Source organism: Myotis myotis, unplaced genomic scaffold, assembly GCF_014108235.1.
Source record: "Myotis myotis isolate mMyoMyo1 unplaced genomic scaffold, mMyoMyo1.p scaffold_m19_p_1, whole genome shotgun sequence".
In the NCBI taxonomy this organism is placed as follows: domain Eukaryota; kingdom Metazoa; phylum Chordata; class Mammalia; order Chiroptera; family Vespertilionidae; genus Myotis; species Myotis myotis.
Window position 1 is genome coordinate 125,166,315 of NW_023416313.1, and position 144,179 is coordinate 125,310,493.

General features: G+C 40.8%; 1 protein-coding gene and 2 pseudogenes across 6 annotated transcripts; 2 read left to right on the forward strand and 1 right to left on the reverse strand.

The window, feature by feature from the left end:
- Window positions 1-19,893: 19,893 nt before the first annotated feature.
- Window positions 19,894-21,369, reverse strand: LOC118670047 (annotated as a pseudogene).
- Window positions 21,370-22,586: 1,217 nt separating this feature from the next.
- On the forward strand, window positions 22,587-99,736 carry KIF5B (kinesin family member 5B). 6 transcript variants are annotated; one of them, XM_036351102.1, is made up of 26 exons: window positions 22,587-23,166; window positions 41,344-41,431; window positions 66,597-66,670; window positions 67,708-67,812; window positions 68,297-68,345; window positions 71,632-71,687; window positions 71,778-71,865; window positions 72,020-72,144; window positions 73,439-73,543; window positions 75,692-75,837; window positions 76,480-76,628; window positions 77,058-77,251; window positions 78,071-78,139; window positions 80,535-80,741; window positions 81,177-81,320; window positions 85,518-85,706; window positions 86,321-86,438; window positions 86,969-87,030; window positions 87,126-87,235; window positions 88,050-88,151; window positions 89,552-89,612; window positions 89,727-89,798; window positions 89,966-90,070; window positions 93,732-93,948; window positions 94,975-95,125; window positions 98,461-99,736. In XM_036351102.1, exons 1-25 carry the CDS (start codon window positions 23,041-23,043, stop codon window positions 95,103-95,105), a joined length of 2,892 nt encoding a protein of 963 aa, XP_036206995.1. In that variant the 5' UTR covers window positions 22,587-23,040; the 3' UTR covers window positions 95,106-95,125; window positions 98,461-99,736. The 6 variants fall into 6 exon arrangements, with proteins under 6 accessions (XP_036206995.1, XP_036207003.1, XP_036206967.1 ...); XM_036351110.1 differs by lacking the exon at window positions 22,587-23,166 and adding an exon at window positions 31,444-31,660; XM_036351074.1 differs by lacking the exon at window positions 22,587-23,166 and adding an exon at window positions 32,619-32,678.
- Window positions 99,737-113,896: 14,160 nt separating this feature from the next.
- LOC118676739 lies at window positions 113,897-116,472 on the forward strand (annotated as a pseudogene).
- Window positions 116,473-144,179: the final 27,707 nt, after the last annotated feature.

Here is a 144,179-nt window from a genome sequence, read left to right on the forward strand (position 1 = left end):
CTTTCTCCTTCTTTCCTGAACACAGCCTTTTCTAGAATCTCCCTACCCTACTGTCCAGGAAGGGCATCTCACTTTTATGCGTGACTAGGGTGTTTGGTATATGCCCCATACATGAGTTGTCTTGGGCCAAGAGCCTGACATCCTGGGCTGAGGAAAGCCCTGTTCCAGGACTCTCCTTTGTCCTGTATGGCCCCTCTTACCCTTGTGTCAAGAGGGACCCTCTTCTACAATCCAATTGCCCATAGCTGTTGCCTGAGCTCTCTGTTCATGCTGAGGTTGAAGCCGCATGGTGGCTGGTACCATGGATCTGTCTCTGGCCCAATGGCGTAAGCTGGGCCCTCTCTAGAGAAGAAACCTGAGTTCCCTATGATCAATGCCAGAGCCCCGCCAGCAGGCAAGGGGATCCCAAGGCAGTTTGCTGGGCATGGAGGCCAGAGGACATAGGCTATCAAGGAGACAAAACTGAACCTCACATCACCCTACTTGCCCAGGATGGCTGGTAGTCAACGACGGGTAAGACTCCACAGGGTGGGGCAACCTAAGACAGGCACAGTCGGGGGCAGTAGGAGAAACTTGGGGTGCAACAAAGGTGGGCACAGACCCCCCTCCCCAATGGTGCAGGGCTTGAACACTCGCCCCTTCTGAGGAAGGTCTCCTGTCCCATGGCTGCTTCCTGCTTCCATTCCCAGCTCAGATTAGGACCCAGGTAAAGACAGAGACTGGCTGACAGCAGCTGCCCTCTCACTGCAACAGGACTTGTTTCCCATTTCTACCTGGGACCACAGGGAAAGGGGAAGCTGAAGGAAAGGGCTGTGTCAGGATGCTGCCTTCTTCCCTTTCTTCTCCCTCTTTTTCTAAACACTTCCATGCCTTGTAGTTCTTTTGCTTCTCTTCTTTTTCTCTCTACTACCCTCCATCTTCCATATCCGCTGACCCAGAGGGCACAGCTTACTCCTCCTCGGACATTGACACCACCATCAACCACAGCCCTGATGGACCCTTTGATGCAGCCCTTCAACTCGCTGACGCTTCGGGAAGCCCATCGCCAGTGATGCCGCCCGCTAGCCAGACCCACAAAGACAATCAAACCAACAACTTGAGGACAGCTGAAATCCCTTGACTGAAGAGGCTGGCAACCTTCTACAGGAATGGGGCTCCTTCTGCGCTCCATCCACTATGTTTATAGCTATGCTCACTATCATTGCTAGCCACTCTTCTTCGAGACTTAAATGGCCCAATCTGAGAGGTGGCCACTGATTTGCATGCGCTATCATTTAAAAATAAAAAGGGGGAATTTGCCGGAAGCCGGTCCATCCTTGCTGCTTGACACAGTCGCTGCAGGAAAGAAACATCTGCACAGCATATGTTTCAAGGGACCTGGCATATATAGCATACTGTTCTTAATATGTTTGCTCCCCTTAGTGCTGTGTGTTTTAACCAAGGTCACCTCTCCGAGAAAGGTTGTTTCCCCAGGTAGGAATTTTTCCCTGAAGTCAGGGAGGGGATGCCTCTCCTAGAAAGGTTGTTTCCCCAGGTAGGAATTTTTCCCTGAAGTCAGGGAGGGGATGAAACTCCTTAACTAAGTGCCAGGCGGGTAGTTAATCACTACAAACAATCATGCTTAAGCTACATAATCTTTACTCCCTGGAATGGAGATAAGAAACACCCTAACCTTTGTAATAGAAATTGACAGGATTAAAATCAACTGGTATAAATACGGATGTAACAAGACAATAAACAGCAGAACTTCGCTGGAGATCCAGACCAGAACTTGGCTGGAGATCCTGGCTGGAGATCCTGGCTAGGCTGCTGATCAACTGAACACTGTCTCCGTGTCCTTCCTTCTTCGCCGACTCCATCCACACCTTTGGGGACCCCTGGACCTGCTGGGGTTGGACTCCGGCACCTCTCCCTTCCTCTCTGTAAAAAATCAATAAAAAATTATTTAAAAAGAAAAAAAGGAGCTTCCTAGACAAAAAAAAAAAAAAAAAAGACTAAAGGAATTTATTACTATCAAACCAGAACTGCAAGAAATGCTAAAAGAACTGCTGTAATAATAAGAAGAAATAGAGAGAAACATAGGCATAAAAAATTATAATGGCAATAAATAACTATATATCAATAGTAACCTTGCTTGTCCCATATTGCCCTGGCTGGTTTGGCTCAGTGAATAGAGCATCGGTCTGTGGACCGAAGGGTCCCAGGTTCAATTCCAGTCAAGGGCACATGCCTGGGTTGCAGGCTCGGTCCAACGTGCAGGAGGCCGCCAATCAATGATTCCCTCGCATCATTGATGTTCCTATTTCTCTCTTCCTCTCCCTTCCTCTCTGAAATAAATAAAAATATTAAAAATAAGTAAGTAAATATATATATATATATATATATATATATATATATATATATATATATACCTTAAATGTAAATGGATTAAACGCTCTAATCAAAAGATTTAGGGTGGCTGCATGGGCATGAAAACATAACCTAAATACTGGTATATGCTGTCTACAAGAGACCCATCTCACAACAAAAGACTGACACAGGATGAGAGTGAAGGGATGGAAAAAAATTTCCATGCAAATGGAAATGAAAAAAAAAAAGCTGGGGTAGCAATATTAACATCTGACAAAATAGACTTCAAAATGAAGGCCATCACAAGAAACTACAAAGGTCACTACATAATATTAAAGGGATGGATTCAACAAGAGGATATAACCCTGGTAAACATATATGCACCCAATATAGGAGCATCTAAATACATTTAAAAAAAAACTTCTAGAGGACTTTAAAGGAGAAATCAACAGCAATGCAGTCATAATAGGGGATTTTAACACCCCATTGGCTTCACTGGATAGATCTTCCAGACAAATAATTAACAAGGAAACAGAGACTCTAAATGACACATTAGACAGATGGACTTAATTGAGATTTACTAGTATAGAACATTTCATTCCAAAGCTGAAGAATATACACTCTTTTCAAGTGCACATGGGTCATTCTCAAACACTGACTTACATGTTATGACACAAAACAAGTCTCTACAAGTTTAAGTAAATTGAATCATATCAAGCAACTTCTCAGATCATAATGGAATGAAATAAGAAATCAACTACAGTAAAAAAACACTCAAAACATTCAATCACATGAAGGATAAATAGCATGTTATTAAACAATGAGTGGGTTACCAGCAACATCAAGAAGGAAATAAAAAAACTTCCTGGGAACAAATGAAAATGAATACACCACAACCCCAAAGCTATGGGATACAGCTAAAGCAGTCCTGAGGGGGAAGTTCTTGGCACCACAGGCCTACCTCAAAAAACAGGAAAAATTAATAATAAACTTTTTCGCACTACAACTTAAAGAATTATAAAGAGAATAACATAAAAAGCCTAGAGTAAGTAAAAGGAAATAAATAATAAAGATTAGAGAAGAAATAAATGAAATGGAGGTTAAAAAACAAAACAGGGGATTTGGGAAGATGGCTGCTGATGGAAAGGCAGACTGCAAGATAGTGTGTGAGTGATAGAGTGAAAGGAGAGTGTGTAGTCACAAAGGGAGTGTATATTTGTGGGTGAGAGACACCTATACTCCAAGGGACTGTCGGGGATTGCTGGACCGGGATCCCCTGATTGGGCAGCCTCCACTGCTGCTGAAATCTCTCCAGAGCAACCGGCTCTGACACAGAGAATGCGCCATCTTGAAGGGAAGAGTGGCTGTTATTGGAAACCTGTACATCCCGGGAATCTACAACACCACCACCCAGGGGATAGCTACGAACGCAGGAACATCAGATCTCAAGTAGCGCAAATACACGGACTCGGGGGAGCTCTCCACCATTTCACGGGGAGGTCAGATTTTGGCTAAGAAATGGAGAGAGAGAGCTACATAACCAGATACCCAGAGAAGAGAGATCATGGGGAGACAAAGAAACAGCCCACATATGAAAGAAAAGGAGGCATCACCAGAAAAGGAAGTAAACGAAATGGAGGCAAGCAATATGTCAGAGAAAGAATTCAGAGAAATGGTCATAAGGTTGCTGAAAAGAATGCAAGTCAAATTCAATAATATGTGTAAGAACCAAGAGGAGATGAAGAAGAACCAAGAAGATATGAAAAATGACATCTCTGCTATAAAGAACTCAATAGAAAGTATCAACAGTAGAATAGAGGAAGCAGAGTACCACATTAGTGAGCTAGAAGACAAGGTAGGAAAAAATACCCAAACAGAGCAGCATCTAGAAAAGAAACTTAAAAAACAGAGGAGAGCCTAAGGGAAATTTGGGACAACACGAAAAGAAACAACATCCACATAATAGGGGTCCCAGGAGGAGAGGAAACTGAGCAAGGAATAGAAAACATATTTGAAGAAATAATGACAGAACACTTCCCTGATATAGGGAAGAAAAAACTCACACAAGTCCAAGAAGCTCACAGAGCCCAAACAAAATGAACCCCAAAAGACCAACGCCAAGGCACATTATAATTAAATTGGCAAACACCAACGACAAAGTAAGAATATTAAAAGTGGCCAGAAAGAGACAGAAAGTTACCTACAAAGGATCTCCCATCAGACTAGCAACTGATTTCTCAAAAGAAACACATCAGGCCAGAAGGGAATGAAATGAAATATACAAAGTCATGCAAAGGAAGGTCTGAATCCAAGAATACTGTACCCAGCAAGGCTATCAATCAAAATTGAGGGGGAAATAAGGAACTTGCAAAGAAGGAACACAGGCATAAAGAAAAAAAAAATGGTGACAAACAAGTACCTATCAATAATAACTTTAAATGTAAATGGATTAAATGCCCCAATTGAAAGACATAGGATAGCTGAGTGGATAAGAAAACATGATCCATATATCTGCTGTCTACAGGAAACCCACCTCAGAAAAAAAGGACACACATAGACTGATGGTGAAGGGATGGAAAAAGGTTTTTCAGGCAAATGGAAATGAAAAAAAAAACTGGGGTAGCAACACTTACATCTAAAAAATTAGATCTCAAAGTGAAGGACATCTCAAGAGATAAGGAAGGCCACTACATAATACTAAAGGGAGAAATCCAACAAGAAATAACTCTGGTAAACATATACGCACCCAATACAGGAGCACCCAAATACATAAAAAAACTTCTGGAAGATATCAAAGGAGAGATTGACAGCAATACAGTCATAGTAGCAGACTTTAATACCACACTATTACCATTGGACAAATCCTCTAAACAAAAAATCAGCAAAGAAACATCAATACTAAATGACTCACTAGATCAGATGAAATGAATTGACCTCTTCAGAACATTTCACCCCAAAGCCACAGAAAATACATTCTTCTCAAGTGCACATTTGTCATTTTCAAAGATAGACCATATATTGGGTCACAGACAAAGTCTCTTCAAATTCAAGAAGATAGAAATCATATCAATCATCTTCTCAGATCACAATGGCATAGAACTAGAAATCAACTACAATAAAAACAATCAAAAAATCAAACACCTGGCAACTAAATAGCATGCTATTAAACAATGACTGGGTTACCAGAGAGATTAAAGAAGAAATAAAAAGCATCATGGCAACAATAGACAATGAAAACACAACAATCCAAAATCTATAGGACACAACGAAAGCAGTCTTGAGAGAGAAGTTCATAGCTCTACAAGTCTACAGCAAAAAAGAAGAAACAATGGTAATAAATTACCTAACCCTACAACTCAAAGAGTTAGAAAGAGAACAACAAGAAAAGCCCAGCATAAGCAGAAGGAAGGAAATAATAAAGATCAGAGCAGAAATAAATGAAATAGAGACCAAAAAACCAATACAAAATATCAACAAAACAAAGAACTGGTTCTTTAAAAGGATAAACAAGATTGATGAACCTATAGCCAGGCTCACCAAGAAGCAAAGAGAGAGGACCCAAATAAACAAAATCAGAAATGAAAGAGGTGAAATAATAACTGATCCCACAGAGGTACAAATGATTATGAAAAAATACTATGAACAACTCTATTCCAACAAAATGGACAAACTAGATGAAATGGACATATTCATAGAAAAATACAAGCTCCCAAAATTCAATCAAGAAGAATCAAAAAACCAGAATAGGCTGATAATTACCGAAGAAATTGAAACAGCGATCAAAAATCTTCCAGCAAACAAAAGTCCTGGTCCAAGACTTTTATGGGGGAGTTCTACCAAGCATTCAAAGAAGAACTAAAGCCTATCCTCCTCACCCTATTCCCAAAAAATCAAGAGGAAAGCACACTTCCAAGCTCTTTCTATGAAGCCAGCATTACCCTAACCCCAAAATCAGATAAAGACACCACAAAAAAAAGAGAACTACAGGCCAATATCCTTGATGAACATAGATGCTAAAATCCTCAACAAAATTCTAACAAATTGGATTCAGCAATACATTAGAAAGATCATATACCATGACCAAGTGGGATTTATTCTGGGGATGCAAGGATGGTACAATATCTGCAAATCAATAAATGTGATACATCACATAAACAAACTAAGAGACAAAAATCACATAATCATATCAATTGATGCAGAAAAATCATTTGACAAGTTCCAACACCCTTTTTGATAAAAACTCTCAGCAAAGTTTGAATAGATGGATCATACCGCAACATAATAAAATCCCTATATGACAAACCTATAGCCAACATCATACTCAATGGGCAAAAACTAAATCCATTTCCCTTAAGAACAGGAACACGACAGGGATGCCCACACTCACCACTCCTGTTTGACATAGTATTAGAAGTACTAGCCACAGCAATCAGACAAGAAGAAATTAAAGGCATCCAGATTGGAAAAGGAGAGGTAAAACTGTCCTTATTTGCAGATGACATGATACTATACATAGGGAACCCCAAAGACTCCATCAAAAAACTACTAGACCTAATAAATGAATTTGGCAATGTAGCAGGATACAAAATTAATGCCCAGAAATCTATAGCATTTTAATACACCAATAATGAACTCACAGAAAGAGAAATGGATAAAAAAAACAACCCCATTTACCATTGCACCAAAAAAATTAAGATACCTAGGAATAAACGTAACCAAGGACATAAAAGACCTGTACTTGGAAAACTACAAGACATTGAAAAAAGAGATAGAGGAAGACATAAACAAATGGAAGAACATACCACGTTCATGAATTGGTAGAATCAATATCATTAAAATGTCCATACTACCTAAATCAATCTATAGATTCAATGCAATATCTATTAAAATACCAATGGCATATTTTAAAGATCTAGAACAAACTCTACAAAAATTCATTTGGAATTTTAAAAAAGACCCCAAATAGCCACAGATGTCCTGAGAAAGAAGAACAAAGTTGGAGGGATCACAATACCAGACATCAAACTATATTACCAAGCCATGGTTCTCAAAACTGCCTGGTACTGGCACTGGACAGATATATAGACCAATGGAACAGAATAGAGGACCCAGAAATTGACCCAAGCCATTATGTTCAATTAATATTCGACAAAGGGCAAGAGCATACAATGGAGTCAAAACAGCCTCTTTAATAAATGGTGCTGGGAAATTTGGTCAGATACATGCAAAAAAATGAAACCAGATCACAAACTTACATCTTACACAAAAACAAACTCAAAGTGGCTAAAGGACTTGAACGTAGGACGGGAAACCATAAAAGTCCCACAAGACTCCACGGACAGCAAAATTGCAGACATATGTCATAGCAATATCTCTATAGACACAGATCCTAGAGCAAGAGATACTAAGGAGAAAATAAACAAATGGGACTACATCAAAATAAAAAGCTTCTGCACAGCAAGAGAAACCATCAACAAAACAACAAGAAAGCCAATTGCATGGAGAACATATTTGCCAATGATATCACCGATAAGGGATTAGTCTCCAACATTTACAGGGAACTCATACAACTTAACAAAAGGAAGATAAACAACCCAATCAAAAAATGGGCAAAGGACCTAAATAGACACTTTTCAAAAGAGGACATTCACAAAGCCAAGAGACACATGAAAACATGCTCAAAGTCACTAATCATCCAAGAAATGCAAATCAAAACAACAATGAGGTACCACCTCATACCTGTCAGAATGGCTATCATCAACAAATCAACAAATGACAAGTGCTGGAGAAGATGTAGAGAAAAAGGAACCCTTCTTCACTGCTGGTAGGAATGCAGACTGGTGCAGCCATTGTGGAAAGCAGTATGGCGTTTTCTCAAAATTTTAAAAATGGAACTTCCATTTGACCCAGTGATCCCACTTCTAGGAATATATCCCAAGAAAACAGAAACACCAATCAGAAAGGATATATGCACCCCTATATTCATAGCAGCACAATTTACAGCAGCTAAGATCTGGAAACAGCCTAAATGCCCATCAGCAGATGAGTGGATTAGAAAACTGTGGTACATCTACACAATGGAATACTACACTGCTATAAAAAAGAAGGAATTCTTACCATTTGCAGAATCATGGATGGAACTAGAGAGCATTATGCTAAGTGAAATAAGCCAGGCAGTAAAAAAAAACAACCACCACATGATCTCACTCATTTATGGATAATAAAGAACATTATAACCTGATGAACAAAAAGATAGATACAGAGGCAGAAAAGCATCGAACAGACTGTCAAATTACAGCGGGAAGGTTAGGAAGTCTGGGGGGGGGGGCAGGTAAGAGATCAACCGAAGGACTTGTATGCATGCATATAAGCATAACCAATGGACACAAGACACATTGGAGGATGGGGTGAGGGTATGTGGCGGGGGTAGGGAGGACCAGGAGAAGGTCAATGGGGAAAAAAATGGAGACATATGTACTACTATTTATAATATTTTAAACAATAAAAAAGATAATAAAATTAAAAAAATAATAATAAACACTACAAAAGATCAATAAAACCAGAGCTGGTTCTTTGAAAAGGTAAACAAGATTGATGAACCATTAGTCTGACTCATCAAGAAACAAAGAGAGAGGACCCAAATAAACAAAACCAGAAATAAAAGCGGTGAAGTAACAACTGGTACCACAGAAATATGAAGGATTGTAAGAAAATACTATGAGCAAGTATGTGCCAACAACTTGGACAATGTGGTTGAAATGGAAAAATTAATAGAAAAATACACTCTCCCAAAACTTAATCAGGTAGAATCATAAAACCTAAAATAGGCCAATAACAAATGAAGAAATAGAAGCAGTAATTAAAAAACTCCCAGCAAACAAAACTCCTGGTTTGGATGGCTTCACAGGGGAGTTTTACCAAACATTCAAAAAAGAACTAACACTGATACTCCTCAAACTATTCCAAAATACCCAAGAGGAATTAACACTTCCAATCTCTTTCTATGAGGCCAGCATTATCCTAACTCCAAAACCAGATAAAGACACTACAAAGAAAGAGAACTACAGGACAATATCCCTGATGAACATGGATGCTAAAATCCTCAGCAAAATATTAGCAAATTGGATCCAGCAATATATTAAAAGGATCATATACCTTGATCAAGTGTGATTCACTCCAGGGATGCAAAACTGGTACAATATTCACAAATCAATAAACATGATACATCACATAAACAAACTGAAGACAAAACACACATGATCATATCAATAGATGCAGAAAAAGCATTTGACAAAATCCAACACCCATTTTTTATAAAAACTCTCAGCAAAGTTGCAATAGAGGAAGCACATCTCAACATAATAAAGGCCATATATGGCAAGCCTAAAGCCAACGTCATACTCAGTAGGTAAAAACTAAAGCCATTTCCCCTAAGAACAGGAACTAGACAGGGAATCTGGTTTCACCACTCTTATTCAACATAGTACTGGAAGTTATTGCCACAGTTATTAGACAAGAATTAGAAATAAAAGGCATCCAAATTGGAAAGGAGGAAGTAAAACTCTTATTAATTGCAGATGACATGATAGCGTACATAGAAAACCCTAAAGACTCTACCCAAAACTACTAGATTTAATAAAAGAATTTGGCAATTATAGCAGGATAAAAAATTAACACCCAGAAACCAATGGTATTTTTATACATCAATAATGAATTCTCAAAAAGAGAAACTATACAAACATTCCCATTTACCATTGCAGCAAAAAAATAAAAATAAAAAACAAGATACTTAGGAATAAAGTTCAGCAAGGATATAGTAAAAGACTTGCACTTGGAAAACTACTGGACATTGAAAAAAGAGATAGAGGAAGATATATATAAGTGGAAGAATATGCTATGTTCATGGATTGGTATATTAATGTAATTAAAATGTCTTTACTACTCAAAGCAATTTACAGATTCTATGCAATCCCTATTAAAATACCCACAACATATTACACAGATTCTGAAGAAATACTCCAAAAATTTATGTGGAAGCAAAAAAGATCCCAAACAGCTGCAGCAATATTGAGAAAGAAGAACAAAGTTGGAGGGATCACAATACCAGATATTAAGTTATACTACAAAGCCACTGTAATTAATAGTCTGGTACTGGTACATGAATTGGCATATAGATCAATGGAACAGAACAAAGACCCAAGAAATCGATCGAAGCTACTGTGCTCAATTAATATTTGAAAAAGTAGGCAAGAACATATAATGGAGACAAATTCTAATAAATGGTGTTGGAAAATTAGACATGCAAAAACATGAAACTGGACACCATTGCGGGAACCGTGCCAGGTCCTCAGGTAGTCAAGGCTGGTGGGAGCACAGAGGCCTTGTTATCAGTACAACAGAATGGCCAAAGGCTGCTCTGGGCATGTGTCTAAACATGATGTTCAAGGACTCTAAGCCTGGGAATCCAAATCAGGCCAAGAAACCATGAGTGGGTGCAAGGACACACGGTACACTGTGCCCTTCAGTAACCAATATGATTGATGTCACTATTGGCAGGAAGCCTTCTTTGTCTAAGTAGGGTAAAAGTAGGTTACTGACCAGCTAGTTTACTCAAGTATGAAGAGAGAGCAGCTAGGATGGAGTGTGGGAAGAAGTCTGCTAGAGAGAACAGCTGGGCAGGAAAGACAGGAGAAGCTGCTGAGCTGGAGAGCTCAGGTATCACCAGGATATGAGGCAGTGAGTCTAGGAGGCAGCATGTGGCTGCTCAGATAATAGCTGTGGGTATGGAGACTAATGCTGCTTTATGGGAAAGATATGTATTTACCAGCCGGTGTCCAACTGCCTCTTTTATGGACTTTGCTGTAAGGACTATTCTTGTCTGATGACTATGTGGCCACTGGCTTCAGCAATAAAGACTCATTCTTATATACCCACGACTTCCCAAGGCTTCTCTGTCTCCTAAGACTTTGGCAAGCTCTGCCCAGACTTACAGCTACTCAGAGCACTAGAGCTCGTGCAGGAGTCTGGCTGCGCTCTGATAACCATACACAAAAATAAACCAAAATGGATAAAAGACTTAAATGTAAGTTGTGAAACCATAAACATCCTAGAAGAAACCATAGGCAGCAAAATCTCAGGCATCTCTCCTAGCAATATATTTATGAATACATCTCATAGGGCAAAGGAACCTAAGGAGAAAAGAAACAAATGAGACCACATCAAAACAAAAAGCTTCTGCACAGTGAAAGAAACAATCATCCAAATGAAAAGGGAGCCCACTGTATGAGAGAACATATTTTGCAATGATACATCTGATAAAGGGTTAATATCCAAAATATATAAGGAACTCATACAATTTAACAAAAAGACACAGAAATACAAATGATTGTTAAAAAAATACTATGGACAGCTCTACTCCAACAAACTAGACAACCTGGAGGAAATGGACAAATTCCTAGAAAAATACAACATTCCAAAACTCAATCAGGAAGAATCTAAAAATCTCAACAGGCCAATAACTATGTAAGAAATTGAAGCAGTCATCAAAAAGCTTCCAGCAAACAAAAGCCCAGGACCAGACAGCTTCACAGGGGAGTTTTACCAAACATTCAAGGAAGAACTAAAACCTATCCTCCTCAGACTACTACAAAAAATTCAAGAGGAAGGAACACTTCCAAGCTCATTGTATGAAGCCAGAATCACCCTAATACCAAAACCAGGTAAAGACAACACAATGAAAGAGAATTACAGGCCAATATTCCTCATGAACATAGATGCCAAAATCCTCAACAAAATCTTAGCAAATCGGATCCAGCAGTACATCAGAAAGATCATACACCATGACCAAGTAGGATTTATCCCAGGGATGCAAGGATGGTACAATATCCGCAAATCAATAAACGTGATACATCACATAAACAAATTGAAAGAAAAAAACCACATGGTCATATCAATTGATGCAGAAAAAGCATTTGACAAAATTCAACACCCATTTTTGATAAAAGCTCTCAGCAAGGTGGGAGTAGAAGGATCATACCTCAACATAATAAAAGCCATATATGACAGGCCCACAGCCAACATCATACTCAATGGACAAAAACTAACACCATTTCCCCTAAGAACAGGAACAAGACAGGGATGCCCCCTCTCACCACTCCTGTTCAACATAGTACTGGAAGTGTTAGCCATTGCAATTCGGCAAGAAGAAGAAATAAAAGGCATCCAAATTGGAAAAGAGGAAGTAAAACTGTCCTTATTTGCAGACGACATGATATTATACATACAAAACGCTAGAGACTCCATCAAAAAGCTACTGGACTTAATACATGAATTTGGCAATGTAGCAGGATACAAAATTAACCCCAAGAAATCCGAGGCATTTCTATACACCAATAGTGAACTTTCAGAAAGAGAGATTATAAAAACAATCCCGTTTACCATCGCACCAAAAAAATTAAGCTACCTAGGAATAAACTTAACTAAAGAGGTAAAAGACCTCTACTCAGAAAACTACAGGACGTTGAAAAAAGATATAGAGGAAGACATAAACAGATGGAAGAACATACCGTGTTCATGGATTGGTAGAATCAACATCATTAAAATGTCCATACTACCCAAAGCAATCTATAAATTCAACGCACTTCCCATTAAAATACCAACGGCATACTTCAGAGATCTAGAACGAACTCTCCAAAAATTCATCTGGAATAAAAAAAGACCCCGAATAGCTGCAGCAATCCTGAAAAAGACCAAAGTAGGTGGGATCTCAATACCAGATATCAAGATGTATTACAAAGCCACTGTTCTCAAAACTGCCTGGTACTGGCACAAGAATAGGCATATAGATCAATGGAATAGAATAGAGAACCCAGAAATCGGCCCGAACCAATATGCTCAATTAATATTTGACAAAGGAGGCAAGAACATACAATGAAGCCAAGATAGTCTCTTCAATAAATGGTGTTGGGAAAATTGGACAGATATATGCAAGAAAATGAAACTAGACCACCAACTTCCACCATACACAAAAATAAACTCAAAATGGATAAAGGACTTAAATGTACGACAGGAAACCATAAAAATTCTAGAAGAATCCAAAGGCAACAAAATCTCAGACATATGCCGAAGCAATTTCTTCACTGATACAGCTCCTAGGGCACTTGAAACGAAAGAGAAAATGAACAAATAGGACTACATCAAAATAAAAAGCTTCTGCACAACAAAAGAAACCATCAACAAAACAACGAGAAAACCCACTGTGTGGGAAAACATATTTGCCAATGTCATATCTGATAAGGGCCTAATCTCCAAAATTTATAGGGAACTCATACAACTTAACAAAAGGAAGATAAACAATCCAATCAAAAAATGGGCAAAGGACCTAAATAGACACCTTTCAAAAGAGGACATTCAGAAAGCCAAGAGACATATGAAAACATGCTCAAAGTCACTAATCATCCGAGAGATGCAAATCAAAACAACAATGAGGTACCATCTCACACCTGTCAGACTGGCTATCATCAACAAATCAACAAACGACAAGTGCTGGAGAGGATGTGGAGAAAAAGGAACACTTGTGCACTGCTGGTGGGAATGCAGACTGGTGCAGCCATTATGGAAGACAGTATGGAGTTTCCTTAAAAAACTGAAAATGGAACTCCCATTTGACCCTGTGATCCCACTTCTAGGAATATATCCCAAGAAACCAGAAACACCAATCAGAAAGGATATATGCACCCCTATGTTCATAGCAGCACAATTCACCATAGCTAAGATCTGGAAACAGCCTAAGTGCCCATCAGTAGATGAATGGATCAGAAAACTGTGGTACATCTACACGATGGAATACTATGCTGCTCTAAAAAGGAAGGAACTCTTACCATTTGCAAAGTCATGGATGGAACTGGAGAGCATTATGCTAAGTGAAATAAGCCAGTCAATGAAGGAAAAATACCACATGATCTCACTCATTCATGGATAATAGAGACCATTATAAACTTTTGAACAGTAATAGATACAGAGGCAGAGCTGCCTCAAACAGATTGTCAAACTGCAGCAGGAAGGCCGGGGAGGGTTGGGGGGCAGGAGGTAGGGGGGTAAGAGATCAACTAAAGGACTTGTATGCATGCATATAAGCATAACCAGTGGACATAAGACATTGGGGGATAGGGGAGGCTAGGGGACTGTCTAGGGCGGGGGGATAAAATGGACACATATGTAATACCCTTTGTAATACTTTAAGCAATAATAAAAAAAAATTAACAAAAAGAAGACAAATAATCTTATTAAAAATGGGCAAAGGACCTAAATAGACACTTTGGATAAAAAAGTTGTACATTTACACCATGGAATACTAGGCAGCAGTAAAAAAGAAGGATATCTTACTTTTGACACAGCATGGAGGGACCTGAAGAGTATTATGCTAAGTGAAATAAGGCAGTCAGATCACATGATCTCACTCATATGTGGAATCTAATGAACAAAATGAACTGTTGAACAAAATAGATCCAGAGATATAAAAGCATGGAACAGACTGTGTACTTTCAGAGGGAAGGCAGGGGTGGGTGGGTGGGTCAAAAGAGGTCAAGCAAAAAACTTGTACGCATTTATGCATATCCCATGGACACAGACAATAGGGTGATGGAGGCCTGAGGCAGGATGGAAGGCAGGCAATAAGGGATCAATGGGATATATATATATATATATATATATATATATATATATATATAATATTTTCAACAATAAATACTTTAAAAATAAGTAAATAAATAAATTAAATTAAATACCTATGTACTTCTCTTTATCTTCATGCATTTGAGGGCTCCTCTCTGTGTTTCTTTTTTTTTTAAGATTTTAAAAAATTATTAAATTTATTGAGGTGACATTGGTTAATAGGATCATATAGGTTTCAGGTGTAAATTTCTATGTTACAAGATCTGTATATTGCGCTGTGTGCCCACCACCCAAAATTAAATCATCTTCCATCACCATATATTAGGCCCCCTTTACCTCAAACTCCCCACTCTTTTGTTTCTAATAGTGTATAGATTTGATTTTATTTTATCTTTTTTTATTGATTTTTTTTTTCTTTTTAGAGATTCAGGAAGGGAGAGGGAGAGAGAGATAGAAGCATCAATGACAGAAGAGAATCATTGATTGGCTGTCTCCTGCACGCCTCCCTCCCCGCAAACCCCCAACCCCGTGGGGATCGAGTCTGAAACCCAGGCATGTGCCCTTGACTGAAATTGAACCTAGGACCCTTCAGTCTGCAGGCCAATGCTCTAATCCACTGAGCCAAACCAGCTAGGGCAGTGGTTTATAGATTTTAGATTTTACTTCTGTAATGATAGCTTGAATAGATGGAACAAATCCTCTTGGATTTAACCCTATCTGGGTGGATGTGTGGTCATCTAAATAACAATTCACTGTTATACTCTTATACTTGTAAAGAATTATGGCAAGAGATTTAGTTATTAAAGGTTTAAACTGTATCATGTGGTGGAATCTCAGGGGGAAGGTGGAGGTGGGTGGGTGGTTTGGAAAAGATCAACCAAAGAACTTGTATGCATACATGCATAACACATGGATACAGACAATGGAGTGGTGAAGGCCTGGGGCAGGGGAAGAGGGTGGAGGGATTAGAAGGGGTCAATGGAGGAGAAAAGGGTACATATGTAATACTTTCAACAATAAAGATTTAATTTTAAAAAAAGAAGTTACAAGCCTAGGGCATGACTACCCACCATGATCAGTTAGGAATTTATGATCAGATCACACTGGAAGGTTACTTGTTGTAAAACTCCTTTTTTTTCATCCATAGGTAGAACATTATAAATAAGGTGGCCTATAAGCTGCTGGATTGATGGAAATGCCACACAAGTGAAAAATTCAGAGTTGTAGATGAGGGATTCCAGCAATTATTGAAGAACTGAGTTCAAAGAGAAAAGAGTATAGGGCTGAGGGCAGAACCTTCATGAGATCCTGCTGCAAAGGTGGAAAAGAGGTGGCATACCGGCCACAACCTCCTTCTTTGAGTGACTATTGCTTCCTTACACACTGAAAATGTTGTTCACTAAAACATAGACTATTACAAACAGTTTGAAATTACATCAGTAGGAAGAAACCTTCCCACAGTTGCCTGAAGGATATAAGTCATATTGATTTTTAAGCCAAGTTAGAGCTTCGATAGCGGTTTTTAAAGACAACATTTCACATCTACCTTAACTTGGTAGTTCCCAAGGAAACAGAGCCCTGGGTCCATTTGTAGTTTAGACCTGATGTCACAGGTCTGCTTTATTTGGAGTCCACTGCTAACAACAACAACAAAAAAATTAAACTAAGTAAATTCAAATATCTAATTGGCTTTATTAAGATATTCATGTATCAGGGAGCATTCTATTGAGCAACTAGAAGGGGGCTCTGAGGAATTTTACAAAATGGAAGGATTTTATAGGAAGAACAGTGGGGCAAAGGAGTTATTATCAAAAGGAAACAAAGGATTATTTTTGGACCAATACATCTTTTCTCGGAGGGAAGAGAAGGGGAAGAATTTTTATTGTGTAGATTGCCTCTTATTTTTATGAGGAATGGAGAAGGGCTATGTGACATTACCTTACTGGTCCTTGACCGAAAATTTCATATTGGTTGATTAAGTGTCAGGGCCAGCCTGACAGGGTTGAGCCGGGCTGAGGCAGGGAGGTGGGAATTGAGAAAAGAAAGAAAGACAGGAAAGCGGGGTCGGGAGGACCCCAGTTCTCCTGATGAACTGAAGCGAATTTATTAGCTATACAATCCTATTTATACACAACACACTGAATAGGAGGTCTGTCAAGAGGAATGTATTCTTTGTTCCTCTTAATCTCTAAGGGAGAGACATAGCAGAAGGACAGGTTCTCAGTACAGCATATCTCAGTAAATAGTTACAGACTTCTTGGTAAGCTATGAAAGGCTGTTCTCATTCTACAAATGTTGCTCTCATTCTACTGATAACCGCCATCCAAACAAGTCTGGGAAAACTGTGTGGGTAAGGGTCCCAGCCTTGCTAGCCCCTGCAGGTGCAAGGACCTTGCCAGCTTACATCTGGCCCCCAACAATTAAGATTATGTTTCTGGAAGAGATTGAAACTACAATTAAATCAGGTATTAAACTAAGTTTGGTATCCTGGGCTTTTAACACCAGGGAAGCTATTTGCGGCCTCTGCTTTCAAGCAATGGCTCACCGCCCAAGTTGCATAGAAACCAATACTGCGGCCCCAGATTTTGAGGGGGGTAAAAAGGTCCACCAGCAAGGAAACAAGAGGCAAAGCTCAAATCTGTTTCCCAGTCCCTGGTCCAGAGTGAGATTTTTTTTTTTTTAAAGGGAGGGGAATCTATTTCCTTATTTTTATTCTTCTTCCTTTTTTTAAAATTTTTCTCTTTTTTAAGCCTCACTCAAGGATATTTTTTCCATTGATTTTTAAACAGTGGAAGGGAGGGAGAGAGACGCAGAGATAGAAAAATTGAAGTGAGAGAGACACATCGATTGGTTGCCTCCTGCACATGACTGAGCCTGCAACTGGCTTACCAGGTACATGCCCTTGACCAGACTCAAACCCAGGAACCCTGAGTCTGCAGGCCTACACTCTATCCTCTGAGCAAAACCAGCTAGGGTGAGAGTGAGATTTAAGAGGTTGAGGGAAACAGGCTGGTTTGCAGAAGCGCTGGCAGGGCAAGTTTCAGTGGGAGAACTTTGGAACTTGGGCATTTATGGTAAGATATGGTAACGGACTTTATTATTGGATCTTCCTGGAAAACAGATTCTTAGCTTCTGAAAGGGGTTCTTTAGGTCCTTGAGGCGGGAGAGGGGAGAAAGGTTGAAACTTTGGTTCCAGGTGTTATTGGAAGTCAAAATTCCATCCTCTACATAAGCTTGTCCTATTGTCTCTGAAAAACAACTCAGTATCTTGTTAGGAACAGAATAAGACCAGTTTGAACTGATTCTGCAGTTACACCTGTGGTTCTCTTTTTCTTTAACACTATTAAAATACAGCTTCATTTAAAATTTTTAAAATCTATTTTTATTAATTTCAGAAAGGAAGGGAGAGGGAGAGATAGAAACATCAATGAGGAGAGAGAATGCTTGATCAGCTGCCCCCTGCACACCCCATTGGGGATCAAGCCCACAACCTGGGCATGTGCCCTTGACTGGAATCCAACCTGGGACCCTTCAGTCCTCAGGCCACTGCTCTATTTACTGAGTGAAACCAGCCAGGGCTTAAATTTTATGTGAACTCCACACTTTCCCCCCAAACCCTGTAACAACTCCACCTTTTCCTTTGTGAACCCTGAGGACTAAGATGGGTTACTGGTGGCTAATTTGGCAAAAAAAAAAGAAAAGAGCTCTAACCAGTTTAGTTCAGTGGATAGAGCGTCGGCCTGCGGACTGAAGGGTCCCAGGTTCGATTCCAGTCGAGGGTATGTACCTTGGTTGCAGGCACATCTCCAGTGGGGAGTGTACAGGAGGCAGCTGATCGATGTTTCTAACTCTCTATCCCTCTCCCTTCCTCTCTGTAAAAAAATCAATAAAATATATTTTTTAAAAAAATAAAGAAAAGAAAAGAGAAAAAGAAAGAAGAGAAAAGAAAGAAAAAAGAAAAGAAAAGAAAGAAGCAAAGCCTAGCAGTCATTTCTGCACATGGGTTTTCTCAGCAAACTGCACTTTGCAGAAAAGCCTCTACACTAGGCTGCCTCTGTGCTACTAAACTGTTTGCCTGAACTGGGTTTCTGAGCCAGCCTTATAAAGGAGTTTCTAGAGTCCTAGTTCAACTATAAGACTGAAGCTTTCCCCATCCAATCAGAGCTGTGCAACTCTGACAATCAGGGGAGCTCTATTCTGACCAATCAGGGATCAGGGGCCAGGACTTCTATCTATATAAGTCAGCTCCTTGCTGGTTTAGAACCAGCTGCAGCCTGTGCCTACTGAGAAACTTGAATTGGGCCACACAGACAGAAAAGCAGGTATGGGGTGGGGCAGAGCAGAGCAGAGCTGCCTAGCCGAAGAGGGGCCTGGCCCCAGGGACCCCTGGCTTGTGCTGTAACATTGCAGAGTATGGCAAAAATGGGTTTACAAGTGTGAATATGTGGATACATATGTTTTTCTTTTTTCTTATTAAAATTGGTTTTAATGGTCACAAAATTCTGTGACAGATTTTGGTCAAATTGTTTCCATTAAAACAGTGGTTCTCAACCTTGGCTGCACATTAGAATCACCTGGGAATCTTTTTAAAATCCTGATTTCTGGGCCTCATCCTCCGGAAATTCTGTTTCTTTGTTACTAATGTTGTGGCCCCACCCCATAACAAAAAAAAAAAAAAAAAAAAAAAAAAAAAAAGCAGAATTTCTGGAAGGTGAGGCCCAGAAATCAGGATTTTAAAAAGATTCCCAGGTGATTCTAATGTGCAGCCAAGGTTGAGAACCACTGCCTTAAAAGGTACTGATTTTAAAAACTAACACCTTAAAAACTGCCGCCCCCCCCCCCCCCCACAAAACACAAATGGTCCACAAAACATTCTCTTTTCCTTCTGAAGGTTTTATGATGCATTGTAATCAATAACCAGCCTTTTACTATTAAAGTTAAATGCCAATTGAGACAAACAGTTCTGAGGCCGTTCTTCCACCACTGATTAAGACTGGGGTGGCAGGTATTGGGGATAATATTCATTTAGCCTTCTGAGCTTTCTGGGCAGACTTGGTGACTTTTCCAGCTCCAGCTGCCTTCTTGTCCACGGCTTTGATGACACCCACAGCAACTGTCGCATGTCACGAACAGCAGAACAGCCCAGAGGAGGGTAGTCAGAGAAGCTCTCAACACACATGGGCTTGCTAGGAGCCATATATATAGATGATGGCAGCGTCACCAGATTCAAAAACCTAGGGCCATCTTCCAGCTTTTTCCCAGAACGACAACCAATCTTCTCTTTCAGCTCAGCAAATTTTCAAGCTATATGAGCGGTGTGACAATCCAGCACAGGTGGATAGCCAGCACTGATTTGGCCTGGATGGTTCAGGACAATCACCTGAGCTATGAAGCCAGCTGCTTCCATTGGTGGGTCATTTTTGCTGTCACCAGCCACACTGCCATGACAAGCATCTTTGTCAGACATGTTCTTGACACTGTCCCCAGGAAGAGCTTCATGCAAAGCTTCATGGTGCATTTCAATAGGCTTCACTTCAGTTGCAACGTTGACTAGAGCAAAGGTAACCACCATGCTGGTTTGAGAACACCAGTCTCCACTAGGCCCACAGGGACAGTAGGCATATCACCAGTTTTATAGACATCCTGGAAGGGCAGATTCAGGGGCTTGTCAGTTGGACGAGTTGGTGGCAGGATGCAAGCTAGATCTTCAAGCAGTGTGGTTCCACTGGCATTGCCATCTTTACGGGTGACTTTCCATCCCTTGAACCAAGGCATATTAGCACTTGGCTCCAGAAATTGGCACAAATGGTACTGTGTCAAGATTGTAGCCAATTTTCTTAATGTAGGTGCTGACATCTTTAACAATTTTCTCGTAGCTTTTCTGGCTGTAGGGTGGCTCAGTAGAATCCATTTTGTTAACACCAACAATCAGTTTCACACCCAGTGTGTAAGCCAGAAGGGCATGCTCCTGGGACTGCCCATTCTTTGAGACACCAACAGCAACAATCAGGACAGCACAGTCCGCCGGGTATATGCCTGTAATCATGTTTTTGATGAAGTCTCTGTGTCCTGGGGCATCAATGATGGTCACATAATACTGGCTGGTCTCAAATTTCCATGGGGAGATATCAATGGTGATATTCAGCTTTCGGTTTATTCAAGACCCAGGCGTACTTGAAGGAGTCCTTCCCCATCTCCGCAGCCTCCTTCTCAAATTTTTCAATGGTTTTTTTGTAAATCCCACTCTGATTTATAGATCAGATAGCCAGTAGTGGTAGACTTTCTAGAATCTACACCTGTCCAATGATGAAGATGTTTATGAGTCTTTTCCTTTCCTATTTTGGGTTTAATTTAGTGGTGGTTTTCACAACATCTGTGTTCTGGCAGCAAACCCTTTGCAAAAAAGCCACAGTTTATTCTTGTATTTTGTTTATAATTTACTGCATTATTTCCCCTACAAACAACTGTAAACATACTTTTGCCTCAATCTGTATTGAGCTGTTCCATAGCAGTGTTGTTTTCACAGCTATACTATATTACTGTTGAGCTGTGGCACTAAATAAAGTTTTCTTCTTCACTGCATCCCAAATTGGGAGGTCCCATTGCATTGGCACCAACATCGGTGGACACCTTTGCTTGGGTAGATACCCCACAGATCGCCTGGTGTGACATTTTCCTCATTGCAGTGGATCAAACCTGAATCTGTTGAACAATGGTTTTATTTTTGGAGGTATTAGGATGATTGGGCAAGGGCAGTGAGCACTGAAGGGTTTCATAGTCCGAGCCTACACACAAAGTCAAAACCAGAGGAAGGGTTTCTAATTATCTTTCGCTGTTCTTTCATAGCACTGCAGAGCCACTTCCATGGGAGAGCCATTATGGCATCCTTCTAAAAACAGAAGGCAAAATCAACTGTGGAGTGGTTTTCTTTAGATATGTAACCCACAAATTTATCCCGGCCCTTTGAAGCTATCTTCACACTCCAGGGTCCTCATTCCTCCAGTGTTGAAACTGTAAGTTCATTTTTGTTCATTATGGAGGAGGAAGGACCTCTGATTGATTGACAGCCTTCTCCCACCTCACACTATTTATTCTTCCACATTTCTCTTCAGAAGAAATTTTTTTCTTTTCTTTTTCCTGTCTTCTGAAACCACTCTCTCAGGAAAGAACAACTATTAAACTAGAGAGCATGTCCCACCCTTCATTCAAATCTTCCCTTTTCTGGTCAAGGCTGGCTACGAATCCATTTTATCTCCAGGCCAAAGAGAAAGCAAACATTCCTTATTGGAATATAGTATTTTACTTAAACAAATGAAAAAAAAATGACAACGTGGTTTTAACAAATCCATTGTTCCCTAGAGAAATCTAAGTGCGTCCGTCTGCCTCAGCTCGGGATTGCTCCCGCCTGGCGCCAGCGGGAGCCGAGGCCGGGTGACTAGATCTGGAGCGAGCTGCCAGCAAAACTTGAATCCGCGACCGCCGGGCGAAAAGCGACGGCGCGGCCCGGCGCGGGCAACGATTGGTCGCCGGACCGAGCCTCCGCGACTGCGCAGTGATCCTCGCGCGCCGCCCCTCCCGCCGCCGCGTCGCGGGTCTGTGGCTCTAGAAGTGACTGGGGTCAGCCGTCAAGCAGACAGCCGAGCGAGGAGGCGGCGGGCCATCCTGCTCCCTCCAAGGAAGGAGGGGACCGCTTTCCTGTCTCCCAGAACCTGCAGTCTGCCCAGGCCGGTGAGGGGGAAGCTGAGGAGCTGCGCCGTGGACGCTCCACCCGGTGCCGCCACCGCCACCGCCACCGCCACCGCCACGGCTGCCATGATGGATCGGAAGTGAGCCTCTGGGCGAGGCTGCCGGCGCCGGCGCTTCCAGTCTCCGTCCTCCTCTGCCCCCTCCGGGGAAAGTGCGACCCCGGGGACTGATTCTCTCGACCTTCGCGACCCTAGACCCTCAGCCCGGGCCTGCTTCCTCCCGGACTGAGCGGCAGGGAGTGGCTCCCGGCCTCCGGCCCCGGCAGCGAGGAAGATGGCGGACCCGGCAGAATGCAACATCAAAGTGATGTGTCGCTTCAGACCTCTCAACGAGTCTGAAGTGAACCGCGGCGATAAGTACATCGCCAAGTTTCAGGGAGAAGACACGGTCATGATCGCGGTGAGTTGCCGCCGTCCCGCTGCTTCGGGCCTGGCTGGGCCTGGAAGTTCCGGGGAGTGGAAGGGTGCAGAATGTAGAGGGAGCTGTCGTGTCCCCGACTGTCCCTGGAGTTTTCCGGGTCAGATAACCCCGCACCGGGAGACTGCGCAGCTCCGCAGGTGTTCCCGGGGCGCCCCCACCCCGGGCTTCCGTGCAGGGTGATGGGAGGCGCCTGGTCTCAGTCCGGGACACTCCCTCACCTGGGGCGCTGGAGGAACTGTTTCGGGAGCAAGTTTAGTGTGTGTTTACTGTTGCTGATGGCTGTTGGGGTTTTGGACTTCCCCCAATTTACCATATATAAAATATCTAAGATTAAAATTCAGCTAGTAACGTGGCGGTATCTTAAATATTAAAGACAGTTTTATAGAAACTGTGTTGAACCCTATTGTTTTCCCCGCGAGAGGAGGAAAAACTACCAAAAAACTACAAATAATACCTTTACCTCAAAATGTTTACCTACCCACCTTTTGTTAACAATTGAGAAAGACTAAGAGGAACTAGTATATAAAAAGAAATAGTGCGTTTTCTTTTAAAATCGGAGTGATCAAGTTTGTTGCAAATGTGGCTACTTCAGGTTGGGTCAAGCAAGTGCTCAGAAAGACCCATAATCTCATCCTTGCTGGGTTTTATTTGGTAACGGTCTAGGTGAGAGTGTTAACTTTTTGTGTGTATATCAGAGTAATGTAAAAGGAAGGTTTTTGTTTTGTTTTTTAAAATAAATTTTTATTGATTTCAGAGAGAGAGGGAGGAGATAGAAACATTAGTGATGAGAGAGAATCATTGATTGGCTGCCTCCTGCAGGGTGCCTTGAGCCTGCAACCCAGACATGTGCCCTTGAGCAGAATCAAACCCGGACCCTTCAGTCCGCAGGCTGACGCTCTACCCATGGGGCTAAAAAGAAAATTTTTTTAAACAATAAAATTTGACCAATAAATTAGATTTCGTGTTGGTATTAGATTCCTACATCTGTAATTATTATCTACCCTCAAGAAAGTTGAGCCCTAGCCGGTTTGCCTCAGTGGATAGAGCATGGGCCTGCAGACCGAAGGGTCCCAGGTTCGATTCAGGTCCTTCCTCCTCCGCCTGGCCTCTGGACGCTTGCAGGAGGCAACCATTCGATGTTTCTTTCACATCGATATGTCTCTTTGTCTTTCCCTCTCTCTTCCACTCTCTCTAAAAATCAATGGAAAAATATCCTCGGGTGAGGATTAAAAAAAATAAGTTGATTTTGATAACCCCAAGGATGGTGAGATATTGTTCCTTTGTAGTATAAAAAAATAACATAACCAAGGTTGGCTAATCATTGTTAGGGAGATGAAAATGTAAGGTTGATTCTTCTCTTCTCTTCTCTTCTCTTCTCTTCTCTTCTCTTCTCTTCTCTTCTCTCTCTTTTTGAGATCATCTCTGGTATTGACAAGTCTGAAATAGCACTCCCAGTTCAAGGAGGTTAAAATGGAAACTAAGATACTGCATACAGAGCAGTGTAATTAAAAATTAAATCTTTCTTGGTTATGCCATATACCAGGACTTTTTTCTACATTGTTATCATGGCACAAAATTTTAATGTTAATTTTTCCTAATTGCATTTCATATTTAATATATTATTTGCACAGTTTAATTTGGAAATAGGACAAAGGAGTCATGGGACAGTGATAATTAAAAGCGTTGGCATATTATACAGGACTAAAGTTTAAAGTTCTTTATAGTTTTTATGTGAAAGTTTAGGTCTAGTGAATGAATGTTGATTCATATTGCTTGTTAGGCATTTGACAAACAACTCATTAGATTAGTAACAACTGCCAGTTCTGTGTGTAGACTGCACACTGGTTCTTCGTTAACAAAGTCCAGAAGAAAAACTCATTATAAATGACATCATAGTGAGGCCAAGAAGTTAAATACAATAGTAGTCACCCTTTTCCTTTAGAATGATGTATTTTACATGGAATCAAAAGGTTTACAAGGCCTGGATTGTTAGTTGGCAAACATGAGGCTACTAGTTTCTCGAGTTTGTGTGATTACTCAACCTTAACAGTGCTTGACATAAAGCTGTTTTCCTTTTCGACTTGTATTAGGAATGATTTTTAGTGTGTGCTTACACAAATCTATAAGTATAACCAAGTTGTTTTTTTTATATTAGAATTTAGGATTCACAAAATGTTTAAGATTAGGTTAAAAGGCAGCCCAAAAATGACGAAATCAAATAGTTAAAACAAGTGATTACCACAAGAAACACACATTTATGCTAGGTTGTTTCCTTTGGATAGTTATTTTAAGTGTCTTGCATGTTTACTTAATAAAGTAAATAAATATCAATAGTAATATAAATAGTGGATAGATGATAGAGCTGTGAAACAGTGAACAGTTAAGTTGGCCTTTAGGCAAGCATTTTAGTCCAGTTTTAAAATTTGTGTAAGCAGAAATACATTACAACTGAGTGACAAAGCCTTTAGAAATATAAAACAATGTGTTTAGTTCATTATTTTCAGGAACTAATATTTTGCACAGAATAATATGTCATTAATTACTCAGGTCTCATTTTTGTTCACTTTTTAAAATTATATTATTTTTTAAAGGTTGTTTGGGAATTTATAAGAGCTATTGGGGAAAGTAAATTAGCCTCTAAATAAAATCTTCTCGGTTTGTTTTGTTTGGATCTTGATCCTGATTCAAAATATATAGTTTAAGAAGGAATTGCTGCAATGCAGAATTTAAAACTAAAATATTATATACATTTTAAAAGTTTTTTAAAACATTTATTTCTCTTGATTTGAGAGGGGAAGAGAAAGTGGGGGAGAGAGAGAAACATCAATGATGAGAGAGAATCATCAGTAGGCTGCCTCCACCCAAGTATGTGCCCTGACCCAGAATCGAACCATGACCTCCTGGTTCATAGGTCGATGCTCAACCACTGAGCCCCACTGGCCAGGCCATTTAAAAAGTTTTTACAGCCCTGACCGGTTTGGCTCTGGATAGAGCGTCGGCCTGCGGACTGAAGGGTCCCAGGTTAGATTCCGGTCAAGGGCACATACCTTGGTTGTGGGCACATCCCCAGGAGGGGTGTGTGCAGGAGGCAGCTGATTGATGTTTCTCTCTCATCGATGTTTCTAACTCTCTATCTCTCTCCCTTCCTCTCTGTAAAAAATCAATAAAATGTATTAAAAAATAAAAATAAAAAGTTTTTACAGTCTTTTAGTTGAATCAAATTTAAAGAATAAATATTTTGGTTTATAATGTTACTGAATTATAAGTATGTTCAGTGCTCATGTAGAAAATCATTTTTAAGGATTCTGATTTTTATCTAAGTTTATTTTCCAATATTTTGTCCAAATTTTTTCCTGTTACTCAAATAATTATTTTTAATACTAGAGGCCCAGTGCATGGATTCGTGCACTGGTGGGGTCCCTCGGCCTGGCCTGCGGGGATCGGGCCAAAACCAGCTCTCTGACATCCCCCGAGGGGTCCCAGATTGTGAAAGGGAGGTTCTTGGGTGACTGCACCCTGTAATCGGGCTCTCCTCTCTGGTTCCGGGTGTGTCACCCGAGAACTGCAGCTGCCAAGTCACCTCAGCTCTGCAACTCCTGTGTTGAGCGTCTGCCCCTGGTGGTCAGTGCACATCATAGTTACTGGTTGGAGCATCTGCCCCCTGGTGGTTATAGCTAACAGTCGGACGGTCAGACAGTCACTTAGGCTTTTATATATATAGATTATGTGATTGCATGGCAGGCAAATCTTGTAATCTTATCGTGTTTCCCTGTTGTGCCATTTTTCATACACTTTTTTTTGTTTTTTAGTTTGCGAAGTTCTATAATTATCACATATTAAATGAAGTAAGCGAATCCTTTTATGAAAACCTTTAAATGATACTAGAATATATTTGCTTTAAATGAAAAAAACTTGATACCTTACAAGGAGGATAGGGAAACTCCTTATGTAATTCTCATGAACCTGCTGAAAGCAGGAAAAAAATCCATTGAAAAAAATTATTCCTATATTTATGTGTTATAAAAGTGGAACATTCACACTTGTGTTAAGTGTCTTTACTAGTCATTGTTCTTTATATAGTATACTGTATAGGCTGCCAGAACCAAAAAAAGGCTGTTGTACTTAGTTAATTGAAAGCAGAGACCAGACCTAATTAGATTATCTTGCCCAGTTCCTTGCCTTCAGTACAATAGGATTTCCCTTTTTAAGTGAATGATGATTTGATGTTTGATCCTGTTTACCTTTTTTATATTTAAATTTATTGAATTTAGAGAGAGAGGTAGAGAGAGAGAGAAACATCAATTTGTTATTCCACTCATTTATGCATTCATTGGTTGATCCTTGTTGCCCTGACCAGGGCTCAAACCCGCAACCTTGGCAAATCAGGGGGACACTCTACCCAACTGAGTTCCTTGGCCAGGGCTGGTCCTGTTTACCTTAACAGTGAAAATTTAAAGAGAATAAGGAGTCATCATCCCATACCTTTACAATTTGGGTTGTTAGCCCATAATCTGTGTCAAACTAAGGAAAATATAGTATCCTATAATCTCCTGTGATTACTACAGTGGGGCTTTGACTTACGAGTTTAATTCGTTCCGTGATGGAGCTCGTAACTCAAATTACTCGTATGTCAAATCAAAAAGTGAACAAGTGAGACACGTGATGCTGGGCTGATGTTGTGGTGTTCACTGTGACGTTCGCTGCGCCAACCGGCAGTGGGGTATCTGAAGCTGGCTCGTAACCCGAATTTTAGCTCGCAACTCAAAGCAAAAAATTGGCTGAGAGACGGGCTCGTATCTCGAAAAACTCGTTAGTCGAGGCTCCACTGTATTCAGAAATCCAAAAGAGGTGTATCCATGCCAGAAGGGTCTCCTTTGTAACCTAATTTGGTCTTTAGCCTAGTCCAGGAGTGGGCAACCCCTGGCATGCATGCCAAACATGGCATGCCAGTAACTTTTGCTGGCACACGAAATCCTCTCTTATAATCTTCCATTTACAATTTTTGTGAACATTTGAATGACTTAAATGTTAAATTACAAGGAACTGGCAAGACACTTGATGTTATGTTTGGTTACATAAAGACTTGTGAAAAGAAACTGGAAGTCTTTAAGAGGGATGTGGATGGTGAGAGATTTAGATATTTCCCAAACCTCAAGAGGCACATCAAAGACCTCCCAAAAGATGACAAAACAGACTGCCAAAGCCTTCAAAAGCTGTTTTTAAACATCATTGAGTCAACTATTGAGCAGTTCTTCTCAAGATTTGCGAAATTCAGAGAACTGGAAGAGACAGCAAAATTCATGAGGTTTCCATACAGCATGAAACTGGAGGAACTAAACTTACAAATGTTTTCATGGATAGACATGGCTGACTTTGAAATGCAGTTGATTGAATTTCAGAGTCGCTCAATTTGGAAGCAGAAATTTATTGACCTTAGAGTTGACTTGGAAAACATTGAAGAAGAAAAAAAGCGATTAGAGACAGGAGTACCAGAGAAGAGTGTCGAAAACGAACTATTGAGGACTTGGAATGCCATTCCAGAAATTTTTTTCTGTTTAAAAAACTTTGCAACAGCATTACTCTCCATGTTTTCATCCACATACGCTTGTGAATCTCTGTTTTCAGTGATGAATTTTGTTAAGTCTCATAATAGGATGAAAGTAGTAGCTCGTGCATATCTCTGAAGGTCACGAAATATAAACCTGATGTAAAATCTCTGTCATCAGTGATGCAGCAGCAAAAGTCCCCCTGATAATATCAAACGGAGTCATAAAGTTTTCTGTCAGACTATCAGTGTACATGTATACATTAAAAAATAAATGTATTTTTCATCAACATACACTGTGTTTTTGTCGCTCAAATGAATTTTATTATTTCTTCAAGGTTCTTTACATACGTACACCTTAAGAGATATCAAGTAGGCATAAACATTTCTATTTCATTTTGTCCCCTTGAAGTCTAAGTCACATGTCATTGAATCTTGTGACTTGGAGTGTCTTTGAAGATACATAGAAATAGAGAGTATATTTCAATGCCAAGAAACAGGTTTTAAAGTATAGATGTCAAAAAAAAGTTTTAAGAAAAAACCCATATAATATACACATGTCCAGATATTGAGGTTTCCTTTGTTTAAATTTATTTGAAAGATTATTAGTTTGGAAATGTGCCTTCTAGCCATTAGAAATAGATTTTATGTTTCACAAGTCTCTTTTCAGGAAGCCAGGGTCAGTTAGTAACTTTATGGCTAGATCTCTAATAAAAAATTTGCCTCGATAAAATTTTAATTTAGCCTTGGAATTAAAATTTCTTGACTTGATGCTAAGCACAAAGTTTTTATTTAACGAGGATATAATTTCTAAGCGAATCACTCAACCCCAGCTTGATTATTTTTGTTTGCATATTCATAGTCCTGCTTTAAGAAGGTTGTATAGGTAGTTTGCATTTTTGCTATGTGGTGATTCCAGAGTAAGTAGCTACATAATGTATTTTTGAGGCAGGCTTTCCTATTACTTATTATTTTTAGCATATCTCTTTCTAAATGGTTTATAAGCACTCTTTTTTTTAATTGGTATAAAAATGGAGATAAGGAGTTTAAAGTTCAGTAGTGTTCATTCTGTTTTTTTAGATGTTTATTTTAATAAAATTTTGTTATTTGATTTATTTTGGAAGAATGCAGTTGCCTTCATGCTGTATGTTTTCTATTGACCTGTTATTAAATGTATATTTGGCTAGTAGCAATGTATTCTTGACGCCTTTCCAGGTTGTGAGTTCTTTAAAGCTAGAGACTGTCTCCATTTCAAGTCATTTATAATTACTTGATCACTTATATTAATTAGTATTCAAGACTATTATTGCCAAACCGGTTTGGCTTAGTGGATAGAGTGTCGACCTGAGGACTGAGAGGTCCCGGGTTCGATTCCGGTCAAGGGCATGTACCTTGGTTGCGGGTACATCCCCAGTGGGAGGTGTGCAGGAGGCGGCTGGTCAATGTTTCTCCCTCATCGGTGTTTCTAGCTCTCTATCCCTTTCCCTTCCTCTCTGTAAAAAATCAATAAAATATAATTTTTTTAAAAAGACTATTATTATCCTCTATTTTTTGAACACTACAGTCTGTACTAAAATATTATTTCTAAAATTGTTACTCATTTACAATATCCATTGCCTTCTAGGTGGTAAATAAATATTTGCTGGATAAATGAAGAGGGGAAATTATTTTCTTTTTGCATAGAAAAAATAGCATGGTTTATCACTGGGTGATGATTGTTCTTTTGAATGTTCTTGTGTTTGTTTCCAAAATTGTTTATTATGAATACATCTTGTACAATCAGTAAAATAGTTGATTGGCGCTTTTTTTTTTAGCCACACCTGTAGGTTTAAATGTTAATGTCTCAGTGGTATCTTAGCAAAAGGACACGTTTATGTATGTCTTAGCCAAAGAGTAATCAGACATTGAGATGTCTTTTAATTGATGCCAAAGCTGATCATCCTTATATAATAAAGAGCTAATATGCAAATTGTCCTCACGCCCTCATGGCTCAGACACTCAACACTGGGGAGAGAAGAATGGGGACCAGCCAGGCACAAATGAGCTTGCAGGAGAGGAATGGGGACCAGACAGGCTGTGACCCGGGAGAGGGACAAGCCACCTGCCCCGCGGTCCAGGGCACCTGCGGCTGTGGCCTGGGTGAAGCCGCCTACCCACTGTCCCCTGCAGCTGTGGCGGCCCGGGTCCTGGGTGCCTGCGGCTGGCCAGAGGGAGGGAATCCTGGGTCCTAGGTGCAGGGTGAGGCAGAGGTGGTTAGGGCCGATCAGGAAGGTAGGGGAGCAGTTAGGGGTGATCAGGCAGGCAGGCAGAGGTGGTTAGGGGCGATCAGGCAGGCACAGGGGTTAGGGACAATCAGGCAGGCAGGCAGGCAAGCAGTTAGGAGCCAGCGGTCCCGGATTGTGAGAGACAATCAGACATCCACTGAGGGGTCCCAGATTGGAGAGGGTGCAGGCTGGGCTAATGGACTCTCTCCTCCTACCCTCCTCCTGTGCATGAATTTCATGCACTGGGCCTCTAGTATTAGTATATTCATCAGGAATGCTTTCAGCTGCAGAGTGAAAACAAACAACAAAGAGAGGTTTAAATAAGAGGTTAGTTCTCTCATAAAAAGTTTAGAGATCCACCACCACCACCAAAAAAAAAAAAAAAAAAAGTTTAGATAGGCCTTTACTGCTAGAACTTATTTGATTCTTATCCTTTGCCTTCCTTAGATTGACTTTTCATCATTTTTGTCATATTTGAAAAATGGATATTACAACTCCAGACATTTATTCCAGAAAAGAGAAAGGGCAATCTCAGCTGAGAATGGTTTTTTTCATCAGGAAAACAAGTCTTCTCCAAGACCTTCCAGCAAACCGTCACTTACTTCATACTATCCAGAACTGGGTCAAGTGGCCACTGGTTGCAAGAAAACTAGGCTAACAAGTGGTTAGCTTTTCAGACTTTCTAATGGGAATTGGGAAAGGCTTCAGATAGCCTTTAGGAGTGTCTGCTTCATTCTTACTTTGAGGAGGGGGATTGTGGGATAAAAAGTAAGGTTTTGGGGTGTGTGTGTATGTGTGTGTTTTAAGATAAGACCAAGGAAGTATTCTATAATGTTAAGGATTTTTTTCTGGAGTCATGATTACTTTGTATTTTAGGGTCCAACTCCCTTCTGTTTTCATCTATAGATGCTTACTTTCCTAGATCAGTTCTTTTGAGCATTAAAACTTCCTCAGGTCTTGCCCATCTTAAAAAATTATCTTAGATCCACAGCTAGATAGAAATCTACTTCGTTACCTTCCATTCTTTTTTCAACCCATTACAATCTGATCTTTGTCTTTGGATACTTTTAGTTTTGTCTTGACATCACAGCTATATTTGACATAAGCAGTCCCTCCTTGAAAGTTCCTCCTTGATTTGCATGGACATTATACGCTTGCTTTTTCATTCTATGTCTCTTGCTCCTCAGACTACATTAGAAGTTCTCTAAATGTGGTCCCCAAGGTGGAGTCCCCAAGATCCTTTCTGAGTGTCCACAAGGTCAAAACTATATTTGCCATTTTTACTGTGTTGGCATTTGCATTTGATCTTTGCTGCTTATACTTTAAACTAGAGGCTAGGTGCACAAAATTCATGAACGGGTAGAGTCCCTAGGCCTGGCCGGTGATCAGGGCCGATCAGGTTCCTGGCCTCCCCACCGCCTCCTTACCTCGCTCCCTCAGCACCCCACTGCCACTGCTAGTTGCCTGCCATGGTCCACGCTTCCCCCTGGTGGTCAGCGCAAATCATAGCAAGTGATCAAACTCCAGGTCGAATTCCTGAGGATGTTACTTCATTTGGTTTCTTTCTCTTTTTAAAAAAATATATTTTTATTGATTTCAGAGAGGAGGAAGATGAAGAGGAAGAGAGCGAAACATCAATGATGTTTGCACACCCCACACTGGGGATTGAGCCCGCTACCCAGGCATGTGCCCTGACCAAACCTCGGCCTCCTGGTTCATAGGTCACCGCTCAACCACTGAGCCACACTGGTTGGGCATCAGTTGGTTTCTTGAATGCTACAATCTCCTTTCTGCCTTAGGATCTTTAAGCATCCTATTGCTTACCCATACTCATTCTCTCATGAGAGATGGGCAGTCGATCAGTAACCCATCTGTAGACTTCAAGAATAGTTTTCCAAAGTCCTTATAGCTGTTTCTGAATTTCTGATTCCCTATTTCCCTGAAATCTCCCTTTGGCTGAATTAAGGGAGGGGGTCTGCCATATAGAATTTCAAATGGAGAACCCTACACTGGCTCTCGGAGCACAGTGCACCTGCAGGAGCAAAAGTGGTAAGATATCTGTCCAGGGTAATTTCACCTCCTGGCATAGCTTAGCCATAGCCTGCTTGAGAGTCCATTTATGCATTCTACTTTTCCTGAACTCTGGGGCCTGTAGGCTGTATTAAGTTCCACTTAATTCCTAAGGTCTTAGCTACCTGCTGTACTACCTCAGCTATAAAGGCTGGGCCATTATCTGACCCCATGGTTAATGGCATTCCATACAGAGGAATTATGTCCTTCAATAACGCCTTAGTGACTTCTCTCACCTTCTCCGTGTGGTAGGATATGCCTCAACCCAGCCTGAAAAGATGCAGACAAAAACTAAAAGATACTTATTTCCTCTACTATGCCCTATTTCTGTCAAGTCTACCTCTAGATCTTCAAAAGAACCCTGCCTTGCATTGTTCTGTGCACAGAGGGGGCAGTGCTGAGAGACTGAGGTGCATAAGGAGGGGAGATGGGCATTTAGATAGTATCTGCTTAACAAGGTTTCTAGAGCTGTCTTCTCTAAATGGATAAGTTCATTCTGTTGGAGGACTACTCTATGAGATAACTGTTCTGGAACGTAGACCCTATGATCTGGGAATATCCACCAACCTTCCTTCGTCCTTTTACCCCTTCTCATTGGGCCCATTCTTCTTGAGGGGTGTATTTTGAAGGTTCAGGTAATTCGGGAACCAGCATGATCCGCGATGGCACTGCCCGCTCCTTAGCAGCTACCCTTGCCGCTGCATCTGCGTGAGGATTCCCTTCTGACACTGAGTCTTTTCCTTTTTGATGTCCTCTACAATGGATGACTGCTACTTCCTTGGGCTCCCAGACTGCTTCTAAGTAACTTCAAGATTTCATTCTGATTTTTTATTCCTTTTCCTCCGGCCATCAGGAACCCCTTTCCTTGTACATGGCCTCATGGATATGCAGGGTAGCGAAGGCATAGCGTGAGTCAGTGTAGACGTTGGCATGCTTATCCTTACTGAGATTTAAGGATCTGACTAGGGCCCAAAGTTCTGCCCTCTGCACTAACCATCCTTCAGGCAGGGCCTGTGCCTCTATTATCTCAAATTTTGATACCACCGCATACCCGGCTCATCTTTTTCCTTCATCTAGGAAGCTACTGCTGTCCGTGAACAATATTAAGTCTGGATTCTGTAGAGGCCTATCTGTTAGATCTGGCCGGCTGGAGTAAACCTCCTCTAGGACTTCCAGACAATCGTGCTCAGGGGTTCCCTCTGCGATGGGTAGGAAAGTGGCAGGATTAAGAGTTCTTACTGCCTGTAATCTTATTCGTAGATTTTCACATAGGCCCTTGGTATTGAGTCACCCAAGCATAAGTCAGCCAGTGTTGCCCCTTAGTTGCCATTAGGGCAGTGGTTCTCAACCTTCTGGCCCTTTAAATACAGTTCCTCATGTTGTGACCCAACCATGAAATTGTTTTCAGTGCTACTTCATAACTGTAATGTTGCTACTGTTATGAATCGTAATGTAAATATCTGTTATGCAGGATGGTCTTAGGCCCCCTGTGAAAGGGTCATTTGACTGCCAAAGGGTTCGCAACCCATAGGTTGAGAACCGCTGCATTAGGGTGACAACAGCATGAGGCCCTTTTAACATTTAAGTTCTGCCCCAGAGTGAACTTATCTGCCTCTTTGACTAATAAGGCTGTGGCTGCAAGGACCCTGAGGCATGGGGGCCACCCAGAGGCAACTGGGTCAATCTGTTTGGAGAGGTAGGCTATTGGCCTCTGCCAGGGTCCCAACTCCTGAGTCAGAACTCCTAGGGCTACCCCGTTGTTCTTGTGAAGGTAAAGGTCAAAGTCCCATGTCACATCTGGGAGCCCTAGGGTCGGCACCTTGGTGAGCTTTGTCTTTATGGTCGCGAAGGCTTTTTCCTCTTCAGGACCTTAGTTAGTGGGTACCTTTTCCTCTCCTTTTGAGGCTTCATGAGGGGCTTAGCTAGATCTGAGAATCCTGGGATCCAAATTTGACAGAACCCTGCTGCCCCTAGGAATTCCCGAATCTGTCGCCGGGTGCTGGGGACTGGTATGGCACATACTGCCTGTTTTCTTTCAGTCCCTAGTCTTCATTTCTCTTGGGTAATTCAGAAACCTAGGTATTTGACTTCCCTCTGACAGATTTGAGCTTTCCTTTTGAACACCCAGTAACCTATTTCAGTTAAGAGTCTTAGAAGGGTTCGTGTTCCTTCCCAACACTAAGTTCACGTGGAGCTAGCCCATAGGAGGTTGTCTACATATTGGAGTAGATTGCACCCCATGTCCTGTCCTGGAAATTTGGGCAAATCTGCTGCTAGTGCTCCACTAAAAAGAGTTGGGGAGTTCTTGAGCCCTTGTGGCAGTCTGGTCCAGGTGAACTGTTCCTTATCCCTTTGGCTGGGTTTTCCCACTCAAAGGCAAACAGGGGCTGACTGGAGGGTGCCAGCTAAAGACAGAAAAAGGAAGTTTACAGGCGGTGCCCCAGGCTTCAAGTCAGTTAGCACTGGGGCGTGGTTCTTAGCCAGGCCCCAGGGATTTCCTTCTGCCCATACCAGCGGGAATTCCTTCTCTAGTTCAGGATCTAATGGTGAGTCCTTTGACTGGGAGGTATAAAGTCTCCATTCTTCCTCCCTAGATACTGCTAAAGACAGGATCATTGGAGAGGTCTCCTCACCTAAGTGCAGTTGTGCTGAGCTGTCAGGGCAAAGGTGCTTTCTGCTCCCATTTTGGCTGAAAGGTTTCTGCCCATTACAGGGACCGGACAATCTGGCAAATATAGGAATTCATGAACCACCGGGCGGCCGCCTAACTGACATCGGCAGGGGCAGTAGAATGGTCTGCAGCTGTGGTCCCCGGTAGCTCCAATAATGGTGACTTTCTGTCCTGAGAGGGGAAGCTGCTTTCTGAGTAATTACCAAGTGCTCTGCCCCTGTATCAACAATAAAGTTCACAGTCTGGTTTTCGATTTTCATTTCGACCAGGAGCTCATGGGGGCCCAGTTGGAAAGAGCCCGGTCTGTCCTAGTCAGAGTCAGCTGCTGCCAGTCCAATGAGGTCTGCCTCAGGCAGCTCTGGCCGATAGCGGCTGGGTGGTTTGGATGGCCTTGCCTGCTTCTTCTGGTGGCTCAGTCATTCATTCTTCCAGTGCCCTACTTCTTTACATTAGGCACACTGGTCCCATTTAAGATCCATCCTTTCTTTTCCTGACTTGGCTCCTTGCTGTCTCCCTTTTCTGGAAGTTAGGTTTTATAACAGCCACAGCAATCAGCGTCACTTTCCTTTTTAGTTTCTCCTCAGCCTCTTTTTTTAGCTCCATTGTCCCAATTAATGAAAACCTTGTTTGCTATTTCTAGTAGCTCAGTTGCATTCTTTCCAGCAAATCCTTCAAGCTTCTGTAGCTTTCTCCTTATGTCTGACTGAGCCTGACTAACGAAGGCTGCATTGACCATAGTTTGATTCTCTGAGGCCTTTGGGTCAAAGGGAGTGTAAGCTCAATATGCTTCACAGTGTCTCTCATAAAAGGCTGCCAGACTTTCATAAGGCCTCTGGAAAACCTCAGAGGTCTTGGCCATATTAGAAGCCCTTCTTGACCCCAGCCCAGAGCCCCTGGAGGAAGACCAGCCGATATCTCTCGTATCTGGCCCTCCTATCCTCCGAATTCAGGTCCCATCTGGGTTCCACACCTGGGAGAGCCCCCCTGGCCCATCTGTCTGTGTCTAATGTCCCTGACAGGGCCTGGGTCTAGAGCCATTTCCAAGCTTCTGTTATTATTTTTATGTGCTCCTCAGTGTTAAAGAGTGTGAGAAGGAGTTGCTTGCAGTCGATCCAAGTGGGCTTATGGGTCTGAAAGATTGGCTTGAGGTTTTTAAGAATAAATGGGAGTGTGATGCTTCCAATTTAAGATATCGGTCATAGTGAAAGGCTGGTAGTAAATGACCGATCCCTCCTCTTGTGGGGTTGTGTTTTCTCCAGTTTATGAGGACCCTGCATTTCTCAGAGAACCATCTGGAAAGCCGGGAGTGGTTTGGGTCTCTGATCAGCTGAGTGCAAATATCGTCCAACTGGCTCTGGAGAGTCTGGTTGCGGGGAAACGGAAGGAGGTGGTGTATCTAAGCTTTCCTGGCTAGGCAAAGGGGCACTGGGTACCACTTGAGGCACATATGGAGGTGGTAGAACTGGCAGGGCTTCTTCAGGGGGTTCCTGCAGGATAGGAGGCTTATTCCCCTTCTGAGGGTCCTGCCCTTTTTCCTTATATACACAAAACTGGATCCAAAACGGCTTAAGCTCTGCTATCTCTAGCCCTGGTCAATATATGGGAACTGGTTGGGATGACCTGGGTCTCCTGTGATAATTCTGTGAACATTCCTGATTGTGGGGGACATCCAATGTGCCCTCTGGTGGCCATCCTACTCCAGAAGATGGCCAGTCTATTTCACACATCCTTTTTAATTCCTAGGGGACTAGTTTTACTCGGTAGTCCCCAACAAACCCCTTCTTAAAATTCCTTAACATATATTCTAAGACAGAGTTTGAGGAGGAGCTATTACCCATGTTGCTGGGAGGGACCAGATTGCCTCCTCTTTAATAAAAAAAAAAAAAGAAAAGCAAAAAAAACCTGAATAAAAGAACTAATCAAAATAAACCTTATTTTCTAACTTCATTTGTCCTTGGGTGTGGACAGCAAATGACACTAATCAGATTTCTATCAGTCTCCCTGAGTACATTGACATAAACTTTAACCTCTGGTTAGGGAGGCAAATGCAAATCATTTACTCCCAAGTGTCCTTGGTTTAGGGAAGACAGGATTTACAAGATGGCTCCAATGTCCTTGATTTAGGGAAGACAGGATTTAAGGATTTAGGGAAGACAGGATTTCTGTTCAGTTTCCCTATTCTACTTGTCCCGGCTTACTGGCCTGTCATCCATTCAACTTTCTTTCAACATTTCTCTTTACCTTCCTCCATTACACCAAAGCTGTACTTCCCAGTTAGAACTCTTAGCCTTAATTTTTAGGTGACATGTAAATAATTAACATTCCTCAGATTAGCAATGCATTCATATTTTTTTAAGAGACACAAACAGAAATTTCACTAGCTAAACAATTTTAAACAAACAACAAAGACATATCCTATCTAATAAAAGAGAAACATGGTAATTAGCCATACCTCCGCTACCCTTCCCATTGGCTAATCAGGGTGATATGCAAATTAACTGCCAGCCAAGATGACGGCCGGCAGCCAGGCAGCTTGAAGCGAACATGAGGCTTGCTTGCTTCAGTGACGGAGGTCTCCAACGTTCCCCGCCTGCAGCTGCCGGCCTCTGAGCTTGCAGTGTGAAACATTGTTACAAATATAGAAGCTAAACAAAACCCCAGAAACCTGCTTTCAGCCAGCCGGGATCTCAGAGCTGGAGTTGAAACAGTGTTTCGAATATAGAACCCAAACAAACCAGATACCTGCTTTCAGCAGCGGAGGCCTAAGAGCTGGAGCCAAGCCTCAGAGCTAAAGCTGGTCCAGAATAAAAAGGAAAAAAGGAGTGGTTGGGAGCTTCAGTCACCTGCCAGCCTGAAAACAGCCCTCAGCCCCTCACCCAGACTGGCCAGGGACCCCAGTGGGGACCCACACCCTGATCCAGGACACCCTTCAGGGCAAACCAGCCAGCCCCCACCCGGGCACCAGGCCTCTATCCTATATAGTAAAAGGGTAATATGCCTCCCAGCACCGGGATCAGTGTGACAGGGGGCAGCACCCAAATCCCCTGATCGCCCTGCGGCTCTGTTTGTGACAGGGGGCGGGGCCACAACCTCCCTATCTGCCCTACCCTGAGCGTGACTGAGGGTGGCATCACAACCTCCCGATCCGCCTTGCTCTGTGCATGACAGGGGGCGGCGTCCCAACTCCCCAATCAGCCCTGCTCTGAGCCCGAGCAGGGGCTGCACCTAGGGATTGGGCCTGCCCTCTGCCACCTGGGAGCAGGCCTAAGCCAGCAGGTCGTTATCTCCCGAGGAGTCCCAGACTGCGAGAGGGCACAGGCCGGGCTGAGGGACCCCCCTCGAGTGCACAAATTTTTGTGCACTGGGCCTCTAGTTTAAACAAGAAAGACAGATAACATTCCCCACTAAAAACTTTATAAAAACTTTGAATCACCACGGAAACTCGGGAGAGGTTTAGAAGGGTTTTTAAAAAACAAAACGGAAACATTAACAAACAAAAACACTTTTACACCAGCACTCACCACATTTACACCACAGAATACCACCAAATCAGTTTCAATTGCGCAGAGATACAGAACAAGTCCCCTGATCAGAGGCAGTAGAAAACTACCTAGGAACACTTCTCTTCTACCTTTTTTTTAAAAGACAGGCCAGACTCGAACCCTTAGCCACTCCGAGTTTTGACTTCCCTCCTGGGAAGTCCTAAAGATGGTGAATAGAAACTGTTCCTCCAGATCAATGGTCGGCAAACTGCAGCTCACGAGCCACATGCGGCTCTTTGGCCCCTTGAGTGTGGCTCTTCCACAGAATACTGACTTCTGCACATGGGCCACGAACTTTCAATCGCACTGTACGTGCGCGCCCACACGTGGTATTTTGTGGAAGAGCCACACTCAAGGGGCCAAAGAGCCACATGTGGCTCGTGAGCCGCAGTTTGCCGACCACTGCTCCAGATGATCCGAGCTATCCTGAGGTAAATAATTACCTAGGTAGGGGCGAGCTACCTCTTCTGTCCCATAGGACAGGCCAAAACGCGGACCCATTTCCCCGGGGAAAAACTTACAGTTTCAGATGTCTGATTTTGACTTCTCTCCCGGGAAGTCCCAGAAAGGTGTTTTCTGCCTCTTTTGGGTCCGCCAGAGCGTGGAGTTGCTGCTGTCTCTCCAGACCCTGTGAGTTCAGGAACTGGCGAATGTGCCGGTGGCGTGCCTTCCTTGGGTCCTGGAGCCTGAAGCAAGTGCCCCGAAGTCTGCTTTTGTCAGCAGTGAGCTAAGAGCCAGCTCAACTGATGCTTCCCAGCCAACGCACCAAATGTTGTGGCAGAATGCACGGAAGAACAATCAGTCAGCCCTCTGAAGGAGGAAAGTTTAATCTTTATTTGGCAGAGCTGCTAGTCCAGGGGAATTCTGGATCCAAAGCCTGAACTGAACTCATGGGGAGGCTCTGACCTATATATCTCCTTCTGTGGTGGGCCCCTGAGGGTCCCTGCAGCTCCACCCAAGTCAGTCTTGGTGGGGTCTTGGGGGCATGCTCCGCAGCTCCGCCCAAGTCAGCTGTGGCGGGGCCCTGGGGTTAGGCTCTGCAGCTCCGCCCAAGGTTAGTCAGAGTGGGGAAGTAAGACTAGAGCTTTTAACCAGATACTGAACTAGGTTGCAAGCCTCCCCCACCCCCCCACCCCCCATTTTCCTTTTCAATAATAGTATTTTCGTAACATTTTGTTGCATGAGTCAGAATTCTAGTCAGTTAATTATTTGTCTGATGTTAATCCACTATTGCTTATGTTCCACTAAAAGAGAGAGTGAATCTGTCTTGGTTGTCATTCTCGCATGTCATTCTAGTATCATAGGCATTCCATAAGTGTTCTTTCAATGAATGAATGATTGAAAAGCTGTTGTGCAGTAAACTGTGGAGCTGAATGGATTAATGGAAAGATCCCTGAAATGAAAGACTAGAGATTTGGGTTTGAATTTTAATTTTTTCCCAATTTTTGTATCTTTCAGGATTCGAATTTCTTTATCTGCAAAATTTTATTAGTATTTTTTTAACTTTTTTTTTTAGATATGTTTTTATTTATTTCAGAGAGAGGAAAGGAGAAGGAGGGATATAGAAACATCCATAATGAAAGAATCAATTGGCTGCCTCCCATAAACCCCTTAATGGGTATTGAGCCCACAACATGGGCATGTGCTCTGATAGGGAAATCAAACTGTGACCTGGTTCATGGGTCAAATGCTCAACCACAGCCACATCAGCCAAGCATGATATTAATAGTAAAAATACAGTCTCAACCACTGCCAGCATAGACACTCATCAAATCAGAATTCACTGGCAGTATTCAAGTGCCTACCATAATAGTGCTAATTATCATTAGTGTGTTAGACCCTGGAAATATAACAAAGACTAAAGCAGACATTCTTATTTTTGTAGAGTTTATTTTAGTGGATCTGTTCTTGGTGATCCCTAAGGTTTGTGCCACAAAGTTTCTATGACATGAAACTTCACAATAGGTATTCTGTTGTGAAGGTTAAATATATGTTGATATCTTTAAAGAAGCTTAGAAATCCATTTTAATTTGTGTAGTTGAAACTTTCATTTTTGTTTTTCAGACCAAGCCTTATGCATTTGACCGGGTATTCCAATCAAACACATCGCAAGAGCAAGTGTATAATGACTGTGCAAAGAAGATTGTTAAAGGTGAATATATTTAATCTGCTAAGTTGTCCCAGCAATAAGTAAAATTTTGTTCGCAATCATGCCATTTACCCAACATTCTCTTTTTCATTTTAATGTCCTTTTTCTTATTTAAACAACTTTTTTTCAGCAATTAACTAGTAAAAAGGTCAAATGTAATTAGTATTTGCCTAAATTCCATGACTTAATTTATATACAGTGCTTAGTGCATGATGTTGTTGTAAGAATTATAGTATTATACTGTACTGTTATTGAAAGATGCATTTCTATTAGATATTCCCAGGTTAGTTGCTAAGGTAGCAATTTTAGAAATACAGCAGCATGAGAATGAAAATAAGATAGCTAGATGGGTTTCTCAAAAAATAGTCGATAATGGCAGTCATTCTTCCATTTCGTCGTTATTCCTTCCATAAAGACTTGTAATCAGCAGGGAAATCTTTGAGTAATTAACCCGAGTCACCAGGGGTGAGAAAAGTATTCACATTCCAGGTAATACTGTTAACTTATACTAGGATATTTTTCAATATCATATTTTCTAAAACCATAGAACTCTAGAGCTGAGTGGGTGTTAAGTGATTATCTGGACTTCTAGTGACATAAATCCCTTTTCTCAAAGAGATCTTACAGTTAAGTAGCCATTATTTTATGACTTATTCCGTTTTTTGGAAGTTCTAATTGTTAAAAAAGTTCTGCTTAAATTGGGGCAAAATTTATCTTTTTGTAGCATTCACCAGGGTAGCTAGGTTGGGATTCAGAGGTTAGGATTTAGTAGGAGCACAGACAGTAACAGGAGAGAAGGTAGAGTTTGTTGATAGAAGTAGGTTTATAGATACGATGGAGGGAAAATGTAGATGTTTTCTTCATATTAATTTCATTTTGTCTATTATATAGGAAGCAAAGTCATCACAAATTGAGGATGGGGGAGGAGGTTCCAGGTAAAGGAAGTCAGCTGTCTGTCAGTATAGAAGTGAGTGCATTAGGAAAATACGGAAATATTGCCAGGTAGCATGAAGGGCTCACTTGAGGTTAGTTTCCAGAAGAGTTGACTTTACCCAGTTGGGGTTTTGCCAGGTGAGTACAAAAGGGGAAGAGAAGGACAAGAGAATTGAAGATGTTGTCAAGAGAGTGATGATAATGGTGAACCATGGCATCTAAGGTGGGTGAGAGGAAGGAGGAAATAAGGGATGCACATATGAGGGAAAGGTGGTGTAATTGTCTCAGTAGAGTCAAAAATTTGTTGAAATCAGGGTCCAAGAAGGAATAATGGGAGGTAGATACTTGAAATTGTGATTAGGGAGGCAGTACAGTTAGTAATGAAAAGGCCCTACATTGTGACCCTATAGAGTTGGCATCTAAAGGAGTAAAGAATAAGATCATGGAGGGGGGGGGCGGGGGGGCGGAAAAAGATCATGGAGAAAATTGGATCAGGTATCTGAAAAGCCAGGGAATTTTAGTGGAATCATCTATATTGACATTGAAACCACCAAGAATTGCCTGGAGCCATTCCATCCTTGCTGTTTCAAGGGACCTGGCATATATGGCATACTGTTCTTAATATGTTTGCTCACCTTCTTGGCACTATGTGTTTTAACCAAGGTCACCTCTCTGAGAAAGGTTGTTTCCCCAGGTAGGGATTTTCCCCTGAAGTTAGGGAGGGAATAAAACCCCTTAACTAAGTGCCAGGCGGGTAATTAATCACTTTAACTACGAACAATCATGCTTAAGCTACATAATCTTTACTCCCTGGAATGGAGATAAGAAACGCCCTAACCTTTGGAATAGAGATTGATAGGATTGGAATCAACTGGTATAAATACAGATGTAACAAGACAACAGGACACAGAACCTAGACACAGAACCTAGAGACAGAAGAACTTCGCTGGAGAGAACATGGCAAAAGATCCTGGATAGAAACTGGAGACAGAACCTAGAGACAGAACCTAGTGAGAGAACCTGGCTGAAGAACCTAGAGACAGAACCTGGCTACAGAACCTGGATAGAACATGGCAAGAGAACCTGACTAGAACCTGGTGACTGAACCTGGCTGGAGAACCTGGACAGAACCTGGCTGGAGAACCTAGCGAGGGAACATGGACACAGAACTTGGCTGGAGATCCTAACCAGAACTTTGCTGGAGATCCTGACCAGAACTTGGCTAAATATCCTGGCTAGGCTGCTGATCAACTGAACGCTGCCTCCATGTCATTCCTTCTTCGCCGACTCCGTCCACACCTTCGGGGAACCCCTGGACCTGCTGGGGTGGGACCCCAGCAAAGAATGAAAATACAAATGTTATTGATGGGAGACAGTGTTCTGGATCTTCATAAAAAGAGGGAGAATTAAGTTGTAATTCTGTAAATGATTGCAACAAAGGAACCAGCAGTGGCAGTTTTTGTTGTAATCATCAAATGGTTTTCCATGATGGAACACAATTATATTACATTCTTTGTGATAACATTTGTTATCAGTAAAACCTAAGATTATATTAGCTTTTTCTAATATTATAAAGTAAATGATTCAGATGAACTCCTGGACAATTTAAATGTTCAGGTCTTTTTTACATCTGTTGGAACCAACATGAAACCCCAATCCACACTTGAATATTGAAGTTTTCAATCTGAGTGCAGGTCTTTTAGGTGCAAGTTCCAGTTCATTTTAACTCTTGATGGTATTTTGAGTTTTGTTTTTATAATTATCTTTCTAGGGATCTAAGTCGGCTATCAGGATATTTGATAAGTCTATTATCGTGTCAAGGACATTGAAGGTTTTTTTAAAGTATGTTTTCATTGATTTGAGAGAGGGGGAGGAAGAGATAGATAGAAACATCAGTGATGAGAGAGAATCATCAATTGGCTGCCTCTTGTATGCCCCCGTGATGGAGCCTGCAAGCTGGGCATGTGCCCTTACTGGGAATTGAAACATGACCTCCTGGTTTATGGGTCGAACCTCAACCACTGGGCAACACCTGCTGGGTAAAGGTTTTTATTTTAATAAGGTCTTTCTTTAAGGACATTGAAGCTTGAAAAATGTTATTCTAAAGTCATTTATAAAATGCTTAATGGACCATGGTCCTTAGCCAAATCTTCTAAAAACTCGACAAGATTATTGTCAGTTAAATAAATCATACTTTATATTCAACCACCTTCAGATTCTCTCCCCTATACAGTTATTTAGTTCTTAGCTCTCAACATATCCACAAGAATATGATGAAAAATTTGGATTCTTTTATGAAATTGTGGGACACGACTGGTATTTCTCCAAAGTACCAATTGAGTGACCCTATCCAAACAGGAAATGAGGTTAGTTCATCCATAGCTTTTCCTTGGTGGAATTTTGATATCTTGTCTGCAGTGCCTAGAATAATTTTCCCTTCTTTTGAAAGAAGTATAATGTCTATGGCTTCTAAAACTTATATACAGTAGCTGTAAAATTTTGGTCTATTTTCTTATAACTGAAAACTTTGATTTGCCCTGACTGGTTTGGCTCAGTGGATAGAGCGTCAGCCTGCGGACTGAAGGGTCCCAGATTCTATTCCAGTCAAGGGCATGTACCTTGGTTACAGGAGGCAGCTGATTGATGTTTCTCTCTCATCGATGTTTCTAACGCTATCCCTTTCCCTTTCTCTCTATAAAAAAATCAATAAGATATATTAAAAAAAAACAACAAACAAACTTTGATTCATTTAAAACTATTCTTTGACTGTCCTACCTCAACCTGAAAGTCTCTTGACAGTGTTTATCCTGTTCCACTTTCAGACATTGTTGGAGAAGATAGTAATAAAATAGGAATACCTCTTCTGTATTAGGTCATATGTTAATATTTTGTCATCTTTTCTAGGTAATGCAGGTTTCATTCATTATTCTTTTTTTGCATATTTTGAAAGCTCTTTTTAGGGCCTTAACTTTTGTTTTGTTTTTGTAAGGTATAATTATAGTGGGTTTTTACCTTTCTTATACTATTTTATTGATTTTTATCTCTTTTGTATATGCTCAATTATCTAGTCTTTTCATAATCTCATATGTAACTTTCTGAGAACTCTTTGAAATCTATTGTCCTGAAGTCTCGGGTACATGTTTCTACTCCTTTTGTTCTGTTTTATTACTGTCTACAATTCTAAGGTGACATCATTTTTTTCCCCTGAATTTTTCCTCCTTTTCTCAAAATGTTGGTCTCTTTTACTTCATCAGCAAGTTCCTGCTTTCCTGTTTGGACTCAAGTTCTGAACAGTGGTTCTCTTTCTTTTACTTATTTAAACTTAACTTTTTTTTTAATTCTTTTTTAAATCTTTGTTGTTGAGAGTATTACAGATGCCCCCCTCTTTTCTCCCTATTGACCCCCTCCACCCAGTTTCCACCCACCCCAGGCCTTCACCACCTTATTGTCTGTGTCCATAGGTAATGCATGTATGCATATAAGATCTTTGGTTAATTTTTCCCAGCCCAACCCCTCTGAGATTCCTCAGTCTGTTCCATGTTTCCATGCCTGTGATTCTATTTTATTCATCACTTCATTTTGTTCATTCGATTTCTTGTTCATTTATTTTGATTTTTAGATTCAATAGTTGCTAGATATGTATTTATCCCATTTTATTGTTCATATTTTTTATCTTCTTCTTCTACCTCTTCTTAAAGAATACCCTTCAGCAATTCATGTAATACTGATTTGGTGGTGATGAACCCCTTTAGCTTTTTCTTATCTGTGAAGTTCTTTATCTGACCTTCAATTCTAAATGATAGCTTGACAGGGTAATCTTCCTTGTAGGCCCTTGCTTTTCATCACTTTGAATATTTCTTGACACTCCCTTCTGGCCTACAAAGTTTCTGTTGAGAAATAAGCTGACCTTTGTATGGGTGCCCCCTTGTAGATGACTAATAACTGCTTTTCTCTCTCTGCTTTTAAGATTCTCTTTTGTCTTTAACCTTTCACATTTTAATTATGATTATCTTGGTTTGGGCCTCTTTGGTTAATCTTGTTTGGGACTCTGCTTTCTGGATTTGTAAGTCAATTTCTTTCACAAAGTAGGGGAAGTTTTCTGTCATTATTCAAATAGATTTTCAGTATCTTGCTCTCTCTTCTTGTGGCTCCCCCATGATGTGAATGTTGGTACCTGTGAAGTCCCAGGGCTCCTTACACTGTCTTCATATTTTTGGATTCTTTTTTTCTTTTTGCTCTTCAGCTTGGGTGTTTTTTGCTTCCTCATATTCCAAATCATTGATTTGATCCTCAGCATCCTCTACTCTACTATTGAATCCCTTTAAATTATTCTCTATTTTAGTTAGTGTATGCTTAATTTCCAACTGGTCCTTTTTTATGTCTTTGACATTCTCACTAAGATCCTTGAAAGTCTCACTTAAGTCCCTTGCAGCTCTCATTAAGGCCATTGAAGCTCTCATTGAAATCATTGTGTAACTTTATAACCATTGTTTTGAACTCTATATCAGATAGTTTTCTTGCTTCCATTTCTTTCATTTGTAATATGTTTCTTTGTCTCCCCATTTTGACTGCTTCTCTGTGTTTGTGTATACGTACTAGGTAGAGCTGTTATGTCTCCTGGAATTGGTAGAGTGGCCTTGTGTATTAGGTGTCCTATAGGGCCCAGTGACTCAGGCCTCCCCAATCATCTGAGCTGGGCACTCTAGGTTCACTGCGCCCTGGTGTGGGCTATGTGCACAGTCTTGTTGTAATTGAGCCTTGATTGCTGTTGGTGTCACTCTAGGCCAGTGGTTCTCAACCTTGGCTGCACATTAGAATCACCTGGGAATCTTTTTAAAATCCCGATTTCTGGGCCTCATCCTCCAGAAATTCTGTTTCTTTGTTATGGGGTGAGGCCACAACATTAGTAACAAAGAAACAGAATTTCCGGAGGATGAGGCCCAGAAATCAGAATTTCAAAAAGATTCCCAGGTGATTCTAATGTGCAGCCAAGGTTGAGAACCACTGCTCTAGGCCAATTGGCTGTGAGGACCAGCTGTGTCTACAGTGGAAGAGCTGCTGTGCAGGAGACATGCCAAAGAGCTGGACTTGCTTCAGTTGGGTTTTCTTTGGTGCTCACTGAGTCTGCTCCTTGAGTTTGTCACTTGTGGATATGTAGAGTTGTAATCTGGTATGGTCTGAAGCTATCCACTGGGTGCACTGGCTCTCAGGCCTCCTGGGAGATGCAAAATCAGCCACTGCCTAGGGCCACCTGGCAGGAGCTACAGAGAGATCTGCAGATTACTGCTACTTGTATTATACTTAGAAGTGCCCATGTGAAGCTCAACTGTGAAGCAAGGCAGGCTGTTGCTAGTGGTGGGTCTTGAGCCTTTTATTGGTAGGTTTGTGGCATGCTGATTCCATCTGCTGCTTGTTTAAGAGATTTTAGCAAAGTCTGAAGTCTGAGCCAGAACTGGCCATTCATATGGAAAAGCAGCTACAAACAGCTTGGGTAGGGTTGCACACTGAATAGGGCAGGGACTCAGGGAATCACCAGGATGGTCCAAACAATGTGGTCACACTGATGGAAACTCACATATGACTGCCAGTCAGCTCTGTGATGGGGGAGATCCAAGCACAGAACCAGTGGCCCTTGCATGCACCTATGTCTGTGAGAAAGCTGACCCCAAGTTCCTGCCCCAAGCCAGACAGTCCTGTTCCTCCTCATACCTCCCTGGATTCCCTCAAAGCCACCACCTGGCACTGGAGCTCAGGGGAAGTGGGACCTTGTAAGTTCGTGTGTAGGCCCTTTATGAGGAATACCTGGGACTCTAGCAGCTTTCGTGTAATTCAGCCACAATCCCTACTGGTTTTTACAGGCTAAAGTTACTGGGACTTCTCTTCCCACTCTGAAACCCTGGGCTGGTGGTGTGGTGTGGGGCTGAGACTCTCTGCTTCTCACAGGAAGCCTTGGAGAAGATATTCCTCCCAATTAAGAAAACGCCACATGTGGGTGTTATACTGGACTAGTGGCCCAGTGCACAAAATTTGTGCATGGCAAGGGGGGGTTCCCTCAGCCCAGCCTGCACCCTATCCAATCGGGAACCCCTTGGGGGATGTCTGACTACCGGTAAATCAGCAGTCGGACATCCCTCTCACAATTTGGGACCACTGGCTCCTAACCACTCACCTACCTGCCTGCCTGATCGCCCCTAACTGCCTCTGCCTGCCTGCCTGATCCTCCCTAACTGCCCTCCCCTGCCAGCCTGATCTTGCCCTTAACTGCTCTCCCCTGCCAACCTGATCTCATCTCTAACTGCTCTCCCCTGCCGGCCTGATCACCCCTAACTGCCTCTGCCTGATTGCTCCTAACCCCCTGCCAGCCTGATCTTGCCCCCAACTGCCCTCCCCTGCCGGCCTAATTGCCCCTAACTGCTTCTGCCTCAGCCCCACCACCACCATGGCTTTGTCCAGAAGGAAGTCAGACGTCCGGAAGATGGCCGGTCGACCCAGTCTAGCATATTACCCTTTTGTTAGTATAGAGAGATTATATAGGATAGGATTGCTTAAATGGGGAGGGGGGAGCCTTTTTCAGCAGGAGTAGATGCTCTTGGCAGACAAAATACATAATCCCTATATCTGGACTGATAGCCAGCCATATGCACTAATCTGCCAAACCGGTCATTAAAAAATTGAACCGCTTTCTTACACCTTACACCAAACAGCTGTTGCTCTTAGAACCCCTCCTCAGCCCCCACCTTAGGTTCTGCCTTCGCAGTTCACCCAGATTAGGTTCTGATTGGTCGGTTTCTATGCCAGTCAGTGTCTCCGGGCCTGATCAGAGAGGCGGGGCTGATCAGCCACCCCAGGCTGCTGGCAAGACCTGCCTCTCTCTCTCCCGCCCCCCCACCCCCCGAGATGTCAGCAGTTCAGCCCGCTCACCAGTCCCCTCCCATCCGAGCCTGATGTGTGCGCAGCTTGGCGTTTGGTCAAGCCTTTGGTTGTTTTGAACGTTATGGGCCCTGGCTCTTTATATATGTACTAGAGGCCTGGTGCACAAAAATTTGTGCACTCAGGGGGGAGGGGGGCGTCCCTTAGCCCGGTCTGTGCCCTCTCGCAGTCTGGGACCTCTCGGGAGATAACGACCTGCTGGCTTAAGCCTGCTCCCGGGTGGCAGAGGGCAGGCCCAATCCCTAGGTGCAGCCCCTGGTCGGGCTCAGAGCAGGGCTGATTGGGGAGTTGGGGCACCGCCCCCTGTCACACTCAAGGCAGGGTCGATGGGGAGGTTGCGGCACCACCCCTTGTCACGCACAGAGCAGGGCCAATCAGGGGGTTGGGGCGCTGCCCCCTGTCACTCACAGAGCAGGGCCCATCAGGGGGGTTGGGGCTCCATACCCTGTCATGCACAGAGCAGGGCCCATCAGGGGGTTGGGGAGCTCCCCCCTGTCACGCACAGAGAAGGGCCTATAGGGGAGTTGAGGCACCGCCCCCTGTCACACACAGAGCAGGGCGGATCAGGAGGTTGGGGCGCCACACCCTGTCACACTCAGGGCAGGGCCGATGGGAAGGTTATGGCTCTACCCCATCACACACAGAGCAGGGCCCATGGGGGGCGGGGGTTGGGGCGCCACCCTCTATCACCCACAGAGCAGGGCCGATCAGGGGGTTGGGGCGCCGCCACTGTCACACTCAGGGCAGGGCCGATGGAGAGGTTGTGGCTCTACCCCGTCACACACAGAGCAGGGCCCATGGGGTGGGGGAGGTTGGGGCGCCGCACCCTGTCACACACAGAGCAGGGCCGATCAGGGGGTTGGGGTGCCACACCCTGTCATACACAGAGCCTCAGGGCGATCAGAGGGTTGGGGAGCTCGCCCCTATCAGGCACAGAGCAGGGCTGATCAGGGGGTTGGGGCGCCTTCCTCTGTCACGAACAGAGCAGGGCGGATAGGGAGGTTGTGGCCCCGCCCCCTGTCACACACAGAGCCGCAGGGCGATCAGGGGGTTTGGGCGCTGCCCCCTGTCATGCTGATCCCAGTGCCAGGAGGCCTCGCGGCTCCGCTGATCCCAGTGCTGGGAGGCATATTACCCTTTTACTATATAGGATAGAGGCCTAGTGCACAGGTCAGGGCCGGCTGGTTTGCCCTGAAGGGTGTCCTGGATCAGGGTGGGGGTCCCGCTTGGGTGCCTGGCCAGCCTGGGTGAGGGGCTGATGGCTGTTTGCAGCTGGTCACACCCCCTTCGGGGTGGGGCTCCCCACTGGGGTGCCTGGCCAGTCTGGGTGAAGAGCTGAGGGCTGTTTTCAGGCTGGCGGGTGACTGAAGCTCCCAACCACTCCTTTTTTTCTCTTTTCCTTTTTTATTCTGGGCCAGCTTTAGCTCTGAGGCTTGGCTCCAGCTCAGAGGCCTCGGCTGCTGAAAGCAGGTATCTGGTTTGTTTGGGTTCTATAATCGAAACACTGTTTCAACTCCAGCTCTGAGATCCTGGCTGGCTGAAAGCAGGTTTCTGGGGTTTTGTTTAGCTTCTGTGTTTGTAACAATGTCTCAAACTGAAAGCTCAGAGGCTGGCAGCTGCAGGCGGGGAACGTTGGAGACCTCCGTCACTGAAGCAAGCAAGCTTCATGTTCGCTTCAAGCTGCCTGGCTGCCGGCCGTCATCTTGGCTGGCAGTTAATTTGCATATCGCTCTGATTAGCCAATGGGAAGGGTAGCGGAGGTATGGCTAATTACCATGTTTCTCTTTTATTAGATAGGATAGATTGTTCTGTGCCTGCACCCCTCCTACCAGTCTCAGTGTGCTTTCTTCTTTACTTCTCTAGTTGTAGGACTTCCATTCAGCCGGATTTCAGGCAGTTCTGAATGATGTTCTGTATTTTAGTTCTAATTTTTATGTGGTTGTAGGAGGTGGCAAGTACTGGGGTTTACCTACACCATCATCTTGTTTTTCTCACAGTTCTCTTCTTTGCACTATGGTTAAGCACAGACTTTGGAATCAGACAAACCTAGATTGAAGTCCAGGTTGGCCCCTTTCTAGATGTGAGACTTTTAGCAACTTAACCTAACCTTTCTATGCCTTTCTAACTCTCCCTTTCCTCTTCTGCAAAATAAGGGAATTATGGTAATTTGAAAAGATGATTCTGGAAAAGTACTTTACCCAGGGCAAAAGTAAGTGCACAACAGATGTAAATTGCTACTTTGTTTCCTCCATCTTCTGAGAAGGAAAATTATTTTTAGTTTAATCAATCATAACAGTACTTAGGACAAAGCATAGCCTATGATGTTTTCACTCTATAAAATTAGACTTCAAGCATTTGTTACAATAGAAACTTTTTGTCACTGTCTCTATCCTGCTTCTTTGCCAGCTTTGTAATTTATACTAGAAAAGTATCACGTGGCTATGACTTATGCCTTTTATCTTCACCCAAATGCTCTCTTTTATTTTGAAGGAGCCGAGATGTAGTGAATCTTGTCTGGATAAGGATATGAATATGGTGGACTTACCAATTAAATGCATAGATATAAGGAAAGAGATGGGGTAGAGGTAGGTGGTGGGGGTCTGGTGAGGTGTGAGGACAGTAAACCAATTAAATACATAGATATAAGGAAAGAGATGGGGTAGAGGTAGGTGGTGGGGGTCTGGTGAGGTGTGAGGACAGTAAACCAATTAAATACATGGTAGTTTGAACTTGGGACAGCCTTTGGTGAACAGATCAGGTCAAAGGGCAAAGTTAGTAACTGTTGATAGGCAAGGATCAGCAAAATGATGGGCCCGCTGGTATTTCATCTGAGTTATGGATTTGATGAGCAAGTTACTGGGAATAACCTGAAAGCTGCTAGTACTCTCTGGGCCCCTGACAGTCCACTGAGGTTGCGTTGTTTCATCATTTTCTGTATAAGTATGTAATTTTATGTAGATTCATTAGATAGATTTTTTTTTTTTTAACAAGGCTTACCAACTTGTATTCTCTTTTGAATTCAGAATCTGAGTGTTGTCTGCAAATTTGTTTCCCCTCTATTCAGTGCTTACTATCTGCCAGGCATCATATCAGGCCATCATACATGCTGCAGTTTCTAACCATGGTTTCCTGACCTGGACTGTCTACCACTGAATTCACATTTAATTTTTTCAGATGTAGCTTGCCATATATTTATATAAGTTCTTTGTTACTAGATAACATATTCTAATGGTTTAAGAGTCTGTATGGGTTTACATCCCAGCTCTATCTTATTAGCTATGGAACTATAGGCAAGTTATTTAATCTCTTCATGCCTCAGTAAAATGTTACTAACTAAAAATATAAAATAATACCTTGCAGGGGCGTTGTAAGACTTAAATACATTGCAATATGAAAAATTATTTGAGTCTGGCACATTGTATACTCTAAGTGTCAACATTAATAATTTTATATAGTGACTTCTAATTCTTAATTTTCCCCTAAACATATATTTTGCTAATGAGGAAGGTAAAGTTCAGAGAGATTAAGCTACTTTTAGAAAGTGATACGCTATTGTCTCACTTGATAAATATGTTTTTCTTGTTTATAAAGTATGAAAGAAGTAATATATGTTCATAATTGCCCTCTGTTTTTCACCAGAATGACAAAAGTATATTTAAAAGGTGGAGGGAAGCTTTAGAAAGATGCTGTGTGTTAGCGATAATAATGATCACTCAGCAAGCATTTGAGTTCCTACTAAGTGCCAGGCACTGTGCTAGGAATTAAACACACGCCAGCCTCAAGGACTTGACACTCTGATGAGGAAGGCAGACAACTAAAGTGACAGTTGCAACAGACAGCAGTAAGTATTATAATTAAATCAGATACCATAAGAACACATAGGATGGGACTCTTACCTAGGTTTATTTGGGCTTGGTTGTAGAGTTAGGTTGGAGGAAGGAGTAAAGTCTGAGCTAGTCTTTTTATCTATTTTATTAAATTGATTGGGGTGACATCAGCCAACATGAACATAGAGGTTTCAGGTGTGGGTTTCTATGTTACAAAATCTGTATATTGCACCATTTGCCCACCACCCAAAGTAAAATCTTATCCTGTCACCTTATATTAGTACTAGTTATCCGTAGTGCGAAATCGTGCGAGACCCGGGAACCTCCTCCCCCCTGTGCCATGGGACCTTACCCGAACGCTCTGAGCACAAACCCCTGCACTTGCCACTGGGATGAGGTTCATGTGGGTGGCCATCTTGGCTACCCCCCTTACGCTTTGCTACGCCCCTCATGCCTGTCACATCATTTCACTTATTCACATTACGCCCCCCGTCCACCCAACAGCACCTTACTCCAAGTCCTGGCCACGCCCCCTAAGGGCACCTCAGCTTTGCTCAGAGCCTCTTCCATGGTCGAGTGCCTGCAAGCTAACTTGGCCCTGGCCCTTCCCTCCGCCTGGGTTCAAACCTGCTTCTATCAGGACTTTCTTCCCGACACCTATGAGGGCAGCAAAGCTACGCCCTACAGACCAGGCACGCCCTCATGTTCAGAGCATGTCCTTGCATACACTACTCCATGGCCCCTACTCTCTATTGGTGTTCACCCTCATTCTGCTGACTTCCCATCTGTCTCTTGTTCCCATGTCCCTGCTTTTAACTCTAGTAATTCCTGTGCCTGAGTTTACCCCTCCCGCAATCTCTGGGCTAGGCCAAGGCCACACCCCTACCCACAGGGCCAGCGCCTGAGCTCCTTCCTATGGTTCCAGGCTCTGCCCCTCCTGTCTGAGTCCCAGAGTCCCGCCCTGCGTGGCCGGCACGCCACAGGACGGCCCCGAGTCCTGGAGTGCCACCCCAGTTCCCTGCCTCCGGATACATGGGGCCATGGAAACCCCTGCAGAAGCCTCACAAAGCGGCCACCAGCCCCGGCCCCACTGTGTGCACCATCTTGTGATGGCATTACGGTGTGAGGGTTAATTTGCATATTACCTCTTTATTATATAGGATCCCCTTCTCCTCCAGACCCCTTCCCTCTGGCAATCACCAAATTGCTCTTTGTGTTCACGAGTTTGTTTTATATCCTACATATGAGTGAAATCATACAGTTTTTAGCTTTTTCTGACTGACTTATTTCACTTAATCCTTTGAGTGCCAACCAATATCCTAGGAACTATGCTAAAATTGCCAAGGCATTTTTGCTGATTTTACAGCAGTTTAGGAAAAAAATTATGAATCGCAAGTAAATGAAGTTACATATTCAAAAACTTAAGGAAACCTTTACTACATTTGTTTTCTGCACTTAGGTGCCGTCTGTCAATAAAGAGTGAACTACTAGCATGTAATAGTGACACTGTAGGAGGAGCGCGATAACGCTCCCGGCACTTTTGGTGAAAGACAGGAGGAGCGCGATCATGCTCCCCGGCACACTAGGGGTTAAAATAATGTTCTCAAGGTCCATCCATGTTGTTGCAAATGGCAGTATTTCATCCTTTGTTATGGCTGAGTAGTATTTCATTGTGTATAAGTACCACATCTTTTTTATTGAGTCCTCAGTCTCGGTACACTTTGGTTGTTTCCATATCTTGGCCACCATGAATAATGCTGCGATGAACATAGGGATGCATATATCTTTTTGAATACGTGAATTCGAGTTAGGGATTGCTGAGTCATATGGTAGCTCTATTCTTAATTTTTTGAACATTCGCTAGAGTAGTTTCCATAGTGGTACAACCACTACATTCCCACCAGCAGTGACTGAGGTTTCCCTTTTTTCTATAACCTCTCCGACACTTGTTATTGCTTGTTTTGTTGATAATGGCCACTCTAACAGGTGTGAGGTGGTATCTCATGGTAGTTTTGATTTACATTTCCCTAATTGCCAGTCAGGTTGAACATCTTTTCATATATCTCTTGGCTATTTGTATGGTGTATTTTCAGATCCTCTGCCCACATTTTGATTGGATTGTTTGTTTCATGCTGAGTCTTACAAGTTCTTTATAAATTTTGGAAATTAAACCTTTGTTGGAGCTATTGTTTAGGTCTGTGTGTAGTTCTATATATTTTGGAGCTCTCTGGTTGGATATGTGTGTGTGTGTGTGTGTGTGTGTGTGTGTGTGTGTGTGTGTATGTGCGCACGTGTGTGTGTGTATATATATATATATATATATATATGAAGTTTCATGTATGTTTTCTTGATGTAGGATCCCGTTTATCATTATAAAGTATCCATCTTTGTCTCTTGTCTTGCAATCTATTTTGTCAGATGTAAGTATGGCTATACCTGCTTTTCTGTGAATGTTATATGGAGAATTATTTTCCACCCTTTTACTTTGAATCTACCTTTGTCTTTGTAGCTTAGATGTGTCTCTTCTAGGTAACATATGCTTGGGGTTTTGTTTTGTTTGTTTTTTTGATTGTTTACAGTATTACAAATAGTAGTACATGGGTTTTGTTTTTTGACCACTCTGCTGCTCTGTACTTCTTTATTGGTGAATTCAGACAATTTACATTTAGGGTAATTAATTGATGAATGAAGACTTAGCCATTTTATCTTTTGGTTTTCTGGTCTGTGCCTCCATTGGGTTTTTTTTTCCTTTATGTTTCTGTCTGTTGTTTTTATCTAGTAGTATTCAATATTTCTTTCCTCTGTTTCGTCTTTTGTTTTGTTTTTTGAGCTATAAGTCCTGGTTTGGGGATTCTTGTCTGTGGTTCCCATGAGGTTTATAAAAAATGAAGCTGCATATACACTGAGTGGCCAGATTATTATGACCACCTAATGTTTGTAGGCAAATTAGCTATAATTTCGCGCTGAAGTTGCTAGAGGGCCAGACCATTATAAATCGGGTAGCAGGTTGTTTACCACGACAGTACAAGTGATTTTTTTCTAAAGATATGGGTAAACAATGCAGTTTAACAGCCTTTGAACGTGGGATGATTGTTGGCACTCAGAGCCATGGAACGAATATCAGGAAAACAGCCAAACGCCTGTCAAACACCTTTGCTGTCTGCAGTTACCAAGATAAAACTTCTCCAATTCGCACAGGAACACAAGGATTGTTCAGGCGAGCATTGGAAAAGTCATGTGGTCCGCTGAATCACATTTCTAGTTGCATCATGCAGATGGCAGAGTGAGAATTTGGCGGAAACAGCATGAAAGCATGCACCCCACATGCATGAGTACAACTCTTCAAGCTGGTGGGGGCAGTGTTATGGTTTGGGGCATGTTTTCCTGGCATGATTTGGGCCCTTTAATTCGTGTGGAACAATGTCTGAATAGCACAACATACCTAAGTATCATTGCTGATCAAGTTCATCCTATCATGTTGAAGGCGTATCCCAATGGAGATGGCTTCTTCCAACAAGACAATGCGCCATGCCACGGTGCTCATATTGTGTAGGAGTGGTTTCAAGAATATGAGGGAGACTTTACCTTGCTTAGGTGGCCCCCACAATCACCAGATCTCAATCCAATTGAGCATTTGTGGGATGAAGTTAAAAGAGCCATCAAGCAGCTGGTTCTACAACCATCAAATCTCACAGAACTGGACATTGCTATTCAGGCATGGTGTCAGATTCCTCACATCACCTTTCAACATCTTGTGGAGTCAATGCCAAGAAGAATCGCCGTAGTATTGAAGGCAAAAGGTGGCCCAACGAAGTACTGATGGGGTGGTCATAATAATCTGGCCACTCAGTGTATATACCATAGTTGTTTTTTCTTTTGAGTGCATCTGATCTTCACCTTCCTTTGCCAGTTCAGAACTTTCCCCCTCTCCTTTTATGGTTTTGTTGTCACAAATTATCTTGTTTATGCTGTAAGTTTTTTGGTGATCTTATAGAGTTGTAACGTTATGTGCTTTGTTTCAGGTGGAATAACTCCCTTGAGTATTTCCTGCAATGAAGGTTTTCTGGTGATAAAATCCCTCAACATCTGGATGTCTGGGAACTTCTTTATTTCTCCTTTATATTTAAAACATAATTTGGCTGGATATATTATTCCTGGCTTGTAATTTCTATCAGACATTTCAGTATTTGGTTTCACAGTCTTCTGGCTTGTAGAGTTTCTGCTGAGGAGCATTTTAGTCTTTTACCCATTTTGAATTTATTCTTGTGTGTGGTATAAGTTGATGGTCTAGTTTCATTTTTTTTTTTTTTGCATATACCTGTCCAGTTTTCTCATCATTTATTGAAGGGACTATCTTGACTCCATTGTATGCTGTTCCCTCCTTTGTCAAGTATTAATTGAGCATAATGGGTTGGGTCTATTTCTTGGGTCTTTGTGTTGTTCCATTGATTTATATGTCTATTCTTGTGTTGATACCAGGCTGTTTTGATTACGGTGGCTTTGTAGTATAACTTGATATCTGGTATTGTGATCCCTCCAACTTTATTCTTCTTTCTCAAGATTGCTGTAGCTATTTGGGGTCCTTTTTTGGTTTCATATAAATTTTTGGAGTATTTGTTCTAGATCTATGATATATGCTGTTGGTAATTTAATAGGGATTGCATTTAATCTATAGATTGGTTTAAGTAATATGGACATTTTAATGATATTAATTCTCCCAATCCATAAACAGTATATATTTTTATATCCTCCTCTATATCTTTTTTCAACATCCTGTAGTTTTCCAAGTACAAGTACAAGTCTCTTACCTTGTTGCTTGAGTTTATTCCTAGGTATCTTAATTTTTTTATTTCTATGGTAAATGAGATTGTTTTTTGTTTCACTTTCTGAGAATTTATTATTGGTTTATAAAAATGCCATAAATATCAGGGTGTTAAAATTGTATCCTGCTACATTGCCAAATTCTTTTATTAAATATAGTAATTGGTAGAGTCTTCAGGATTTTTTTTGTACAATACCATGTCATGTGTGAATAATGAGAGTTTTACTTCCTCCTTTCCAATTTGGATGACTGTTGTGTTTTCTTCTTGTCTGATCTCTGTGGTAGAAATTCCAAGTATTATGTTGAATAAGAGTGATGAAAGTGGATATCCCTGTCTTGTTCCTGTTCTAAAGGGAAATAGTTTTAGTTTATGCCCATTGGGTATATAATGTTGGTGGTAGGTGTGTCATATATGGCCTATATTATGTTGAGGTATAATTACTGTTTTTCCACTTTGCTGAGAGTTTTTATCAAGAAAGGGTGTTAGATTTTTTCAAATGCTTTTCCTGCATCTATTGATATGATCATGTGGTTTTTTAAAAATATATTTTATTGATTTTTACAGAGAGGAAGGGAGAGGAATAGAGAGCTAGAAACATCGATGAGAGAGTAACATCAATTAGCTCCCTCCAGCACACTCCCTACTGGGGATGTGCCTGCAACCAAGGTACATGCCCTTGACTAGAATCGAACCCGGGACCCCTCAGTCCGCAGGCCGACGCTCCATCCACTGAGCCAAACCGGCCAGGGGCTGATCATGTGGTTTTTGTCTTTCATTTTGTGTATGTGATGTATTGCATTTATTGCTTTGCAATATTGTACCAGCCTTGCATCCCTGGGATAAATCCCACTTGGTTGTGGTGTATGATCTTTTCAATATATTGTAGACCAGATTTGCTAATATTTTGTTAAAGATTTTAGCATCTATGTCCATCAGTTATTGTCCCATAGTTTTCATTCTTTGTAGTGTCTTTACCTGGTTTTGGAGTTAGGATAATGCTAGCCTCATAGAAAGAGATTGGAAGTATTTCTTCTTGGACTTTTTGTTTGAGGATAGGTATATAGGTATTAGTGGTTCTTTGAAGGTTTGGTAGAACTCCTCTCTGAAGCCATCCGGACCAGGGCTTTTGTTTGCTTGGAGTGTTTTTATTACTGCTTCTATTTCATCACTTGTTATTGGACTATTCAGGTTTTGTGATTTTTTTTTCCTGATTCAGTTTTGTGAGGTTGTATTTTTCTAGGAATTTGTCCATTTCATCCACATTGTGCAGCTTGTTGGCATATACTTGCTCTTAGTATTTTCTTACAATCTTTTATATTTCTATGGAGTCAGTTATTACTTCACCTCTTTCCTTTCTGATTTTGTTTATTTATCCTCTCTCTTTGTTTCTTGAGGAGTCTGGCTAGAGCAGTGGTTCTCAACCTTCCTAATGCCGTGATCCTTTAATACAGTTCTTCATTTGTGGTGACCCCCAATTTCACTGTTACAAATTGAACATAATTAAAGCATAGTGAGTAATCACAAAAACAATATGTAATTATATATGTGTTTTCCAATGGTCTTAGGTGACCCCTGTGAAAGGGTTGTTCGACCCCCAAAGGGGTCGCGACCCACAGGTTGAGAACTGCTGGGCTAGAGGGTCATCAATCTTGTTTATCTTTTCAAAGAACCAGCTGTACGTTTTATTGAACTTTTGTATTGTGTGTTTCTTTTTCTTTTTATTTTTTTATTCTCTATGCCATTTATTTCTGCTCTAATCTTTATTATTTCCTTCTACTTATTCTGGGCTCTTCTTGTTGCTCTCTTTCTAATTCTTTTAAGTTGTAGGGTTAAATAGTTTATTAGTAATTTTTCTTGTGTTTTTTTTTTTAATATATTTTATTGATTTTTTACAGAGAGGAAGGGAGAGAGATAGAGAGTTAAAAACATTGATGAGAGAGAAACATCGATCAGCTGCCTCTTGCACATCTCCCACTGGGGATATGCCCGCAACCCAGGTACATGCCCTTGACTGGAATCGAACCCGGGACCCCTCAGTCCACAGGCCGACGCTCTATCCACTGAGCCAAACCGGTTTCAGCTTCTCTTGTGTTTTGAGATAGGCCTGTAGTGCTATAAACTTACCTCTCAGGATTACTTTTGCTGTATCCCATAGATTTTAGATGGTTTTGTGATTGTGTTCACTTGTTTTCAGGAAGTTTTTTATTTCTTTCTTGAAATAATTGGTAACCCATTCATTGTTTAATAACATCCCAGGCTTTTGTTTCCATTTGCATAAAAAAATTTTTCCCATCTCCATTTCATTTGGCTCTTCCTCTGAAGAATTCTCTTATTCTTCCAGTAGGTGCTTTTTTTCTTCCCATTTTGGTTGCTTGTTTGCATTTGTGGCTGTGTATTAGGTAGATGTGCTATGTTTCCCAAGCTCTAGTGCAGAACAGTTTCAGATGCTGTTTCTCACTGGCCCTGTGTATTCTGTTTAGAGTTATCATCAACCTTGATTCCTCTGCTGGGGCTGAGTTCCTTTGGAAAGGACCATGATGTGCATCAAGGTGTGCTTTTCCCAGCCCAGGGCCCCAAATTATATCTGGCAAATCCTGCTGACTGATTGTTATCAGTCTTGATCACCCTGTGGCTATCAACCACAGGGTGGGTTGAACGGTTTCCCAAAAGGGTGGGGCAATTGCTTCTGCTTGCAGGCTGATTATTATTCTCAGTCTCTTAATGGGCCTCAGAAACTCCACAGGATGTTGTACGGGGTCTTTCAAAGCATGGAGTAACTGCTTTCCCCCCAGGCGAAACCACCTGGATAGCAAACACCTGCTGGAGAAAGATGTTCTCCTCAGTGTGAGAGAATATCTCAGCACGGGAAACTGGGGTGCCTGCCTTCTGAGGTCTAACTAAAGAGCCCCCAACGCTGCCTTCTGCTCACACAGCTGCAGTCCACAGTCCTCCCTTTGCTGAAGCCCAAAGTGAGTGCTGTACCTGAAATTTCATGCATTGGCTCTTTAAGAGGGTGCCTGCATTTCCAGTCATCTCTCCCTGACAGACAGCAACCCTGCTGCTTTTCACGGCCTGATGTTATATGGGCACATTTCTCAGTTGTGGTGTTCTGGGCTGGATAGAGCAACTTGGGTTTTCACAGCTAAGATATCCCTCCGGAACTTTACCTGCTGCCTTTGGAAGCCTGCCCAGCCCTTTCACTTCCTATCAGTTTCTATGTGGTCTCTGCTTTCCATCTTTGGTTATCAGGGTTCTCTCCAGCTAGTCTTCAGTTGATTATTTAGGTTGGTTTTTCTTTTATTTTGTTCCTCCAGTTTGATCCTGGGAGTGTGTCAGTGTGGCATCCACTTACTCCAGTGCCACATTGGATTCCCACTATTATTCCCGTTAATAGACTCTCCATCTCATGTTTCTTTTCTCTTCTGCAATGCCTATAGTTCTAATATTGCTTTTTGTGATGGATTCAGATAGGTCTTGTAGAGCTCTTTTTAAAAATATATATATATTTTTATTGCTTTCAGAGAGGAAGGGGTAGGGAAAGAGAAATAGAAACATCAATGATAAGAGAACCATTAATCAGCTGCCTCCTGCACAACCCCTACAACCTGGGCATGTGCCCTTTATTGGAATCGAACCCAGAACCCTTCATTCCACAGGCCTACTATCCACTGAGCCAAACCAGCTAGGGCGAGCTCTTTATTTTTCTTTATGCTCAGGTGTATTTTTTCCTCTGTGTCATTTCTTGATTCCGATCTTCAGTATCTCTAAATCTTTCCTCCATCAGTTTGGTTCTGTTTTCTATGCTCAGTTCACTCTTAATCTCATGCTTTATTTCCAAGATTTCTGATTGGTTCTTTATTAAAGTTTCATCCTCTTTGGTAAACTACTTTTGTTCGTTGATTTATTTTCTGAGTGCACTGAATTTCCTGTCAGTATTTTCTTACATCTTGTAGAGTATATTTAGAACTGCAGTCTTGAAATTTGTCATTTATATTACATATATCCATGTGTTCGAGCTTGCTTTCTAGCGATTTTTCATTTCCTTCTGGTCATCCTTATTACTGTGGTTGTTCATGGTGTATGCTGGTCTCCTTTGATTATGCGTTTATCTCTTGAGTTCTTTCTACTACTTTGAAATATATGGTGCTGAATCTCAAGACTTTTTACTTCTGTGATCTCCTAGTCTTGCACCTCCACTGCTTCCATAAGACAATACAGCTGCACTACTTGTGGTGGGGTTTGTTTTGCTATCACCATAATGGCGATTCCTGACTTCTGTCTTGTTCCCCTCCAAGCACCCCTTCAGGAGATCAGTCACAGAAGGAAACAGTGTTCCTACTAAAATAACTCTTTGTTTAAAGTTAATATGGTCTTGGTCCCAACACCTAGGGCAACAGGAGGCAAGTTTTGGGAGTTTAACACTAGATTGCCCAAGGAAGTCATTTTGACTGCTTTTTAATTTCAATTAGAAAAACAATTATGTATATAAGGACACAATGTCTTAGAATTTTGTGACTTTTTGTACAAAATGCGTTTATTAATAATTGTAGTTACCTCCCCCTCCTTCATTTCCGGTATATATATATGTGTTATACCTATATTGCCCAAAAGCAGTCATTTTGACTGCTTGGGAAATTATGACTCTTATTATTGAATTGAGTAAATTTCTTATATGACCAGTTCGGCTCTGTATTGAAATAACAGATTTCATTTTTTTTCAATTACCGTCACATGATAACATACAAGTACATGATAAATTGTCGATACTTGATAAGTTGCAGTTGCTCAATAAGCTAAACTAGTACTTGTTATTCGAATCTTTATGCAGTGATACTTGTTCTAATAAGTTGTTTATTTTATTTCTTTTGCGCCCTAAATTCATGAAAGAAATGTCGAATAGAAGTGAGTTATTGGAAAAAGCTAAGGAACATAAGTGAAGAGTGCTCCGATATTATTCTTTCACAATGCAGTCATTTTGACTGCTTTTGGGCAATATAGGTATATACTAAATTTCAGTCTTTCTAGTGTTAAGTGGCAGCAGGACTCTGTTGTTCCATTTCTTTGTCTAAAACACTACTGCCAGCCGGATAGTAGAGAGCTGCATGGTAGAATCCAGTGCTCTGTCAGGTATTTGCTGACTCTGACACTGTTTGCTTCCTTGCCACTGGGCTGCCCTCCTGCAGCTCTGTTCCTCCCAACCGAAGGAAGAGCCTGCTACCTTGGCTTTTTCTCCCTCTCGCTGCCAGCCAAGCCACGAGCTCCCGGTTACAGGGTTGCATTTGCTGGTGGTCTCTGGTGGTCTGCACTTTTCTCCCTTCTCATCTCCCGTTTATTCCCGGTTGTCCACCTTTAGATGTTTCAATGAGCGGGTCTCTCAGGCATGTGTCTGTGTTGAGCAGGGATTTCTTTGTTGAATTATGGTTGGTTACCTTGTTGAAATTTCAGGGATAGAGGACAAGGTGTGCTCTCATACCTCCATTCCTCTGACGTCACTTCTCAAGAATCCTGAGCTAGTCTTAAAGATACATAAAGAGTAGGGACTGAGAGGTTTGCCTTCCATGCAGAGAGAGGGGTCACATGGATTAATGCATACCCATATGAGAAGGTTATCGCCTTTGGGGGGAACAGCATACATTATGTTGTGACTGTGAAGTTGAACCATATGAAATTGTCAGATTTGTCCATTATTATCAACAAAAATAGTAATGTGAGGGAAAGGGTGGTGAGATGGAACTGAAAAAGAGCCAGGTCACAAAGTGCCTAATTTTCTCTGATTATAGATATGTACTCCTTTAGAGTACATATCTCTTTCAAGTAGATAATTATTTTTTAAAGATCTATACTCAAAATAATGTGCCCTTCATTGTATGTAAATTTTGTAAAATGTACTTTTATTGATTTCAGAGAGGAATAGAGAGGGAGAGAGAGAGAGATAGAAACATCAATGATGAGAATCATTGATCAGCTGCCTCCTGCATGCCCCACACTGGGGATCAATCCCACAACCTGGAATGTGCCCTTACCAGGAATCAAACCATGATCCTGCTTCATAGATTGATGCTCAACCACTGAGCCACGCTTGTCGGGCTCATTGTATGTAAATTTTACCTCAGAGGAATGAAACTAAAATATTGAATTCTAGTTAATAGTATATGCAAAGCAAAGTATATAGGTGGAAGTCTGCATTTTACTTTGAGATACATTAAAAAATGAAATGGGAGGCCAGGTACGTGGTGAAAGCAAACAGTAAAATAATAAAATGTTAATGGTAGAATCTTGATGATTAAATACCAATGTTCACTGTAAAATTCATTCAATTTTTCTGTATGTTTAGATTTTTAAAAATATTGGGAGTTAAATTACTATAGAAATCAAAATTAGAGATAGATACTAAGTTAGACGAAAAGGGATTATTTTTCTAATTGATACAAATCTTATTACTTTGGGTGACACGTGACATATTTAGAAATCACCTAATCAGTCCCTGTTAAATCCCCTGCACCCAGAGCAGAGCCTAGATCAGTGATGGCGAACCTATGACACGCGTGTCAGAGGTGACACACGAACTCATTTTTTTGGTTGATTTTTCTTTGTTAAATGGCATTTAAATATATAAAATAAATATCAAAAATATAAATCTGCCAAAACCGGTTTGGCTCAGTGGATAGAGCGTCGGCCTGCGGACTGAAAGGTCCCAGGTTCGATTCCGGTCAAGGGCATGTACCTGGGTTGCGGGCACATCCCCAGTAGGAGATGTGCAGGAGGCAGCTGATCGATGATTCTCTCTCATCGATGTTTCTAACTCTCTATCTCTCTCCTTTCCTCTCTGTAAAAAAATCAATAAAATATATTTTAAAAAAATATATATATATATAAATCTTTGTTTTACTATGGTTGCAAATATCAAAAAATTTCTATATGTGACACGGCAGCAGAGTTAAGTTAGGGTTTTTCAAAATGCTGACATGCTGAGCTCAAAAGGTTTGCATCACTGGCCTAGATCGTAGCAGGTGCTCAGTAAATATTTGAATGTTGAATATTCCCTAATCACTATAATCATAAAATTCTTGAAGTTGTATTTGAAGTCCCAAATACAATTGTGCTGCATACATTTATTATCCTAGAAGGCCTCAGATAATACAGTTTCACGTAATACAAATGTACTATCTATCTATCTATATAAAAGTCTAAACGACCATTCCACCAGTAGCTGTGATGCACACTGATCACCAAGCGGCAGACGCTCAATGCACAGGCATGGAAACATGGAACAGACTGATTAATCTCAGAGGGAAGAGGAGAGGGGGAAGGGTGGGAATAGATTAACCAAAGATCTTATATGCATACTAGAGGCCCAATCCATGCACCGGCGGGGTCCCTCGGCCTGGCCTGTGGGGACCTGGCCAAAACCGGCAGTCCGACATCCCCTGAGGGTCCCGGATTGCAAGAGGGCAGTCTCTTACCTTGTTAGTTGTGTCCAACGTTGGAACAACTTTTACTCCTTTAAAGAAAAAATCAGTTGAAAAAACAAGGATTGGCTTGTTGACAAATTTACTTTTCACTGTTACCATCTCCTATTTACAACAGAGGCTTCTCTTTACTTAGGCTTCCTTTAGAGTAGAATATAATTTCATAATATTTTCCTTGTCACCAAGACAGAACAAACTGAATCCCTGAAAACAAAATCAAAAATTCACCTTCTTATTTACTCTATTCTTTCCCCCCCTTCATCCTATTGGAGGAAAATACTTAGATGTTAATAGATTTGGGGTAAACAAAGGGCTAGAAAGTATGTTTTTAATTTCACAGGAAACTTTCTAATAACTGATTTTGAGGGTAGGACTGGGCTTGTTATACTTTGTATATGAGGAATATATAGGTTTGTGAGATTTAACCACCAATCATTAATCCTATTTCTAAAACTCATTCATATCTGCATTGTAAATAGACAGAACATTATTTTTCTTTTAGGTCATATAAAGCTTTAGCATACAGATGTCATGACAAGAACAAAGACTTACTTCCTTGAGATGTACACTGACATAAATGATTATAAGCAACAGAATATAAAATTTGTTTCTTGAGCCGTGGCTGGTTTGGCTCAGTGGCTGGAGCATCAGCCTGTGGACTGAAGGGTCCCAGGTTCGATTCTGGTCAAGGGCATGTACCTTGGTTGCAGGCACATCCCTAGTAGGGGGTGTGCAGGAGGCAGCTGGTCGATGTTTCTCTCTCATCGATGTTTCTAACTCTCTATCCTTCTCCCTTCCTCTCTGTAAAAAATCAATAAAATATATATTTTTAAAAAAATTTGTTTCTTGTTAACCACAGAAAGTAATCTGGGCTGGAGAGAAAGTAATTGCTTAGATTGGTCGTCACTAAGAAAGTTACTATTAAATATATTATTTATTTTCTTTAATGTCTTTATAAATCTTTCATGTACTAAATTTTTACTTTCATATTAGCATAAAGAAAATCTGAAATCTTCCTTACCATTCTTCCCATGAATATTTTATTATGTTTATGCATGGATAAGGAATAGGTTTAATGTGTGTGTGTGCATTTTTTAAGAATATTTCCTAACATTAAGTAATTTCTTAAGAATTTTACTTAAGGAAAAGAATTCCCTAAAGTATAAAATCTCTTACTATCTTATAGATGTACTTGAGGGATACAACGGAACAATATTTGCATATGGACAGACATCGTCTGGGAAGACACACACAATGGAGGTAACATTTTGTAGTGTGTACTTGGATATAGTTTGCAGTACAGACAGAACATTCAGTCATTATTTGTGAAATAACTTAGCCATGCTTAAACAATTTATTTATTCTCCTTATTTATTCTTTGCTTTCTCTCACATGGTAGTACATGAATAACTTCATTGATAGAATCTGGTTCTTTCTTGAGTTTGAATAGTGATGTTATATATTTTAAATCATATCTAGTTTTCTTTTATCAATTAGCATAACCATGAAATTATGAACATTTTAGAATTAAACAAGAATTTTCCATTACTTCATAATGGGAAAATTTGAATGTTTGTGTGTTTTCAATTCTACTCAGGTAATTTAATTGACCAGGTAAATTAATTCCCTTTCTTACTCCTCTCCTTGGTCCCTTCCTCCCCCTATAACTGCCATTCTTTTCTGATAAGAACGTTTCCATAATTATCATTGCTGTTATTAGTAGATGTAGACATGTTTGAGCTTTGCTTCGAGAAGACTTTTACCACCGTTACAGAGCTTTTGCTGCTGCTACAGAGCATTTGCTTTTATCATTTATCTGAGCTTACTGTATAAAGTTAAGTGACAGCTTATTTAATTCTGTTAACTCATTTTCATAAAGTCTGAGGACAAGGACATTTAGCATATCCAGGAATTTGACTTGAAGTAGAAGGAACAGTGCAAATATATAAAGAAGCTAGAAACTTTTCATAGAAGATGATCATTTACAAATGTGGATAACCTAAATCTAAGGATTAAATAAAAGGCTAAGATTAATTGGTAACCCATGTGGTTATACAGTTCTATATGTAACTTACCTAAGTTTGTATATGTATTTATATACAATATTTATATGTAACTTACAAAAATATGTAAATTGTAGAATTGGGTTTTTTAGATCCTTATAGAGCCATTTTCACCAAAAAATGACAATCATTACAATTCCTGTTCTCTATTGACTATAATTATACATTGAAATTTTGAATTTTAATTCATACTTTACAATTTATTGAAGAGATCTAGTCTTGTTTTCTGTTTAGGGAAAACTTCATGATCCAGAAGGCATGGGAATTATTCCAAGAATAGTGCAAGATATTTTTAATTATATTTATTCCATGGATGAAAATTTGGAATTTCATATTAAGGTAAAATCCTTGGGGAAAGGTTGTATTTTATTTTATACCTAGAATAATTCTGTTCTAAAAAGTAATAAATGCTAATTTTATTTTTAAAACATTTTAAAGTATTTGAGAATTATTTTATGAACAGATATAGTTAATTCATTTGTCATTAGATAACCTTAAACAAGTTAGCCAAGTCTCTTTTGCCTTATTTTCCTTCTCTGTAAAATAAAGGAATTTGTTTTACTATGCAACTTAAAGGTTCTTACTTCTCTAATCTAGTTCATATTAGATGAAGATACATAATGGAAATTGCTTTTTAGTTATATAAGCAGGTTAGTGAAATTAGGTCTTCTGATTAGAATATGAACTATGGCTGAGTTGTTATTGATAACTGTCCCCTTAGTTTACGTCTGGCACTCACTCTTCAATATTAATGAGTAAGTGAATAAATTATTTTATAATTTTAATTGATTGATCTTCTTTCCTTTATTTATTTGCCTTTTAGGTTTCATATTTTGAAATTTATTTGGATAAGATAAGGGACCTATTAGATGGTAAGTTAGCTTCTTACCCTTTACTTATTTTAAAATAGCATGTGTTCTTTTTGTTTGTTGGTTTGGCTTGGTTTGTTAATCTTCACCTGAGGATATTTTTTCCATTGATTTTTAGAGAAAGTGGCGGGGGGTTGGGGAGGGGCAGAAATATCAATGTAAGGGAGATTCATTGATTGGTTGCCTCCTGCACTTGCCCAGACCGGGGCCAGGGATCAAACCTGCAACCCAGGTAAGTGCCCTTGACTGGGAATTGAGCCCAGGACCCTTCAGTGTGCGGACTGACACTCTAACCACTAAGAAACATTGGCCAGGGCTATTATTTTTTTTTTTAATAGGAGATGTGAGACCATTTTTAAGCTAATCTATATGAAATTGACTTAAGTTATAGGAAACAGACATTTAATATTTTTTCTTTTAAAGTTTTAACTAAATGTCATTTGACACATGGGAGTAACTTTTTTTTTTTTTTTTTTTGAGGGTCTTACTAAATTTATTGGCAATTTCTAGAAAATTCTTGAAAAACCTTATAAGTGTGGTTTTGAACTCTATATCCAGTAGTTTGCTTTCCTCCATTTCTGTCATTTGTGACCTGTTTCTTTGTCTCCGCATTTTTTATGCTTCCCTGTGTTGATAGAGTGGCTTTCTGTGCTAGCTGTCCTATAGGGCCCAGTGGCTCAGCATCCCCAATTACCTGAGGTGGACACTCTTGGTACACCCCTTTGTGGGCTTTGTGCACAGTCTTGTTGTAGTTACGCCTTGATTGTTTTTTTTTTTAATTAAATCTTTATTCAGATTATTACATTTGTTCCTCTTTTTTTCCCCCCATAACTCGCCTCCTTCCAGTTCCCACCCCACCCTCCGCCCTCACTCCCCATCCACTGTCCTCATCCATAGGTGCACGATTTTTGTCCAGTCTCTTCCCGCATCTCCCACACCCCTTTCCCCCCAAGAATAGTCAGTCCATTCCCTTTCTATGTCCCTGATTCTATTATAATCCACAGTTCATTCTGTTCATCAGATTATTTATTCACTTGATTCTTAGATTCACTTGTTGATAGATGCATATTTGTTGTTCATAATTTGTATCTTTACCGTTTTCTTCTTCTTCCTCTTCTTAAAGGATACCTTTCAGCATTTCATATAGTACTGGTTTGGTGGTGATGAACTCCTTTAGCTTTTCCTTATCTGTGAAGCTCTTTGTCTGACCTTCTATTCTGAATGATAGCTTTGCTGGATAAAGTAATCTTGGTTGTAGGTTCTTGGTATTCATCACTTTGAATATTTCTTGCCATTCCCTTCTGGCCTGCAAAGTTTCTGTTGAGAAATCCGCTGACAGTCCTATGGGTATTCCCTTGTAGGTAACTGAGTTTCTTTCTCTTGCTGCTTTTAAGATTCTCTCTTTGTCTTTTGCTCTTGGCATTTTAATTATGATGTGTCTTGGTGTGGTCCTCTTTGGATTCCTTTTGTTTGGGGTTCTCTGCGCTTCCTGGACTTGTAAGTCCATTTCTTTCACCAGGTAGGGGAAGTTTTCTGTCATTATTTCTTCAAATAGGTTTTCAATATCTTGCTCTCTCTCATCTTCTGGCACCCCTATAATTCTGATGTTGGTACGCTTGAAGTTGTCCCAGAGGCTCCTTACACTGTCTTCGAATTTTTGGATTCTTTTTTCATTTTGCTTTTCAGGTTGGGTGTTTTTTGCTTCTTCGCATTTCAAATCTTTGACTTGATTCTTGCGCTCCTCTGGTCTGCTGTTGGGAGTCTGTATAGTATTCTTTATTTCAGTCAGTGTATGCTTAATTTCTAGTTGGTTCTTTATCATAACATCCAGGGTCTCATTAGATTTCTTGAGGATCTCATTAAGTTTATCGGCGGCTTCTAGACAGTTCTTGAGAGACCTTAAAAGTGTGGTTCTGAACTCTGTATCTTCCATTGACAATTTTGTCCTGTTTCTTTGTCTCCGCATTTTTTTTTTATGCTTTCTTGGTGCACCCCCTAATGGTCTTTGTGTGCAGTCTTGTTGTAGTTAAGCCTTGATTGTTGTAGTTAATACTGGGGGGATTTGACCTCCAGGCCAACTGGCTGTGAGAGTCAGCTGTCGGGAGTAACTTATTTAAAGCAGCTCTTTATCGATGCTACTAATTAGAGCATTGAACTCGAGTTAGAGATCCTGAGATCTGGTTTTCCATCAGCTGTCAATTAGTTAGATACACTAGAGTCCCAGTGCACAAAAATTCATGCATGGGTACGGTCCCTAGGCCTGGCCGGTGATCGAAGCACGAGTGTCTGGAGTGGAAGGGCAGGTCCCAGCTGACCCCTGCGCCCCCAAGCTCCCGCACGCCCCCCTCCCGGCTCCCTCAGCGCCTGGGAGCTGCCGCCACCACTGGTCGCTGTCTGCGGGGCGATTGGACCTCGCTCGTATCTGCTGTGGCCTGGCACCACCTACTCACCTGTTCCACCATCCCACCGTAGTCCCACTCTCATCGGGGCCAGCAGCACCTCTATTGCTGCCCGCTTCCAGTGCAGCATCGCCAACGCCGGCCATGTTCCATTCCTCCCATCCCCCCACCCCTCTGTGGTCAGCATGCATCATATCGAGCAAACTCCTGGTCAAGGGGACAATTTGCATATTAGGCTTTTACTATATAGGATTAGAGGCCTGATGCATGAAATTTGTGCAAGAGTAGGCCTTCCCCCAGCTGCTGGCACCAGCTTCCCTCTGGCACCTGGGACCCAGGTGTCCCTCTGGCTGCCGGCAGGCACCTGGGACCTGGCTTCCCTCCCAGCCTTGGCTTTGTCTGGAAGGACATCTGGTCCAATTAGCATATTTCGCTTTTTTATTATAGACTAGGGGCCCAGTGCACGAATTCATGCACCTTGAAAGGAATTGTGGGCCTCGAGGCTGTGGTGGGCACAAGGGCGTGTCCCAGCCCATCCTCCACGCCCCCACTCGGCCCTTCCCACATAGCCCCGGTCCCCTGTCTGCCAGCAGTCCCACTCTTGCCACCACCATTGTTTTGGGGCAAACCATTGAACCACTCTGGCTTAATGTTTTCATTTTCAACATGTGGGTGGTAGGTAGAGGTTGGACTGGACCTAAAATTCTATATTGCTGCATTGGTTTCTATATAAATCTCCTATTTCTATATGGTCTTATTTTAATAGTGACCTTTTCATATTTTTAAAGTTAACCTATTATTATCAAGCTGATTTGGGAAGGAGACAATTCAATTTCATAGCCAGTGTTAGAGTTTAGGAAAGTGTTGCTAATATTATTTCTTTTTTTCAGTTTCAAAGACCAACCTTTCAGTTCATGAAGATAAAAACCGCGTTCCCTATGTAAAGGTACTGTTAAAATAATATAGAATGATTATTTAGGAAAGCACTGAAATAAAAATTTGTAAGGATATCAACATACTTAAAATTATTTTATAGGGTTGCACAGAGCGTTTTGTATGTAGTCCAGATGAAGTTATGGATACCATAGATGAAGGAAAATCCAACAGACATGTAGCAGTTACAAGTAAGTCAAATACTTATTAACACTAGTTAAGGTACAAAACTGCCTTAAATTATCTTTATCAAGCTGATTAGTTGTGAGATTTTTATGTTAATGCTTTAGAAATTATTGGTCATGGAAAGCCATGTTTATTTATAGTTGTGTAATTTCATTGCAGATATGAATGAACATAGCTCTAGAAGTCACAGTATATTTCTTATTAATGTAAAACAAGAGAACACACAAACGGAGCAAAAGCTGAGTGGAAAACTTTATCTGGTTGATTTAGCGGGTAGTGAAAAGGTAAGTGTTTTTACATATCTAAGCATTTTTGAGAGTTGCAAGCATCGATGTCGATACTTTATGATTACATAAACTAAATAATCAGTTCAAATCACTGTTATTTGGACTATAGTCCAGTTCAACCAGTAAGTGTTACCTTTGACTTAAGATGTATGTTTTTATTAAGGATTTGTTTAGCTTATGTCATTATGAATTTTATTAGGTATCCTCCTTATTTTTGGTTTTCTTTTCATCCATATTGGCAAAGGGCTCCCTGTGAAAACTGGTAACTATCCTTTAGTCCTTTCTACTTTGGGTGTACTTATTTCTTTCCTTTGGATGATTATTTTTCTCTTTTTTTTAAATTCTCATTCAGGAGTGAGGACGTTTTTTCTATTGATTTTTAGAGAGAGTAGAAAGGAGAAGGGAGGGGTGGATGGGGGGAAGAGAGAGAGAGAGACTAACTCACTCAAGAGAGACACATTAATTTGTTGCCTCCTACTCAAGCCCTGACCAGGGACAGGAATTTAACCTGCAACTGAGGTACATGCCCTTGACCAGAAAACAAACCCTTTGGTCTGCAGGCCGATGCTCTAACCACTGAACACTCGCCAGGGCTGATTATTTCATTTTTACAGTCATATATAATCTTACTTTAGTTTATTTCAAAATAAGTTCAAATGTTTTAATATTGACTTCTATGACCATTTTTGCTATTTCACTAATTTTGTTTCTTCTGATTAGAATAATGTACCTATTTGCTACAACTCAAAAGTCTTACATCCATCCTTTTAAGCCTGTTTCCAGTTTGCATATTCTGAGAGGCCATTTCTTCCACCAACATTGCAACATATTATACTATCCTATCCTTAATATATGTATTTTACATTTTTTAAAAGAAGCAAGTTTGCTTATATATTTAAATTCAGTCTCTGTTTTCTAACAGTTCCATCAACAACAAACATTATGCTCTAACAAATTTTAAAAAGGTTCCTCTTTTCTGATGTAGCAAAGGGTACTAACAAATTAGTAAAATATAAATACACATGTAAATTGGTTATTTTGAAGAGCGCAAACTAAAAATAAAATTTGGTGTCTCTTTTAATTACGTTCTTGTTATGCAGATAGTTTTAACCAAGTTCTCAAAAGAATAATACTTGAGAAATAGTGGTAACTGAGAGTAAACACTTGGCAAATAAAGTCATGAAGCTTTTCTTTTCTTTCTTTTTTGCTGATTATTGATGACTTCTGAATTTCTTAGAAAATTCAAAAATTCATTTTAAACTTAAAAAAATTTTTTTAATCTTATGGATAGGTTAGTAAAACTGGAGCTGAAGGTGCTGTGCTGGATGAAGCTAAGAACATCAACAAGTCACTTTCTGCTCTTGGAAATGTTATTTCTGCTTTGGCTGAGGGTAGTGTAAGTATGTCTTCTATTTCCCTGTTCTTATGGAGAATTACTGAATTACTTAAGAGTGAGTGTGTAATTCACTGTATTTGAATCTGTGTGTGAATTCCTTGTCTTTTAGAAATTTATTTTATAGTATTAGTATGTATATCCTCGTTCTCAGTAATAAACAAACTAGGGGCTCAGTGCACAAATTCATGCACCTTGAAAGGAACTGTGGGCTGTGAGGCTGCGGTAGGCACAGGTGTGAGTCTCAGCCCATCCTCCCTGGACCCGCCTGGCCCCTCCCACCACAGCCCCCAGTCTCTTGTCTGCTGGCAGCCTCACTCCCACACGCTGACGGCACTGGCCCGGCTCACACCCGCTGAAGGCATGGAGCGATTGAGTCCAGTGCCAGCAGCAGGTGCGAGCGGGGCTGGCACTGTCAGTGGGTGTGAGCAGCAGCTGCTGCCCTGATCACCCCCCAGGAGCAGGGGGAAGTGGAGAAGCCCTCAGGGGTGATAACAGCTGGCAGCCGCCACTCACACCCACTGATAGCGCTGAGCGATTGGGACCGGCGCCAGGCAGCGGGTGCGAGTGGCGGCTGCTGGCCCCGATCTCCCCTCAGGAGCAGGGGGAGGTGGAGAAGCCCTGAGGGGAGATTGGGGCCAGCAACCACCACTCGCACCAGCTGACAGCACCAAGTGATCGGGGCCGACAATGGGTGTGAACGGTGGTGCCAGCGCCACCAGCAGGTGCAAGCGCCAGGCAGGACCGCCACGGGCAGGAGCAAAGAATTTTCAATAACTACCAGAGACTCACCCCAATGACATCGACCGGCACCCTGCCTTCGTCTGGTGCCCCCTTCTCCACCATCCCACTGTGGCCAACACACGCCCCCTTGTGGTCAGCGCACTTCATAGCAACCGGTTGTTCGGTCTGTTTGCATATTAGCCTTTTATTATATAGGACTAGTGGCCCAGTGCATGAAATTCATGCATGGGGTGGGGTCCCTTCAGCCCAGCCTGCACTCTCTCCAATCCAGGACCCCTTGGGGGATGTCCAACTGCCAGTTTAGGCCCGATCCCAGGAATCGGGCCTAAATCGGCAGTCGAACATCCCTCTCACAATCCTGGACCACTGGCTCTTGATCGCTCACCTGCCTGCCTGCCTGGTCGCCCCTGACTGCCTCCCGCCCCCACTGGCCTGATTGCCCCCAACTGTCCCCCATGCCGGCCTGGTCACCCCATGCAGCCTGCTTGTTCATTCATTTCGTCGTCCATCACTAACCCCCCTGCTGATTTTGTCGCCCCACGCAGGCTGCTGTTCAGTTGTTTGGTTGTCCCTTACTAACCCCCCTGCCGGCCTGGTTGCCCCACGCAGCCTGCTTGTTCAGTCGTTTGGTCATCCCTCACTAACCCCCCCTGCCGGCCTCGTCGTAGGCAGCCATCCTGTGAGGGTGTGAGGGTTAATTTGCATATTACCACTTTATTATATATGATTCGTGGCCCGGTGCATGAAATTCATGCATGTGGGGGGGCGTTTCCCTCAGCCCGGCCTGCACCCTCTCCAATCTGGGACCCCTCAGAGTATGTCCGACTGCCAGTTTAGGCCCGATCCCACAGGCATCAGGCCTAAACTGGCAGTCGGACATCCCTCTTGCAATCCAGGACTGCTGGCTCCTAATTGCTCACCTGCCTAATCACCCCTAACCACTCTCCCTGCTGGCCTGATCGCCCCCAACTGCCCCCTCTTCTGGCCTGATCACCCCCAACTGTCCCACCCTGCCGGTCAACTCGCCTGAACTGCCTCCCCCTGCCAACTTAATTGCCCCCAACTGCCCCTCCCTGCCGGCCTGCTCGCCTCCAACTGCCGCCCCCTGCTGGCCTGCTCGCCCTCAATTGCCCCCCTTCCTGCCAGCCTGCTCACCCCAACTGCCTCCCCCTGCCGGCCTGATCACCCCAAACCTGCCTCTGCCTCAGCTCTGCCACCATGGCTTTGTCCGGAAGGTCTCCCAGAAGGTCTCCCGGTCTAATTAGCATATTACCCTTTTATTAGTATAGGTAACTGAAGTCACTTTGTAGTTTTTTTTAAAAATAGCATGTTTATGTAATATTATTGTAATAAATTTTATTATGTAGAAACCCATTGACATTTTATTTTTTTTGTTTCTATATGTAGACGTATGTTCCATATCGAGATAGTAAAATGACAAGAATCCTTCAAGATTCATTAGGTGGGAACTGTAGAACCACTATTGTAATTTGCTGCTCTCCATCATCATACAATGAATCTGAAACAAAATCGACACTCCTTTTTGGCCAAAGGTTTGTTGTTAAGCAATTACAAAGTCTGAACAGAGATAGGCCTTTTATTGTTTAAATCTAGGAAAATGTTAATAGATATTGTTCACATGAGTACAGGTCCATTTTTTAGACTGCCTGGATTTGAATTAAGTTTTAGCACACATTAAAGTAAAATGTAGTCAAATTTATGTAAGAAGCTGCAACTCAGCATAAAAGAAAATAAACATTTGAATCAGGTAATACAGTACAAAGCTGATATATATATAATCCTATGCTAAACCTGTTGGTATAAGTGACCGGATTCAAATAATCTGTATGATATGATTAGCCTAAGAAGATAATGATGGCTTTATCTTTAAACTTCAACAATTTCCTTTCTTAAGTCAACCTTGCAAATAAATTGGAAAATATAGGCCCTCATGTTTTATCCTCATCAGGTTGCTGATTTTTCTTTTTAAGTTATTAATAGATGTTAGGGCTGACCCCAATTTAGTTGGGGTGTGAATAAGTACTATAGTAATTATAGCTCCAAGAATAGTTAGGTTAACTGTACAAGGAAAGTTAAGTTACTTAGCTATATATACATACATTACCTAGAGAGATTAGATGTCAATTGAAAATAATTTCAGTCACATTCTTTTTTTTCCCAATTACTTTTCTTAGGGCCAAAACAATTAAGAATACAGTTTGTGTCAATGTAGAATTAACTGCAGAACAGTGGAAAAAGAAGTATGAAAGAGAAAAGGAAAAAAATAAGACCCTCCGTAACACCATTCAGTGGCTTGAAAACGAACTCAACCGATGGCGAAATGGTAATAACTTAGGAAGCTGTCATTTTTAGTTGTTGGATAAAGATTTAGAACTGCTTTATAAATTTGAGATTTAGGTATAATAAATAAAATAACAAAGCATATCCATTTTCACTTTTTAGGCATTAGGCATCATCAAATAAAAATGAATAAAGTTTTTACATTAAATTCTGATTTTACCAGAAATAATAAATAGAGGCACAAAGGCCAACTTGGAAGCTATAAAAGTCACAAGATGGCAAGGTGCCTAGATTAGGGTAGAAGTAATAAAGATTTGATGACTGGATTACAGGATGGGGAAATAAAGGTAATTGCATCTTTTCAAATCTCAGGGACTGAGCAGATAAAGCTGGTTAGGAGCTGCTGAAATTGAATAAAATTGAAATTAGTTTTAGACAGGTGAATTTTATTAACTATTTTGTCTTATTTTAGGAGAGACAGTACCTATTGATGAGCAGTTTGACAAAGAGAAAGCCAACTTGGAAGCTTTCACAGTGGATAAAGATATTGTTATTACCAATGATAAACCAGCAGCCACAATTGGAGTTACTGGAAACTTTACTGATGCTGAAAGAAGAAAGTGTGAAGAAGAAATTGCTAAATTGTACAAACAACTTGATGACAAGGTAGGTATTGTTCATGTTCTATTATGTTGTAGAATATTATCACTATAGGTATTTTTATTTTCTAATTTTATGTATATTGGTCCTCATGACTATATACATCTCTCTTGATATCTGTTAGCCTTTTGACAATCATTGTATTAAAAACAAATCACAATCTGTTTCTATGCAGAGATTGTATGAGACATGTTTCCCCACCCCCTCATTTTTAAGCTAAAATAACTTTCTAAAGGAAATTTGGCATTGGATCATGGGAGAGACTTAATAAAATGGCCTCTTAGAATTGGGGATCTGAAGACTGATAAAAGATAATGTAAAAGATTAGATAGTGGAACATAACGGTAAAAATATCTTCCTGCATTGATTATATCAGTAGTGTGAAAAATAACAAATTACGAACAAATAGAGAGGAATGGAGGGAAAAGCAATAAGAGACTAGAAGAAAATAGTTCTAGTTTTGCTTTTTGTTCTTAGGTAGTATTATTTATATGTTTTAAGCAGAGATGGCAGGTTTCATGTGGCTTCATGGCCATTATTTTCAGTAATAACTTTGAACTTGTTAATTACTTTTTGCATTTAAAATATTTAATGAATAGCTTTTTTTTATTGCATGATAAATGTTTATCAGCTTCTTTTCTTATTGCAAAAGAAGTGTTACAATTATTAATAATTGAAAAAGATTATATCTGTTTTTACATTTTCTTAAGAGATTGGAGTAAAATATGGTTTTGAAATAATTTGGAGGGGTGATAGTTATCTTAATTTTGTGTTAGGAAACAATTACAACCAGCTTGTGAGTAACTTGTTACATTGAAATTCTAGGATGAGGAAATTAATCAACAGAGCCAGTTGGTAGAGAAATTGAAGACACAAATGTTGGATCAGGAAGAGGTAAGTTGAATACTTTTCATGTTGTTCTCAGAAAAACTTTATAATTTGTCATTGAAATTGAAGACACAAATGTTGGATCAGTAAGAGGTAGTTTGTATGCCTTTCATATTATTTCCAGAAAAAGACAAATCTACAGAGCTCAAAATATACTGAATACATTAAAAATATTTTAATATAGGAATGCTTCATTGTGAATATCCTGTAAGATTGATAGATCATGTGGTTGAAGCATAGAATGACTTTCTGTTAAAGTTTAATGTTGAATTCTAACTAGAGGGGAGAGGATAACTTTTTTAAAAAATATACTCTAACATAGCTCTCCTGAATTTCTTTTTAATTGTCTTCTACTTTACTTGCTTAAGGTACAGTGCTGTTCTGTCTTCTTATTCGCCCCCAAACATTCTTATTGATCCTTGGAAAAGACTTTTACAGTGAGCTGTAACAACTTTAGACTCCCTTTCCCTTAATGAAAAGTACAGTGTTTACAGTGAAAATGAAGAAAAGAATATAAAAAAAGTGTTTTAGTCTCATACATTCACTTCAACACAGAGATATAGGTTAGGTCTAAAGGATAGGTCTAAATATTGATTTTTGAATCCCATTGACTTTGTCTTTAATAATTGCATAAGTTGGGGTATAACTCTAGGGAAATGAGAGTGTCAATGAATAAAGTCATTTTTTACATCTTCACATTTCTACCCTTATCTAACCTCTTGTTCATTTCTTCCATCTTTACTTCAGAGTTTCTCCTCCATAGTTTGTCACCTAGCTTGGACCCTCATTTTATCTCACCTGCAAAGCAGGGGAATCATTTAAAAATGGTCCTTCATTTAAGGTTTGTTTTGGGGAAGGGTGGCAAAGACTGTACAGGTTCAGTAAGAAAGAATTACCCACCATCAATCAGATGATCTTTATACTTATTTCAACTATAGCATTCTTTCTCAAAGGGCACTGGTCGAATTTGCCTTTTTTTTTTTACATGTTTTTATTGTTTACACTATTACAGATGTCCTCTTCTTCCCCAACCCCCCCTTTCCTACCTCCACACAAACCCTTGCCTCCCTGCCCTCTTCCCTATGGCCATCTGCCTAATTCTTCATTATATTGTTCTGTCTGGTGCATTGTAGTATTTTTTAGCATCCCTGGATCCTGCTTCTAAGTGCCAGTAGCATTCTGCTCCATATATATGCCTAATATGCAAATTGTCCTCACAGGAGTTCAACCAGGAGACCAGTTGCTTGCCATGACATGTGCTGATCACCAGGGGGTGGCACAGAATGAAAGAAGGCCCTGGCCATCAGCTGGGGAAGGGAGGCCCCAACTTGCAGTTGGGAAAGAGAGGCCCCAGCTGGCAGCTGGGGAAGGGAGACCCTGGCTGGCAGCCAGAAGGCCCCAATCGGCCCTGATTGCCGGCCAGGCCTAGGGACCCTACCCGTGCATGAATTTCATGCACTGGACCTTTAGTTATTAATAATTCCCACGCATTTCCGTATGTCCCTACTTAAAAACCATTGACTAACTAGATGATTACAATGTCCTCCTAATTGCTAGTCTCTTGGCTTCTTTCCAGTTCAGATTTTATATACCAATACCAAGTTTTGCTGAGGCATAGCTCAGAAGCTACCCCAAAATCTACATTTTAAAGCAAATTTTCTAAGCATCTATTAATTCCATTCATTTCTATGCACACAAGTCATGAGGCTAGAATGCCTGTGTCTTTCTAGTACATTAATTTGCACTTGACTGAAATCTATCTATCCTTGGCACTTTCTCCATTCCCTCTGCTTTTCCTACAAAAAATATCCTCACCCCTTTTATTTACTACCAAGCTCTTTGTTTGTCGTCTCCTGTCCCTCCTTTATGGCTCCTACATATCATCTTGTATTCCATTTATTATGTACATCTTCTCGTCTATATTCCTCAATGACAGAGTTTTTATTTTATTAGAGTTTTTTTTTTTTTTTTTTTAATATTTTTTACCGATTTTTCACAGAGAGGAAGGGAGAGGGACAGAGAGTTAGAAACATTGATGCGAGAGAAACATCAATCAGCTGCCTCTTGCACACCCCCCACTGGGAATGTGCCCACAACCAAGGCGCATGCCCTTGACCGGAATCGAACCCAGGACCCCTCAGTTCACAGGCCGACGCTCTATCCACTGAGCCAAACCGGTTAGGGCTTTATTAGAGTTTTTAATGACAATGTTTTTATTTGATTTTCTTCAACAGTGTCTAGCACCATGCCTACACATAGTAACATTTAGTAAATCTGTTGAATGAATTAATGTTGTTACCACACTTAATAGCATCCACATTTCCTCCCCTTTGTGCTTAACAAATAGGTGTGTTTTTTTTTATAACATATAGTACTTTGGTAACTTGATTCTTTCACGTAGCTTCTGGCATCTACCAGAAGGGATCAAGATAATATGCAAGCTGAACTGAATCGCCTTCAAGCAGAAAACGATGCCTCTAAAGAAGAAGTAAAGGAAGTTTTACAAGCCTTAGAGGAACTTGCTGTCAATTATGATCAGAAGTCTCAGGAAGTTGAAGACAAAACTAAGGAATATGAATTGCTTAGTGATGAACTGAATCAGAAATCAGTAAGATATAGTTTTTTTCTTTCTTAAGACTTGATAAGTAGGTATACAGAAGGCAAAGAAAATATACCAACCATCTAGAAAATTGTCAGTTCCATTCTAACATTAATTTGCTCAGACTTATGGCAGTAAATGAAAATGGAATCTAATTAATTTGGAAGTTGGCCATTTCAAGGCAGAAAACATTACTCAATCTCTAGTTAAGTAATGTAGACTACTGTTCTTAATGGAGCACAGTATGGCAACTTTACATTGTTTATTAAGTCTAAAATATGTCTTAAGTTTAAACTGGGAGCTATTCCAGAACTAGATAGTTCAAGAAAATGAAAGGAAAAAAATAATATTTTTGAGAGTGTTAGACGTGTCAATACCTGTTGATATTTGAATTGATCTTTCATTTAATAGATTAACTAACTTTTATTTTTGCCTATCTACTAGGCAACTTTAGCAAGTATAGATGCTGAGCTTCAGAAACTCAAGGAAATGACTAACCACCAGAAAAAACGAGCAGCTGAGATGATGGCATCTTTACTAAAAGACCTTGCAGAAATAGGAATTGCTGTAGGAAATAATGACGTAAAGGTAAATAATAATAACCATACTGTAAGTGTAATTATCTGGATGCAGCTCATTCTTTTGTTTATTTCTTATTACTTCTTATTTCTTTACAAAGTCCTTTTTCTAAAAAAATTTTTTTTATTGATTTCAGAGAGGAAGAGATGAGAGAGAATCATTGATCAGATGCCTCTTGCATGCCCCTACTGGGGATCGAGTCCACAACCTAGGCGTATGCCCTGACCAGGAATTGAACTTGTGACCTCTTGGTTCCTGGGTTGACGCTCAACTGCTGAGCTACACCCGGCTGGGCCAAGTTCTTTTCTTACCCATTATCTCATCCTCATAATAGTCATGTGTAGTAGAGGGATGGTATTGTATTCATTTTAAATAGATGAGAAAAAAGAAAAAGGATGGGGTATTCAAGTAGATGAATATTCAGTAAGCATTTATTTGAACTACATGTTCTATATAAAGATTTTGCACTTAGAAATTATGCTAATAGATTACAATACATGACAGTATATAATTGGAACAATAGTGAAGATTAGCTCAGGGAATAAACTCATAAATGAATTGGCCCGTAGTTGCTTTACCATTTAAAAAGGAAAAGATGAGCACTGCTAATTAATTTTTTTCTTTAACTTTTATTATGAAAAATTTCAAACATATAACTGAGGAAAATACTGTGAACCTCAGAGTTATCGGTTGTCAAAATTTGGCCACACTTATTTTATCTATGCCTTTTTCTTTTCTATTACATTTAGTTTTGGATAATAATATTGGTATGTTATCACTAGGCATGTACTAAAAAAAAAAAAAGTGAGTGACCTGGTAGATTTTGAAACTTAGACCAAAAGGTAAACTAAGACTCTTAACTGCAAAAACATATAGAGCATGAAATATTTGTATGTTGCAGTAAGTATCTGTTTGGACTTCACCTTTTTCATTAAAGCATACTTATAGTTACAAACAGAACAAATTTATAATTGGGCTTATAGTGAGAGCATACTAAAGGCCAAATTTAGCAAGAATTGGAAATGAAGTAAAGGTTTTCAGTATGGAGCTTACATTCCTTCTATTGGTTGTTATTCAGAGCTGCTGTCTATTGATGGAGGCAAAGATTCTTACAACCTCTCTCCTCATATGTCATTTTTTAATGTCAGCTCAACCTCACTGAAAAAAAGAAAAGTGTTATTGTTAAATACTGGTGACTTCACTTGATCTCTTCATCAGCAGTTTGAATATTCTGTCCTATCCTTTTCATGGTAAAGTAATGGGAGATGTTGGAGCTATGTGGGAATCTTTGGGGATGGAAAAGTAGATTTATTTTATGTCATTGAACACTAGAAAGCTGTTGTTCAAAATTTGCTTTGTAGATTTTCAACTTCTTTTTAGAAAAATCTTTTTGTTTCATGTTAAAATAATCGTAATTTAAGTGAAAAAGTGGTAGAGACAGATAATAAAGAGTGGTAAAGACAGAAAATAAAGAGTCCCAAAGTGATAGAATACAGGTTTCCTGACTCCTAGACTCCTTTTCCCCCCCACTATAATAGCATTTGAAAGCAGGTCATCGTTGCAGACAGTTCTTTAAAAAGAAATCTATGGATCCTCAGTATTTTTGTCATTTGCATGTAATTCTTTTCCTGTTAACCCTGCTGAGTTCCACTTAACTTGTTCTGTGATTTTTACATTATGGTTCACTCTTTGTGTGTACAGTTCTAAGGATTTTGACAAATGCATAATATAGATTCACCATTACAGTATCATAGCATAGTTTTACCTCTTAACATCACCTATCATCTCCTTTGCTTTTTCTATTCATAACCCTCCCCTGAACCCTTAATAACCACTGATCTAAAAAAATTCTCAATAGTTTTGCCTTTTCCAAAATTTCATATAGTTGGAAGCATATAGTATGTAGCCTTTTTAAAAACTGGCTCTTTTCACTTAGTATTCATTTAAGGGTTCTTCCATATCTTTTTGTGGCTTGGTAGCTTATTTTTATCACTGAATAATAGCCTAAGATATGGATATACCAGTTTGTTGAACCATTCACCTATTGAGGAACATCTCGGTTACTTTCAGGTTTTGGCAGTTATAAATAAAACTGCTGTAAACATTCATGTACAACTTTGTCTATGAACATAAGTTTTCAATTCAATTGGATAAAAATACCTAGGAGTATGATTGTTAGGTTGTTTGGTAAGACTATGTTAGCTGTGTAAGAAACTCCCAAAGTGACCATAACAGTTTCCATTCCCATCAGCAATGAGTAAGAGTTCCTGTTACTTCACATCTTCACCAGTATTTGATGTCATTACTTTTTGGTTTTGAGCCATTCTGATAGATGTCTAGGGGTATCTCATTGTTGCTTTAATTTGCATTTGAATTGCATATATTTCTACCAGTCTGTGGCTTATCTTTTTATTCTTATAACAGTATCTTTACAAAGCAGAAATTTTAACAAAGTACAACATACCAATTTTTTCTTTCATGGGTTATGTTTCTGATGTTTCTAAAAACTCATCTCCAAATTCAAGGTCATCTAGATTTTCTCCTGTGTTACCTTCTAGAAGTTTTTTTTAGTATTGCATTTACATTTATGTCTGTGATCTATTTGGAGTTAAATTTCCTGAAAGGTATGTCTGTCAGAACTCATTGTTTTACATGGGGATGACCACTTGCTCCAGCAAATTTAAAGCAAAGACTAGTCTTTCTCCATTGAATTGCCTTTGCCAGAGATCAACTGACTGTCTTTGCGTGCATCTATTGCTGGGCTATATTCTGTTCCAGAGATCTATTTATTTATTCTTTTGCCAATATCACATCATTTTGATTACTGTAGCTTTATGGTAATTCTTGTTGTTAGCATTAGTCTTCCAACTTCGCTCCTTTTTTTTTTTTTTTTTAAATATATTTTTCTAATTTTTTACGGAGAGGAAGGGAGAGGGATAGAGAGTTAGAAACATCAATGAGAGAGAAACATCGATCAGCTGCCTCCCGCACACTCCCCGCTGGGCATGTGCCCACAACCAAGGTACATGTCCTTGACCAGAATCGAACCTGGGACCCTTGAGTCCTCAGGCCGATGCTCTACCCACTGGGCCAAACCGGCTAGGGCAAACATTGCTCTTCTTTAATATATTGTTGGCTGTTTAGGGTCTTTGCCTTTCCATATAAACTTTAGAATCTATTTGTTGATATCCACAAAATAACTTGCTGGGATTTTGATTGAGATTATATTAAATACACAGATCAACTTGGGAAGAACTGATATTTTACCAGTATTGTCTTCCTATCCATGAATGTGGAATATCTCCATCTATTTAGTTCTTTGATTTCTTTCATCAGTGTTTTATAATTTCCTCATAGAGATCTTACATATATTATATTACATTTATACCTAAGTGTTTCTTTTTTCTTTTTGGCACTAATGTAAATGGCACTGTGTTTTTCATTTCAAATTTTTGTTGTTTGTTGCTGTTAGAAAGGAAAGGAAAGGAAAGGGAAAGGGGAAGGGGAAGGGAAGGAAAGGAGGAAAGGAAAGGAAAGGAAAGGAAAGGAAAGGAAAGGAAAGGAAAGTGATTGACTTTTGTATGTTAACCTTGTATCCTGCGATGTTACCATAATGGCTTATTAGTGCCTGGAGTTTCTTTAATAATTATGTCATCTGTGAACAAACACAGTTTTATTTGTTCCTCCTCAAGCTCCACTTAATTTTGACACTAAGTATTATACTGGAATTTTATAATGAAAGTATAGAATGTACAGTGACCACAGTTCCTCTTTGGTGAACTTCAAAGTCGTCATTTCTATGCCACCTAAACATTCTTATCTATTAAGTTTTAAACTGGGAGTTACATGTGATTAACAATAAATTTACTGAAAAGAGCCTGGAAGAGGAAATCCAAATATTGAAAGAGGTAGAATTGATCAGGGGTTTTTTGGTATGTTTGTTAGGTGTGTGTTTCTTTTTTCCATGTAGACATATATTAGCATTAAGTTTAGAAAGGAAGGAAGGCAAAAATTAAGCTCTATTTTATTTGCCCTTTTTAAAAACAAATATATTTCATAAAAGAAAAACCCCAGACTGCCTATGAATATTGAGTAATATTAAAATATAGTTAATTTTGTTCTAAGATTTTAGAGTCTACTTTGGTAATCGCACTGGATATTTTTCCTTTATTTATTTATTTTTCTTACTTCACTGTTTCCTCATAGCAGCCTGAGGGAACTGGCATGATAGATGAAGAGTTCACCGTTGCAAGGCTCTACATTAGCAAAATGAAGTCAGAAGTAAAAACAATGGTAAAACGTTGCAAACAGTTAGAAAGCACACAAACTGAGAGTAACCAAAAAATGGAAGAAAATGAAAAGGAGTTAGCAGCATGCCAGCTTCGTATCTCTCAAGTATGTATTAACAAAAAAAGTTTCTATTTTTAATAGCCACATATTAGTTTTATTTACTGTAAAAATTTTAAGAAAAACAAACTTCCATAGGTTATTTTGAGTAACAAAATAGGTTAATTTTATCAGTTTTTCCTAGCCTAGCTGCATTAATAATAACATGAATGATTTGACTGGGTTGTATTTGCTAACATATATATGTTAATTATATAGATTTACTAGAAAGATGTGATTGTTGAAGAATCTAGAGGAATTCTGGGGTAGACAAAACTGCAGGGCCAATTTTCTGGCTTTTCCAGTTTTTTGAATGAGGCCAGTCACCAAGAATAGGAATTGTATATGGAGGGAAGAAGGTAATACCATATGGAGAAAACAATATATCTTTTTTTCAGCCTTTAGTGCCTTTGCTTACAAGTGTTTTAAGCTATACAGATGACCATTTTATTGATTAAATTCTTTTTCACTGTAAAATTGTGCCCTGAACATTTTAGGTTTGTGTCTTTGAGTGTATTATATATTAATACATCGATAAAACTTGCTTATTTTCAAATGTTCTTAACAATAAAAAGCGTACGTGAGAATTTTTCCACTTCATATCATTACATTTTTCCCAAAAGCATGAAGCCAAAATTAAATCATTGACTGAATACCTTCAAAATGTGGAACAAAAGAAAAGACTGCTGGAGGAATCTGTTGATTCCCTCAGTGAAGAACTAGTCCAGCTTCGAGCACAAGGTATTAACTTCTAATTATTTGAGTTGTGTCTATATTAATTTATCCTTTAGTATAATTGTAAATTTATATTTGCACTGATAATGAATAGTAGGAATCGGGATAACTTGAAATAGAGAACAAATAATGTGTTTTAATATGGCTTTGAAACATTTTTGAAGTTGTGTTTGAATATGAAGTAGCCAATCTGGGAATTTCCCACAAAGTTACGAGGTCACACATACATATGAAATTTATACACACACATATCTTAACATAGGAACTTACAAAGCTGTCTCATTTCCCTACCATGCCTTAACCCATTTGTTCTGAGATTAGGTAAAGAAAATAAAGGTAACCATAGTATCAATCAACACAAAGGATCTAAGTCAGTATGTTGCTGAGCTTAGCAAGATTTACTGTGTGGCATTTGGATAGGTTAAAGTCAAGAACTGCTAAGGAACATGTCCCTCATAAAAACCATTTTCTCCTTGGTTTATATGAAGAACTTTAAGGCTTATTTCATCTCTTGTTTTCTCTCCCTGTCCAAACAGAGAAAATGCATGAAATGGAAAAAGAGCACTTAAATAAGGTTCAGACTGCAAATGAAGTTAAGGCAAGTTTAATGTAATTGGATTCTAATGGCTTTAATTCATCATTATTTATTTTCATTAGTCTGATTTAATATCCTTTCCCCCGCAATAATTTTAGCAAGCTGTTGAACAGCAGATCCAAAGCCACAGAGAAACTCATCAGAAACAAATTAGTAGCTTGAGAGATGAAGTTGAGGCAAAAGAAAAACTTATTACTGATCTTCAAGAGTAAGTATATTTTTCTTTCCTCTAAATATTAAAAACTAACTCAGAAAAATTTAGGTAAAAGGAAATAATTGGTTACTGGTAGATAATATGTTCTATTAGATACCTGCATTTTTCATTGAAATTATGATATTTGACTTGAAAATAAATTTGTTCATTTCTAACTTCTAAGTTCCTGGGAAAAATATTTTTGGGGTCTTTTGATGTAACTATTCAGTAAAAAGAAAAAAAACACACAAAACTTTAACCGTTATTGCAAATAGAAACCACAGTCTTTTTCAAATCATTTCATTCCTCTTAAAAAATATTCTTAACTGAAAAAACTATATTGGAAATTGTGGGCTTTAAATTTTTTAAAAAGTAGAAGTTGTCTTCTTCATTTATCAAAAAGTCATTTTTTCCCACTTTTGTAGCCATATGCATATAATATAGAATTTATGGAAATTGGAGGTTTATACTTATGTCATGATTTGAGTAGGAGGAACCAAAGGAGCATAAGAAAAAATGAAGACAAAGTTTGGGACGTGTCTCTTACTGTTGATAATACTTAATGGATTTAGGGACAAGGATTTGAGGAAATGAAAGATATAGACGGCTAAAATCATGGCTTTAAACCAAAATATGAAAAACATTAGTATTGCTGAATGTAGCCAGGTCCTCTTAACTCCACCTACAGGGAAGTGAGGGGGACCACAGGAGGCATTGGTTGTTTGACTAGTGAGATTATAGAATTTAAGAGTTTGAAAGTCTTAATGACAACATTCAGAAAATGGTGATGTTGATTGATGATGTAGCTGTTTTCTTTTCCTTTTGTCAGCCAAAACCAGAAAATGATGTTAGAACAGGAACGCCTGAGAGTAGAACATGAGAAGTTGAAAGCTACAGATCAGGAAAAGAGCAAAAAACTACATGAACTTACGTGAGTTAATGTTTTAATTCAAGTTTTAAATTTAAAACTAAGGGACTGTGGGTATTACTATCAGATATAGTCAGTGGGTACATTTTTTCATTTTATGTTTTTCTTCATTGGTTTAATGTATACCTAAAAACTTGCAGTGTATCCTTATACTTAAGTAAATGCAAGGTCTTGTATTTCAGTGATGATCAAGATTTATGATTCCTATTTATCAACCTGCTTACTGTTTCTGTACCACCATTTTACTTCAAAATCTATCATAAAAACTGAATTTTTGTCAGAACTGATCTTGCATAAAAGGACATTATTATTTTAGCCTTGCCTCTTGAACAGAGGTTTTTTACTAATTACTTTTTCTAATTTACTAAGAGTATATTTAGTCAGTGCTCAGCTTTCTACAATCTGAGCAGATAGAAAACTCAGGATTATAATTTTTCACATTCCTTGAATTTTTGAGAGATAACTTATAAATGAATTACTATTGTTAGAAAAGTAACAAGGTAATACCATCAACACCATCTCAGGGTTGATTTTATTTTATTTATTTATTTTTTTAAATATATTTTATTGATTCCTTACAGAGAAGAAGGGAGAGGGATAGATAGAGTTAGAAACATTGATGAGAGAGAAACATCAATCAGCTGCCTCCTGCACACCCCCTACTGGGGATGTGCCCGCAACCAACGTACATGCCCTTGACTGGAATCGAACCTGGGACCCTTCAGTCCACAGGCCGACGCTCTATCCACTGAGCCAAACCAGCTAGGGCCAGAGTTGATTTTATAAATACTCTGCTGAAACTTAGCCATAATTTATTGAGAATAATTTTAAATAAAATATGTAGAATATTTTAATATCAATAATTTATTTTAAATTTTTTTTAAACTTATTGATATTCGAGAAAAACATCGATTTGCTGTTCCACTTATTTATGCATTCATTCATTCTTGTGTATGTGCCCTCACCAGGGATCAAACCCACAACCTTGGCTTATTGGGACGAGCTCTCACCAACTAAGCTATGGTTACAGTAATTTATAATCTCCGTAATCACTAGTTACGTCAGAATTATCTTGAATAAAAGCAGTATGCTATATGTGACATATTCTAAAATAGAAAAAGAGCCACTCCTTATTCTTCGGATTCTGCTACATTTTATTTTATCTCTTCCATTGCTATATAGGAGAATTTTCTTCTAATAATGGATTTAAAAGGATTTATAAAGCATTATAAAAATTTCTTTGAAAGATACAACATGAGTAAACTTTTAAAAATGAGTGTCTTCATTTATTTGAATTTAAGAATTTCTTTCAGATAAATATTTGCATCAGTTCTTGTGCTAAATAAAACTAGAATTTTATGGACTAAAAGGTGAAAATATATGTACATTCTTCCTCTGTCTAGGATTATGCAAGATAGACGAGAACAGGCAAGACAAGACTTGAAGGGTTTGGAAGAGACAGTGGTAAGAAAAACTTGAAAATAAATAGGATTAGGGAATGTTTAATGGTTTTTTTCCCCATTGGTTATATTAAATTTGAAGTCTGAACTCCAAAAATACTGCTGTTCTTAATTCAAGGCAAAAGAACTTCAGACTTTACACAACCTGCGGAAGCTCTTTGTTCAGGATCTAGCCACCAGAGTTAAAAAGGTAACAAAACTATACTGAGGTGTGGGCATTTGAATAAATGCTCTCTGTAGTGTGTAATTCTTTGCATGCATAAGCAACATGTTTTATGTTGTTATAACAATTTCTGTTTAGTTAAGATTGGGTTTTTTAAAAATTCGTTCATTATTAATCAACCTTCTTTTCTTAAGAGTGCAGAGATCGATTCTGATGACACTGGAGGCAGTGCTGCTCAGAAGCAAAAAATCTCTTTTCTTGAAAATAATCTTGAACAACTCACTAAAGTCCATAAACAGGTAAAAAATATACATATTTTGTGATAGTTGCAAGAATTGAGAAGTGGCAATTTTTTCATTGTTCATACTCAGAACCATTCCATTATTGCTAACAATTTATAGGGAGGTTAATATTTTTAACAGCCCTCTATCAAAAATCCAATGAAAACCTTTTTGGGATTTCAAATCTGTTAGTTTTCTTAATTTATTCAAGGTAATTAAAATACCTCTGGTAGATAAGTCTTTGCAGATGAAATACAAATTTTTTTGGTTCTTTTACATTTAATGCCCCTGGTTCATGAGGCAGTTCTATTTTTTATAAAGAAACATATTTTTATTGATTTCAAAGAGGAAGGGAGATGGGGGGAGAGAGAGGAACATCAATGATGACTGGGAATCATTGATTGTCTGCCTCCTGCATCCCCCCCCCCCCCCCCCCCCCCCCCCCCCACGGAGATCAAGCCCACACCCCTGACATGTGCTCTGACCGAGAATTGAACCGTTATCTCCTAGTTCACAGGTTGATGCTCAACCATTGAGCTACACCGGCCAGGCCAGTTCATACTTTTTCAAAAGTACTGCTTACTATTTCTTATTTTTAATTATAGTTTGATACATGCTTTATTTACTTAAATTATTTCTTAGCACACTGAATTGTATATCTTTGCTGTTGTAAACGATGTTTACACTAGATGTTTGCACTAGAGTAAGGTTAAAGAAATTTTAGCCTTTTTTGCTTTCAAAAATATTAAGGACTTGCTAAAGTTGTGTTTATTTGTGGGTCTAAAATTATATTCATTTCCACCAGATGAGTATCTTACTAAAGAAACCTAACAGTATGTTCTAGTTATTGTTATTGCCTAGGAGGAAATAACGATCCACTCACACCCTAATGTAAGTGAAATTAAATCTTTGTGAGAAATATATGTGTACGATATATACGAATATATGAATTATTGCTTGTTGCTAAGCTAATTGGAAAACCTTAAAATTAAATTTCTAAAAAAGTTGTCTTTTCTAAAGAGAAATTATGAACAGCATATTTTCTTCTTTTTTTTAAATCCTTATTGTTGAGAGTATTACAAATAGCCCTCTTTTTCCCCCCATTGCCCTTCTCCACCCAACCCCAGGTCTTCACCATCCTATTGTCTGTGTCCAAAGGTAATGCATGTATGCATATGAGATCTTGGTTTAATCTCTTCCCGCCCCCCTCACCCCTTTCCCTCTGAGAATCATCAGCCTGTATCATTTCCATGCCTCTGATTCTATTTTAATCACCAGTTTATGCTGTTCATTAGGTTTCTTACTCATTTTCATTTTTAGATTCAATTGTTGATAGGTATGTATTTATTGCCATTTTATTGTTCATATTTTTTATCTTCTTCTTTTTCTTCTTTTTAAAGAATACCCTTCAACATTTCATATAAGACTGGTTTGGTGGTGATAAACTCCTTTAGCTTTTTCTTGTTAGTGAAGCTCTTTCAGTTCTAAATGATAGCTTTGCTGGGTAGAGTAATCTTGGTTGTAGGTCCTTGCTTTTCATCACTTTGAATATTTCTTGCCACTCCTTCTAGCCTGCATAGTTTCTGTAGAGAAATCAGCTGACAGTCCTATGGGCGCTCCCTTATAGGTAACTAACTGCTTTTCTCTTGTTTCTTTTAAGATTCTCTCTTTGTCTTTTGCCCTTGGCATTTTAATTGTGATGTGTCTGGGGTGGTCCTCTTTGGGTTCCCCTTGTTTGGGACTGTCTTTGCTTCCTGGACTTATAAGTCTATTTCTTTCACCAGGTAGGACAATTTTCTGTCATTATTTCTTCAAATAGGTTCTCATTATCTTGATCTCTCTCTTCTCCTTGTGGCACCCCATAATTTGATATGCTTGAAGTTGTCCCAGAAGCCCCTTACACTATCTTCATATTTTTTGGATTTTTTCTTTTTTCTCTTCTGATTAGGTGTTTTTTGCTTCCTCATATTCTAAAACATAAATTTGATTCTTGGAATCCTCTGCTCTACTGTTGAATCCCTCAAATTATTCTTTATTTCAGGCAGTGTATGCTTAATTTCTGACTGGTCCTTTTCCATGTTTTTGGCATTCTCACTAATATCTTTGAAAGTCTTACTAAGTCCCTGGAAGGTCTCATGAAGATCCTTGAGTAATTTTATAACCATGATTTTGAACTTTGTGTCCAGTAGTTTTTGCTTTCTTCCATTACTTTCATTTGTGACATGATTCTTTGTCTCCTCATTTTGGCTACTTCCCTGTGTTTGTTTCTATATATTAGGTAGAGCAGCTATGTCATGTCTCCTGGAGTTAGTAGAGTGGCCTTGTGTAGTAAGTGTCCCATAGTGCCCAGCTGGTCCCTCTAGGAGCACTCCTGTGTGGACTGTGTGCTCAGTCTTGTAATTGAGTACTGTTGGTATCACTGGGAGGAATTGACCTCCAGACCAATTGGCTGTGAGCACCAGCAGCAACTATAGTGAAAGAGCTGCTGTGCAGGAAACACCCCTATGGAGCAGGACTTGCTTCAGTAGGGCTATGGTGCTCACTGAGTCTGCCCTTTGAGTGTGTCACTTATGGATGTATAGAGTATGGTCTGAAGCTGTCCACTGGGTGCACTGGCTCTCGGGCCTCCTGGGAGATGCAAAGTCACCCACTGCCCAGTGCCACCTGGCAGAAACTACAGAGAGATCTGCAGATGACTGCTATTTGTATTGGGCTTGGAAGTGCCCAGGTGAGGCCCAGCTGTGAAGCAAGACAGACTGGTGCTGGTGCCAGGTCTTGGACCTTTTATTGATAAGTTTGGGGCACGCTGATACCAGCTGCAGCTTGTTTGAGAGATTTTAGCAAAGTCTGAAGCCTGAGCCAGGACAGGCCATTCATATTGAAAAGCTGCTGCAAACAGCTTGGGTGGGCTGCAAATTGGATGGGGTGGGGTATCAGAATCATAGGGTGGAGCAAATAGTGTGCTCTAGGTTAATGGGGACTCAGATATGTTTGCCAGTCAGCCCTGGGACAGGGTAAGTTTCAGCATAGGAACAGTGACCCCTATGAGCACTTCTATCTGGTAGAAAGCTGGCCCCAAGTTCCTGTCCCAATGCCAGACAATCCAGGTCAACCCCGTATTTGTCTAGGTCCCTCAACACCCTCTGACACTATAGCTCAGAGGAAGCAAGTCCGAGTATGTTCCTCTTGGGCCTTTTAAGAGGGATTCATGGGTCTCCAGCAGTCTGCATGTCCCTCAGCCACAATCCTAGTGGTTTTTACAACCTGAAGTTATGGGGACTTCTTTTCCCAACTCTGAGACCTTGAACTGGGGTCTGGTGTGGGGCTGGGACCCATTGCTCCTCACGGTGGTCCCGCAGGGACAGTATCCCCTTGGGTTAAAAAAAAAAACAAAACAAAAAACAGCACACATGGGTGTCGGACCAACCCGTTCTTAGCCTCTGCCCCTCGAGCAGTCTCAACATACTATCTTCTTTACTTCTCTAGTTGTAGGGCTTCCATTCAGCCAGCTATCAGGCGGTTCTGAATGATGGTTCTGTATTTTAGTTATAATTTTGATGTGGTTGTGGGAGATGGCAAATACTGGCATTTACCTACACCGCCATCTTGGTTCTCCTGAACTGCTTATTTTCTTAATCTTCTTATAGCTAGAATCCTAATCTTATTTATGTACCTTTAGTTGGTACGTGATAATGCAGATCTTCGCTGTGAACTTCCTAAGTTGGAAAAGCGACTGAGAGCCACAGCTGAGAGAGTGAAAGCTCTGGAGTCAGCACTGAAAGAAGCCAAAGAAAACGCATCTCGTGATCGCAAACGTTATCAACAAGAAGTAGATCGTATAAAGGAAGCAGTCAGGTCAAAGAATATGGCCAGAAGAGGGCATTCTGCACAAATTGGTTAGTAGAACTCATAAAAACTTTATGTGCTGTGGTGGTGGTATTTGTCTGTTTTTATTTTCTAACTTTCCAAAGAGTGGCATTGTTAGGAAAGCAGCATAGAGTTGAGTAATAACCACATAAAGAGAACAAGAAGATAAATAAGAACTAGACACGCAAGCAAGAATGGTCAGGGGTAGGAAATAAACTATAGAGCAATGTTACTAAAGCAAAAGGAATGGCAAAAAAATAAGTCGTGCTCCCCTAAAACCTACCCTAAATGCCTAGCCTTTGAAACCCCTTAAAATACAGGTTCCAGGGTATGCTCTCCTTCCTGAAAACTTTAGGGTGACCCTCATCCCCAGGGTGACCTTCCCCAAAGACATGCATCTCCTAAACTCTAAGGGACCCCATGAGGCTTACAACCAGGACAGCAATAGGCAATTCATCCCAGGCAAACTCCCTGAGCCTGCCCCCAAAGGCCCCCTTTCCTCTCACTTCTTAGTGAGCCAAAGCAGCCCAGCCTGGGCTCATACCTCTACCTAGTTCTTCTCCTGTTATCCTAGGCCCGTGGTCAGCAAACTGCGGCTCGAGAGCCACATGCGCTCTTTGGCCCCTTGTGGCTCTTCCTAAGCCTTAGGAGTACCCTAATTAAGTTAATAACAATGTACCTACCTATATAGTTTAAGTTCAAAAAATTTGGCTCTCAAAAGAAATTTCATTCGTTGTACTGTTGATATTTGGCTCTGTTGACTAATGAGTTTGCCGACCACTGTCCTAGGCCCTTCCTTGTTTCACTGTCCCTAGCTTTAATAAAAATACTCTAAAATGAAAAGTCATTGGCAATATTTCATGCTTTAGTATAACAATTGATGTGAGAAAAAGATGTAACTGAAAAGTGAGAGAGAGGAATTTAATGAGAGGGGAAAAAAGAGAAAAACAAAACACAAGAATTTGTGGTAAGTAAAGAAAGACAAGAGACCTAAAAAATAGTTACAGGCATGTTTTAAAATTTATTCTAAAGCCAGTTTTTGGTTTTTATATTAGCTAAGCCTATTCGTCCTGGGCAACATCCAGCAGCTTCTCCAACTCATCCAAGTGCAATTCGTGGAGGAGGTGCATTTACTCAGAACAGCCAGCCTGTGGTAATACGAGGTGGAGGAGGCAAACAAGTATAAGCATGACACATTACCTACAGGTTTGTAGTTTATATCTCGCTTTTGAATTTTAACTGTAAATGGAAATGTTCAACCATTGATTGTTAAACATTTTTTTTAGATTCTCACATTATTCTCATGATTTATTTATTTTTATATGTTTTATTAATTTTGAAAGAAATAGAGGGAGAGAAACATCGATGTGAGCTTAAAACATCAATTAGCTGCCTCCTGCATACTGGCGGCTCCTTCCACCCCTTCCCCCCCTTCTCCTCCGCCCCCCCCCCCCCCCCCCCTACACACACACACACACACCGAGACCAAGCCCATAACCCAGGCATGTGCCTTGACTGGGAATTAAACCTCAGCCTCCTGGTTCATAGGTCAACACTCAACCACTGAGCCATACCAGCTGGGCCAAATTTGTGTTCCTAACATAGCACTGGATCACTTAAAAAAGATACTGCTATTAACTGTTTCCTTTTATTGGATATATAATTTAAGTGTGTTAATTTTTTCCACACTTGAAATTTTTCCAAAATTGAAAGTTCTATATATGAAATTCAAAGTATGATTATCTTTTTTACACCACCTCATCTTTTAGATTATTTTCAGAAGATTCCCAAAAATAGAATTTTAAGAAAATGTGAACATTTTTAAGGCTCTTGAAAGATTATACCAAGTTGCATATTAGGCAAGGATACTGTCCATTTTGTTGCATCTTTGCAGGATTGAATATTAATAATTTTTAAGCTTCTGATGTGATAAACCAACATAAGCATTTCATTGGTTGATTAATGAAGTTGGATTTTTTTCCTATATTTATTGCCCACTAGTATTTTCTTTCTTATGAGTTATTTCTGTATCCTTTTCCATTTACCTATTGAAAGTGATTTTTCAAACAGATGTGTGAGTTCTTACACTTTTTTGTTTTTATTAACTATGTAAGTAATACTTGTTACTTGTAGGGGACTAAAGACTATTACAAAGTAGAAAGATAAACATCTCTAGAGATACCACCCAGTATATTGTGTTTATCTTTCTAGAGCTTTAAATTAAAAGGTTTAAATTGTTGATGAATATTTAATAACATACTATTCCTGTTCTACATATGCTACTTTGTAACCTGCTTCTTTATCTTAGAAATATATTCTGAACATTTTTTTTTCTACAACTTGATAGTTAATAGCTGCTTGATATTTCATCATATGGAGGGAACTCAGATTTTAATTCTTTAGGAAGTCCTGGATGTGTAGTTGTTTTGGAAACTAAAAGTACTAGATAATTATTAGGCTTAACTTGTTTCTGATGAATATTAAAACCTTTATTTTAATCTTGTTTACACTTTCACATTTTATGTAACATTGGTTCTCAATTTGAATGGAGAATTAAGCAATATTCTGGAGGATTCACATTAAAATTTAATCTGACGAATATTAAAACCTTTATTTTAATCTTGTTTACACTTTCACATTTTATGTAACATTGGTTCTCAATTTGAATGGAGAATTAAGCAATATTCTGGAGGATTCACATTAAAATTTAATATAATTTTTTGTCCACACCGTATAGGATTTTTAAGATAGTGAAAAGAGCTTGGATGTTGAAGTTCTGAGTTTGAATCCTGACTTTTCAACTTACATGAACTTCAAGTTACTTTTTAAATAATTTCTTTCTCATTTTGACTCCTTTTAAAATTTGTTAACATAAAATAAATTATGCATTCATGACCTGTTTAATGTATCTTTAAATCATAACATTTTTCTTCATAGCCACAATATTATCACCAAAATATTATTAATCATCTAGCAACTAAAAATATTTTTAATATTATCTAACACCAATCTATATTCAGACACCTCAATTTTTTAAAATTCTCTAGACAAATCAGTGATTTTCAACCTCTTTCATCCCATGGCACACACTAAACTAATTACTAAAATTCTTTGGCACACCAAAGAATCTATTTTTTGCCAATCTGATAAAAAAATAATAGGTATAATTTTGATTCATTCACACCAGATGGCTATTGCTGTTTTGGTTGTTGTCACTTATTAGTTTGATAATGTAAGGGAAAAGAGTTCAGTGCCCCTGACTAAAGAGTGATTGCCTGCTTTAAAAATTGCCATGCAGGAGGCACGTGATCTATGTTTCTCTCTCATCAATGTTTCTACCTCTCTCCCTGCCTCTCTAAAAATCAATAAAAACATATTTTAAAAAATACAACAAGAGTTAAGTTCATATAGCATCTTAGCAACATTATAATGAAACAGTGTTGAAAAAATATTATTCAAGGTCCTGCTATATTTGAGCTCCTTTATTAGTAAAATGGAAGTCATTCTTAAGAATTATACAAGTTAAAGTGTAATTACCTACAGGTACTTTTCTAGAAGTGGGAGGTGGGCAAGCACAAATATAGATGAAAGTTTATCCTTTTTTTGATACTGTGCTCAGATCAAAATTCATATGTAAACTTTGAACTCTTATCTCCTTAGCAGAGAAGATAGACGATGGCCTTTGTTAAATATAGCTAGGTTTTAGCTTGAAAGTAGAGTGCTAATAAGGCAGTTTAACATATGAATGAGATAGCTAATGTGAAGTAAATATAAAAGTATAAAGTTTACAGGCTTGTCTCATTGTTGGTCTAAAAATAATAGTTCTTACTTTTTTTTTTTTTTTTTTAACTCTTAAACCATGATTGGGGCACATAGGATTTACTTAAGTGATAAATGACTGGGAAATTAAAAACTTGTAGAGAAATTTTTTAATGTTTTAATTATCAAGAAAAACATTTTAAAACACTGGATTTATTTTAGGGAATTATGGCAGTGTATTAATATTACTGATACCTTTACTACCCAATTTTATATGGCTGGTCTTCTACCTTATATAATACTTTGAAAGTTGAGTTTTTCTTTTAAACACATAGGTCAGGAGTACGGACCGTATCCCTGTCCTTCTCTTCTTTTTTTTTTTAATAGCTTCCATGTATTTAACATTTCTTGTTAAAGGTCCTTAGCTTAAGAAGGTCACTGACACTGTCTACACCTTTCCATCTTCTTTTTAAAAAATATGTAATTCATGCATCAGCTCACGCATAGCTCTCTTAGGAAGAATAAAAACAAATAAAGGGTGGGGTGACCTCTTTTTAAACATTGTACTGCTCGTAAGTAGCTCTACTTTTGAAATAAAAGAGAAGAAATCAAATCATTTAAAGTTGCCATTTTTTAAAAATGTTGTGGAATGTGGTCATAGCTATTGGCCAAAGTGTTTTGAAACTATTCGTATATTTTATCTACTTTGTTTCTTTCATGATTATCTCAAACACAAGTTTTATGCGAATGAAAATATTTCTTTTGTTTTCTCCCATTTTCAGGTGTTGTGAGTAATTGAAGTATGAAGAAGACATAATATCAAGCAGAGTCATTCAGTAACTATAAAATTTACCCCTGGGAATTATAGAATTACAGCAATTTTAAATGTATAAATTATACCTGGCCTGTACAGCTGTTTTCTGCCTACTTTTCTTGTAAACTCTGCTGCTTCCCAACAAAACTTAGAGTGCAATCTTGGCTTCTTAGGAGGGAAAAATGACAGTTTACAACTGTGGCCCTATTTATTACACAATTTGTCTTATGTGTCTTGCATTTAGTCTTCACTGTGCCAATCTAACTGTATCATAAGATTATGTTTTTTGTACTTGTTTCTTTATGTGTGGTTTTAATCTCAAATTACTTAGCTGCTGTTACTTTTCTTTTTTTTCTTATTAAAGTGTCTTCCTTATTTTAGGGGAAAATGTAAACACATTTAGATTAAACTTCTTAAATTTTACCACTTACAACACTACATGCCCACACAATATATCAGGTCAATACTACAAATGATTTCAGAGTCAAATTTATTTGTATCTTTTCTGATATTTGCTTCTAAAAACTACTGTTTGAGCACTGAAACCATAAAACTGTCTAAGTAGTCATTTGAGACTGAGTAAGGCTACTTAATTGTTATTTCATGAAATTCCTGTTGCTGAATTTTCTTGAATAGAAATATTTTACAATATCAAAAACAAATCTCAGTTTGCAAAAGAGTTTGGAGTTGGAATTATATATGCCTTTTTTTCAATTCTATAATCAACATAGCTTGAATGAACATTTCCTGCTTCAGATTTTGGAGAATCCACAGAGTCTGGGGATCGGCCATGGCCCAGCACCCTGAGGCCACAGACAAGTGCGTGTGGCCCCACAGTTGCAGCCCAGCATCCGAGGATGTATAAGCCTGATGCTACCCAGCAAGCCTGAACCTGAGCCCCTTACAACTATCCCACTGACTTTGATGGGGCTCACCTGGCCCCACCACCATGATCTGACTCTCCTGGATGCACCAGCTGGCCATCACGACCCAGCATGCCTCACCTAATGCCCCTTGGACAACCATCCTTACATCCTTGCACCAGGCCACACTGTCATTACTACCTGGCGCCCCTGGAAGACCCAACCCTGCTGTGCCCCAACACTCTGGTGGACCTGCCACTGTGACCTAACATGCCTGATCTGGTGCACTAGAAGACTGGACCTACTAAATGGGGAGACAAAGAAATAATCCCCAAGAAAAGGAGGAATCAACACAAGGAACTAAATGAAATGGAGGCAATTTATCAGATACAGAGGTCAAGGTAATAGCCTGATGCTACCCAGCGAGCCTGAACCTGTGCCCCTGACAGCTATCCCACTGACTTTGATGGGGCTCACAAATTAAAACTTCAAGCAACTTAATGAGAACTATAAGGAACTCAGCAGGAAATTCATAAGCATGAAAAAGTATGTAGAAGCCATGAATAAGACTCAATTTGAAATGAACAGTGACGTAGCTAGAAGAAGGAATACCTGGGAAGAAACTGAGAACCAAATAGGCAAATTAGAGACAAGGTGGAAAAAATACCCAGAGTAGCAATTAGAAAAAAATAAATAAAAAGGATAATTTAAGGGAGCTTTGGGACAACATAATACTTCCAAGAGCTTTCTTATGAGACTTTGGAATTATCCCAGATAAAGACACTACAAAGAAAATTAGTTGATATCCTTGATGAAAAGATGCTAAAACCCTCAACAAAATATTAGCAAATCAGGTCCAGCAATATATTAAAAAGACCATACACCATGATCAAGTGAGACTTATTCCAGGGATGCAATGCTGGTATAGTCTTCACAAATCCATCAATGTGCTATCCTATATAATAAAAGCCTAATATGCAAATCAACTGAATGGCAGAATGACATGTGGAATGACCAGTCACTATGATGCGCACTGACCACCAGGGGACAGATGCTCCACGCAGGAGCTGTCCACAGGCCCAGGCCAGCCAAGGTGGGGGTCTCCTATCGCTCCACAGATGGGTCCTGATCACTAGCCAGGCCTAAGGACCCCCCCCCCCCCCATCTGTGCACTAATTTCATGCACTGGACCTCTAGTATTACATGAATTGATAGACGAAAATCACATGATCATAGAATTAGATGCAAAAAAGCATCCACAAAACCCAAGACATTTTTTATAAAAATTATCAGCAAAGTGGGAATAGAAGGATCATACCTCAACATAATAAAGGCCATATATAACAATCCTACAACGAACATCATACTCAATGGGCAAAAATTAAAATTTCCCTTAAGAACAAAAACAAGACAGGGATGTCTGCTTTCACCACTCTTTCTCAACATAGAACTGGAAGTCTTAGCCACAGCAGTCACACAATAAGAAATAATTAAAAGCCATCCAAATTGGAAAGCAGGAAGTAAAACTCATTATTCACGGATGTTATGATATTGTTAATAGAAAACCCTAATGACTCCAACAAAAAACTCGATTTAATAGATAAATTTGGCAATGTAGCAGGATACAAAATTAACACCCAGAAATCCATGGCATTTCTTTATACACCAATAATGAACTCTCAGAAAGAGAAACTTTAAAAAAGAAAAAAAAAAACCCTCTTACCATTGCAACAAAAAAAATTAAGGTACTTACGAATAAATTTTACCAAGGAGGTAAAAGGCATATATTTGGTAAACTACAGCTTTTGAAAAAAGAGATAAGAAGATAGAAACAAATGTAAAAATATACTGTTCATAGATTGGTAGAATTGAAATGTCCATACTGTCCTAAGCAATCTATAAATTCAATGCAATCTCTGTAAAAATAACAACAGCATATTTCACAGATCTAGAACAAGCACTCCAGAAATTTATATGGAACCCTGAATAGCCACAGCAGTCTTGAGAAAGAACAAATTTGGAGGTATCATAATACCAGATATCAAGTTATACTACAAAGCCACCATAGTCAAAAGAGCCTTCTACTTACACAAAAATAGGCATATAGATAATTGGAAAACGAAGAACTCAGAAATTGACCAAGCCTTTACACTCAAATAATACTTGACAAAGGGAGCAAGAGTATACACTGGAGTAACAACAGTCTCTTCAATAAATAGTGCTGGTAAAATTGGACAGGTACATGCAAAAAAATGAAACTAGTCCACCAACTTACACTACACACAAGAATAAACTCAAAATGCATAAAGGACTTAAATGTAAGTCGTGAAGTCATAAAAATCCTAGAAGAAACCACTGGCAGCAAAACCTCAAACATCTCTCATAGCAATACATTTGCCAATACATCTCCTAGGGCAAGGAAAACAAGAAAATAAACAAATGGGACTACATCAAAATAAAAAGCTGTGCAGTAAAAGAAACCATCAAAAAAATGAAAAGGGATCCCACTGTATGGGAAAACATATTTGCCATTGATACATCTGATAAGGGGTTAATTTCCAAAATATATAAGGAACTCATACAACTTAAAAAAGAAAACAGTCCAATTAAAAAATGGGCCAAGGACCTAAGACACTTCTCCAAAGTGGCCACACAGCTGGCCACCAAACATGAATCAATGAACAGTGCCACTAATGAGAGATGCAAATTAAAACTACAAAGATGTACCTTCTCACACCTGCCAGAATGGCTACCATCATTAAGTCAGTAACAAGAGCTGGTGAGCATGTGGAGGAAAATGAACCCCGGAACACTGCTGGTGGGAATGCAGACTGGTGCAGCCACTATTAAAAACTGTGCAGTTTCCTAAAGTTAAAAATGGAGCTACCGTTTGACCCAGTGATTCTAGGAGTATACTATGAATCCCAAAGCACCAGTCAAAAAGAATATGTGTGCCCTTATGTTCATAGCAGCGCAATTGACAACAGCCCAGGTGCCCATCAGTAGACCAGTTGAAAAAAAGCTGTGGTACATTTACACAGTGCAATACTATACAGTTGTAAAAAAAAAACAAACAACAACATCTGTATTACTGTTTGAGACAGCATGGAGGAACCTGAAGATGATTATGCTAAGTAGAAAAAGCAAGTCAGAGAAAGACAAGTATCATATGATCTCACTTATATGTGGAATTTAATGAGCATAATAAACTGATGAATAAAATAAACCAGAGGCGTGTAAACAAGGAACAGACTAATGAATATCATAGGGAAAATTGGAGGAGGGGGAGATGAACACCCTGCTTCATTTCAGTGAGCTTAGTAGTTAATATGAGAATTGAACAAATATTAATTTGTCCACTTAATATACTGAAATGAATTGAGATATATAATTAAATTTTATATTATCTACTGTATTGGCTGATTTAAGTTTATAGACGAAGTTTAGGAAAAAAGTGGAAGAACCAGATAAATATATGGTAAGTTTATAAATATTTAGGTAATTTTTGGTATCAAGTTCTTGAAGTACTTTTAATCTCCTTCACTAATTCATACACTATAATTTATATCTTACCCTGGAAATAGTAAATTGTTTGCAAGTCACTAACCTCAAATTATTTTGTTGGTTTTATCCCATAATTTTAAAATTAGTACTAAATGTACCTGTTTTGCCACCCTTTCCTAAGTTGATAAAACTAAGTCAACAGTTTATTTTAGGGAGCTATAAAAGTAACAGGGAAGGAGATTTCAATATTTGCTTCATCAATGAGGTGGTGACTCCCAACTGTTTTAGCAGAAATTTGCCTAGAATGGGAATATAATGGTTTCAGTCAGCAGAGAAACTTGGGAAGTTCTGTGTTAGGATTTGGCTGGCAGAATTTACTTTCTGAACAAGTTTTATATATAGATATTTGTAATAAATTTGGATCATAGTCAGAAAACTCAGATCATAATTGGCTTATTTTTCTATTTCCTTAACTATTGTAATTTCCACTTTTATATAATTTTGATTTAAAAGGTAAATTTATTTTTTTAATAGTAAAAAATTTTTGCTGTTGTAGTCTGCATCCTTTAAAATGATTGTGTTCCTTTTAGGATTGATCAGAAGAAACACTCCAAAAATTGACATGAAACATTGCAGCAAGATTAAAGTAGTGCAGTTAACTTTATTTTGTTTTCAAATGAAAACTTGCTTCTTTGGCAATATTCATCAATGAAGCAGAATTTTTTTCCTTTTTGTCTGAATATGGGAATTTCATTCTTGTTACATGAATCACGGGTATTGGAGCTGTGTAACTGAATTGTAGCTAGCATGTGGTTCAGAATATACAATGTTAGGTTTTTAAAAATACCTGAATTTTTTATTTATAATTTCAAACTTTCACAGCAGTGTACAGAGAATTTCATAAATTTTGTTTTCAGTGAACTGCTCTTTTTGCTATAGGTTATTAGACATAGTGTTTACTCTTATAAATGAAAATTTCTGATCATCTAAAACATTGACACTTCAATTTTCAGTGTTTTGTTCTGAATATATTAACGTTCCTCTGAATGGTATTGATAAATGGTTCAGAAGAGTAACTCAGTAAAGTAAAAGTAATATTTATTCATGATAAGCAATTAAATTATTTGCCTAACTTAAGAAAACTACTGTGCATAACTCAATTTGACACAAGGCGATAGAAGAGTCCGAGTTTACCTGTGGAATATATTGGTTTATTCTCAGTGTTTGAAGATACATTTGAAGATAATTGATTTGGGAAGATGCCATATGATTTTCCTTTTTTTTTTTTTTTTTTTTAACCTGCATGCTGTAAATGTGTTTTATGTTTAAATAAAGAGGAAACATTTTTTGAAATGTAATGACTTTTTTAATACTTACTTGATGAAGTATTAGGTTGAGTTTGGCCTTCGGTCTTGACAGAATAATGACTAATAATTCACATTGGTATATTTTGCTTCCTAATGCATTGCATATTCTTTGGACAGCAAGCATTAAATAAGTATGCTGGAGAGCTAGAAATGAATTGAGAGCTAGAAATGAATTGACAGTCTCATTATATTTATTGTAGTTTATTCTGTTCATCTGAACCTGACTTATTAACATCAGAAGCACTAAAGTCATTCTTCAATGCTCATTCATATCTAGCTGGAGAAAACTTTAAAACTTCCTAAATTCTAGCAGTGATTAGGACTTTTCTTATCTTTTAAAATTATTTACTATGGAAATTTTTAACCATATATGAAAGTGGACAGTAAATAATGAAGTTCCAAGTACCTATCACTCAGTTTCAACAATTATCAACTCATGGCCAATCTTGTTTCATTTTTAACCCCACTCTTGTGCACACACCCCATATTATTTTGAACCAATCCCAGATATCATATGCTTTTATCCTATATAATAAAGAGGTAATATGCAAATTAACCCTCACAAGGTGGCTGCCTCCAACCAGGCCGGCAGGGGGGTTAGTGAGGGACGACCAAATGACTGAACAGCAGGTTGCGTGGGAGGACCAAGCTGGCAGGGGAGCTGTGAGGGGCGACCAGGTTGGCGGGGGGGGGGGGGGGGGGCAGGGGAGCAGTTGGGGGAAACCAGGCCGACGGGGGGGGGGGGGGCAGTAAAGTGACCAGGCCGGGAGGGGGGAGTGTGTGTGCAGTTGGGGGCAACCAGGCAGGGGAGCGATTAGGAGCCAGTGGTCCTTGTGAGAGGGATGTCCGACTGCCGGTTTAGGTCCAATCCAACCGGCAGTCGGACATCCTTCAAGGAGTCCCGGATTGGAGAGGGTGCAGGCTGGGCTGAGGGACATCTTCACCCACCCACATGAATTTTGTTCACTGGGCCTCTAGTTTATAAATAAATATGTATTTCTTAAAACAGTGAAATACCATTATCACAAAAAATAATTTTTCTAGCCGAAACCGGTTTGGCTCGGTGGATAGAGCGTCGGCTTGGGGACTGAAAGGTCCCAGGTTTGATTCCAGTCAAGGGCGTGTGCCTGGGTTGTGGGCACATCCCCAGTAGGAGATGTGCAGGAGGCAGCTGATCGATGTTCCTCTCTCATCGATGTTTCTGACTCTATCTCTCTCCCTTCCTCTCTGTAAAAAATCAATAAAGTATATTAAAAAAATAATGATAATAATTTTTCTAAATACTTAATTTTTTGTAAACAGTGTTTGAATCATGATCCAATTTAAAATATTGGATCTAACATTATAGTTCCCCTCCATCAATTTTTTACTTTTTGCCTTGAAATTAATTTATGAAGAAAACAAGGTTATTTGTCCTGCAGAGTTTACCAGATTTTGTTGATTTCATACCTTTGATATCGTTTAACATACTCCTCTTCCTTATGGTATTTCTTGTAAATTTGCCTTTGGAATCAGATTTAATCATTCATGATTTTGTTTTGTTGGAGGAGGCCAGTATTACCTCATAGGTGGTGGTATTCTTCCATCAGGTGTTACATAATATCTAACTGTCTCATTGAATTATTAGCCACCATTGATGTTACAGAATGCCTAATCCATCAATTATTAAAGGCTGAAGAATGGCAGTATTTCAGTTCTATCATTCCTTCATTGTTAGAAACTTGCCCTCATCCACTATTTGGCTACTTGATGGTGTCGCTTATAGAGGAAAAATTGGATAAATGCTTGATTCTTTCTCTTTATTTGCAAGTTTCAAAATAGTTGCTTCATCATCTTCCAATGGTCACCAGTTAGTTGTGCATTTTCTCCCTTGATTTGGTTACTTTATGAACCTCCAAGTCATTTTTTTTCTTAAGTTTAAATAGAATGTTAAAGTTTACTTCCCACTCTGCTAACATTACCAGGACCTCCAATGTGCTAGTCACTTCTGGCTCAGGAATTTCAGCCATGTCAATGTAGTGTTCTGTGGGATGACCAGATAGCCAGATTTCTTCACACTATTATGACAGAGTTAACATGGCTCTGGGCCAAAATTATACATGTTGTCTGCTACATGTGAATTGCTTTTGTTCCTCTTGTCATGTGATAAGCACATTTACTCTTTGCTGGCAGTGTGAGAAAGGACAGTATAGCAGTTGTAGAGGCTTCTGTGTGGCCTCTTGATAACCTGTATCCCACAGGCTAAAGATGTATGTGTGGAGTCATGACAGTTATTAAGTATGCCAATTCTGGTTATACATACAGAGACAGAAATGGCACCAGATGGGTCCACAGAGCATATGCACTTTAATGTGACCACTTATTACATACATTTATAACTTAGCCAGCACTCTGTTTACTATATCTCCACATCCTCCCCTCATGATGATACTTCAGGTCTTGGGGTATCAATATTGCCTTAGACCCCATGTCCAATGGCCCTCCCCCAGATTATTTTGTTAGTCCCCTTCAATGTATAGTTACTTGAGTAAAAGGCCATAATTACTTTGGGCACAGGATGGGTGAATGTTTTAGTCTGTACTTGCTCTTTTGCAAGGAACTTCCTCCTGGGTAACCAACCTCTTCATTTGGTGTGCTCTGAGTTGAAAAACTGACTTGGGTCACAGCACGGGGTCATGACTTTTTAATTAGGGCAACTTGCCCAGCCAATGTGGCTCAGCGGTTGACTGTCAACCAAGGAGCCAAGAAGTTACCAGTTAGATTCACTGTCAAGGCACGTGCCTGGGTTGCAGGCTCGATCCCTAGTAAGCATTGTGAAGGAGGCAGCCCATTGGTGATGTTGCTCTCATTGATGTTTCTATCCCTCTTCCTCCCCTTCTAAAAATCAATAAAAACACTTTTAAAATAATAATTAAAATAAATCAGGGTAATTCCCCTTAACATCTTTGTCTTCCATCACTGATATTCTGATGATGAATGCTGAATAGCATCATATTTGGCTTCCTGTCTATGTTCCCTGAAATGTGCTGTGTTCTATTAGCCATAGCCGTAACTTGGTTCAGTCTCCTTAGCTACCATTCCAGTCCTGATGCACATTGTGATCATGGTGTCCATCTGGCTTTTATTGCTACAGGAGCTAAAATTTTATCTCCATTGCTATCAGCAAACCTAGTTTTACAACATCTGTATCTACCATCAACCCTGCCTTATTATAGAGCCAGTACTGAACCTTGCACTTAACCAAGTGATCAAAGTTAATGTCACCACTTTGTTCTCAACCAAGTGATCGAGGTTAATATCACCAGTAATACATGTGGATGTCTTGTACCCCAATTATGTGATGAGGGCATTTCACCACTGTATTCTTCCCCCAAACCCATAAACTCGGTCTAATCATGAGAACAAACAAACCAAATAGAGGGACATTGTACAAAATGCCTGAACGTTTCATGGTTGTGAAAAACTAGAAGAGATAAGAGGTCACAAATCAGGGGAAACAGAAAACAATGCACCCTGGCCAGTGTGGCTCAATGGTTGAGGAGTACAGGTACAGGCTCTTTCAGTAATTAAGCCTAATAGGAACCTGCAGTCAGGCGGACTTCTAGGTGCTTGAGACTTTTGTTGATGGCCCATGGTGCTGGTAAAAGCTGACCATGGTGTGCAGCTTGGTCCTTTCCACATGCACCCAGGCCCAGCAGAGGGATCCACAAGCTGCACATTGCAGATTACTCCAAACAGGTTGCCCAGGGCCAGACACAGGCAGTGTCTGATACAGCTCTGCAATGGAGTTGCTCCAAAAAGGCCCAGAACAAATACAAGCAGTGGCCAACTTCTGACAATATAGCAGGATCCAATAAGGTTCACAAGCAGCATATCCACAGGGAAATCTATGCCAAAACCAAACCCTGCTGAAGCTAATTTTGTTTCATGTGATCAGCAGCTTGCATGCTATGTTGGTTGAGCCTCACTGTTAGCCAACCTGAGGGTCAATCCCACACATGAATGGGCCAATAGAAATCAAGACTCAATTACAAAGGAGGATCCACATAATGTGCTCAAGAAACATTCATAAAGTACCCAGTCAGGTGAGCATAATGGCTGTGCCACTGAGTCCCACAAGAATAACTACTGCATAAGGTCACTCTACCAAGATTTACTATGTAACAGAGAGTTACATAGTTAAAAAAAATAAAAGTGGTCCAATACTTGAGCGTTGACCTATGAGCCAGAAGAAAGCAAAGAGGCAGCCAAAATGGGGACACAAACATGCCCTAATTGAAAAACAAAGGATTCTCCAGAAGAAGAGCTAAATGAAATGGAGGCAAGCAATTTATCAGATATAGAGTTCAAAGTAATGATTATAAGGATGTTCAACAGAATGAAAAAGGACATAGAAGCCATAAAGAAGGGCCAGTCAGAAATGAAGAATGCAATCTTTGAAATGAAGACTACACCGGCAGGCTCTGGTTGATGTGGCTCAGTGGTTGAAGCATTGGCCCATGCACTGAAGGGTCATGGGTTCAATTCCCAGTCAGGGACACCTACCTAGGTTGCTAGTTCAATCCCCAGCCTCAGCCGGGCACATGTAAAGGCAACAAATTGCTGTGTCTCTCATTGATGTTTTTTCTCTCTCCCCCTCCCTCCCTCCCTCTTGCTTTCTACAAATCACTGTGAAAAATATCCTCAGGTGATGATTAACCACAACAACAACAACAACAAAAACACTGGCAGGAATAAACATAGGTAAGATGAAGGGGAGTATGGAATCAGTGATTTGGAAGTCAAAGTTGAGAAAAACACCCAATAAGACCAGAAGGAAAAAAAAAAGATAGTTTAATGGGCCTTTTGGACAAGATCCACATCACAGGGGTACCAGAAGAAGAGAAAGAGTAAGGAACCTGTTTGAGAAATAATGGCTGGAAACATCCCTAACCTAGTTAAGGAAAAATACACACATGTCCAGGAGGCATAGAGAGTTCCAAACAAGATAGACCCAAAGCAGCCCACACTAGACACATCATAATTAAAATAGCAAAGACTAAATGGAAAGAATCTTAAAAGCCCCAAGAGAAAGGCAGCTAGTTATCTACAAGTTAGCTCCTATAAGACTCAACTAACTTCTCAATAGAAGCATTTCAGGCCAGAAGAAATTGGCATGAAATATTCAAAGTGATAAAAAGCAAGGATACTTTACCCAGCAAGGCTATCATTTAAAATTGAAGGAGAAATAACCAGCTCCTCAAACAAGAAAAAGCTAGCCGAGTTTGTTATGACCATACCAGTATTACATGTTAAAGGGTTTGCTTTAAGAAGGAGGAGGAGGAGAGAAGAAACAGAGTTAGATAATTGAAAAAATAAAAGTGGTACAGCTGGTGTACCTCAATGCTTGAGCATTGACCCATGAACCAGGAGGTCATGGTTTGATTTCTGGTTGGAACACATGCCCAGGTTGTGGGCTTGATCCCCAGTTGCGAGCGTGCCGGAGGCAGCCAATCAATAATTCTTGTCATTGATGTTTCTATCCCTCTCTCCTTTTCCCTTCCTCTCTCTAAAATGAATGAAAGCATGTTGAAAACATATACCTATAAGTAATCACCTTAAATATAAATAGCTTAAATGCTGCAAACAAAAGACATAGGGTAGCTGAATGGATAGGAAAACAAGACCCATATATGTATGTATGTATATGTATGTATATGTGTGTATGTGTATGTGTGTGTGTGTGTGTGTGTATATATATATATATATATATATATATATATATACTGTCTTCAAGAGATCCATCTCAGATTGAAAGATACAGAATAAAAGTAAAGGGATGGAAAAAGATATTTCATACAAATGGAAAGGAAAAAAGGCTGGGGTAGCAATACTTGTATCTGACAAAATAGACTTTAAAACCATGGCTATAGTAGGAGACAAGAAGGACACTAGAAAACAATAAAGGGAGCAATTCGACAGGAGGACATAACCCTTGTAAATATTTCCTCACTCAACATAGGAGCACCTAAATATATAAAGCAAATCTTGATGGACATAATGGGACAGATTGACAATATAAAGTAGGAGAATTTAACACCGCATTGACATCAATGAATAGATCTTTTAGACAGAAAATCTATAAGGAGATGGTGGCCTTAAATGACACTCTGGATCAAATAGATTTAATTGATCTCATCAGAGCATTCCACCCCAAAGCAGCAGAATATATATTCTTTTCAAGTGCACATGGAACATTTGCTAGGATAGTCCACATGTTAGGACACAAAACACATCTCAATAAATTTACGAAGTTTGAATTCATATCAAGCATATTCTCTGACCTTAATGCTATGAAACGTGAAATCAATCACAAGAAAAAAAACTGAAAAACACACAAAGACATGTAGGCTAAATAACATGTTATTAAACAATGAATGGGTTAACAATGAGATCAAAGAAGAAATCAAAGAGACCTTGAAACAAATGAAAATGAGAACACAACAACCCCAAATCTGTGGAACACAGGGAGAACAGTCCTAAGGGGGGAATTCATAGCATTGCAGGCCAATCTCAAGAAAAAAGAAAAAGCCCAAGTAACCTAACTTTACACTTAAAGGAACTAGAAAAAGGAAAAAACAAAAACAAAAAAACAACCTAGAGTTTATATAAGGAAGGAAATGATAAAGCTCAGAGCAGAAATAAAGGAAATAGAATCTAAAAAAAAATACAAAAAGTCAATGAAACCAAGAGCTGGTTCTTTGATAGGATAAACAAGACTTACCTTTAACCAGATGTATGAAGAATTAAAGAGAGTTGATCCAAAGAATTAAAATTAGTAAGAACTGACACCACAGAAATACAAAAGATTATAAGAAAATATTATGAACAACAATATGGCAAAAAATTGAACAATATGGAGAAAATTGGTAAATTCCTAAAAACACAATATTTGAAAACAGACTGGAAGAATCAGAGAATATGAATAGACAGATTACAACTAGTGAAATTGAAGCAGTAATGAAAAAGCTCCCAACAAACAAAAGCCCTGGACCAGATGGCTTTACAGGTAAATTTTACCAACCATTCAAAAAAGAACTAACTCCTATCATTCTCAAACTATTCCAAAATATTCAAGAGGAGGGAAGACTCCCAAACTCATTTTATAAGTCCAACATTATCCTAATTCCAAAACCTGATAAAGACACAATAAAGAAAGAAAAATTATAGGCCAGTATCCCTGATGAACATAGATGTTAAAATCCTCAACACAATATATTAGCAAACTGAGTCCAGCAATACAATGAAAATGTCATACACCATGATCAAGTGGGATTTACTCTGGAGATGCAAGGTTGTTACAATATCTGCAAAACAATAAATGTGATACTCACAAAATGTGATACCACACAAAAAAACAAAATGAAGGATAAAAACCACATAACCATATCAACAGATGCAGAAAAATCATTTGATAAAATCCCACACCCATTTATGATAAAACCTCTTAGCAAAGTGGGAATAGAGGGAACATACCTCAATGTAATAAAGGCCATATATGACAAACCCACAGTCAATATCATACTCAATGGGCCAAAACTACAAGTGTTCTTCTTAAGATCAAGGACAAAAAAGGTGTCCGTGTTCACCACTCTTATTCAACATAGTACTGGAAGTCCTAGCCACAGCAATCAGACAAGAAAAAGAAATAAAGGTATCCAATTTGTAAAGGCGGAAATAAATCTGTCACTATTTGCAGATTACATGATATTATATATAGAGAACCCTTAAGATTCCACCAAAAAACTACTAGAACTAATAGATGAATTCAGTAATTACAAGAACTGCTAAATGAATTCAGTAAAATAGCGGGACACAAATAAATATCCAAAAATCAGTTGCATTTTTATACACCAATAATGAATTGTCAGAAAGGGAAACTAAAAAAAAAAAAACAACAACCAAAAAACAAAAGAAAACAAAAAACACAACAACCCCATTTGCAATTGCTTCAAAAAGAATAAAATATCTAGGAATAAATTTAACTAAGAATGTAAGACTTGTACTTGGAAAATTACAAGATACTGAAGAAAGAAACTGAAGAAGATACAAATAAGTGGAAACAAACTGTGTTCATGGATAGGAAGAGTTAATTAACATAATTAAAATGTCCAAAGTACCCAAAGCAACCTCCAAATTCAATGCAATTCCTATCAAGATACCAAAGGCATATTTCACAGAACTAAAACAAATATTTCAAAAATGTATATGGAGGTGTGTGTGCTCCCAGACCATGTGCCTGCAGCACCCTCCTGCAGGAGTAAAGATATTTTCCTTGAAAAAAAAAATTTTTTTTTATATGGAACCACAAAAGTCCCTGAAATAGCAACAGTGATCTTGAAAAAGAAGAACAAAGTTGAAGACAGAACCTAGACACAGAACCTACACAGAGCCTAGAGACAGAAGAACTTCGCTGGAGAGAACATGACAAAAGATCCTGGACAGAAACTGGCCTCAGAACCTAGAGACAGAGCCTAGAGACAGAACCTAGCGAGAGAACATGGCAAAAGATCCTGGACTGAACCTGACTACAGAAATTGGCAAGAGAACCTGACTAGAACCTGGTGACTGAACCTGGCTGGAGAACCTGGACAGAACCTGACTGGAGAACCTAGCGAGGGAACATGGCTACAGAACCTGGCTGGAGAACCTGGAGAACCTAGCAAGAGAACATGGACACAGAACCTGGCTGGAGAACCTAGCGAGGGAACATGGCTACAGAACCTGGCTGGAGAACCTGGAGAACCTAGCAAGAGAACATGGACACAGAACCTGGCTAGAGATCCTAACCAGAACTTCACTGGAGATCCTGAACAGAACTTGGCTGGAGATCCTGGCTAGAGATCCTGGCTAGGCTGCTGATCAACTGAACGCTGTCTCCGTGTCATTCCTTCTTCGCCAACTCCGTCTACGCCTTTGGGGACCCCTGGACCTGCTGGGGTTGGACCCCAGCAGAAGAATACCTATAGCTATCTAAAAAGACTATTAAATCCTCCCCCGTTTTTAGTTATATTTTTATACAAACCTAGACATTCTTTTTTTTGTTGTTGTTCTTTTTTTTTTGTTCTTTTTTTTTTAATTAAATCTTTATTGTTCAGATTATTACATTTGTTCCTCTTTTTTCCCCCCCATAACTCCCCTCCTCCCAGTTCCCGCACCACCCTCCGCCCTCACTCCCCACCCACTGTCCTCATCCATAGGTGCACGATTTTTGTCCAGTCTCTTCCCGCATCTCCCACACCCCTTTCCCCCCCAAGAATAGTCAGTCCATTCCCTTTCTATGTCCCTGATTCTATTATAATCACCAGTTCATTCTGTTCATCAGATTATTTATTCACTTGATTCTTAGATTCACTTGTTGATAGATGCATATTTGTTGTTCATAATTTGTATCTTTGCCGTTTTCTTCTTCTTCCTCTTCTTAAAGGATACCTTTCAGCATTTCATATAATCCTGGTTTGGTGGTGATGAACTCCTTTAGCTTTTCCTTATCTGTGAAGCTCTTTATCTGACCTTCAATTCTGAATGATAGCTTTGCTGGATAAAGTAATCTTGGCTGTAGGTTCTTGGTATTCATCACTTTGAATATTTCTTGCCACTCCCTTCTGGCCTGCAAAGTTTCTGTTGAGAAATCAGCTGACAGTCGTATGGGTATTCCCTTGTAGGTAACTGAGTTTCTTTCTCTTGCTGTTTTTAAGATTCTCTCTTTATCTTTTGCTCTTGGCATTTTAATTATGATGTGCAAACCTAGACATTCTTTATATACTTAAATCAACATAAATAGCAAAAGACAAATTGATTGCAGAAGGAAATACTAAAATTTAGCTGTCTTCTATTAAGGTAGACATTAAAGAGATTTGTAAAAATATAAAACAATGCTCCCTTATTACTAACTTTTTGTTTTAGGAAGTATATTTATTTCTTATAAAATATGTTGCTTATTTGTAAGCATGTAATGAGTTTATTATTGCTGTTTTAAAATGATTAATATATCAATATTTTTTCCAGTTTTGAGTTGTAAAATGGTAATATCAATAGGTTTCAACAACACAAGCAAAAAAATCCTTAGTGTTCTCAATAATTTTTGTGAGTGTTCAGGGGTCCTGAAACAAAAATATTTGAGAACTGCTGGTTTAATTTATGCCTAGAATTGTCTTTAGAACTTAAATTTTATGCTTATTTGCTTCATTTCCAGAAATAAAAACCACTGTCATATCTATAAAAAAAAGAAAAGAAAAGAAAAGAAAAAGAAGAACAAAGTGGAGGAATCACCCTACCTGATATCAAGCTATACTACAAGGCCATAGTAATCAAAACAATATAGGCCCGGCTCCTGTGGCGGCCAGTGTCCAGGCACCCAGCGTTCTGGGCGGGAAATAAAAGTTGGCCTACCACTCTGGCTCTGATTCTGGGCTCAGTTGGCTGGGGAAGCCCTGAGGGCCTTCCGCCCTCCTGTATCTCGCCAAGCCACCCTGGCTGTGGGCACCTGTGCAGCGCGGGGCCGCTGGGCGGCCACATGAAGGTCATGTCGTCTGATGGGAGCCGGCTTCACAAGATGCTCCCAAGGAGCTACGCGGGCTGCGTGGTGCTGGACTGCCGGCCCTACCTGGCGTTCGCTGCCTCCAGCTTGCGTGGCTCGCTCAATGTCAACCTCAGCTCAGTGGGGCTGCGATGGGCAGCGCCACTGGCAGAAGCTGAGCAAGGAGAGTGCCACGCACAGCCTGCTCACCTCGCTGCTGGCCTGCCCGCCCACCCCAGGTTTGCTTCCTCAAAGGCGGATATGAGACTTTCTACTCAGAATATCCTGATTGTTGCATGGACATAGAACCCATCTCAGAAGAGAGAGAGAGCCCTTATCAGCCAGTGTGGGAAACCAGTACTCAGCATCAGCTACAGGCCAGCTTATGACCAGGGTGGCCCAGTTGAAATCCTTCCATTCCTCTACCTTAGAAGTGGCTACTATGCATCCAAATGGGAGTTCCTCGCCAACCTGCACATCACAGCCCTGATGAATGACTCTTGGGGAACCTCCGAGGCCTGCAAGAGCCCCCTACACTACAAATGGATCCCCTGGAACACAGCCACAAGGCTGACATTAGCTCCCACTTTCAAGCAGCAATAGACTTCATTGACTGTGTCAGGGAAACAGGAGTCAAGGTCCTGGTCCACTGTGAGGCTGGGATCTCCTGTTCAGCCACCATCTGCATGGCTTACCTCATGAAGACCAGGCAGTTTCACCTGAAGGACGCCTTCGATTACATCAAGCAGAGCAGGAGTGCAGTGTTGCCCAACTTTGGCTTCATGGGTCAGCTCCTGCAGTATGAATCTGAGATCCTGCCTTCCACACCCACTCCCCAGGCTCCCTCCTGCCAAGGAGAGGCAGCCAGCTCTTCCTTCACAGCCCATTTGCAGACACTGAGCCCTGATGTGCAGGGTTCCTACTACACATTCCCTACCACGGTGCTGGCACCAGTGCCCACCCACAGGAGGGTCTCAGAGCTCAGCAGGAGTCCCATGGCCAAAGCCACATCCTGATAAAACTGGATAGGGGAACCACCCAGCCCCAAGAACAACTGTGATTTTGTTTTTTAAACTGGTGGACATTTCATACCTGTGCAATACTGAAGACCCCCCTCATCCCGCTGCCCCAGTAGGACAGCAAGGGGTCACCAGGCTTGCAAACAAACTTTAGACTTACCTTGGGGATAGGTTCTCGGGAACAAAGGAAGGCCAAGCCATTATTAGAGCACAGCTTGTGCTGACTACTGTACTTCCAGACCCCCCTGCCCTCTCAGGACTGTCCAGTCCTGGCACCTCAAAGTTCACCTTTTCATTTCAAGCGTAAGGCAATAAATACCTGCAGCAACATGGGAGAAAGCAGCTGCTAGACCGGGAGAAAAGGCAGTTAAGAAGTCAATTCATTCTGAAGGAAGCACAATTTCCCTCATATCTTTCTGAGATTCCATCTTGGGTCCCACAGAGGCAGTTTGTTGAAAAAGCGAGATGTTGACACTTCTGAGTTGCCTTTTCACTGTGGGTTCTTCCCTGACTTTGGACTTTGGCATGACTTACTCATAAAGGTGCCCCAAAATTCACACAAGAAGTAATTTTGATAGAAAACACAGGCTTATAATTAAAAATTGTAAATTTTTTATTGATTCATAAAGTATATAGTATAGGGTTATATATGGAATAGCGTATCGGGTAAATGGCCTCCACAGCTTTGCTGTCACATATGCACTCTTTTGTTGAAATTTTCCATGACCGTTTTGCATAAATGTGGCTGAATTTTGATGAGGCTCATTTTCATCTTGATGGCTTGCTTAATTTATAAAATTGTCACATTTGGGGTTCAGAAAATCCAGGAGTGATTGTTGAGAAACAAATGCATCCACAACGTGTCACTGTTTGGTGCGGATTTTGGGCTGGAGGCATCATCAGACCATTCTTCTTTGAAAATGCCGCCCTAACAGGTTTGGCTCAGTGGATAGAGCGTCAGCCTGTGGACTCAAGGGTCCCAGGTTTGATCCCGGTCAAGGGCATGTACCTTCGTTGTGGGCACATCCCCAGTGGGGGGTGTGCAGGAGGCAGCTGATCAATGTTTCTCTCTCATCGATGTTTCTAACTCTTTATCCCTCTTCCTTCCTCTCTGTAAAAAAAATCAATAAAATATATTTTTTAAAAAAAAGAGAGAAAGAAAATGCGGCTACTCAGGCAATAACAAAAGAGTGCGTATGTGCCAGCAAAGCCGTGGAGGCCATTTACCCGATATGCTATTCCATACATAACCCTATACTGTATACTTTATGAATCAATAAAAATTTACAATTTTTAATTATAAGCCTGTGTTTTCTATCAAAATTACTTCTTGCGTGAATTCTGGGACGTACTTTACTTGAACCTTTCTTGTTACACCTCTATTCAAAGCAACTCTTGTGTCATTTTGAAGAGAGTTCCTTAGACTATAAACCAAAAATCACCCATTTGAGGTGGTAGTGTCGGGGGGCAGGAGAAAAGGGTACCTACAGTCTGGGTCACTGTCATTGACATGATCTTTTCCCCAGCTTGCCGTCCTTATATGTGCTTGTCTCATCTCTTGTGACACTTGTTTTTTCCCCCACGTACCCCTGGAGATTGTCTTCAAGATGTTGACTTCTAGGATTTGTAGATTTCACAGTGTGGTACTACTTTATATTTTGTCATTATTTCTCCAGGGGCAATAATTTTCTAAAATTCATACGAATGTGAAGAAAAGCATTATGTTATTGGTTGTCATTGTTTTTTTATAGTTTTAAATAAAAATAGTAAAAATAAAACTACAGCAACATGGTACTAGCATAAAAACAGATAATGGAACAGAATAGAGAGCCAATATATAAATCCATGCCTTTATAGTTAATTAATATTTGACTAAGGGGGCAAAAAATATAATGGACTATTTAATATATTGTGTTAGAAAAAATGGACAGATATTTGCAAAAATGAAACTAGACCACCTTCTTAAACAACACAGAAGAATAAACTCACAATGGATTAAATACTTAAATGTTAGACATGAAACCATAAAAATTCTAGAAGAAAGGATAGACTCTTGGCAATATCTTGTAGCAATATTTTTTCTGATGTATCTCCTTGGACAAGGGAAACAAAAGAAAAATGAACAAATAGGACTACATAAAAGAAAGAGCTTTAGCACAGCAGAGGAAACCATCAACCAAATGAAAAGACAACCCACTGAATGGGAAACGTATTCGTCAATGATACATCTGATAAGTGGTTAATATCCAAAATTTGTAAAGAACTTATAAACTCAACACCAATAAAAACAAACAATCCAATTAAAAAATGGGCAAATGACCTGAATAGACACTTCTCCGAAGGGATCATATAGATGGCCAATAGATACATGAAAAAAATGATCGTCACTAACCATCAGAGAAATGCAAATTAAAGCCACAATAGGATATCACTTCAGACCTGTCAGATTAGCTACCATCAATAAATCAACAAAAAAGTGTTGGCAAGGATATGGAGAAAAAGGAACCCTTGTGCACTGTTGGGAATGTTGATTTTGTACAGCCACTGTGGATAGCAGTATGGAATTACCTCAAAAAATTAAAAATGAAACTTCATTATGAACCAGCAATTTCATTTCTGGGAGTTTATACAAAGAAACCCAAAACACTGACTTGAAAAATATATGCACCCCTATGTTCATTGCAGTTATTTGTACTTACCAAGGTTTGGATGCAGCCCAAGTGTCCATCAGTCGATGAGTGGATAAAACAGCTGTGATACATTTACCCAATGGAATACCACTCGGCCATAAAGAGGAAGGAAATTACCCTTTGCAACAGCTTGGATGGGCCTGGAGAATATTATGCTAAGTGAAATAAGCCAGTCAGAGAAATACAAGTACCTTATGATTTCACTCATATGTGGAATTTAATAACCATCTGAACTACCAAGTAAAATAGAGACACTCATAGATAGAGAGCAGGCAGACAGCTCTGGTGGTGGTGGTGGGTTTACGGGGTGAGGTTGAGGAATTGAGCAAAAAATAAAATAAAAGAGAGAGAACTCATGGACATGGACAACAATGGGGTGATTCTGGGGTAGTGGGGGAGTGAAAGAGGGCACAGAGGGGATAAATGGTGATGGAAAAAAATAAAATACTTAAAAAACTGCACATCATAGAAATGCAATGGATAATTTGTTTACTATAATCTTTAAAATGTGTAATACAATTGATGAGCTTTCTAAAACTTGGAAATTCAAATAAAGTTAGATTTAATAAACATGTTTTTCTCTACTGGATCTTTTCCAACAATATACAGACATACCCTAAAAGCTCCCATCTTAAAATAAGAAAAGAAAGAAAACTCCCTTGAACTCCACATTTGTCTTCTGTCATCATCCATTTCTCTATTGCCTTTCCCAGTAAAAATTCTCTAAGGAGTTGTTTCACTTACTCACCACAGTGTAGCTTCTATGGCAACTATTTTCTCCTTATCAGAGTCACTTTCCTCACTCATCTTAACCTTTCAATAGCATCCTATATAATAAAAGCCTAATATGCTAAGTGTCTGGTTGACCAGTCAGCCGTTCAACCAATCAAAGCATATGCTAATGATATGCTAAGGCTGCTCAACCACTCATTATGACGTGTACTGACTGCCAGGAGGCAGACGCTCCAACTGGTAGGTTAGCTTGCTGCTGGGATCTGTCCAATCAGGACAGAGCGAGCCAGGCCGGACATGCCCTGGAGCCCTCCCATGATCCCCCCGCAGCTGGCCAACCTCCTGTATCCCTCCCTTGCCCCGATCGTGCACAAGTGGGGTCCTTAGGCCTGGCCTGTGCCCTCTTGCAATCCGGGACCCCTCAGGGGATGTCAGAAAGCCAGTTTTGGCCTGATCCAGCAGGCCAGGACCCCACTGGTACACGAATTCATGCTACGTTTTCTCTCATTAATTCAGAAAAGCACGTCCTGTCACACGCTGCCTGGCAGGAGTGAGCTAGGCCCCAAGCAAGCGAGGCTCAGTCAGGGCAGCCTTCGCTCACGGGTGCTGGCACCCAAAGTGCACATTCCTCCTCTACAGTCACCCTGACTATCCCACTGTTTCACTGAGAGGATGGAATTCCTCTCTGCCTCTGGGTTCTTGATCTTGAACGCTGACCGAAGGCACCTCAGCGAGGGCTGCCCATGCCCACCAGGTGTGTCTATCTGCACCTGCTCCTGCCTCAGCACCTGCATTAACCCCCCAGAGGTGATCTCGTAGCTGAACTGGCCTCCGTAGGAACATGGCATCACCACTCCGCCCTCTGACTGTCATCTCACAGGCGCCCACCCTCAGCACCCAGAACACCCAGACACTCTCCAAAGGACGTGAGCACATCAGAGGGGATGTGTGCACATCCTGTGGGGGTGTTAGGCATGCTGGGTTGATGGAAGTGTGGTGGAGAGGCGGGGGGAACTTGTGCACGCTTTGGTTTGCAACTGGTGCAGGCGTGGGAGGGTGACAGTCTGCTGGGGGATGTTCGCACGCCAAGAGGGATGTGCACACCAGAGGCCTCTGGCTTTGCAGATCTGCAAACCCCCATGGTGCGGCCAGGAGGACATCAGTCTGCCCTGCCACGGTGGCTGTCCCTGTGATCCTGCACCTTCTGGGCCAGAAGGCGGATCTTGCGCAGCCACTCCTGGGCGCTGATGGTCTGCAGGCGCTACTTCAGCTCAGCCTGCAGGCTCCGCTTAGTGCTCTCACAGCTCTCACCACTGCCATGTGGGGAGTACAGGCCGCCCTCTGCAGGCCTGCCTCCCCTGTCCAGAGGCTCTCTGCACTGCTCACCTGCCCAGAGTAACCTGCCCTGCCCAACCCCGGCCGATTCACCCCTGTGCGAGCTGCCGCCCTACCAGGAAGGGTCATGGATCCAGGTCCCGGGACTGCGGAAAGCCTCAAGTGCTGTCCCCCGCCCGGTAGGGTCACAGATCCGGGTCCGGACGGCGGACAGCCTCAAGCACTGCCCCCCGCCCTCCAGGTCATGGATCCAGGTCCCAGGCCAAGGACAGCCTCAAGCACTACTGCCCTGCCTGCCAGGTCACGGATCCGGGTCCCAGACCATGGATAGCCTCAAGCACTGCCCCCCTCCCGGCAGGGTCACAGATCCGGTCCCGGACCGCGGACAGCCTTGCCCACTGCTGCCCACCTTCAGTATGCAAATTAGCCGTCATCTTGTTGCTTCAGGGTGGGGGTCCCAACTGGGGTGACTGGCCAGCCTGGATGAGGGGATGATGGCTGTTTGCAGCTGGTCACACCCCCTTCAGGGTGGGGGTCCCTACTGGGGTGCCTGGCCAGTCTGGGTGAGGGGCTGAGGGCCGTTTTCAGGCTGGTGGGCGACTGAAGCTCCCAACCTCTCCTTTTTGTCTTTTATTTTTATTCTGGGATTTATTTACCTTCTATGACTGTCACTGGACCTGAGAGCCAGCTTTAGCTCTGAAGCTCGGCTCCAGCTCTGAGACCTTGCTGCTGAAAGCAGGTATCTGGTTTGTTTGGGTTCTATAATTGAAACACTGTTGCTATCCTGCTGGCTGAAGCCCTGCTGGCTGAAAGCAGGTTTCTGGAGTTTGTTTAGGTTCTATAATTGCAACATAGTTACTTAGACTGCAGCTCAGAGGCTGGCAGCAGCAGGCGGGGAACGTTGGCTTCCTCCATCACTGGAGCAAGCAAGCCTCCTGTTCGCTTCACTGCCTGGCTTCCAGCCGCCATCTTGGTTGGCAGTTAATTTGCATATCCTGCTGATTAGCCAATGGGAAGGGTGTCAGGGTTATGGTCAATTTGCATGTTTCTCTTTTATTAGCTAGGAAAGCCACCAACACAAAAGAATTACAATTCTTAAATTGATGACAAAAATACCTGTAGGATTTGCAGCTGGTTGGAAAAATACAGGTAACTTTATGCTTTGAGTAGGTACTTTTGTCACCCACGTGGGATTTGCGGATGCGACTAGCACTAACCACTGCACAATGAGACTGCTGACTGACTGGCTCACTCAACTCGTGCATGAATCATGTGCGCCTCCCCTGTGCTGCGTATCCTGTGGCCCACCGGTGCTGCGTCTCCCGTCGCTGGACCAACCAACACCCCCCCACTTCTTCTAATGCCACTTCTTCAAAATAAACTCACCCCGGCTGAAAACCAACTTCTGTGCATGGGCCATGAAGTTTTAATCGCACTGTATGTGCATGCCCACATGTGGTATTTTGTGGAAGAACCACACTCAAGGGGCCAAAGAGCCGCATGTGGCTCGTGAGCCATAGTTTGCTGACCCACTGGTCTAGTTTCATTTTTTTTGCATGTATCTGTCCAATTTTCCCAACACCAATATTGAAGAGACTGTCTTGACTTCATTGTATGCTCTGGTCTTGCCCCCTTTATCAAATATTAATTGAGTGTAATGGCATGGGTCAATTTCTAAGATCTCTGTTCTGTTCCATTGATCCACATGCCTGTTCTTGTGCCAGTACCAGGCTGTTTTGATTATGGAGGCTTTGCAATATAACTTGAAATCTAGTATTGTGATTCCTCCAACTTTGTGTTTCTTTGTCAAGATTGCTGTCACTATGCAGGGTCTTTTTTGATTCCATCTAAATTTTTAGAATATTTGTTCTAGATCTGTGAAATATGCTGTTGGTATTTTAATAGGGATTGCATTGAATCTGTAGATTGCCTTGGGTAGTAAGGACATTTTAATGATGCTGATTCTACCAACTAATGAACATGGTATATTCTTCCACCTGTTTAAATTTTCTTCTCTTTTTTCATCATCCTGTAGTTTTCTGAATATAGGTCTTTTGCCTCCTTGGTTAAGTTTATTCCTAAGTATCTTAATTTTTTGGTTGCAATGGTAAATGGGGTTGCTTGTTTAGTTTCTATTTCTGAGAATTTATTATTGGTGTATAAAAAAGCCATTGATTTTGGGTGTTGAGTTTGTATCCTGCTACATTGCCAAATTCATTTATTAAATCTAGTAGTTTTTTGGTGGGAGCTTTAGGGTTTTCTATGTACAATATCATGGCATCTGCGAATTATGAGAATTTTACTTCCTCCTTTCCTATTTGGATGCATTTTATTTATTATTCTTGTCTGATCGCTGTGGTTAGGACTGCCAGTACTGTGTTGAATAAGAGTGGTTTAAGTGGGCATCCCTGTCTTGTTCCTGTTCTTAGGAGAAATCCGTTTAGTTTTTGCCCATTGAGAATTATGTTCTCTGTAGGTTTGTCATATGGACTTTATCATGTTAAGCTATGCTCCCTCTATTGCCACTTTGCTGAGAGGTTTTATCAAAAATGGGTGTTGGATTTTGTCGAGTGCTTTTTCTGCATCAATTGACATGATCATGTGATTTTTTTGTCTTTCAATTTGTTTATATAATGTATCATATTTATTGAATTGTGAATATTGTACCAGCCTTCCATCCCTGGAATATATCCCACTTTGTCTTTGTATATGATCTTTTTTAATATACTAGTGGCCCGGTGCATGAAATTCGTGCACATTAAAAGAGAATTAATTAAAGGAAATATTTTAATATTGCTATTTGCCCTTTCTCTATAATAGAAGTGTCAGAGATGAAAGAAAATTAGTAAAATGTATATGAAAATCTTCCTCCTGTCAGAGTCTGGGGCACGCTGTAGGACCCAGAGTCAAGTCCTGCCCACCCACGTGCATCTCAAAATCATGCAAGACCCAGACCCAGCTGGCCCCACCCCCATTGGGCGAGATCCAGACCTGGCCGGCTCCACCCTTATCAAGCCCTGCCAGGTGGGGGGGGGGGGGTCGCAGTCTCAGGTCCCTGTCAAGCCCTGCTGGGTGGGTGGGGGGGTGCAGCCTCAGGGCCCCTGTCAATATCTCCATGTGTGTGGGGATTCAGCCTCATGTCCCCCAGCCCAGTGCAGGTGTGAAGCATAGCCTCAGTTCCCCCAGTGCACCCTCAGGCCCCCTGGCCTGGGAAGGGGAGCGTGGCCTGAGGTCCCCCATCAAGTCCCACCAGGCAAGGGGTGTGACCTGAAGTCCCCCTTCAAGCTTCACTGTGCAGGGAGCATGGTCTGAGGTCCCCTGTCAAGCCCCACTGGGAGGGGGGCACAGGCTCAGGTCCCCTGCCCTGGCCCAGCACCATGCAGCCTCAGATTCCTGCTGTGATCGCTCATTACAGGAACCCTGCCTCCACTGTAGGTGCAGCCATCTTGTGTTACCGGAATCCTGCCTCCGCTGTGGGCGCAGCCACCTTATGGCTGTGTGATGGAATGAGGGTCAATTTGCATATTACCGCTTTATTATATAGGATTGCTGGATTCCATTTGCTAATATTTTGTTGAGGAGTGTAGCATCTTTGTTCATTAGGGATATTGGCCTGTAATTCTCTTTCTCTGTAGTATCTTTATCTGGCTTTGGAATTAGGATAATGTTGGCCACATAAAAAGACCTTGGAAGTGTTCCTTTCTCTTGGATTTTTTGGAATGCTTTGAGGAATATAGATGTTAAGTTCTTCTTTGAATGTTTGGTAAAAGTCCCCTGTGAAGTTGTCCGGACCTTGGCTTTTGTTTGCTGAGAGTTCTTTTTATGACTGCTTCTATTTCATCAGTTGTTATTGGCCTATTCAGGGTTTCTGATTTTTCCTGATTCAGTTTTGGGAGATGTATTTTTCTATAAATGTGTCCATTTCAACCACATTGTCCACCTTGTTGGCATATAGTTGTTCATAATATTTTCTTACAATCCTTTGTATTTCTCTGGTGTCAGTGGTTACTTCTCCACTTTTGTTTCTCATTTTATTTATTTGGGTCCTCTCTCTTTGTTTCTTGATGAGTCTGGCTAACAGTTAATCAATTTTGTTTATCTTTTCAAAGAACCAGCTTTTGATTTCATTGATTTTTTGTATTGTTGTCTTTTTTTTTTTTAGTCTCTCTGTTATTTATTTCTGCTCTAATACTTATTATTTCCTTCCTTCTACTTACTCTGGGCTTTTATTGTTGTAATATTTCTAATTCTTTAAGTTGTAGGGTTAAATAGTTTGTTGTTGATTTGTCTTTTTTTTTTTGAGGTATGCCTGTAGTGCTATGGATTTTCCTATCAGGACTGCTCTTACTGTGCCCCATACTTTTTGGGTTGTTGTGTGTTCATTTTCATTTGTTTCCAGGAAGTTTTTTTTACTTATTTCTTGATCTCATTTGTAAACTATTCATTGTTTAATAACATGCTATTTAGCCTCCATGTGTTTGAAGGTTTTTGGGTGTTTTTACTGTAGTTGATTTCTAATTTCATTCCACTGTGATCTGAGAATATGCTTGATATGATTTAAATCCTCTTGAACTTGTAGAGACTTTGATAATGACCCATGTCCACTTGAGAAAAATGTAGTCTGATGCTTTAGGGTGAAATGGTCTATGAATGTCAGTTAAATTCCTCTAATCCAGTGTGTCATTTAGAGTCACTGTTTCCTTGTTAATCTTTTGTCGGGAAGATCTATCCAGTTAAATCAGCAGGGAGTTAAAGTCCCCTGTTATGACTGTATTTTTGTCAATCTCTCCCTTAAAGTCCTCTAGACCAAGCATGTGAAACTCAAAGGCTAACACGGGCCAAATAAACAAGGTTTATGTGGGATGCAAAAAAACAAAAGCTTCAATTTTCATAGAAACGTAGGTTTATTTCAATAGAGACTGAATACAAAGGGCTGAAATAAATGAGTAATCATTAACATAAAATAATAGAACATTGTAATAAAAATTAGTATTTTTTCTTAACTTACCAGACACAAATTAACTGCACAAATTAACAAGTGTAACACAAATAAACCTATTTTTCTTGTTCTCCAAAAGTGAAATATTTCCTGTTGTACACACCAAACAAGTCAGTACAAGACTACTGACATGGCAATCAGCTGCTAAAATGTTTGCTGCTAGTATTAGGGGAGAGCAATGGTGCTCCTGCACGTAAGGTGTGTAAGGGAAATGAATGCAACACAATTATAGTAATCAGTTATTAGCGAACGTTGTAGTTCGTTATTAATAATCCATATATATAAAAGCCTAAGTGACCATCGCAACTGAACAGATGACCGAATAGGCTGCGTGGGGCGACCAGGCCGTCAGGGTGCTTAGTGAGGGACGACCAAATGACTGAACAGCAGGCTGCATGGGGTGACCAGTCCTGCAGGGGGGCAATGAGAGGTGACCAGGCTGGCAGAGGGGGCCAGTGAGGGGCGACCAGGCCAGCGGGGGGGGGGGGGGGGAGAAGTTAGGGGCAATCAGGCAGGCAGGCAGGCAGGTGAGCTGTTAGGAGCCAGTGGTCCCAGATTGTGAGAGGAATTTCCGACTGCCAGTTTAGGTCTGATCCCCAGGATTGGCAATTGGACAACCCCCAAGGGGTCCCAGATTGGAGAGGGTACAGGCTGGGCGGAGGAGACCCCCCCCCCCCCCGCACAAATTTTGTGCACCGGGCCTCTAGTTATATGTAACAGGATATTGTAAAAATTATGTTACGACATTTTTATTAAAACATTTCTCTTATATTGGCTGGGCTGCAAAAATATTCACTGTGGGCCACATGCAGCCCATGGGCCGCGAGTTTGACATGCTTGCTCTAGAAGTTTTTTATACATTTAGGTGCTTCTATATTGGGTGCATATAGGTTTACCAGGGTTATAGCCTCTTGTTTGATCAATCCATTTAGTATTTTTTAGTGACCTTTGTGGTCCCTTATGATGGCCTTCATTTTGAAGTCTATTTTGTTGGATATGAGTATTGCTACTCCAGTTTTTCTTTTTTGTTTCCATTTGCATGGAAAATTTTTTCTCATCCCTTCATTCTCATCCTATGTGTGTCTTCTGTTCTCAAGTGGGACTCTTGTAGACAGTATATAGTTGGTTCATGTTTTTGTATTCATTCAGCTACCCTATGCCTTTTGATTGGAGCATTTAATCCATTTACATTTAGGGTTATTATTGATAGGTACTTATTTCTTGCCATTTTAATTATGTATGCCTAGGTTTCTTCTTCTCTTTACTGCAGTTCCTTTAGCATTTATTGTAATGCTGGCTTGCTGATAATGTAGTACTTTAGCTATTTTTTGGTCTGGGAAGCTCTTTATTTCACCATCTATTTTGAATAATAGATTTGCTGGATATGGTCATCTTTATTTCAGATCCTTGCTTTTCATTACCTTGGTACTTTATGCCGTTCCCTTCTGGCCTGTTGAGTTTCTGATGAGAAATCAGGTGTCAGCCTTATGGGATCTCCTTTTTAGGCTCCTTTGTTTTTCTCTTGCTGCCTGTAGGGTTCTCTCTTTGTCTTTAATTTTTGGCATTTTAATTATGATGTGTCTGGGCATTGGCCTGTTTGGGTTCTGCTTGCTTGGGCTCTCTGTGCCTCCTGAACTTGTGTGCCATTTTCCTTTACCAGTTTAGGGAAATTTTCTGCCATTATTTTTTCAAACACATTCTCCCTTTCTGCCTCTTCTGGCACATCTGCTATTCTAATATTCTTATATTTCACATTGTCCCACACCTCCCTTAAGTTGTCCTATTTTTTAATTGTTTTTGTTTTTGTTTTGGTTCTATGACTAATTTTTTCAACCCTGTCTTCTAATTCATTGATTCGATACTCAGTTTCCCCTAATGTGGTGTGTATTCCTTCCAATGTGTTTTTTATTTGTACTATGCCATTCTTTATTTCTGTTTTCATAGTTACTATATCTTTTCTCATGCCGTTGAGCATCTTTACCATCATTATTCTGAATTCCGTTTCAGATAAATTTCTTATCTCCTTTCATTTATCTCTTCTGGAGAATTCTCTTCTTCTTTCCTTTGGGGGGTGTTTCTTTTTCTCCTCATTTTGGGTGCCTATTTGTGTTTGCGTCTATGTATTAGGTAGATCTGCTAGGCTTCTCAATCTCTAGTGCAGGACAGTGTCAAATGCTTAATCAAATGAAAGTATCTAAACCAGTGGTTCTCAACCTCCTGGCCCCTTAAATACAGTTCCTCATGTTGTGACCCAACCATAAAATTATTTTCATTGCTACTTCATAACTGTAATGTTGCTACTGTTATGAATTGTAATGTAAATATCTGATATGCAGGATGGTCTTACACGACCCCTGTGAAAGGGTCGTTCGACCGCCAAAGGGGTCGCGACCCACAGGTTGAGAACTGCTGATCTAAACTCTAGTACATGTCTGACTTCAAACTCAAAATATATTTTTAAATAAATCTTTTTTTTTTTTTTTTAAATATATTTTATTGATTTTTTACAGAGAGGAAGGGAGAGAGATAGAGAGTTAGAAACACCGATGAAAGAGAAACATCGATCAGCTGCCTCCTGCACATCTCCTACTGGGGATGTGCCCGCAACCCAGGTACATGCCCTTGACCGGAATCGAACCTGGGACCTTTCTGTCCGCAGGCCGACGCTCTATCCACTGAGCCAAACCGGTCTCAGCTAAATAAATCTTTATTGTTCAGATTATTACAGTTTTTCCTCTTTTTTCCCCCCATAACTCCCCTCCACCTGGTTCCCACCCCAGGCCCTTACCCTCATCCCCTCTCCTTATCCATAGGTGTAATATTTTTGTCCAGACTCTTCCCGCACCCCTACACCCCCTTTCCCCTGAGAATTGTCAGTCCACTCCCTTTCTATGCCCCTAATTCTATTATATTTGCCAGTTTATTCTGTTCATCAAATGTTTTATTCACTTGATTATTAGAGTCACTTGTTGATAGATAAGTATTTCTTGTCACTTTGTTGTTCATAATTGTTATCTTTACCATTTTCTTCTTCTTCTTCTTCTTCTTCTTCTTCTTCTTCTTCTTCTTCTTCTTCTTCTTCTTCTTCTTCTTCTTCTTCTTAGAGAATACCCTCAGCATTTCATATAATACTGGTTTGGCGGTGATGAACTCCTTTAGCTTTTTCTATCTGTGAAGCACTTTGACCTTTAATTCTAAATGATAGGTTTGCTGGGTAGAGTAATCTTGCTTGTAGGTTCTTGCTATTCATCACTTTGACTATTTCTTGCCACTCCCTTCTGGCCTGCAAAGTTTCTGTTGAGAAATCAGCTGACAGTCGTATGGGTACTCCCTTGTAGGTAACTGACTTTCTTTCTCTAGCTGCTTTTAAGATTCTCTCTTTGTCTTTTGCTCTTGGCATTTTAATTATTGTTGGGAGCCATTAGAGATATTGGCTTAGACAAAGCCATCTTAAGAACTATAAGTTTCTGGTTCCTCCAGAAACTCCTAATTACCAGAAACCACCTGTGTCTTGCAAATTGGCCAGCAGTTAAAGATAAACTGCCCTCACACAGCCGCTAAATCACACATCTCCACTAATAAGCACACAGCCATCCGAAGCCTGCTAAAGCACACATCTCCGCTGATAAGCACAGCCATCAGGAGCCTAATAAATCTCTAGTAATAGGTTACTGCCCATAGACCCCTTTACCCACCCCCTGTCCCTAAAACAGTATATATCCTGCTGCTGTGAGAATAAAGTTTGAGGCTTGATCAGAGCACTGTCTTGCCTCCATTCTTTCGTGTTCCTTGTTTGTTTCATTCTCCTAGGGTGTCTCTTCGTTCCCCCGTTGTTGTCCCGCGGGTTGGGGCAGTCTGGCGCCCAACGTGGCAACTTGGGGACCCCCTGCGAGAACGTCTGCTTGAAGCGCCTGGCCAGGCACCCCTTAGAGTTGCCGCGCAGTATTGACTCGCGAGTGAAGACTCGGCATCTTGATCGCCACGGTTTCGCCCGCCCGTAAGACAGATCGTTGTGAAGGTAAGCAGACGAAACTTTTCAAACAAGAATTTCAAAATACCTCTTGAGAGCCCTCACCCTCTTTGGCTGGCCCTTTTAGTTTTCTTGATCTCCCTCCAGTCCACTAATAAGCACTTCACCTCACCGTTCGGGGAAGAGTGAAGGGTACCCGACACCGGCAGTGAAAACTCTGAATCACTCGGAAAAGTAATTCTTCTCTGGCCCGATCTGTGTCACCCTCTCTGGCAAACTCTGAGTTCGCTATGTCTTAGTGGTTGCCATCCTGGTATGGGGCTTATACATCCCGACCTATGACACGTGAGCAGAGGCCGTAAGGTAAAAGGAGAGCAGATACATAAGGATCACCAGAGGTTTAAGAAATTTTGAGCTGACCTGGCACGGGGTTTATATGTCCCAGAGGCTTACGTGGAGGAGGAAATCTTGAGAACTACCCAGCCAAAATAATGGGCAACTCATTGAACTCTCATGAGGTATTTCTCGGTGGGCTCAAGGAATCCCTCAGGACACGGGGAGTAAGGGTTAAGAGAAAGGATCTTAGACAATTCTTCTCCTTTATTCATGAGACCTGCCCATGGTTCCCCCTAGAGGGCACTATTGACCATAGACAATGGAAAAGATTAGGTGATGCCCTTCAGGATTTCTATCAAACCTTTGGCCCTGAAAAGATCCCTGTCTCCGCCTTCTCGTATTGGAATCTTATCCAGGATATCCTTAAAGTCCACCCTAAAGACCCTGACATCCAAGACATAATAAAAACAGCAGAAACGGCCCTTAGGGATAGCTCCCGGGCACCCTCTGCCTGCCCTTCAGTATCTGTTGATATCCCTGAGGAGCCCACTGCACTCTCCAAAGAAATCACTAAATCTCAGCCTGACAAAAAATCTCCAGACATCTGTAATAAACCTGAACCCCCTCCCCCTAAAATCTCAAGTATCTATCCTTCCCTCACCTCCCGAAAACATCTGGAGGACCACCTGTCTCCGGAGGATGAGGAAACCTTAGAAGATCAGGCCGCCCATTATCACAATAATAAAGACCCCTGGCGTTTTACAGCGCCGGCTCTTCGTAGCACCTCTAATAAATCCTTTAGGCCCCCTCCTTACAACCCCGACCCCTCACTAAACATCCCTATCTTTCGAATTCCAGCCCTGGAACCATTCCGCGGCCCCCCTCCCTCCCCAGATCCTAGCCGGCAAGCTAAAATCTCCCTAACCCAAGAAATTTCCTCACTAAAGGAAATTTTACAGCAAAAACGTGAACACGTCCAACTTGTCAAAGAAATCCGAGCCCTCGAGGCTGAACTCACATCCCTAAGCCCCAACCAACCCACCCAGCCTCCTAAAAAGCCCACAAAAAATCTAAAATCTAAAACCCCTGTCCTCGCATTTCCAGTTACCCGTAGTCACAACTCCGGACCTCCTCCAGAGGACGTACCTCTCCCTGAGGAAGAGGGGGAGGGGGACTCCCCTGACTCGCAAAACCGGGACCAAAATTCTGCAGATGACACCTCTGATACAGAGGACCCCCAATCCAGACCAGGATCAAACAAAAAACCAAGCTAAAGGCCAAAAATACCACCGCTTAAACCTAAAACATTTAAAGGATTTAAAAGCGGCTGTAACCAATTATGGCCCCACTGCCCCTTCCACCCTAGCCTTAATCGAAAGCCTGAGCTATGGATGGCTGATCCCTAACGATTGGTTTTCCCTGGCTCGAGCCACGTTAGCAGGAGGGGAGTATGTCCTATGGCGTACCGATTTTGTAGAAAACTGCCGCGAGACCGCGCAGCGCAATAGTGAAAGTAAGACCTCTCGCTCATGGACTAGGGATAAGCTACTTGGGCGCAGCCCCTATGACACCAATGAAGCTCAAGCACCCCCCCCCCCCCCCCCCCCCCCCCCCCCCCCCCGACCTTTTAGCCCAAATCCAAAACGCAGCCCTTAGGGCTTGGCGGCGCCTTCCGCCTAAAGGTTCAGCTACCACCTCCTTAGCAAAAATTCGCCAGGGCCCTGATGAACCATACAGTGATTTCGTCAGCCGCTTAACTGATGCGGCTGAATGACTAGTCGGGGAAGGAGAAACAGAAAGCGCTTTTATTAAACACCTGGCCTATGAAAATACTAACCCGTCTTGCCAGGAGACTATACGACCCCATCACTGTGGCAGTCTCTCTGATTATATCAAACTTTGCTCAGGTATAGGAACCTCCCATGCCATTGGACTAGCCATAGGGGCTGCACTTAAGGACTTTACCAAGGATAAGCAACAAAAAACTTGTTTTAATTGTAAGCAGCCAGGGCATTTTGCTCGTGAGTGCCCAGCAGGGACACAGCCCCACGCACTCCCTAAAACAATTTGCCCTCGATGCCGACGCGGCTTACATTGGGCCAATGAGTGTCATTCCAAAACAGACATTGAAGGTACACCACTTATACCAAAACAGGGAAACTCCCAGAGGGGCCAGCCCCTGACCCCATCATCAGAACAGAACCTAGGGGCAGCCAGGTTCGTTCCCCAAGCGCAAACACAGAAACGAACCCTCCCCGCGCAGACATCAACTCCCTCTGCCGCGCCACTCCGGGAAGCGCAGGATTGGACCTCTGTTCCGCCTCCAACACAATACTAACCCCCGAACAAGGGATTCAACTTATCCCTACAGAGGCTTATGGACCCCTACCCCCTGGAACATTTGGCCTAATCTTAGGACAAGGAAGCTCTACGTTGGCTGGCCTCCACATTACCCCAGGAGTTATTGATAACGACTATACGGGACAAATTACTCTCCTGGCATCAGCCCCGACAGGCCCTATATCTATCCAGAAAGGAAAAAGAATAGCTCAGCTCATACTACTCCCCTTAGATTCCACAAATAAAAGCAACAACAAAAACCCCAGATTAAATGCTGCCTTTGGCTCCTCTAATACCTATTGGGTACAACAAATCACTCCTGAAAGACCTTTACTTACCCTTAAATTAGATGGAAAATCATTTAAAGGATTAATTGACACGGGGGCAGATGCCACTGTCATTGCTGCCCATCTCTGGCCAACTTCTTGGCCCACTACAACTACTATAACTCACCTCAAGGGTATTGGCCAATCTACCAATCCTAAACAAAGCTCAAAGGTCTTAACCTGAACCGACGATGAAGGCAACTCTGGGCAGGTACAATCCTATGTAGTCCCCAATCTTCCTGTTAATCTATGGGGTTGTGATATACTATCTCAGTTAAAACTCATTATGTGTAGTCCTAATGAAACTGTAACTCAATTAATGCTCAATCAGGGCTATCTCCCTGGGCAAGGACTTGGAAAAAACAATCAAGGCATCAAACACCCTATCTCAGTTGATTCCAACATTGATCGCTCAGGACTAGGAAGTAAAAATTTTTCATAATGGCCATTGACTTCCCTGTACCCCATGCAGACAAAATCAAATGGAAGTCCAATTCCCCTGTGTGGGTAGATCAATGGCCTTTAACAAATGAAAAACTTTCGGCTGCCACTAGGTTAGTACAGGAACAACTGGCTGCCGGACATCTAGAGCCCACTACTTCTCCTTGGAACACCCCCATTTTCGTAGTAAAAAAGAAAAGTGGGGCGTGGAGGCTCCTCCAAGATCTCAGAGAAATCAATAAAACGATGTTTACCATGGGAGCCCTCCAACCTGGCCTCCCCTCTCCCATAGCTATCCCAGCTAATTATTTCAAAATCATTATCGATCTTAAAGATTGTTTTTTTTACCATCCCCCTGCATCTCCAGGACAGGGAACGCTTTGCATTCAGCCTCCCAGTCACTAACTTCAAAGGTCCAATGCAATGATATCAATGGAAAGTCCTCCCCCAAGGCATGGCAAACAGCCCCACACTCTGTCAAAAATTTGTTGCCCAAGCCGTAGACCCTCTCAGGACACGATGGCCCTATATCTATATTATCCATTATATGGATGATATCCTCTTAGCAGGAGCTTCCACCTCCGAGGTACTCAAATGCAGCCAAGAATTAACCCACCACCTCACTTCCTTTGGGTTCCAAAACGCCCCTAATAAGATACAGCTTAAAGATCCCTACTATTACCTAGGCTTTGAGTTAAACTCCAATAAAACCACCACACAGAAAATTCAACTAAAAACCTCGCATTTACACACCCTTAATGACTTTCAAAAATTTTTAGGCGATATCAACTGGCTTAGACCTTATCTCAAACTCACCACTCATGACTTAAAACCCCTCTTTGATATTCTACAAGGAGATCCAGACCCGTTGTCCCCCGTACTCTCTCCCCAAAAGCAAGAGAAACCCTCCACATAATTAACAAAGCCATACAACAACAACAAATAACATTCTTTTCATACAATAAACCCTTCACCTTCATTATTTGTGCTACACCCCATACTCCCACTGGACTTTTATGGCAAGATAACCCCCTCTTGTGGGTTCACCTACCCTCTTCCCCATCTAAAGTACTTGTCTCATATCCCTCCCTAGTTGCTCTCCTCTTAAAAATTGGCAGAGAAAAAAGCTGACACCATTTTGGCAAAGACCCTGATCAACTCATTCTTCCCTATACTAAAGAACAAATAAACTGGCTCTCACAAAATGAGGATGATTGGGCTATATCTCTCTCCTCGTTCCAGGGAAAGATTGATAACCATTATCCCCCTCATAAACTAATCCATTTTGCCCGTTTACATCCATTTATATTTCCTAAAATCACCTCAAAAATACCACTAAAACAAGCTTCCCTGGTATTTACAGATGGATCCTCTAGTGGTATAGCTGCTTATATCATTGACAACCAACCTTATACCACCCCATCCCCCTTCAAGTCCGCACAACTTGTTGAATTATATGCTATCCTCCAAGTATTCACAAAATTACCTAACACCCCCTTTAACCTCTACACCAACAGCGCTTATATAGCACTCTCAATACCCTCACTAGAAACAGTACCCTATATCAAGCCATCTACTAATGCAGTCCCACTCTTCCACCAGCTCCAGGCCCTTATCATAGCAAGAAATGTTCCCTTTTATATAGGGCACCTAAGGGCTCACACCGATCTCCCCGGCCCTCTCTCTCATGGCAACGCCCTCACAGACAGATACACTCGCCTCACATGTTTCCTTTCTATAGACCTGATTTCTAAAGCCAAGCAATATCATAGCCTCCACCATGTAAATGCCCGCACATTACGCCTCTTATTCAATATTACCAGAGAACAAGCCAGACAAATAGTCAAAAACTGTCCAGGATGCGTTACTCTCCTTCCCCTTCCTCACCTAGGAGTCAACCCCAGGGGCCTACTTCCTAATGAAATTTGGCAGATGGATGTCACCCATATATCTGAATTTGGCAATCTTAAGTACGTCCATGTGCCCATCGATACCTATAGTGGATTTATCTTTGCCTCCCTTCATAGTGGTGAGGCTTCAAAGAATGTTATAGCCCATGTCCTCCAATGCTTAACTGCTCTCGGGAAACCACAAACAATAAAGACAGATAACGGACCCGGATATACCTCCCAGGCTTTTAAAAACTTCTGCCTTCAATTTAACATTAAACATATCACTGGAATTCCTTACAATCCCCAAGGCCAGGGAATAATAGAACGGGCTCACCAAACCCTCAAAAATACCATAAATAAACTCAAATCAACTGACATATATCCCACCAAAGGTTCTCCTCGCAATCTCCTATCTCATGCCTTATTTACCTTAAACTTCCTCCAACTTGACAAGGAAGGGAAATCTGCTGCAGACCGGCTATGGCACCAAGAGACAAAAAAACAATATGCTAAAGTCATGTGGAAAGATCCCATGACCGCCAGATGGCATGGCCCCGATCCAGTTCTCATTTGGGGACGAGAATCTGCATGTGTATATGACACGCAAGAGAATGGACCACGATGGCTACCTGAGCGCCTAATTAAGCCCATTAACCCCTCGAAATAATACATTCATCCAGGGGAACAGTCCCTGAGAACGATTTTTCCCTTTCTCCTTCAGGAAGCCGAAGCATTTGGCATCGCCGGTCAAGGTAATTGCCCCTTAAGGATGCTCTGGTATTCTCTGCCCTGGTACTTCTGGATAGGAATTCTCCTTGGCTTTTTACTTATATTCATCTCAGTCCTCTGTGAGTGTAGGCGCAACCCTGATCTGATACCTGGAGGAAGACACTTTTGTCCCTGTTGGGCCGCTGATGTATAAACCTCCTGCGATTATAATGCTCCCTCGGACGGTTGTTATTCTCTCCGTCCTGCTACCTACTGCCCTTGGTGGGCTGCAGTCCCCCCCGAACTTAGCCGAACTATCCAAAGTGCTTTTTGGGCCTCCCTGCGACTGCAGGGGAGGTCACACTGCGGTGACACCCCGGACACACCAATACACCCGAACAACTGATTGTGGCTCCGTTACTGCTTACCTTATCTCTGAGCCTCTAATGGCAGGAGGATACAAAACAAGCTGGAAATGTGTAGAAAAGCCCAAAATCATACCCCCGATTAATGGTAGGCCAGGGCCTTGTTCCTCGGACTGCCAAACAGTCACTCAGATGCACTCTACCTGCTATAACACCGTTCAACAGTGCACTAATTCAGAGGGCAAAATACAACTCACCGCTATTCTACAAAGAACATATAGTGGCTCGTTTGGAGGCGAATATGATCACTCCTCCAGCAGGGGACATTCTAAATATGCCCAAGCCTCTTGCCGTGGCAAAATTGGCAAACCCGTTTGCTGGCCACTGCAGGCACCTATCCACGTGTCTGATTGCGGCAGACCGACAGACAGGGTTAGGGAAGCCATAGTTCAAAAACAAATTGAAGAAATTTCCAGAAATATGTATCCCCCTGTAAATTACCACCCCTTGGCCTTACCCAAGTCTTGAGGCATAGATCTCGACACCCAAACCTCTGACATATTAAAAGCCACATTCCCAGCTTTAAATACTACCAATCCCTCCCTCGCAGAAGACTGCTGGTTATGTATGACTCTTGGTACAGCTATGCCCCTTGTCATACCGGATAATAATGCTACCGCCATCACTTCCTGTAACAATTGTACACTTAGTTTACCCTTTAGAACTCAGCCTATTGCATTCAACTTGTCATCATGTTTACAAAAAGAACCCAAAAATAATAGCTATGATTTAGATGTAGGATTCGTCAGCTTTATAAATTGCTCTTCTATTAGTAATTATAGTTCACCCCTCTGTCCCGCTCCAGGACGAGTATTTGTATGTGGGGGAAATATGGCCTACACGGCCCTACCTACAAATTGGACAGGATTATGTGTACAGGCCAGTATTCTCCCGAATATTGACATCATCCCAGGAGGAGAACCTGTCCCCCTGCCCAGCCTTGATTACATCGCTGGACGCAGTAAGCCGGCTGTTCAATTTATCCCTTTACTTATTGGCCTAGGAATTTCTGGAGCTGTAGCTACTGGTACAGCTGGGCTAGGAACAGCATTGCATACCTATAACAAATTATCTAACCAGCTAATTGATGATGTCCAAGCTCTCTCAGGCACTATCAATGATCTCCAAGATCAGATAGATTCATTAGCTGAAGTAGTACTATAAAATCGAAGAGGGTTAGATTTGCTCACAGCAGAACAGGGAGGAATATGCTTAGCCCTACAGGAACGCTGCTGCTTCTATGCCAACAAATCCGGGATCGTCCGAGACAAGATAAAGAAGTTACAAGAAGATCTAGTGAAAAGACGGAGAGAATTATTCGAGAACCCCCTTTGGAGTGGACTGAACGGACTCCTGCCCTACCTGCTTCCTGTTCTCGGGCCCCTTATAAGCCTTCTCCTAATCCTAGCTTTCGGCCCCTGGGCTTTTAGAAAATTAACAGACTTTGTAAAACAGCAGGTTGATAGCATCCTGGCCAAACCCATTCAGGTACACTACCATCGTCTAGCCATGTTAGACCGTGAATGTGATTATAATGAATGCCAAAACTCCCTCCCTGCGGGGACAGCATGACGCCAGAGGGATGCTTGCCTACTCCCCATAGAAGGAGAAAGGCATGGGCACCGACCTGGGTGCACGGCAAAGCACTGCAAGGGAAGGTCACAAAAATCTTCGACCTCCTCTGGATTTCCCTGTGAGCACACCTGGTTTGCATAGAGGTTGGTATCCATACATAACTATCGGCTCTGCCTCTCCTCCCCAAAAGATACCAAGAGCCACTGACGGTGGGATCCCACCATCCCACGGGAGGAACCAGGTCCCTACTCCCCCAGTCGGTTAAAGCCCACCCTTAATAAAGAAAAAGGAATTGTTGGGAGCCATTAGAGATATTGGCTTAGACAAAGCCATTTTAAGAACTATAAGTTTCTGGTTCCTCCAGAAACTCCTAATTACCAGAAACCACCTGTGTCTTGCAAATTGGCCAGCAGTTAAAGATAAACTACCCCACACAGCCGCTAAATCACACATCTCCACTGATAAGCACATAGCCATCCGAAGCCTGCTAAAGCACACATCTCCGCTGATAAGCACAGCCATCAGGAGCCTAATAAATCTCTAGTAATAGGTTACTGCCCATAGACCCCTTTACCCACCCCCTGTCCCTAAAACAGTATATATCCTGCCGCTGTGAGAATAAAGTTTGAGGCTTGATCAGAGCACTGTCTTGCCTCCATTCTTTCGTGTCCCTTGTTTGTTTCATTCTCCTAGGGTGTCTCTTCGTTCCCCCGTTGTTGTCCCGCGGGTCAGGGCAAATTATGATGTGTCTTGGTGTGGTCCTCTTTGGATTCCTTTTGTTTGGGGTTCTCTGTGCTTCCTGGACTTGTGAGTCTATTTCTTTCACCAGGTAGGGGAAGTTTTCTGTCATTATTTCTTCAAATAGGTTTTCAATATCTTGCTCTCTCTCTTCTTCTGGCACCCTGATAATTCAGATGTTGGTACGTTTGAAGTTGTCCCGGAGGCTCCTTACACTATCTTCATATTTTTGGATTCTTTTTTCTTTTCCCATTGGGTGTTTTTTGCTTCTTCGTATTTCAAATCTTTGACTTGATTCTTGGGATCCTCTAGTCTGCTCTTGCATCTCTGTATATTATTCTTTTTTTAAAAAAATTAAATCTTTATTGTTCAGATTATTACAGTTGCTCCTCTTTTTTCCCCCCATAGCTCCCCTCCACCCTGTTCCCACCCCACCCTCTGCCCTAACACTCCCTCCCACTATCCTCATCCATAGGTGTACGATTTTTGTTCAGTCTCTTCCCGCACCGCTCACACCCCTTTCCCCCCTGAGAATAGTCAGTCCACTCCCTTTCTATGCCCCTGATTCTATTATACTCACCAGTTTATTCTGCTCATCAGATTATTTATTCACTTAATTTTTAGATTCACTTGTTGATTTGTATTTGTTGTTCATAATTTCTATCTTTACCTTATTCTTCTTCTTCCTCTTCTTAAAGGATATCTTTCAGCATTTCATACAATACTGGTTTGGTGGTGATGAACTCCTTTAGCTTTTTCTTATCTGTGAAGCTCTTTATCTGACCTTCAATTTTGAATGATAGCTTTGCTGGGTAAAGTAACCTTCGTTGTAGGTTCTTGGTATTCATCACTTTGGATATTTCTTGCCACTCCCTTCTGGCATACATAGTTTCTGTTGAGAAATCAGCTGACAGTCGTATCGGTACTCCCTTGTAGGTAACTAACTCTTTTTCTCTTGCTGCTTTTAAGATTCTCTCTTTGTCTTTTGCTCTTGGCATTTTAATTATGATGTGTCTTGGTGTGGTCCTCTTTGGATTCCTTTTGTTTGGGGTTCTCTGCGCTTCCTGGACTTGTAAGTCTATTTCTTTCACCAGGTAGGGGAAGTTTTCTGTCATTATTTCTTCAAATAGGTTTTCAATATCTTGCTCTCTCTCTTCTTCTGGCACCCCCATAATTTGGATGTTGGTACGCTTGAAGCTGTCCCAGAGGCTCCTTACACTATCTTCATATTTTTGGGTTCTTTTTTCTTTTTGCTTTTCAGGTTGGGTGATTTTTGCTTCTTTGTACTTCAAATCTTGTGATCCTCTAATCTGCTGTTGGAAGTCTGTATAATATTCTTTATTTCAGTCAATGTATGCTTAATTTCTAGTTGGTCCTTATTCATATCCTCGAGGGTATCACTAGATTTCTTGAGGGTCTCACTAAATTTATCGGCGGTTTCTAGAAAATTCTTGAAAAACCTTATAAGTGTGGTTTTGAACTCTATATACAGTAGTTTGCTTTCCTCCATTTCTGTCATTTGTGACCTGTTTCTTTGTCTCCACATTTTTTATGCTTCCCTGTTGATAGAGTGGCTTTCTGAGCTAAGTGTCCTATAGGGCCCAGTGGCTCAGCCTCCCCATTTACCTAAGGTGGACACTCTTGATGCACCCCTTTGTGGGCTTTGTGAACAGTCTTGTTGTAGTTAAGCCTTGATTGTTGTAGGTATCACTGAGAGGAATTGATCTCCAGGTCAATTGGCTGTGAAAATCAGCTGTGCCTACAGTGGGAGAACTTCTGTGCTGGAGACACCTTTATGGGGCAAGACTTGCTTCAGTGGGGCTTTGGTGTTCACTGAGTCTGCCCCCTGAGTGTATCTCTTATGGGTCTGAGGAGTTGTATTCTGGATGGTCCCACTCTGACCACTGGGTACACTGGCTCTTGGATCTCTAAGGAGGTGCTAATTTAGCCTCTGCCTGAGGCTACCCAGCAGGAACTATGGAGAGATCTGCAGATTTCTCTTCTAGTTTGGGATTTGGAAGTGCCCAAATGAGGCCCAGCTGTGAAGCAATGCAAGCTTCTGTGGGGCTTTGGGCCTTCTTTTGGAAGTTCTGGGTCTCTCTGACCCAGCTGCAGTCTGTTAGGTAATTTTCAGATTACAAAGGGCCAGGCCTTTCATATGCAAAAGCCTCTGCACACAGCTTGGTTGGGGCGAGGTCTCAGGGAATCAACAGGGTGGAGCAAACAGCTATGGGGCCTCAGTCCTACCCTAAGAGGCCCCACATCTCAGTGTCCTGGTAATCGCTGCAAGCACCTCTGAGAGAAAGCCGCCCTTGAGTTCTGACTGATGCAAGACAGTCCAGTTTCTCCCGTATGAGTCTGGGTCCCCAGAGACTCGCCTGGAACTGGAATTCAGAGCAGTTGGGAGCTTGAGACTTTCTCCCAATTGAAAAAGACAACCGTGTCCTCAGTTGCCAGCCGTTTCCACGTGTGCCTCCGTACCTCAGCACTTTTACTTCCGCACCTCCTCTGAGTCTCAGTGTGCTCTTCTCTTTCCTTCTACTTGTAGAATTTCCTCTCAGCCAGCCTTGCTGTGGTTCTGGATGATGTCTGTTCTGTCTTTTGGTTGTATTTTTGAAGTGGTTGTGCGAGGCAGCAATTTCTGGTGTATACCTATGCCGCCATCTTGGTTTCTCTGTATATTATTCTTTATTTCAGTCAGTGTATGCTTAATTTTTGATTGGTCCTTTTTCATATCCTTGAGGGTCTCACTAAATTTCTCGAAAGTTTCTAGGAGATTCTTGATTAATCGTGTAACCATGGTTTTGAACTCTATATCCAGTATTTTGCTTCCCTCCATTTCTTTCATTTGTACCATGTTTCTTTGTCTCTGCATTTTGGCTGCTTCCCTGTATTGATAAAGTGGCTTTGTGTGCTAGGTGTCCTATAGGACCCAGGGGCTCAGCCTCCCTAATTACCTGAGGTGGACTCTCTTGGTGCACCCCTTTGTGGGCTGTATGCACAATGTTGTTGTAGATAAGCCTTGATTTCTATTGGTATCACTGGAAGAAATTGACCTCCAGGCCAATTGGCTGTGAGGACCAACTGTGTCTATAATGGGAGAACTTCTGTGCTGGAGACACCTTTATGGAGCAGGACTTGCTTCAGTGGGGCTTTGGTGCTCACTGAGTCTGCCCCTTGAGTATGTTGCTTATGGATGTGAAGAGTTGTAATCTGGAATGGTCTCACACTGACCACTGGGTACATTGGCTCTTGGATCTCCAAGGAGGTGCAAAGTCAGCCACTGCCTGAGGCCACCCATCAAGAGCTACACAGAGATCTTCAGATTCCTCCTCTTTGTTTGGGATTTGGAAGTGCCCAGATGAGGCCCTGCTGTGAAGAAATGCAAGCTGCTGTTGAGCCTTAGGCCTTCTTTTGGAAGCTTTGGAGTTCTCTGACCCAGCTGCAGTTTGTTAAGCTTTAGATTACAAAAGGATAGGCCATTCATATGCAAAAGCCCATGCTCACAGCTTCGGGTAGTGTTGTAAATTGGGTGTGGTGGGGTCTCAGGGAATCACCAGGGCAGAGCAAACAGCAATTGCTGCCAGTCAGCTCTGCACTGGGGAGGTCCCCGGGTCTCTGTGTCCCACGGCCCCATGCAGGAACAATGATGCCTACAAGCAGCTCTGAGAGAAAGCTGCCCTTGTGTTCCAGCTTGATACCAGACAGTCCAGTTTCTCCCCGTATGAGTCAGGGTCCCCAGAGTCTCACCCAGAACTGGAGTTCAGAGCAATCGGGAGCTTGGACCTCCCTCTTGATTGTAAAAGACAACAGCACACCCAATTACCAGCCTGTTCTGTGCAAGCATCCACACCTCTGCACTTCTACACCTCCGTTCCTCCTACCAGTCTCAATGTGCTTTTCTCTTTCCTTCTAGTTGTAGAACTTCCACTCAGCCAGCCTTCCCTTGGTTCTGGATGATGTCCATTTTGTCTTTTAGTTGTAGTTTTGATGTGGTTGTGCGAGGCAGCAAGTACAGGTGATTACCTATGCCACCATCTTGGTTCTCTCAAAAATGTATTTTTTCTAAATTCAAAATATTTCTTGATAAAAATTTTAGTTTCTAGTGAAATTCCTAGGCAACATCAGAGGGAAAGTGGACTGGGGAGCCCTGAGGGAGAGAAGGAGGCAGCAGAGAAGGGATGGCCCAGGCCTGGGGCTTCTGCAGCTCCAACCTCTCCAAGAGGAAGTGAAGTGCTTGTGTGAGAAGGGCCCTCCAGCTCTGCATGCAGCCAGGAGATTGAGCCACAGCCATGCCTGCTGCTCTTCCTGTGAGAACCCAGCCATGGCCTTATATTTACATTTTTTATGTAGTAAATGCATGGATAAGAATATCATTACATATCTACAAAAATGTACAAAAAGACTTAAATTTCCCCGGAGAGATTATTATGTATGCAAATAACTCTTTTGGTTATACTAAGCATCTAAAAAGGGGGAGGGGGCCGAAACCGGTTTGGCTCAGTGGATAGAGCATCGGTCTGCGGACTGAAAGGTCCCAGGTTCGATTCCGGTCAAGGGCATGTACCTGGGTTGCGGGCATATCCCCAGTGGGAGATGTGCAGGAGGCAGCTGATCGATGTTTCTCTCTCATCGATGTTTCTAACTCTCTATCTCTCTCCCTTCCTCTCTGTGGAAAGTCAATAAAATATATTAAAAAAAATAAAAATAAAAAGGGGGAGGGGGATCTTACTGAAGCAATTATTAAACAATTCCTCCTGAACCAAACTTCAAAAATAAGTCCCTAATTATTGACTATGAAATAGTTTTCATTTTGAACATAGTTGCTGGAAGGCAACTTTTATCTTCACTTAAGGATATGTTTTTTAAAATTAACTTGAGAGAGAGAGAGAGAGAGAGAGAGAGAGAAGGAAACATTAATGAGTTGCTTCCCAAATGCTCCCTAACCCAGGATTGAACCCACAATCTAGGTATGTGTGGTGACCAGGAATAGATCTGCAACCTTTTGGTGCACAGGAAGATGCTCCAACCAACTAAGCCAGCTGGCCAGGGCAATGGAAAGCGATTTTTAAACAGAAAACATTTGGTTAAAGTTTCCTCAAACTTAGAAAAAGACAACTTGCCATGGGAACAAGAAGCCACCAGAACCAGTTTTAAATGCATTTAATTAATCAGTGACCAGAACCTCACTCACCAATCAATATCAGCTGCTTCCTTCTGACAGAAAGCCAATCAGAGACAACCTTATTTGAAGAAACATGCCTCAGAGTGACAACCATTTAACACCCATCTCACCCAATTAACCATGCTGCTTTATATAATGTCATCCTACTTATGTCTTTGAAAGTCCACTAATCCTCAAACCCCAGTCCTCCAAAAACCATATATAAGAGGAGCAGGCTAATGTGTTAGAAAACACTGCCTGACCAGCACAGCTCTCCTACTACAATGAGCAACAAATTCCAACTTCATTTTTTTTTAATATATTTTATTGATTTTTTACAGAGAGGAAGGGAGAGGGATAGAGAGTTAGAAACATTGATAAGCTGCCTCTTGCACACCCCCTACTGGGGATGTGCCCATAACCAAGGTACATGCCCTTGACCGGAATTGAACCTGGGACCCTTCAGTCTGCAGGCCGACGCTTTATCCACTGAGCCAAACCGGCTAGAGCCCAATTTCATTTTTTAATTTCAACTACTGAGGGTTCATTAACCTTTGGCAAGAATTTTTTAAAGTCCTGGGATAATTTACCACCATTATATTTTGCATTTCTTAATAAAATATAAATGAAGTTTGCTATTCCTTCGATCCATTTCACTATAATTAAAACTACAACAAATACCAATAAAAAGTGGTGAGCAACCAC

Excerpts from the sequence above, each read along its gene's own strand:
- KIF5B (XM_036351102.1), top strand. The coding sequence starts at position 23,041 with ATGGCGGACCCGGCAGAATGCAACATCAAAGTGATGTGTCGCTTCAGA. Across the intron at positions 87,031-87,125 it reads AGACTGCAAATGAAGTTAAG|CAAGCTGTTGAACAGCAGAT; the intron begins GCAAGTTTAATG and ends CAATAATTTTAG. Across the intron at positions 89,799-89,965 it reads TAGCCACCAGAGTTAAAAAG|AGTGCAGAGATCGATTCTGA; the intron begins GTAACAAAACTA and ends TCTTTTCTTAAG.